The sequence below is a fragment of the Vidua chalybeata genome, chromosome Z (genome assembly GCF_026979565.1).
Source record: "Vidua chalybeata isolate OUT-0048 chromosome Z, bVidCha1 merged haplotype, whole genome shotgun sequence".
Lineage (NCBI taxonomy): Eukaryota > Metazoa > Chordata > Aves > Passeriformes > Viduidae > Vidua > Vidua chalybeata.
Genome location: NC_071570.1, coordinates 25,534,844 through 25,679,022, shown reverse-complemented (window position 1 = coordinate 25,679,022; position 144,179 = coordinate 25,534,844). Strand labels below are relative to the sequence as shown.

Here is a 144,179-nt window from a genome sequence, read left to right as displayed (position 1 = left end):
TATATGCATCCACACAAAGACATTTATATATTTCCTTGTATTGTACATCTAGCACAATCATAACATGCATCCTGCTAAGAAGATGGTAAAATGTACCCATAATCCCAAAACAGGCCAAGGGTATGCCTGGGTAGAGTAGGCAGGGTCCCTGCTTCCCAGTTCAGCCTTGACATCAGGATTACACTTTTAGTATCACGGGAAAGCAGCTTGTTAACAATAATGGCAACCTGTAACTCAAGCAGCGTGATGTAATTAAATTATGACTGTTTCCCCTGCTGCAAAGAAGGGCTGAGAACTTTTGGCAATGAACAAAGAGGACAGCCAGGACTTCAGGAGCAATGATGTGGACACAATTGCCAGAGTACACAATCCTAGCTCAGGTTTCTGAGGCAATATCCGGAGCTTAATGTACTGATGTCGAAAAATAAAGGTCCTGAGCAAACTAGTGTGGTGGTATAGATTCAATATTATGTTTAAGATAACTTGTAATATATCTCCTTTATTGTTGTTGTTCTTTCCTTTATTTTTTCTCCTTCTGTTCTGGAATAAATATTTCATGTTGTTTCTTTGCTGTCATTCTGAATTTTACAGTTCTGATTTTTTTTCTTTTTTTTTTTCCTCTTGTTGTTGATGTCACTGAACTTACTGCTCTGTTGCAACTTATTAAATTTTCTTTTGTTTTTCTCTCTTTTACAGGTCTGCTTTCATGGTTTCCTCTATCTATGGGGATTATGGTTTCAAGTAATACATTTCATGTGGTTCTCACATTGTTTCTCCTTTTTTATTTTATACCCAGGAGATAAAGAAAATTAGATCTGAAAAATAAAGAAAACAAAACAAAACAAAAACAAAAAAGAAAACAAAAAAGAAAACAAAGAAAACAAAAACAAAGAAAAGAAAAAATCCAAAGTAATAAATAAATGTGGGGAAGGGCCTCATTCCCTCTAGAGCAACAGCATCACTTCCTAGGAACTCCCAGGCAGGTCCTTCAGGACCAACACAGGAGATAAGGCATTTATAGCTAGCATCACTCTCCTTGTTTTATGAGTTAATGGTTGTGGGCTCTTAGTTTATTTCTGAACTAGTTCTTTCAGGCTTCTCAGTAATTTATGTTGCAACAACAAAAATTTTCTTCCACAGTACCCCATAAATTCACTAATGACACTTCAGCTTTTGAAAGCTGAGAGCACCAAAATCCTCCCAGCAATATAATTTAATGTCAAACTCCTAACTTCTTGACAGTTTTCTGAGACTTACATGGACAATTTTAATTGTTTAGCCTGGATGACCAAGTCCTGGATAAAGGAAGAAAACTCCCTTTTAGAGATGTTCAAAACTACAACTGCGGACTGCTGGTTCTACCAAGATACACAACAAAGCTCTGTGTTTTTGTGGGCCTCTACTCAGTCCTTTTTTATCTCTCCATCTTAAGAAGAACAGGCTGTTGTCTATACAACATGACTTCATGTTGTCTCCCTTTGCCTCATGTCCTGATGCAGGTGAGGCCATTCATGGCAGCTGCCAATTTCTATGACAAATCCTCCCTGACACAATAAAATACATCATCTCTGCAACACAAAAGATGTGAGGGAAATAAATCTTTGCAATTACTGATTCAATCAGGTGTGGAGAGATACATATATATGGCAGGCTTTGTATGAGATCTCCATGCAGCATATTGCATGCAGTGTTTAATAAAATATGAAACATTTAATTACAGTAAGTGATTATACTAATTTCTTCAGGACCCCTAAAGCTATGGTAATTTGATGAGGGAAGATTTGAAAAATGATGCATGAGAGCAGAAATGATGAAACACACTGCATGAAAAAAATCTCCTACTTAAACAAGGTCACTGCAGTACTTTTAAAAGAATCCTCAAAGTTTTCATCCAAAATTAGTCATTTTCTTAAGAAGAGTGACATGTCTTTGGACCAAGATACAACAAATGCCACTGGTTACACCAACAGGCTTCCTAATGAATCTATTATTTTTAAGTATTAAAACAGGGGTAGAACTGGTAGGATGTGAACTCTGTGTTTAATCAAAAGTATTATTCACTTCAAAGTCTTCTACAGACAGCCGCACTGCATTGTCTCTCCTAAGCCCTGCTCATGCCTTTAAACCATCAGGGTTACAACAAATGTGAGTTACTGTTCTATCATCCAACAGCATATTTTAAAAGGGGCTTAAAAGAATAGAAACTAGACTACCCAACATGTCTGACTATTTTGCAGAAGAGCTGTCTCCCTTGCCAGGGCTCTGAGAATGGTATAGAAAGCTACAAGCTGCTGACTCATATGCAAGACCAGCTTGCATTCCTTTGCAGAGGATCTGCACTGATGTGGCAGCTTTGAGGACATGGCACCAAGGGGAAGGCAGGGAAGGGAGTCACGGAGGATATTAGCACTGCATTTACTTTTCTCCTTTGATGAGCTTTGCTTTTTGGTCTCCTTCTTGCAAAAAAATTACTGAGGACAGCTGCTGCAGTTCCAGGAGCACTACAGTCTGTTTCTTGACAAGTGACTACTAGTACTCAGGCATATTAATCTAGCATCAGGCATTAGTGGTGTGGCAGGGCAAAAACATAAGCAGCTGCAATTTCTTTCAAGTGCCAATATGTTTATTAAAATGGGGAATTTTAAATGGGATGTTGTACATGCTTCTGAAGTAGCCACTTTTATTATAAATGAGACCAGAGATAACAGCTTTGCAAGTAATGATTCCCCTGTGATGGCATTTGTCAAAATGTCCTTACTGCTCATCACCTAGGTACTAGGAGATCTAATCCCTGTTTCCCAGGGTGTCTGATAGCTTCTGAGTCCAGTCATGTCTAGGTACCTTCCTTTTAACCCTGGGGCCTCTGGTATACAACCTCTGCCCAAAACTCTGATTCCTATTCTCTATTTCTCAGATGCAGTCCTGGCTCTTGAGCATAAGCTCATCTGAGCTTACAACAGGCTGAATGTTCTGTCCTAAAAAATACGTTTGTGAGGCCTTGGATCGGAAGAAGGAAGCAAACATGCAGATATAAATAGCCTTTCCAGAGACTGTGTAAATATACTGTTACATTTCCTTATGAAATAAAACACTTGAGGTCAGATACCATTACAAAAAACCCTTAGGTGAAAAATCTCCCAAACCAGCTACACTCTCCTCTGAGATCTCTGGGACTCCACAAGGGCCTGTCTTCTCCAGCTTAGGAGGATAGCCAAAGCTGTGTTTTATGGTCACCAAGCCCATACCTGCCTATGTCCCTAGATTCCCCTATGTCCTTAGCTTCCCCTGTGCTCCTCAGAGTGATACCTTTAGTTGTCTCTCTTTGTCCTCAGGTTGATAATTTTTTATTTTCTCCATTCCTTCAGACAACAAGAAGGCCACCTCACCCCAGTTTTGGTAAAATACCATCCCCAAGCTCTTCATTTCCTGTAGGTGACAATTCACACCACCACCTTTGTCCTGGTGAAGACCCAGTCCAGCTTGTGTGTCTATGCAGGTTGTTCAGGAAGTGCAAAATACAACAATTCTAGGTGTAAAATTCTCCTTGCACCTGTCAGTATCTACCAGCCTTACAAAGGGGGTCCCCCAAATGCCCACAGCAGTGTTGGCATATTAACTTCATATTTTCATAAAAGATCATAGACTCACTACATGGGTGGGATTCCTTGGCCTGTCTTTTTCATTTGCCTCCTGTGTGGGACTTACACAACCTATCTGATATAAATAAAAGGTAAATAAATAAAGAAAATTATACCAGGGTTCTACACCACAGGCAGTTCTACGGCTAGCTGACCAAAAGATGATATTACAGGGACTTGAATTTAATCTATTGAAAAATAATTGATGTCACTGCAATGTTTTTATCTGCTATTTTACTGGACTTTTTCATGAAACCAGGAACCTTTTAAAAGTGTGATTTGTCAGATCATATCAGGTGAATTTTAGATTTGTGAATATATATCTCATTTTTATTGAATAAGAATAAAAAAAAAGGAAAAGCAAGAATAAAAAATAAAAAGCAGAATAAAAAGAAGTAAAGGGAAAGCTTTTAACTTTTCCTTGCATTAAGGTGAGATGTTTTTAAACATATGCCTATGGGCATAATATAAGCCTCTCCACAGGCTAGGCTTTTTGGGAGTAAGTTTCAATAAAAAGTACCTTGCATTTTCCCTGAATGTAGATCAACAAACTTTCTCATGATGAGTTTGACTCACAGATTAGATATACACACTTAAACTACAAACTTAACATTACTCTATGGATATTTGTCATCTGTGAATATTGTAGCACTTGTAAGTTGCCATCCTCAAACAAGAACCATGTGGTGGACACAGCTAGCACACACAGCTCTATGACAAAAACCTGGCAATCCAAATATAAAAACAAGAGACAAAAGACATTGAAATAAGTGCTGTCTGCAGAGAGACAAGAGTACATTGTGGATTGCTGGTTCTGTAATGTACAGTTTTAAAGAGCTCTAGTCAAAATTTTAGCTTGGACTGAATGAGGTGATTCTGCAGCACAGACATAGCTCAGGAAACATTGCAGAGCTGACAGGGTTAAATTTTTGTTCCTGGCCAGGCATGCTCAGAGATAAGAGGTGCAGAGAAACAAGAAGGCAGCCAACAGCAGAGCTATATACAGTGCTGCAAAGAGTTGATGAAGCAGCAGGATGTACCTCACTGGGTAATTAGAGAATGACAAATTGCAAGGTAATCAGAGGAGGATGTTCTAGTTCAATCATTAATGTTGAGATATTTTCTTATATGAAAAATATTTAGTTTAATGGTCTATGAAGTAGTTTGTTCTGAGAGTGATCTACTCCCACAGCTCCATGCCAGAAGGTGGTACCACCAAATTCTTTCACGTGAATTTCATGGCAGTTACAAAACAAAGAATAACCTGCAGAGAGTGGCTGTTTCTTAACATTACTTCTTAAACCAGTTACAATAGCAGAACACATTCTCTCAAATGGATTTTGCTGTGGCTTAATTCCAAAATAGAATATCTAAGGCACACACCTATTTGCCACCACTCAATTATCTTTCTGAATCCTATAATGCTCTGCTTTCATCCAAAAATTCCAAGCTTTGTGAAAGCTTATCAACAGGTTTCAGGGTGTTGCAATTCTATAATTTGAAAAGTTGAATGCTTGGTATTTGTTAGTCATGGGCTTCACTGACTACATTTGCCTTACCACAAGGAATCCACATAGCCAGGCAATTTCCTCCCATCTTTCCATCACATGCCTAGGCAGGCACCCAGTCTTGGAATATGCTGAATTAGTCATGTGATAATGCCTTTGGCTATTAGGAAATAGCTCTCACATCTGTTTTCTTGGCATCAGACAAAAAATGCACTTACACATCAGAAACTTGGCTCTTAGGAACATTAAAGGTGTGCACAGTGTTTAAATCTAACCACTGCTGTTGTGGCAGTTTTTTAATGCTACTCTTCCTTCAACTTTGTGTTCCAGCTGTGTTTTTCTCTAGTGGAAGGAAGCCTCACTCCCAACACCAGTGCCTGCTCCTATTAAAGTCAGAAATGAAGTTGCCATTACCTTGGGCTAGAATCTCAAAGGGTATAAATCAGCATAACTTCTGTCTCCACTACATGGGAGATATGTGAATGCCCACTGGTTGTAGATCTGCCCTTGCAGGTTCATACACAATCTCCTCTGCAGGTTGTTGATATCCTGGATTCAGAATGGGAAGACATGAAAACACTCTCTGAGGTGATGAGCACTATGTGTCATGGCTAAATTTACATTGCAGTGCTAGACAAGCTGCAAGTTGCTGGAGAGTAAGTGATGTCATCTGGGAGTAAAAATCTGTAGGAACTTGCCAGCTCTTTACTATATCAGAAGTAAGGGTTTACATTTCTCTTTCAAGTTCATTCACTCCATGACAAGCCAATGTTGGAAGACTTCAAAGTCTTCCCTTTTTATTTTTGTGGGGATCAGCAGTTTCTCAGCTTGGGGTGGGATGAGTAATCAAAGCTTTGTAAGCATGCCATAGCATTTACAGGGGATATAATTAATACAGAAATAATACATATACATACATACATATATATATTTTTTTTTTTTTTCTGGATGTGATTTCTGAGCTTTCTGCAATCCATATGCAGTGAAAGAAAAGAATGAATGTAAAACCTCTCCATGTTTTACAGCCAGAGCTTACTCTTCCCAAAAGCATAAGTAACTGTGCATGATACAACCAGAAGAATGAATCACATATTAATAACTAAGAATTACTGCATGCCTAAGTCCTAATGAATGTCCCATGAATGAAGCAGACTCTACATTTGGCTCTGAAAATCTTCCTGCCTGCTCCAGTAGCATTTTTGCAGTATCATTTCTAATTTTAAAATACATGCAATAGACACTAGGGTGAGTTAATCCAGCACAACAGAGACAAATGGTATTAGACACACCTTTCCCTCACACCCTGTGTTTGGAGTTTTTTCACCCTGCTTTCTTCATGTCAGATGTCAGCCTTTGCATTTACCTCATAACAGTTCTTGCTTTCCATGTCAATAAGTGCCAGCAGTGGCGAGAGAGAAAATGTTAGCCTTTTTCCAACATATTTCCTCAATCCAGATTGGTCAATCACCATTTTAAGGACCATATTATGTTGGGCATCCAGTAATCAAATGTGAAAACCAGTGAATATTTGCAGACTTGTTTCTTGCTTTATTTTTTTTTTTTTTCCCCTCAAGCATAATACAGCGGTGGAAAGAAATAAATTACTTCAGACTGTCCCTTGGGTAAGAATTAAGGGGAAGGACAGCAAGGCTGATATCCTACTGGGAGTCTTTTATCATCCACCCAACCAGGAAGAAGAGGTGGACAACTTATTTTATAAGCAGCTGGAGAATGTTTCAGGATCACCAGCCCTTGCTCTTGTAGGTGACTTTAACCTACCAGACATCTGCTGGGAACTTAATACCACAGAAAAGAGGCAGTCCAGGAAGTTTTTAGAGTTAAGTGGAGGACACCTTTTTGTCACAGCTGGTGAGTAAGCCCACCAGGGGAGGAACTATGTTATACCGTTGTTCTCAAATAGAGATGGGCTGGTGGGAGATGTGGTGTTGGAGGCCACTTGGGTCATAGTGATCAAGTATCAATTACTGAGTTCTTTATACTTGGTGAAATCAGGAGGAACATCACTAAGACTTTTACAATGGACTTCTGGAGGGCAGACTTTGGCCTACTTAGGAAACGTATTCAGAGAGTTCCTTGGGAAGCAGCCCTTAAAAACAAAGGAGTCCAGGGAAGGTAGGCGTGCTTCAAAACAGCAATCTTGGGGGCACAGGAATAGGCTGTCCCTGCGTACCGAAAGACAAGTCGATGAGGCAAATGTCCAGCCTGGATGGGCAAGGAGATTTTTAAGGAACTTAGGAGGATGTATCACCTTTGGAAGGAGGGTCAGGCCTCACAGGAAGTATTTAAGGGGGCTGCTAGAGTATGCAGGAAAAAAATTAGGGAGGCTAAAGCTCAGTTTGAACTTAAAATGGTGACTTCTGTACAGGATAATAACAAATGGTTTTACAAATATATTAATGGTTAACTTTGTTCTTTACTGGATGAAGGAGGGAACTTAGTAACTACAGATGAGGAGAAGGCAAAAGTGCTTAAGGCCTTCTTTGCCTCAGTCTTTAGTGGGAAAGACAGCTTGTCCCCAGGGCAACTGTTCTCTTGGAGTCGTATGGTGCCAGGGAGCAGAATGGTCCCCCCATTACGCAAGAGGAGGCAGTCAGAGAACTGCTGAGCCGTTTGGATGTTCATAAATCCATGGGACCAGATGGGATCCATCCCAGGGTGATGAGGGACCTGGCAGATGAGCTTCTGAAGCCACTCTCCAGCATTTACCAACAGTCCCGGCTCACTGGTGAGGTTCCAGAGGACTGGAAACTGGCCAATGTGACACCCATTCACAAAAAGGGTGGGAAGGAGGATCTTGGTAGGTATAGGCCAGTTATCCTGACCTCAGTACCCGGTAAGGTTATGGAACAGCTTATACTGAGTCTCATCACACAGCACTTACAGGATGGCCAGGATATCAGACCCAGCCATGACCTTTTATGACCATGTGACTCCCCTGGTGGATGCAGGAAAGGCTGTGGACGTTGTGTACCTGGACTTCAGCAAGGCCTTTGACAGTGTCTCCCACAGCACACTCCCGGAAAAGCTGGCAGCCCACGGCCTGGACAGGAGCACTCTTTGCTGGGTTCAGAACTGGCTGGATGGCCGGGCCCAGAGGGTGGTGGTGAACGGTGCTGCATCCAGCTGGGGCCAGTCACCAGTGGTGCTCCTCAGGGCTCTGTGCTGGGACCAGTTCTGTTCAGCATTTTTATTGATGACATGGATTGAGTCTTTCATTAGTAAATTTGCAGATGACACTAAGCTGGGAACGTGTGTCGATCTGTTGGGAGGTAGGAGGGCTCTGCAGAGAAACCTGGAATGGTTGGATGGATGGGCAGAGTCCAATAAGGTGACATTTAATGAGTCCAAGTGCCAAGTCCTGCATTTTGGCCACAATAACCCCCTGCAATGTTATAGGCTGGGGATGGTGTGGCTGGAAAGGGACCTGGGGGTACTGGTGACAGCTGACTGGACATGAGCCAGCAGTGTGCCCTGGTGGCCAAGAAGGCCAAGGGCATCCTGGCCTGTGTCAGGAATAGTGTGACCAGCAGGAGCAGGGAGGTCATTCTTCTCCTGTACTTGGCACTGGTGAGGCCACACCTGGACTGCTGTGTCCAGTTCTGGTCCCTCAGTTTAGGAAGGACATTGAGACGCTTGAGTGAGTCCAGAGGAGGCAACGAGGCTGGTGAGGGGCTTGGAACACAAGCCCTGTGAGGAACGACTGAGGGATCTGGGGGTGTTTAGCCTGGAGAAAAGGAGACTCAGATGTGACCTTATCACTCTCTACAACTCCCTGAAAGGTGGTTGTAGTCAGATGGGGGTTGGTCTCTTTCTCCAGGCAGCAACTGACAGAACAAGAGGACACAGTCTCAAGTTGGATCAAGGGAAATATAGGTTAGAAATTAGGAAAAAGTTTTTCACTGAAAGAGTGATAAGTTACTGGAATGGTCTGCCTGGGGAGGTGGTGGAGTCATCATCCCTGGATGTGTTTAAAAAAAAACTGGATGTGGTGCTTGGTGTCATGGTTTAGTTGAGGTGCCAGGGCATGGGTTGGAGTCGATGATCTTGAAGGTCTCTTCCAACCTTGTGATTGTGTGGTTCTGTGATTCTGTGATTCTGTCCCTAAGAAAACCAAAAAAATAGTTATCTTAGAGGTAAGGACTCATGTCCTGGTCCCTTGTGATGGTTTAAAACTGTGCAGAAAACTAGAAGATACTTTTTCCCCTGTGTCTCTCTCAAATTTTTCAATAAGGAATTACCATTTACTCAATCTATACATGTTCTTTGGGAGTTCTTGTTTGGAAAGCAATGCTGTGATTCAGTTCCAGCTCCAAAGTAGCACAGAGAAGGACACTTCCTCAGGCAGAAACCAATCTGGCCTGGTTTGAGGGGCAAAACCAGGACCTCAGAGAACCAGCTCAAAGCTTGATCACTTCCTTTCAGGCAAAGGCAAAGACTTGGTCCCCATTGAAATGAGTGGCAACATTTCTGCTGACAGTCTGTTCTAGGCCAGAAGAATCATAACCGTCCCTTCATTTTCTAGGCCATCAATCAAATACAAACACGAAGCCTTTTTGCCATGCTGTTCACAAGAAACTGATAAATTAATTTTAAAAGTGCTCACATGTGTAGAAAGAAAATGCTGAGGTACAGGGCATGCATCCCTGCTCTAAGCAGACAGGTCAGAAGAAGTTCAAACTCTGCTGATAGATCCCAGAACTTTTGACACAGCTTCTGTGGTGGAAAATCTTTGTATGGACAGAGGGAAGATGACTCCTTGAGGAAACAGGCCTCTGAAATATCAATAACCCTTTCTAAGGGTCTCCTCTACCTCAGGACTACCAGTAATATCATGTATCAGGAAAGCAAGAGTACTAGAAGTGATGCCCTGAAGGTCCCAAGGTCATCAATTTACTGTTAGTATTTTCCAGGATTCTTTAATCTCTAAAGAGACCTGGTGATGGGGGCAAGCCGGTGCTAGCCTTCTTTCCTTCTATAGCACTTGTTTGTAGGAGTGTGCCAGGCTCTGCTTTAGGAAACTGGAATGATCCCACAGCCAGGTGGTCTCAGGCCCAAGCAGAACCAAGCTTCACATCCTGGTGATCCTGGACCATGAACTTACTTGGTTTATCCTTGAACCCATGCAAATTTACAGCCTGTGATCTGAGCCTGCCCTGCTGCTTTTCAGTAGAGCTGGGAGAACCAGAGAGCAGTCTATTCTCCATGAATACAGGATTTTTAAGCTGTTGTTCGCTTCACTGTAGCAAGGCTGCTGCAACACACCTGGCAGATCCTCCCTGGATATTCAGTATGCAGGCACAGCTCTGAGTCTTCAAGGCACAGAAATGTCCAAATGGCAAATCTGCAAGAGAAAGATGTAGGGGTGGGACCCAAACAGGGGTCCCATTGCCTGTTTGCAGCATCACATTTTAGAGCTTGAGGATGTGTAGGAGGGGATGCATGGGCTTATTTTGCACCAAGGAACAGATACACTGCTGAAAAGTCACACTCCTGCCCCTTACTCCTGCTCTTCTAGGTATTAGATGGAAGCATACTGCAACTCTCAAATCAAGCAATTAATCACATTCCTTAAACATTGTCAACAGGGGCTTGTTTCTCATTAAACTGCCTGAAAGCAGGTCGCCTGAAAGCCTCCAGAGGAAAATAAAGAAGAAAGGTATTTGTTCCCAGAGAGTGTTCAAAGGTAACAAAACCAAAAACTGCTAAAACAGAAACAATTATATTTTTCTTTTCTTTTTCTTTTCTGCAGCCTGAGATAAATTCACCAAGGAATACCCTATGGAGGGAAAGCATTTCAGCAGAGACACTAGTTTGTTATTTCATGTCTCCCACATGAGATGACAGGAGATAGCTTGAGAAGTGCCAAATTATTGGAACAAATGTGTCACTCTCTGGAGATGAACTCATAGAGGTCAAAGATAGAGTTACAGGTTTACAACAGCATCAATCAAGACTGGTCCCATATCTGCTCAGTGAAATATGGTCAGACAAGCAAATTCAGAGGTGGAGAGGAAAAGAGAGGGGAGCAGAAAGAGTCGAAAATAGAGTGAGAGAGAGAGAGAGAGAAAGCAATACACCTGAATTTTCATACCTCCTCTGTCAGCAGGTCCAGCTGACCAGTACAATGCTGATTTGAATCAGCAGAAGGGAGAATGCTTATAGGCAGAAGAATCAGCTTTCTTATGCAAATAGGGTTAAAACCCTTGCAGGTAGTGGAAGTACAGGAGGTTTACTGTTGGCTGTGTTTTTTTCATATTTTCTTTTGTCTGTTTGTTTATATGTATTCCCTCTCTATTAGTAAAATGTACCTGTTTGTGTGAAAAGACACACCTGCAGGACTTTGAATTAATTGTTTCCCTGAGTATACCTTATCTCTGTGCTTCCCAAAAAATTGCTCGTCTGGCATGCTAAAGAGCTAAGCTGTGATCAGGCAGATAGGAGAGTCTTGGGAAATCCATGTAGAAGATTTCCTGTCTGTTAGCCCTTCAATGGCCCCAAGAACTTCATTAAAGCTTCCACAGGTCCTTGCTTTTACAGCATTCATGGCCTCCCAATGGCTCTGTGCTAAGAAGTGTTGCTATTCATCACATTGCTCTGTGATGAATAGGACCAGACCTTTGAGATCAGTCACAGGTGCTGAAAACTTTGTCACTATTTGCTTTAGTAAATCAGTTCTTCTTCAACTCTCAAGCATAAAGGGAAAATAAGTTTCCCTTCCTCCTGCAGTTGCATAAAGTTTGTTTCTGCAGCAAGACACCCAGGCCTGCAACCTGCAACCCAAGGGAGGATTAATCATGCACCCTATTTTCCCACAGATAACTAGAACTGGTGAGAGAAGGGTCACATAAGGAATGGCCAGGATGAGTCAGGAATGAGGCAAACTGTACCCTTCCGGACCCTCTAGAAAGACAGGAAGCACAATGCCCCATATTTCCCTCTAGCCTAATGGATGGTTGAATGATATAACACTACTAAACAGTGCCTATTTTCTCTCTTTCTCACAACTTAGCCCACTTGGGTTTCAAGGGGAGAGGCAAGCAGCTATGTTGGCCAGACTCACAAGAATCTTCAGTGTTTGTAACTGCTTTTGTTTTCCAAATAATTTTTCTTGGCTGTCAAAAGAGAAAGTCACCCAGATACTGATAATAGAATATCAAAAGAAGTGCAAATATTTAAGAAACTGAACAAATGGGGTACCTCATCCTCAGATGTGGCAGATGCCAGACATACCCCCATTAGCCTTTGCTCTTTCCTTTAGCAAGGTGGAAAAACCCCAACTTTCACAATTAATGAGAAAAAAAACATATTGAAAATGCCAAATACTACATCATCTCAGGTCACTGCAGCCCTGACATCATAGTCTTCAACCAAAGAATAGCAGAGGTGATTTGATTTTCAAAAAACAGTTACTAATGTCTGTCAAACAGCTCATCATCTCCTCTTTGCTACGATTTGCTAATCTATTGCATCCATTCCTAAAGCCTATCCTTAAGCCATGAGCTAAGAACAGTGCAGTACCCAAATGCTGGAGTCTTTGCTCACATGCCCTGAGCCTCAGCAGCATCTACTAGTGCTACATGCTAAACCCTAGTGTAGAAAGTGCACACTGTGGCAAGAGGAGTGTGAAAATTTTCTCCCCATGCTCAGCATGTGGGATCAGACATTCCTTTTGCTGGTGCTAGGTCCAGCTGTCAAGATCTGTCTTTCTGAGCTGGCCCCAGCAGAAGTGGCCAAATTCTTTAACCTCCTTGAAAAACTAATTCCTCACACACTGGCCAGCTGGTAATTAAGTAACATCACTTCATCCCCTTCTGGCAGCTCCAAATGGGAGCTAGGGATCTCTATGCTGCTCCTGGGAGGCAGAAACTCACCCCTGAGCTGTGGCTGCAGCCAGCTGTCCCAGGCAGCCCCATCAAGGTCAATGGAAGAAGGTCCAAATTCCCCTACTGTCTTTGTCACCCCCATGGGTGACATGTGGATCTGGCAATAGCTTTTGCACTACTAGTGCTTCTGTCCCTGGTAAATAAGGGGACAACTGTCTATCTGGCTGACACTCTCCCAAAAGTTCACAAAGGTATTTGTGCTGGGCTCATTAAAGCCAGTGTGACTCTTCCCCTTTGTTTCATTAGATTTCTTTAAAAGCTTAAAGAAAACCCTACATAACCTCAAACTGCATGTTGGTGCAAGTGAAAGAACTTGAAATTCAACACTCTGTTTTGAAAATAATTAGTAGGATTTAAATTATAAAAAAAGAGGCACAAATTGCTTTCAGTATATACCATAGCTGGCATGCAAAAATACCTATTAAGATCACAGGTTTTCAGCAACAAAATCTATGTTAGTTAAGATTTTATTCTGTGAAACAATGTAGACTGATGTTTATCATGTTACAGATCCTTGGTTGCCTTAGGTATTATTTCTATATAGCCTGTGAAGCCAAGGCTTGTGTTCTTGAGTACAAGATATCTTAAGGATATCTTAAGACAAAATATTCCAGTCCACCTCCTGAAAATATTCCATGCCACCTCCTGAATCTACTGCCCTCAGAAGATTAGCAAAATTGAAAGTGAAACAAAACAAATCATCCAGAGAAACAAATCTCCATTTTGGCATTATATTTAAGGTAACACAGATACATATTGTTCTATTCAGAGACCAGTAAGTGCATAATAAAATCCAGGGTAAAGAATGGTGACCATTAGAATTGTATTGTCGCCGTTGAGCAGGACGGGAACGAAAGACTCCAAGTTAGAAGGCAAAGAGAATGAACTCCGATTTATTTCAAATGCACTGCTCTATATATAGAGAACATCATGCGGATTAATTTCATAGGTCTTAGAGTAAAAATATCTCACACCATTGGTGTGCAGTGAATGACACACAGTAGCAGAACATATCTATAAACCATGTGAATAGCAAGATAGATTAGAGAATTATTTACATTCTTTCCCAACTGCTTCCCAGGCTCTCGCCTGGTTAGAAAACCTTTCTCTTTCTCTCTGACTGAGCTGAGAATATCCACATTATATTGATTAAAAAAATAATTCTGTGTAATTGCAGAGGATGTAATTTGAAATGAGAGTAAAAACTTATCTGTTCACAGTATTAAATGTATGTTAAATGGCTTCTAAATCAGAATCGGAGGTAGGGAGGTGGTAAAAGCCCAAAATGGAACCTTAAGGCTGTAATGGAACAATACGGACAATAAAACTTTGATATGATCATACATGGGATGGGACAGATTAAATTTAATAGCAATTCCCACAGAATCAGAGAATAATCTTAGTGGAAGGAGTTCTCTAGAAGCAGTTGATCCAATCTCCTTCTCAAAGTATGGCTAACTTCAGGTTAAGTCCTGCTACCTAGGATCTTGGCTACAGACATTTTGAAAATGTCTGTCTAGGGGTAGAGACGGCACTGCCTCTCTGTACAAGCTGTTTCAGCATGTGTTCTACACCTTGGTAAAGTTTTTCTTCTAAATGCAGTAGGAATTGCCTTTGCTGCTGTTCCCATCTGTTGCCTCCTGTCCTTCCACTGGGCAACTCTAAGAGAAATATAGTTCCCCCTCCTCTCTATTACCCATTAGGCAGGTGAAGACAACAGTAAGATCCCAGCCCAGGTCTGTCATCCATGGACCAAGCCACTGGGGTTACCTTAAACTCTTCTTGTATGGCACCCATCACATCCTTCTCTGGACTCCTGAGCTCCAGTTTCCAGTAACTATCTTGTGCTGGGTCCCCTAGCTGGACATAGTATCTTAAAATAGCCTCACAAGTATCAAATGGAAAAAAATAATTGCTTTGTTCGACCTACTGGCTGCTCCACTGGGGCTCACCACTCCTTTTCTGGGTCTCCAGGTCCCTTGGGTCTGGATGTCTCAGATTTCTGCTGCTGTTCAGCATTATTTCAACAAAATGTAAGGCTTTGAATTTTTCTTTGTTGACAAATACCTCATCCATTTTGATTTTAGGAGTAACTTCAGAAGTCATGTCAAAAGTCTTGATAAACAAGTCCAGTCATAAATTTAGTAATACTTATTATGTATTTAAGACATAAATACAGAACATGAATGCCTGCCCTATGTAACGGTTTTAGCACTAAACAGTTCCTGAGACATCCCTGGGCATTTTTTACATGTAAGATGCAAAAAGCCTTGCCAATATTCAAGCTCTATTTCAGCCAGTTAGTTTGGAAACCACAAACACTGTAGACAGACCTGTATGGCACTCACTACAACTCATTCTCCCTGCCAAGGCACATAGGCTTCTTAAGGTTGTCACGGCTACAAATTTGTCTGGTTCCCCAGCTATCTGAGTTATACCTAGCTGAAGGCATCTAATCCTTTTAAAGGTGTTGGTTGTTGTAGGTATATTCCAAGGTCCTTCAGACACAGGTAATTTCAAGACTTATCTCAGTTACCTTTTCATTCAGGAAGACAGACAAATAAGGACCTCAGGGAAAATATGGACTAATCTGAAGGCCAGGAAGGAGGAATAGTATGTGAGGGTGATCTAATAATGAATTCTAGGGAGGCTTTCCAGAAAATATTATAAAAACATAACAGCATCCCACTGTGTATTACTAATGGAGGGGTAAAATAGTTCTTTATAGAAAAGATGGCAAGTATCTGTAACATCAGCCAACAACTTCCAAAACCCCAGAACAAAGGAGCAGGGACCAGGGCAAAATTTTATTTGGACATTTACCTAAAACAGACAAAACATCTAAATTGTCATTGAAATCAAGTAGGTGGTAACTAAATATATGTGTTCAGAAACTCTCCACATAAGGAAAGCCTGAAGTAAGAAAATACACTCTTGATGAAACTGTCCTATGTGTCTAAAGAGACAAGTCTACATGTACTTATAGAGAGGGTACAGATTTCATTTGCTTCAAGGGTCAGAGCTGGGGCAGAGACAAGTGTAAATTTTCTTGGATTTCATCACAAATCTGGGGATATTCTTCCTAGATTATTCATTTATCTTCTTACGTTCCTAGTGACACGGTAAGTGAATCAATACCTCCAGTCTTTTCCAGTCCTTTCTATTTAAAAGGGTGTCCATGTTTAATTTAAGCATGTTCACTTGGTCAAAAGCATCCAGCCATTTCTATGGATTTTTCACTTTCACTCAAACATTTATTTTTTCACATCGGGAATTAGACTATACTTTTCTTTCTGAAAAAAAAAAAAATTCTAAATCAAAGCAAGAACAAGCAAGCCTCTCATTAGCAAAAAGAAAAACAGAAATAAATCCAGACTCATTCAAAAAGCAGGCTGCAATCTTTTCTAATTACTTCCATAACCCTAAGCAAGCCACATTTCCCAAGAGAGCATATGAGATAATCCTTAAACATTAAGAAACAGGAGGAAAGTGCAGCAGATTTAGCAGGCAAATTAGAGAGAGAGAGAGGATTGAGCACCTGGGAAAGAAACATGCTTCAGCATTAATTAGCCTGACTATTCTTTCTCACAATCTGGAGGAAAACATCCATCACTTTTTATTCCACAGTCACACAGTCAATTCAGAGAGTTTTACACTAAAAATAATTTTATTTTTTGAAAAAAAAAAGGAATTTCAAGACTCTAATTGCTCTATAAGCAGCAGGCTCAGGTACAAAAGTTTGCCAGGAGTGCCTAAAAAATTATTTTTTAAAATAGGAGCCAGGATGATAACTGTCCTACAGAAATATTTCATTTAATAGCACTCAGCAAGTTAATATCCTTGCTTTTGCCCTCTACATATTTAGATTAAAATGACTAATTTTGTCTTACTACTAGGAATGGTAGGAACCCATCTTCTAATCATGAAAGGCGGGAAACTTGTCATCCTAAAACAGGGAGCTGTTTGGCTTCTGCAGAATTTCACTTGGAAGCACTGTGATGACTTTTCTTTCACTGTACAATATGTGTGCAATTTTGAGAGGTTGATTTATTTTCAATTGAGTACTCATAGGAAACACTGTGAGCATTCTTTGCATTTCTTTTTCTAGCAGCTGTGATTCCAATGCCACCAGGTAGTCACACAACAACTATGGCTCCTCTGAGGTAATGTATTCCCCTTCTAAAAGCTCAAAAGAAAAAGTTCATATACTATTTTTTCATGGGATAAGTTATGAATTTTTTCTTCTCTCTTGTTTTTGAATGAGCCTGTGAAAAATTGGGCATCTCCACGTCCCCGTGCAAAGGTAGAGAGAGAACAAGAGTGGCCATGGAAGAGTAGGTGACCACCACCATATTCACCACCCTCTTTGGAAGGTGTTGCTCCTGTGTGTGATCCCTTATACCCCAAAAACATTCCCTGTGAAGCTCAGGGCATTTGCTGAAGCACTCGTGAAAAACTGGGCATTACTCTCCCATCATCAGGCAAAGCAGAAAAGATTTAACATTCACTTAAAGGTTTCAAGCCCTGGTACAACAACAGCAAATGTTTATTGAGCATAGGAAAAGTGATCTGAAATTTTATTTCACTGCTTCCTTTGAGCTCAGCAGCTCAGACAGACTCTTGAAAACCAGAAAGGAGACCTAACTTTATATACACACTCTTAGAATAAACTAACCCTTTTCTCTTTGCATGCATAAAATTGTGTATGCATAAAAATACCCCTCAAGGCTATGATAAGTTTTAGCTTTATATGATAACATTAAAAGATACTTTTTAATCTTAATCTATTCCAGAGATGAAATGGCTCTTTTGAATTCCTAAATCTTGTAGTAATAAGGTGGGAAGTTTGTATCATTGATTCTGGTATACTACTACTAAACACAGTGACTCAGCTAGATGCTGATTTTGGTTATCCCTTTTTCCCTTTCTTTTTTAATCTGCATTTTTAGTATGTGTAGAGGAATCACTTTTCATATACCAATAATTCATACTACCTGAGAAGCTGTCACACAAAATTTAAGGTGGGTATCTCTCTCTTCCCCGGTTTCTCACCCTACACACATGCACTTTAATTACAAGCAGAAAGCATAAATGACACCACATACTCCAGAGCATCTGCTCAGGCCTTAATTAATCCAGCCTTCACGCAGTCCCCATGGCAACAATGCTCAACAGACTATCCTGATTTGGAATATTCAATACAGCACTTTACATTCCATATTTTATTCAAATTGTGGCTGCAGAACTACTCCTGTGCCAGCAAAGTAGTGTCAGTGCTGATGTGAACAGAATGAGTCCTTGCTCTACTTGACCCCTCCTCATACATTACCTCATTAAAATGTATAATAGCATTCGCGCTAAGTCACATTAAAGCAGACACACTCTTTTTCAAAGCCTAGAAAGAAGTCTGTTGCCACTTTTTTATGTTTAAAAAAATTTCAGGCTTCATAAAATGGATAGGAATGTTTTGCAGTGCAGCATCTGCAACTCATACCATAAAGGTGATTATGAAAATATTTATAGCAAATAAGAATTTCTGTGGTGTATTTCTTATCTCACTAGTCCTCTTATCTTGTCAGCTTAGGCTCCAAATAGATGTTTTGGCAAGGTGCGATCCCCATCATTTAGATGTTGATAGAGGGTGGAGTAAGAGAGGTTGTTTCAGCTAATAGAAAAGTTGCTTATTTCAGTTATTCTGTGGGCAATGAGCCCCCATTCTCAGTTTTCTTTTATACCCAGCTACATTAAAGGAGGCACTGGATTGGATTTCTCCACCATGACTGCAGCATGGCTTTGTTTCCCCCGGCTGCACGCGGCTCTTGGGAGCCCGGCTGTGGCGCAGCTTCCACGTGCTGCCGGGGTTTTCTGCCACGGGTTCCCGGACACGGCTCCGTGTCTCGGGCGCGTGGGCTGGCCAGCCGCTGTTACCGTGTGCCAGGGATCCGGTAAAGAGGTAAGGAATTTGTCCATTTACTCCGTGCTGGGCAGGAATGGTTTATTGGTCACGTGGCGCGGTTTGATGGAAAGACGCAACCGCTCCCGACACTCGCATGGGAGAAAATGGTGCCTGGGTGCCGGCGGGGTAGGGTTTTATGGGGGGGTGGGGTGAGAGGATCCACGGCCTCCTGTCCAATGGGGCGGCTGCCGTAGCAGTGACGTCAGCAACAGCGACCAACCGAGACGGGGCTGGAGCGGTTCCTGGGTCCCTGGGCTAATGGGGATGCGGGGTTGGGGTAACAGACACCGAACTTCCTGGGACTGGACGGGGGAGTGGTCACAGGAGTGGTGGGGCAGGCTTCCAATGGCAGGCAGCCGGGAGCCAGCCACTGAAGGGGGGGAAACACGAGGGGTGCACGGGGATACACAGGATTTGGCTAACTAACATAGATTAGAACCCCTAATATAAACCCAACCCCCAGGATGCAACACATGACAGTGCCAGGACTCCCTGCCAGGAATTAAAATCTTGTCTCAGCCCTGCCTAGGAAAGGTAGTCCTGATGGCCAAAAGTCAGTCGCAAACCATTGCTCACCAGCCATCTTTTCCCATAGCCAGCACAGCACTGGGAGGCTGTTTAGATAAATCCTTTTAGGCCAGCCTCAAAGCAGGAAGGAGTGCTATCTCAGCTGTTTTCCACTTTGCACATGCCCAGCTGGCCTATTCCTCAGGGACTGTAGGAAGGGGCCAGCATAGGACTCCTCTAGGTCAGGCTCCCTTGGTTGGGCTAGAGCAAGACATTAAAAAAAAGGCCCAAAAAACTCACTTTAAAAAGCCCAACCAAACCCAAAAACACCACCCAACCAATCAAAAAAACAAACAGCAAAAACCTCCAGAAAAAAAACCTGACAATTGACTTAAGTAGGGATTTTGATGAAACAGTGGATGGGAAGAAGGAAGGAGCAGGCAACTTTAGTCTGTGATGCTGCACAAGTGACAAGTGGAATGTTAGCTTGGAAAACCTCTGAGTGTTTGCATCTCTTACTCTGCCATATCTTTCCTCTGGGTATTAAATTAAAACTTTAAACAGTGGCAGCATACAGAGTTAAAAATAATTATTTTGCTATTGTATGCAAACAACTATGTTAGTCTGAAACTATGCACAAATTAAATGTTAATCTGAGTCCAGGTATAATCTAATTATTGCTTCCTTTTGAAGTAAGAGGAACAATATTTACTGAGTAAATTATGGACGTCTAAAGGTAAAGCTTGCTTTGAAGATTAAACAACACACATGTTGTTAATTATTATAACTATACTTGACCCTTGTTACTTCACAAAAATTTGAACACATTTTGAATTTTCACAGAGATGTTGTGTTTTAGAAGGCAGTACTTCATATCCTTGTCAATTGCCTTTTATTACATGGCAACATGAAAGAGAGCACCAAATACATGAGGCTGAGTGTGTGATATGTGTAGGGCATAGTTTCTCTACAATACAGAGTAAAATCCCTCTTTTAGCACAGAGGGGCTGCTGGTAGCATGGGGAAGCCATCCTCACCAGAATGGGGCCCATCTGTGGGATCCTCACACCCTAACATCTCTGCCCCTGGGGAGAGAAACCCAGGCCAGATGCTTGCTGCAAAGGGCCCAGAGAACCCTGATTTTGTGTTGGGGAGGCAGTCGTGATACAGCAGTAGACAGAAAAAGGCAAGACTATCTCCAGGAGATTAGACAATGTAATCTTATTCTCCTTCTCTGCCCACTATGGGTTCTCAATCCGTGAAAATACTTCCTGCTACCTGTCCATAAAATTTTATACCCCAGTCCATTTTATTCAGCTTTACTTTCATCACTAGAGCTACCCAGTAGTTTAATTATACACTTAATGCACATTAACAAAATCCTTATTAATCAAATAATAAGACATCATAGTTATAATAATGTAATTTCACAGAATACCTATACATGTGTTTTTGTCAGTGACTCCCTGAATGCAGTTCAAAAGAAGTAGTTTCCACTATTGCTTGTGCTGCTTATTTCTACAGTCACTTATTTTTGAGTCCCTATCACTTTGTCTGGCAGTTCATAATCTAACTTTATGTGGAAGTGAAGCATTTTGTCTGAGTCTGTCAAGCTTGGATCCAGGTTTGCATGTTCCAAATATCTGACATCTCTTTCAGGCCCATCTTTATAATTACTCCAGAACTGTTTATGGTAGTGGCAGAAATAATAGGTTGGAAGCATCTGACCAATGTTTAGGGAAATGTTTATGCTTATCAGAAGGCAATTGTGAAATTAAGTGGTGAGCATAGTTGACTTCCATTTAATTGAAATTATAGATGGAAGGACTGCTTTCTGGTGAATTTCCATACTCCAGGTGTTCTGAACTTCAAATTTCCCAGAAAGAAGAATATTTTGTGTTTGGTGTCTGCAAATCATGCTGTTACACATGATCAGTATCCTTGAGAAATACGTTGGAAGTATTTTAGTTCATGAGATTCCAACAGTACTGCTTGTAGGACAAGCAGAAGTAACCAACCATTTACCAATAAACTAAATTTCTTCGCTTTTTAGTGGGTCCATATCTTGTTCTTGAAAGTTGTTATCCTGATCCCTTTGAAGAATTATGCTGTAAATTAAATGAGAACAGCTGGAGTCAGGATTAGAAATTGAACTTCTGCTGTGCAAATGGTGACTTCCATTAAAACAGCAGATACATCCTACCTCCTGTCAATAATTACTTTGTATGAAATGTCTTTCAGTGCTCAGCATTTATTTTATATGCCAAGAGAGGTTTCCCAAGACTGCAAGCCATCTCTCACAGGCTGCACACAACCATCCAGCTTCAAGACAGGTACTGAAGGGATGGGAGCCAGGCAGGGGGGTGACCTGAGTGATGCACAGGTACCCCAGGGCCCCACTACTCTGCTGTGTGGCAAAGCAAGATTGAACATGCAGCCATGCTCCCAGGCATCAGTTTCAGTGACACCAAAGGGCTCGGTCCCACAGCCAGGTTTGGTTTTATGGATTACCAAACTCCCAGCACCATGGAACTGATGATATTTATGTACAAACCCCAGAGCTGGAGCCCTTCCCTCAGCATCCAGCATTTCCCTCAGTGGCCATCCAGAGGACTATCCTTGTAGCTTTCAATCTTAATGTTTTTCTTTTCACTGACAATTTGAGTAGGACACTGTGAAAACTTGCTCCTTAATTAAAAGTTGAAAAGAAACCCCAGAGGATAAGGATAGTTAGCCTCCACTGACTGAAAGCAGGAGATGCTCAGTCAGTGCTAATAAAGTTATTTTTGTCCACTTGTCTGCTTTGTATCTGGAATTGAGCTTTAATGGCTTGCTTTAGCATTCATTCAACAATGCTAGGACAGCTGCCCCATAGGAAATGGGGACAGTTTTCATTTCAAATGGGGCATTACTTACTTTAACTAGGAGCAACACCAATTTCTCATGTCTCTTGTACTACTCAAAAGGAGCACAAGTGGGTTCACAGCTTGGCCTGAGCATCTTCAATGAGCTAGACACAGGGAATGCAGGCATCCTGTTTGTTCACTTGCATGGGAAGGCCAGGACTCACACTGACCTTCACAAGCTGTCTTCAATTCATGCAGTTGTTTACCCATGTCTGTTATCAGCAGTGGTAACCTGGGTGAGCAGAAGGTTCATGCCTCTGCGTAGCTCTTGTAGTATGGCTTGGCAGTTTTACAGAAATCTTATAAGAAATTTCCCTTGGGTCTGTTAAGCCTCCACAGGAGAAATTCTTTTTTGAACTTAAGTGCCTCACTGTCCCTTTTGTATATGTAGGGTACTTGCTCTTTCTGGCACTGGAATCAATAGTAGTGTGATAAATAGAGGTTTGTTTTTTTTTTTTTTTTTTCCTCTGAATAAAAAAGCTTGTTCCATGAAGGAGCTTAGAAACATCTAATTAGAGTGGACACCCTTCCTGCTTTTCCTACACCCAGAACAGCTTTTTCATGTTTCTTTTCTCTTCTCCTGGTCTCCACCAGGATATTTCAAGACTCAAATTGAGAATTTGGTGGGTGCTGCAGACACCCCTCTGGCAGAACCTTTCCATGTAAGAGGTGGCAACTCCTGATCTGGGCCTGAGATGGAATGAGGAGAAGAGGAAGAAACTTCAGCAGAGATGATCCATGGAATAAGAAACATAGCTCTCTGGGAATTTGTGACCCAACTACCGACCTGCATAGAGCTGCTTCCAACACTGCTCTGCATGTCAGGGAAAAACATTGACATTTCCAGGTGAGATACATGGATCATTTCACACCCTTGCAAATTCTTCCACAACGTGGAAGCCTTTGATGAGCTTCTCATGTAGCCTTTGATGAGCTCCTTATAGAAATCTAGTAGATTATTGTCTGATGCACGTTTTCAGAGCAAAGGGCTGGATTGATGCCAATACTAGAATAATGCCAGCCTCACTTCAGAATAATGCCTCAAAGGTTATCTTTTGAGGGGTTTCCTTTATATTGAAGAAATGAAACACTCTTTGACGTCAGTCTGCCAAAGGGAGCCTTTATGCAAAATTCAAGCCATTAAATTCAGGCCATCCTCACAGACCTATCTCAGTATTTTGCAGCAATTCAGAAAAATCTTTTTGGAGGTTAACACGTAGGTGTCCTTATGACTAAGAGTATGATGAATATTCATAGTTATTTTTGCAGTGCTTCTACATACAAACCTTTACTAGGGATGAGAAAACAACAAATGTATCCATTTGCCTAGGAAAAATGGAAGAAATCAACTGCAGGTCCACAATTCTGTAAAAGCAGACATCCAGCCTGTTTCAGTATGCTAATGCTCTACAACCTGTGCTGTTTCTACTTCTGTAATATAAACTGGGCACAATGAAGGTTTTTGGATGGGAAGGATTTGGGGTTGGAATTCTTGTCTAACAGAATATTCATTAGAAGTTATCCAAACACTATTCCCCATTAGTCATCAATAATCATGCTATTTCCCCATTTTGTCATCAAATGCACAAGGAAAACTGCCTCATCTGCAACTCTTCATTGCTTTCAAAATTCAGCCTGAGCAAGTTGCACGTGTTATTTACCAAAGCATAGTGTCTTTTTCTTTCAATGAACTTCTTCACACTGCAAAAATGTTTTTAACAGCAATATGGCACATTACAAAACAGGCACCTACATGATTAAGATGCAGCAAAAAATCTTACTGACTTTTTTGAACTAAGTGGGTGGCATATAAATTAATGCAGCTAACAGCCCTCTCTAACTAAAATTATTTGTGTTCCTTACATGGAACATCAATATGGTTTTTTCAATCATTTCAGTAAACAAACTTTGGGGAGTTTTGCTGATAGCCTAATCTGTACTTAATTTAGTAATTTGAAAATAACATGTATGACCTTTGTGAAAAATCTTTTAGATAAATGTGTTGTTTACCTTAATACTTAAACAGCACCCAAGTGAAGAATTTGCTCCCTTTTGTCCTCATTCTACAAATGACTGAATGCACAAATCCGAAGTTCTGGATCCAGCACACTGTAAGCTCAAGCTCTTCATTAATTTCTTCTCTACCATTACTGTAGACTTGCTGAAGAAAAGATTTGTTGCAAGTTTCTCTTAAAAGTCTTTTGAAGTTGCTTGATATGACAACTTTACTAGCATACAACATTAAGGAGAGAATGCTGGAAAAGTCAAGGCATTACAGCAAAGAAATCCCTTCTTTGTTAGAAGATGGAGAAAAAAAATTAAAATAAGAAAAAAAACCAAACAAACCTCATCCTGGTGCCATGGATATTTGTAGTACAGCAACTGTTCCTTTAATTTAAGCACTGAAATTAATGACTAAATTAGATTCTGAGTTTTCAGAAGCAAGATGCTTTGAGAAGCGTAGCAAAAAGAAAACACAATATATGGGATGAGTGAAAAACAACAGGCTTTGCAAATAGGCCAGCTTCAAAATAATATAAAAAAGGTGAAGAGAATTTCTGAATATATTTTTCTAATTAAAAAAGACGACCCAGCATTAATATATGCCTGGCAGTAACTGAAAACACAGACTGCTAAAATAGTTGAGTCTCACTGGGGCTGTGTTTAAATTCTGCTAAGTATTAAGAAATGCCTAAATAATGGACAGAGTTCAGGGGTGCATAATACATCTTGTTATAAAGAGCACCTGCCAAGACCATACTGGCCTATACTTTAAACATTTTCTACAATTAAAATACCTAAATTTAGAGGCCACCTGTTTCCTGCCTTTGCCTTTCTGAAATGCCAGAAGTTTTACTGTAAACACAGGTGAGCAAAATAAGATGCTGCTGAATTTGCACTACAGCTGAAGTCTGGGCCAGCCACTTTTCAGCTCCCAGCCCCTCAATTAAAACTGATGACAGAAGCAGTATCATCTCTTCCTCTCTCAGTGGCAAGATACTTATGTGGGAATTCCCACACCAAACTGGGACAGCAGCAATCCATCCAGCAGCTTGGATTTGACAGTAATCAATGCCAGATGTTTCAGCCAAGGCATAATAAAATGCAGAGAGAGTAACTGTGGAGAAAACTGCTCATTTTTTCTCAATTTCCCATGGGTCTCCGGGCAAGGCACATATCCTGGAGTATATAGCATCCCAAGAAATTAGTCTGGCTACTCAGAAATTTGCCAAAAAGCTGTTCAGGTGGCAACCCTGAATTCATTGCTGACTCTTTGTTACCACTGCAGGGCCCTTAAGAGAAGCTGGATCCACATTTTAATTTTAATCTAATTGTGAAAAGGAAAGAAGATAAAACAATTCAAGAAATTCTAAAAGAGGGTTTTTTTTCTTTTATAAAGAGACATATTTTTAAAGTGCTGTCAGGTTAGCAGGAGTCTTGAAGGCTGAACACAGACACTGGAAACCACATCTGCAGGCCCAGTCTTTCTCTGATGGCATTTGCACATCAGTTAATACAGCTGAGAATCACGTCCTGCTCATCACACCAGGTGCTCGGTTGTTTGCCCAAGATACCAAGTGAACAACTACTCTGGAGTCCAATAAGATGCAGCTCAGAAAGTTCTGCTTTAAGATATCCCTGAAGCACCCAAGTCCCTGGAAGAGAAGCCTTCTCAGTCAGGAAGTCCTTGCTGATAAATGCACACATCTAAAACTCTGTGCCCTGCAAAAGATGTTGCACAACACAAGGCTTAGGGTAAAATGGAAACCACTGGCACCTGGGGCGGACCCAGTCAAATGGGTGGGAGCAATCCTGCACTCCTCTGCTCCTTGAGCTGGGCAGATGTGAGGCAGCTCTGCAGGAGCATTCAGGAGCTGTGCAGCTGCATTTCTGCTGCATCTCTGCCAATGCCATCAGCCTTGCTAAGCGATGATAGGCACATCCTTGGTTTTGCCAGCTGAAATACACAGCTTAGACTATCCTGGACGAGCAACACACATCTGCAAAAGAGCTCAGTGCAAACAAGACCTGGATGCTTTTTTTTTAATTTCTCTGGAGGATCTCACAATGAATCAAAATTACAGTTTTCTAGAAATGCACAGAACATTTATTTAGTTTGACAGAAGTGTACAAATTTTTCAGAAAGACAAAAAGGCACAAAACAAGTTTCTTACTGCCTAAGACAGAGAATCCCATGAATCTGAAAGCAGAAAGCTATCTGATTTCTACACAGGAAAGCAGTGGAGATTCAGAAGAGTTCAATTAACTGAAGCCTACTATTTATCCCCTTTCTTTTCTTTTGACCAGTGAGATGGTTTCATCTGGTAAATTTTAATGTGTAAGGACACTTACTAAAATGAGGAACAGTCATAATACAATCAATGATTTAGTGCATCTCTGCACAGAAATTGGCAGTAGTATCAAAATTATAATAAGCTTTGGGACATGAAAAAACATTTACAATTATGCAATTATGCTCAGACCATAAAATACATCCCCTTCTGAGCAGTTCCTGAGCTAGAAGATAAGGAAAATGACCCAACAGCTAAGGGTATATAGCACATTTCAGCAAAGACTCGAGCCATCATCGTTACATTGCTGTCTTCTCATGTTATATCACAACTGTTACTGATACACACTCTGAAATCTCACGTAGCAGATCCATCTCTCTTAGCTCATCCTTCTAAGAAGAAGACTCGCAAAAATCAACACTAGTTTTTACAGTCCTTGGTGGCACCTTTACAATTTCAGAATGTTATGTCTCCCCTGATACTCATTGCTTCTTGCAAAGCATTTGAAATCATGTCATACATTAAAGATTATACAACAAAGGCTTCAAAATAACTTACTTGCTATATTTATCACAGGGAAAATTTTGTATTTACTATTAAATACTACCCTTAAAGCCAGATGGTCATACAGAGAATGACTACAGAAATTTAGAAAAGCAAACACAGTTATCTTTCCTAAGTGCTACTGAGATTAGAAAACAAGTTATCAGAGGTAAACAATCTTTTCCTCTACTCTGGCTCCACTTTCTGCATCCTGCAGGCTCTCAGGCTGGTGGTTCAGCAGCAGTTCATCTACCTGTGGTGACTGGATGGATCCCTGGTTTGGAACACTTGTCTGGGAACTATGGGTCTGTGATGTGTTCAGATCTGTAACACACAAGAGAAGGACAATGCATTTTCTGCCATGCCTAAGCCATCAAAAAGGGCAAATTCTGATGTTTTCATTAACATCATTTTCTAGTTTGCTGCATCTGTCTGGAAAGGAAGACAGTACTCTAGAACAAATTATACTACAGGTGAGAGGTACCTCACACAAAGTTAAAGAAATCTATTCAAGTAATAAAAATAATTATAAATGCGTTGCCATACTTTACTAAACAGACACACAATAATGGAAATACATAAATGAGTTCAGAATTGAGCTGGAGGAAAATACACAGCATATAATCAGTACCTTTGTTAATAATAATACAGTTGTAACATTAACACAGTTTTCATCATTACACAGGATTTTATTTGCAAGCCTTCCATTAAATGGATGCAAAAGAATTAAGTGAGCAAAGTCTACATGGCTGGCACTTGCATTCAGCTTTTTCTACCAAGTTTACCTGTGTTTATTGACACAACCTATCTACTCTATTCTGTCTTGATCTTTTTGGTGTGACATGGAGAGAAACACTTGCATCCAAACACTAGAACATTATTTCACAAGGATCTTGTTATCTTTCCAATTTTCTCCCACAAATGTAGAGAATCAGGTACTTGTTTTCCAGCAGTCCACAATGAACACTTCTATGCTGATCCATATATAGCTTTATAAACCAAAACAACATGGCTACAGTTGGGTCTTATCCCTAGTCAGCATTTTGTAGCACTCTGGGCCCTCAGGACCTGCATCTCAGTAGTTGGCTTTTCTACATCTGTATTTCTTCAAAGCAACTTTGCCATAAAAACAAGCTGTGTAACAAAGAATGTGTATCCTCATGCATAGCAATGAAAAATATCTGTAATGGATATGCTGCAATACTTTTCACTGTAATCTTAGCCTGACCAAATCTTCTATTACAACAGGAGGGTTAAATTTTCATTCTTCCCTCTCAAAAAAAGGACTCTGTAGAAAGAAAGGGAGCTTTAAACTCCTTGTACAGCATGGTAATGCCAGAAGCACACAAACTAAGAACTGGGGTTCTTTGAGCCTTGATCACTCATGCAGAGCTGAAGAGACATTTCATGCTTGCTCTGGTCCCTATTTCTCACATGTATGTGCAATGGAAATCTACTATGAAATATCTATTTGCATTTTTACACATCATGTCACTTAACTGGTGGCAATTCATAATGACACATGCCCACATTTGGCATTCCCCAAATATATGTGACTTTCACCAGTCTTGTTCACTGAGGCAGGAGTTCAAGGCAAAACAAGCTTTCTGGCACCCTGAAAAGCCTAAGCTCTCTGGCTGCTTCCTGGCATGGGGTGTGTGGAGCAGTGTGGGATGATTATGCAATGGGCATGTGGGAACACATCATATTGCAGCCTCTGCCTTCAGCATCTTCTCCTCTTTGATATTTTCAAAGCTGGGGGGAGCAAAGAGGCTTTGGGGCTGCAGCTCCCAGCATAAACTACATGCATCTTAGTCTTGCTGCCAAGACTACAGAGTCAATGGCAGGAGCAAGGTATTTATAAATGAGCTTAGTCATAGTGGAATGACACAGAATGTTACAAAAATTAGTCTTCAGTTGTCTTTCTTCTACTGTTTTATACTGGATTAAGTTTCAGTCTTGATGAAAATCCAGACTAAGTCTTGATTGCAAGTGAATTATTTGCAATACATAATACAGAAAGTCTTGACTCCCTAACTTAGTCAAACAGGACTCATTTTTTGAAGATGATGCCTGCATTTATTTATTTTTGATGGTTATATTAGAAAAAGATTGCAACTTGGAGTCCACAGAAGAAAGCAAAAATTTATCTGCTTGTCTTTATGAAAAGTGGATGCATTTGGTTTGTTTATTTATTAAAAAGAGGCCTACTAGCAGAAGTTCCTCAACTTCTAAACACTTGCATTTGCAGGTAATTTTACCTACAATAATATTTCTTTTAAGTCCTCTGAGTCTATTCACATTACCCAAGTTATGTATATGAGAATACCAGGGAGTAAACACTTATTTGAAAGATCTGTTTCCAAAGTTTATGAAGTACATAATTTGAGAAGCCTAATTACAAATTTGAAAATACATAGAAAAGAAACACCTTACATGCAATTATTTTCCACCATCAAAACTAAACAGTAATTGCTTTACCAATTAAAACAGTAGCCATTTCCAAACAATTTCTCATTAACTGTTATAACTACAAGCATCAGAGCTAAGCAGTGGAAACTGTAAGCATTCTGGAAAAACAAATCAGATCCTGTCACTATCAAAATAAATTATTTATCACTAGTTCAGCTTCTTTTTTTTTTTTTTTTCCCTAAATACGTTGCATCTGGGAAACCTGAACAGCAGGAGAGCACCCAGGAGGTAACAGCACAGCTGCTGCTGGGGTGCCAAGTGGCTTCAGGCTGGAAAGGATTGTGCTTAATCTAACTGAGGAGAGAAGGGTCTGGTTTTGGATGCACTTCAGGTGGCACTCAACACAGACTGCCTAATAAAAGCACAATGTGTCCCCAGGGCCAACACACTCAGCCTGCCATTGGGGAGGGTGGCTGCTGTCTCTCTGCCCAGTGCCATGCTGGAAGCAGCTGAGCCAGCAGACCAGCTGGTATCACAGGCAGCAGTGTGATGTGCCCCAAGGGTAGATGCATGTGAAGTGTGGAAGAAGTGCTAGAAACGGTAACAACAGTTTCAGGTGGAGGGAGACTGGGAAAAGTGGACTGAACTGCCAGTCAGCCTTGGTTGTAATGCAGTACAGTACAGCACAGCAGACAAGAAGCCTTCCCTGAGCTCTTTGGTATAGCATGGGGAAACTCAGTTGTCCTTGTCACCAAGCAGGAAAAAGGTGGGAGAAATCTTCCTCTTGAAATGCTCTCCCAAAACAAAGAGGAAACTTCTGAAACCAGGCTTGAAAGCATCAACTGCTGTCTACTAACTCTGAGAGCTGAGGATGCTTAATGAAAATAAAAAAGGAAAACAAATTGATTATTTGTGCAGACAGCAAGGCAAAGGGGCTGCTATCAGAAAGCAACACCCAAGAAGCTCTCCCATGATCCCCTAGCAGTTGGGGCACCCATGGAAACTCCCCAGTCCCTCTCCAGGCCCATTCTCTGCTGCACTGAGGCAAACGTCAGAATTCACTATGGCTCAAGAGTCAGGCACATATAGACCACTGGCCTTTTATGAGCTTCCTTTAATGTGATTGTAATCACATAAAGCCATAAAATAAGTTCTGTGTTATCCCCTTGGTTTAAATTCAGCATTTATTTACCCTTTTTTCTGCTCTCCTCCAAGCTACAGACAGATGTTCTCTCTGGCAGGCTGTGTTTGGCTCAACAGCGCGCCCACCAGACCAGCACCCACCAGACCAGCACCCGACAAAAGCTGGGGTACAGCCCCTGCCCACACGCGTGCTGCCCGGGCTGGGCTCTGCCTGCTGCCGTGTTCCCACACCCTCGTGGAGAGGACTGTACCTGGCCATAGCCATCCACTTGCTCATTTACACTGTTTTTCTTTCATAGTTAGATAAATGCAGAAAATACTCCCTATTTCCAAAGCTTTAACAAAACTAAGCTGTAACTCACACCCTTCCTTGACACAGCTTTCTGCTCCCTCCCACTTTTGCACCATCCAAGAGATGTCAGCATCTCTCTGTACCCTGGACCCCAGAATTTATGGGCAAACTGAAAACCCCTTTACCTGTTTCTCACTTATATAAAATATGTTTTTCCTACAATATTACAGGTAAGTCCTTCCTTAAGAACAAGCCAGATCTGCAACTGCACCATGGATATCCTAGGTAAAAGTGAACAGCAGACCAGAGAAATCCACTCTTTCAAAGTTAGGCTGGTCAAACACCCTAGGCAAAAAAGGGCATGCTTGAGGCTGGTGACCAAATATTAGGTAATCTGTGACAGCATTTCAGCCTTTTTGGGACCTGTAGCCTGTGCCACACCTCAGTATTAAATACTCCTGAAGTACAGCTTTTACTCCTTTTAATCTCAGCTAAGACCATTTCTTTGAATAAAGAAACACCAGGCATTCCCAGCAGTCTTCCCCACCAATTTTTGCCAAAGTAGTTAGAGGCTGTTTCTAACAAATTCTGGATCCAATCACAAATTGTCTTGTTCAGACACTGTCAAATTCAACACTAAAAACAAATTCAATTTTCTCCCCATTTTCCTTGGGTTTAGGTCTGGTACCATGAGGACAAGCATCAGGAAACTGCAGAGAGGCACTCTACTCTTTCCATACTTTTTTAGACCAACTCAATATAAAAATAATGGCAGATGGCAGGCCTGTCATACATGGGATCAGTTCTCAAGAGAGTTTATAAGGGGACCTAGTTTTCCAAACAGGGTCTGGGTCCAATCTCTGAGAAAGGACAGCTCCTGGCTAAAAACATGGTACTGTTGTACAGGAATAGAAAGCAAAAACAAGTAGCATTCTGCATCCTAACTACCCTACCTTTTCCACAGCACTAAGAGACAGGATTACTAGTATCTCACAAACTGCTGACAAGATGAAGGACAAAGGAATGGTATTTGCAGGAATTTGTCATATATAAACGAACACATAAAAACAAACACAGCCCATCTACCTGGAGGGGCAGGGGATACAAAAGCCAAGTAAACAACTCATTAGTCACACTGATTCTCACCTCCTGTCTGTTGTCATAGGATGTAAGCACTTCCACATCAAATAAATGCCACGAATTTTCTCCTTCACCCCCTTCACTCCTCCTCTCTCTCCCCCAGGATCAGAGCTCTTGACGTTAAAGCTAGAGTGCACACAGTGAAGATTATGGGAAGGACAGGAGAATCAGGACACTAAAAAACACTCCAAGCAAAAAACCTCTCAAGTCTCTGTGTTTTGAACAGAAAGCCCTTAGTGTTCCTCCTTCAGCTCTGACCCTGGTTTCACAGAATCACAGGATAATTCAAGTTGGAAGGGATCTCAGAAAGCCTTGGATTCAAACTCCTCCTCAAAGTTGGGTTACCTCTCAGGTCAGGCCAGGCTGCTTACTTTTTTACTTCTTAGTCATTTCTAAAATGGAAGGGGGGAAAAAAGGGGGAAGAAAAAAGTGGAAAAAAAAGGGGGGGGGGGAGTAGAAGGAACACACCACATGGATTTTGCAGACAATTACCTTGCTGTGACTCTCCGAGATCTGTCACAGTGGCCCTCTTCGCAAAATAAAACTGCATTAAATGAAGAGTGATTTATGCCACTTTTAGCAACAAATACATTGAAGAGTCACAAAACCACTAACCTTCTGAAATAATAGAGTTAGGTTTCGGTTTTACACATACTTAAAACAACTGGTACCTAGTTCATTTGGACTGACAGCTGACACATCAGCTTCAGGTCACAGCTATTTGAAATGGCAGAGCTGCTCTATTTAATCCCCACACTGGCACTCATGCATAATGCAAAGCACAAGCAGACACCTAACAACCAGTGCTAAGTCTATCGGGTCTGGGATATTCAAAGGAATTCAAGGGTAACAGGCTCTTATTTGCCACCACAGTTCAACAGCAAATGGCAGCCTAACTCCCATGGGATCCACTGAAAAACCCACTGGCAAATCCCACGGCAGCTCTTTGTCTCTAATGATGCTCCCAGCGGTTTCCATGCAGATTCATTAGCAACAGACAGCAGATTCCCCCGGGAGCTCCAAACACCTCAGCCTCTCTCCTCACCATGAAAGGCACCATGACCAGTTTTGATTGCTTTTTTTAATGCCTACTAAGACTTTCCCAAATTGCAATGGATTTTCCATACTGCAGTTTGTTTAAAGCTAGTAGAAGAAAAGGCATACCATGCAGTGGTACTGGCCACCAGGAATGCCAGGGCATCACCCTGTAACAACTAAGATACTGCTGCTACTCATTCAGAACAGAACACTTGCTATAGAAAAGTTATGTGTGAGCCTTGATGAATTGAGGACAATTCCCAGCAGATTCACTGGTAGTTGAGATCTCACATACCATCAACAAACCAGGCCCTTCATAAAGCTGATTTCACAGCAGGAACTGAATTTGGTAGTGGGTCTCAAAAAAAACACTGGGAAAAAATATTTTGACCCTAAAGCTACCAAGGAAAGAGGAGCCTAATCTGATTCCCAGCTGACTGAATAAGGCAAGAAAATTGGTCTGGGAATTGTAATGCTGTTATTTACTTTTGACCAGCCCAAGCCTCTAAAAAAGCAGCCGCTGTATTTCTTAAGCAAAGAAGCACCTTCATAAGTAAGAGATTTTTCCACAAAAAGCAGATGAGGAATTATTTCAGAAGAGATCCTACATTGATTTGTCTTAGCAGCTTTTGGTGCATTTTCTGTTACAAGACAGAGAACAGAAAGAATTCAAAGTCTATGATGAATAAGGTCTGCAACATACCTCTTCTCTACATCTGTATGCTGCATTTTTGATCATAGTAAAATTACTGGGATTACCATTATTCTGCATGTTTCTACTCTGTGTAGTCGCTGGCTTAGGTAAAACAATGCAGTTCCGTTTTCAGGTTTTGACTCATAAGTCTTTGGAGAAGTTCATCTAGACAATTTGGAACGAATTCTTGGCACAAGAAACACAAAATAAATACTTATTCCACCAAAATGGCATTTATCATAAAGTTCCAACTCACACTCCAGATTTTGGAGTAATATGATGATGCAGTCATTTTTCTTTTATTAAGGCCCAGTAAACATACTATTTCTAACACTGGTGTTTACCAAAGAAAATATTTTAAAACTAACTGAAGCTCAAATACTGATAGTGTCACTTTGACATCAAATTCATGGCATGCTGATTAAAATTTATTAGATTGCTTAACATTTTAACATAGTTACATGGCTATGTTTTGAGTTGTATTGGTTTTTAAAGCACACGGGTTCTAAACTATCTTTGGCATGCTGTTTTTCTACTGCATATCAATAACAGAGACTTAAAAATAGGTCTGACTAGAAATAATAATTTGTCAGTGCATTAAATACCCACAATCTCACCTTGGGATGGCAGACTGCCTTGACAGCTGTCTGCCTCTGCTTATTATTAATTTATTTAAGTATGAATTCCCTATTAAATTGTCTTTGTGCTAAGCTTTGAAGATTTAGATGGTCAATTACAGACAAACACGTGATCCAACAGGTATTCTGCTAACAACAAACACATGTTTTATTGACCTACTTCTTTTCTAGCTCATTAAACACAGCTGCACTCTAATGATCAAGAGGAAAGAACCATAAAACCCCAAGAACTCTCTTCCTGCACAGGATCATAAGGAACGTGACCAGCTGCCACCCCAGGGCCACTGTCCCACCCAGGGCAGCAGCACACCCACACAGCACCTCTCCAGGGGCAGAGCAACTCTCCTGCCCACTGACAACAGTAGTAGGGAAGCACTGAAAACCCCCACAGCCTCCTCTTTCAGGTGTCTAATGCGGGTGTAAATGAAGTGGGCTGCAACCATTTCCTCCTAGCCCATCATCTGCTGAAGTCATTTGGCCAGTAGGCTGAAGTCAAAACAAACTGCCATCAGTAGGGAATGCTCCTTCTTGAATGTTTAATAGAGAAACAGAAACCCCATAAAGTTACAGACGCAAACAGCACTACCAAGGACTCAAGGGACAATGAACCAGCTCCCCTTTCTGCTGCCTGCCAGCACATCCCCACACTTCCCTCACCCACTGTCCCAGTCTGCACCCTGAAGATAAAACACTGCAGTGAGGTTTTATCTCCTTCCCTCCCGAAAAAAGAGAAACAGCTAGCATTAACCCTGAAAAAACATTCTCTGGAACATGAGGTCATTCCCTTTGAAACACAAGGGGACATTTACACATCAAAACTTCTCCTTTGAGCTGCTACCACAGACAGATGTTAGTGTGTTGATTAACTCTGCCTCATTTTATGGACACTCTTTGGTTGCAGGTTGCTTTGTTGGGTTTTTTTCACTTTGAAATAAACATGAAATCAAAGACCTTGGCAAAAAAATCAATTTAGTCCCCAGCATTTGGCCAGTCTTTCAGGTGCAACATAAAGAAGTGTGCTCTGGACTTTGGCAAACATTTTCTTGAGTAGCAAGAAGGGCACAGCTCTGTTACAAAAGCCAAAAGGGTGAGGTAATTTATAAAACACTCAAATCTCCTCCTAAACATTTTGGTTTTATAGGGTAATTTCCCAACAACAGACCAGATCCACCACTTCTTACTCATAAAAGCTGACGAGATCAAAACTCAGAGAGCAGCAGAAGAGCACTAAGTCAATATACAGAATTGCTGCAGAAGAAAAAATCAGGCAAAGCACCTGTTTCAAATCAATTACATACTAATCTTACCCTCTAATAAAAGCTGCTGTTGTTGATTAATACAGGGAAAAAGTCAAGCATGACTACATGAGTGAGCATCTGAGAGAAGCCTCTTATCTATAGTCACAGAGATACTTGTTCTCTCCCAAGGTCAAAACTGAGGGAAATATTCACGAATTTTTGATTGCATATTGAGTATTAGCACAGCCATTTTTATTCATTTTTGGCAGGAAGTATATGTGCTCATGTTTTCTTCTTGGAATCCTTGAAAAAATCAAGAAAAAACTGGAAAAGTTGCACATTACCCATATGTTGCATTTTAAGCATAGGAATTTTCAGTGTGATTGAGTATTTTGAAATTAATGCCCTTTTTAACTGTTTGCTAAAAGCTCTGTGAACATGTAACTGCTGTGAAAACAGTTTGCATAAGAAGGAAAAATTGTACATCAAAACCATAAAACCCCACAATTATCAAATAAGTATGTGTGTCCATCCCACGAGTGCATAGAGAGCACTTGGATCCGCTTTCCTCACTTCTGCTCCCACTTCTCCCTTGTATGAGCAACACTGGTCTTACCCTTAAGCTCGAATTCATCTCCTCCTCCTTCTACCTCACCTTTACTACAAGTTTTAACACACCTGCCTGTATTCCTTTTCACTTCAGCTCTAAACTGCCTGTGTTTAATGCAGGAGCCTTCCTCAGACCTTCATCCCCTCCCCAGTGACACTGTGCTTCAATGGCAAGTTGTTCTGCATAGAAGACAGCTTCCCTGCAGTTTTTCAGTCAGCAACAATTACCCTTATATTTTCAAGTTCAATTAATAAAGAGAAAAAAAAAACCATCCTTGCCAAATACCCTGTTTTCCCTGTCTCTCATTTATTCTTTATCATGGAATATATTCAATGACTTTTAAATTACATGGGTTTGATTTTTCTACAACAGATCCTAAGCAAATACAGAAATACTATATCTATTTTTTTTATAATTTATGTCCCAGTTCTAGATCAGACTTCTGAGGATCACTCACCTCAGCAGATGATTGTTGGAAGTCATCCTATTTGATTAAACTATAAACAACTTCCATAGCAGCACCAAGGCTCCTCCTCTCTACTGCCCCACTAAAAAGAAATTTTCTACAGCATCTGGCAAGGGGTAAGATACTCCATGAAATCTCTTCTACCAGTTTGGTGACAGTCAATGAAATTTACTGGAAGGCAGTTTGGTGCTGCTGTGATGAATACCAGCAGAAGAATCTTCCCAGTGTCTTAATAAATATTTAACAGCAGGTGATGCTGAGGAGGTTTCATATTACTAACACTTCATTATTTTTGTACAACATGCTACAGGCCATTTCTTGGAATATGTAAAGTATTATACTAAATAATTAAAATGGGATTGTACTTTTCAAAATAAGCCAGACAGATACACTTGGTAATTCAGCTACATGGTTTTACAAGGTGTATTTCCATACTCAGTATCTTGCAAAATTTGATCCCATAAACAGCTTCTCTCAGCTATTAGAATGAATTATTTATTTACACTAGTGCATCTATTTCAGGCTGTAACTTCATTACAAAATACATACAAAATATTTGAATGTACTAAAGCAGGGCACTGCAGCCAGGTCTCCACCCACAGAGAGCATTTCACAAGAAAAACAAAGACCTCCCTAGGAATCTTCTTGACATCAAACAGCCAGCAAGACTGTTGTTTTGTGGCCCTTTTCCTGAGAGATCACCTCTTTCCCTGCAGACTTGCTATCCAAATCACATCTCTGTACATCACTGAGCTGGAGCACAGGATCCAGCTCTCTATAAACCAGTTGTCTGGCTAAAAACCCTCTGCACATGGTTTTCTGCTTTGAAATGTTCTCCCTTCATTCTTCTATTTTCCTGAAACCTCTACCTACTGGAAAAACAAAATCTAAGTAAAGAATAAATCTGCAGATAAGGGGGATCATCCAATTTCATTGATGCCACTAATTCCACTGACTCCACAAACACTACACTGAAGTTGGTGGAACCATAAGTGTGAAAAAAATTGGAAAGATTCAGCCATCATCCTGTTGTTGTTTAATAAGTCTGCAGTCAATGAAAGCCTGAATGTGCTGTGCAGATTTACACCAACACCAGTAGTACCTCAAAAGACAAACAGGCAATCTTTTTTACTCTGTTCAAAACCTTAAAGATGTACACTATTATAAACTTCCATCCACAAATGAACGAATTCTAAAGGAGAAGAGAATAGAAAGAATAAAATCAGACAGGCATTACACAGGATAGGCATTACTTACATTAATGTACAAAATAAAACCAGAATATCATTAGCTGTCTTAATTAAAGGGTTATATTATAGTACTGCATCTACTGTGGTTATTTTAAGAAATGAGAAAAGTGTTTTGCCATGAGAAAATCATGAACAACAGAACAACAAAATCTGACTGCTACAGAGGTGAAAAGCAAGTGTTACTTGAAATATAGTAATTGCAGGTGACATATGACATATTTTTCACTTTGGTATCACACTGCTATGTGATTTAATCCCTTTTGCCATTTGCTTTAAACAAACAGCAGTGTTATTCCCTAGAGAAAAAAAATACTTCCTCTCTGATTAATTTCCTCCAAGTATCTCAGAGACACGGAAATCTTCCAGCAGAGCATGAAAATCAGTGTTTTGTGGTATGGAGGAGAGGAAAATTTGCTGATGTCTGTTGCAGAGTCAAAATTAACAGCTTAATTGTCCTAATACATCAATGAGATTTTGAACTTGGAAGATGCTAGTGCTGATGTTGCTCGACTTCATATTCTTATATATTTCCATTTAATTTTATTCTCAGTATAACTTACACTGAGCATTGAATGGGCTCTGCGCTTACCTGTGTAGCCATCCACACTTACAGTAGTAGGGATAGGTTGAGCACAAAAAAACCAATTTAGAATTGTTCTCAATTTGGCATCTTACTCTTTACTCAATTAAAAAAGACAAAAAAATTTAAGCAGCTCAAAATATCACACCTGCTCAGGAGGTTCACTGACAAACTGGGAGCTCCATGGGTCATATCATCCTGGCCTTTTAAAAAATTTCTCTCTTTCCAAGTGAAAGGAAGTCAGAAAGAATTTGGTCACTATGGGACAGTGAAAAAAAAACGGCACTATTAAAAATATTATTGGCCATACCAGAAAAAAAGAAAAAGGTTGAAACATATCTTCACATGCAATTCTGCAGGTGGTATGGGGCTGGTCTGTCACTGATTCTGAATGATGCTGTTTTGAAGTGTGTGCTGTATGGGATACAGTTACATTCTAGGTCAGAAAAATCAGATGTACTTAGGAGTTCTTTCAGCAACAACAATATAAAAATTAACTTAACAATGATTACATATGCAGAACTGTGGTGACTTCTTGGGGGGTTTTGCTAATCATTATTTACCAGGTTCCAAGTGATGAAAGCAATCTTACTCAACTAAGTCCTCATCATTGGATCCCATCAGCCACCTCCAGCACTGGCAGCAGTAGCTATGCTATCTGAATAACGCCCTGAGTTACTGAAATTTGCTCCTTGCCAAAACCCTGTGTTGAGTCGGAAGCATAGACAAAGAGCCTGAACCACTTCAGATGGCTTTTTAACACTGTAGTGTAAAGCATATTTCACCTATTTTTTATCACACTTAGATCAGTTTTACATTGTATATCTCCCCTGACTGCAACAAATTCGCCTTAACATAAATATGAGAAAAGAGACAGGTCTATTGTTTTCAACTTCCCTGATGCAAACATAGAGCAGATAGTTTTATGCAACGTCATTAGGCCACACCTTATATTACCTAAGGTAGCCTTAGTGGTGGTTTCACCCCAGCCAGAAAGCAAGCCCCACACAGCCCTCTCCTACCAAAAGGACTGGGGAGAAAATCAGAAGGGTAAAAGCTGGAGAGCTCATGGGCTGAGAAAGACAGTTTAATAGGGAAAGCAAAGGCTGTGCACACAAGCAAAACAAACCAAGGAATTAATTCAGTGCTTCCCATGAGCAGGCAGGTGTTCAGCCATCTCCAGGAGAGCCAAGCCCCATCATGCCTGGCTTACGTGGTTACTTGGGAAGACAAATGACATCACCATAAATGTCCCCTCCTTTCCTGCTTCTTTCCCTCGTTTTATACACTGAGCTTGGTGCCACATGGTCTGGAGTATCCCTTTGGTCAGTTGGGGTCACCTGTCCTGGCTCTGGCTCCTCCCAACCTGCCAAGCACCTCCAATCCCCTCCCCAGTGTGGCAGTACCAAAAGCAGAAAAGGCCTTGGCTCTGCGCAAGCTCTGCTCAGCAATAACAAAAACATTTCTGTATTATCAACCCTGAGTTCATAACAAATCCAAAACACAGCCCCATAGTAGCCACTGTGAGGAAAATTAACTCTATTTCAGCCCAAACCAGCACAGACAAAAATGCATTGTTCTAAACACCATCTAAATTAACAATGGGAAACCAAAGTAAATGAATCTGATATACAGTTTTAAGAACAGGTTCAACAGAGTAATCATTATTATCATAATCTGCCTTAGGGAACATGAAGGAAATTTCATATAAACTATACAGAATCATAGGATATGACACATTGTTTCTGGAATCTTTGCTTTTTCTGTTGCAAATTAAATATTCTACATCTCTAGAAACCACTTACTTTGATGAAAGCCACTATAAATAAATTATTTTTCCAAAATCAAACTGTCTCATTTGCTTATACTCATATATGTACAAATTTCTGTCCTTTAAAAAACATGTAAATTACATTAGTCAAATAGAGTCCTTTTATGGTCCTTGGGTGTGCATTTGGCTGTTTATGAAAATCACAGGTTTTTCTATGTTCCCCATAAAGATTTAAACTATGTTTTTCACTTAGTCACATATATAGGTCCTTCATACTAAATGTCTGAGTTAAAACGGTCCCACATTCAAGTTTCAGCAGCTTTCCAGACCTATCACTTTTAATTCTACTTCTGTAGTACAATGTCTGAATGAATGAAGTTAAGGTAGCAGCAGCAAACAATGCAGTTCACTTCAAAGCTTCAAAGAATTAAAATTGCCCTGATTCCTGAAATCAAAGAGGTGAATCCATAGGTAAATCCTCAGGCATCACTTTGGCTAGTTAACCTGATATGTCAATTAAATGCAAGACTAATTACTCAATTCTCAGTCTAGTCTGACACAAAACTTATACTTCCCCTCCTTCCTAATTAGCCAAAGTACTTGCTTCTTTCATGCAGATAATTTCATAACCATTATTGTAAAGCATTAACACATTTTTCTTTCAATCATATTTTCCTCCTGTTGACTGACACACCTTTTCTAGTGAGGTGACTTATGCCAGTTTCAGTTCAGTGGGAACTTGCCTGAAGGTCTTTACTGAAGTTCCCTCCCATACACATAGAACAATGATATATAATCATGATGTTAGCTATGTGAAGAGACCTATGTCTTACCTTAGGAAATATGAATGTAAAATTATGCACTACAGTAATATAGCCATTTCCATTTCTGTATATTTATGAAGCTTAATTGAATAGTACTTAACATATGGTAGAATGCAGTGTGATTAACGCCTTGGAAATGAGTTTAGATGGTGCTTCTCTTTAAATAATTTAAGTGGGTTTTTTTGACAGAGCAGACCTCTTACAAAATGCCTAATATTTCTGTGAAAGTTAATCAAACCCAAGAAATTTCTTTTGTGTAAACACAAAATTTTAATCATATATTAGGTTCTGGGCATGTATGTATGCGGTGCATGGCTATAAGCAGTAAACCATGCAGTAAACCAAGTATTTGTTTCTTAGTTCTATGTTGACAAAATAATTAAGAATGTTTTTTTAAAGATGATTATGAGACTTTAGACACAAAGCTAGCTGTAAAATACATGGAAATGCAAGAAAATGCCATGAAACAGTCATCCACATGAAAATACTGAAGATTTCAGCTAACTTTTAAGTTCTTTCCCTCATTGCACTTAAGTTGATTTTCCTTCAAAGTGATTGGAACTGACTATATCCTGCAGAGGTGTCAGAAAGCAGAGGCACAAGGTTGGAAATATTCTGAAACTCTGCTAAACTCTCTGGGGAAGAAAACATGACCAAAAATACTCAAGAACAGGAAAATCAGTTTCTTAGTATGAAATGTTTGCATTGTTCAATTTGATTGACATTGCTTAGGAACAAGTGATTCATATCATTACCATATGCATAGTACCTTGTGGAAATTCAGCACTCTTCTCATTCCCCAGACCTTCCCTGTACAGTGGTCCTGATGCAAGACAGAAGCAAGTCTGAATCATGTAGACTCATGCACTGCATGATCAGAGCATAAAATTCTTGTCAACTTCTCAATTACAAATGCAGCTATGGAATGTGATGTCACATCTCTCTGGGGGGAGGCTTCCAGCCCTGCCTGCTCCAGCAATGCAGTGGTAGGCTTCACAGCATCATCTGAACCATAAGAATACTGCAAGGATTTGCTTCACTCCTTTGCATAAGGTGCCTCGTAGCATCACCCAGGCATTGCACATTTTGCCAACACAGCTTGGTCAGAGAGACTTACACTGGCCTCTTGGGCGGGCTCTGTAGCCAGAGCTTGTCCCCAGGAGTGCTAGAACTGCCTTGGCACCCTGTTACCAGGGCAAGAATAGGATGTCTACACAGTATTCATTGACAACAGCTGAACACAAAGCTGGTCCATTGTGTCTTGAGACACAGACGCTCCACCAGCTTATCTTAGAATCAGTGCAATTTAACTGGTACAAGCCAGTTTAATTAAAAAAGATGTTCTTATGTGGGCTCAACAGAAAGTATCCTGGTTAGTTTTTATCTGTATGTTTGCCATGCAGGCTAAGCCACTTTTGAGAGGTTTAAACCCACATATGTGTTCCTTTTCAAATTTGCACTAACTAAAGTGACAACTGCAGCCAAACCAGAACAAGTTTCACAGGCTACTTATTTAGGCATTTTTAGAAATATTAATCTCTTTTACTAATCAGCTTGGTTTGCTGATTGTGGTGATGTGACTAGCCTGCCCTGCCTTTGATTATAACATGCTGTTTTGGCAGTCCACATACCAAAGACTAGTAAGGCTGTACTAGATGTCTGTTTAATACATTACAAAGGAGTACTAAGGAGCAAGTTCCTTAATCACGAATGTAAGACAATTAACCATTGTACCTGTGTATGTTTTCAATTCCTAATTCTGCTGCCCACTGTCTTTGCTGTGACCTGACCTGCATGAAGCTGGTGTGAGAACAGATGCTATTCTGCACTGTCAACTGCAGAAAAATGGGAGCTCAGGCACTGCTGAAGCATTGACATTCCACTTCTCCTGAATTTCACAACTGTGGAGAAAACCCCACCAAATAATTTAATCTATTACACCAAAAGTGCACCTTGGCCCCCAAGAATTTTAGCTGTTGTGTTTTTACATCCTGGTCTACTCACACTAATGAAATAAGTTAGATCAAAACTAATATTGTGCAAAATGAGAAATAAACCCCAGATAGTTCAGAGTTTCTCATAAGTTTTTAAGACCTTCAAGGAACTTTCAGTGCATGCAGTGCTCAGATAAGCAGCCTCTTCTACTCATTTTGGTAGCCACCATAAGTAACTGCCATGCAGCCTACATATCTTTGGGAGTACTGGTAAAACGAAAGAATCAAGAAAGGTAATGCAGTAAGAGTTACTGAAGCAACTTACTATATTATTAGATTATATTGTTCCTTAGAAGTGATACAATTGTCTGTCCACAGACTTTTCAAGATATTTTCATTCCTCAGTGAAGCAAGAAAAGGGCGTTTGAACACGGATTATCATTCTAAGACAGGAAATCAAAAGTTATTCTAACCAGAAATCCTCAAGTCATGCACATATGTTCTCAAACAATCAAAAAAATGCACTCGAAGAAGAGTGATTTCTGCTCACAAAAAATAGGTCAAAAAGCTTTGGGAAAAGACTGAGAGAAAAACACATTCTGAATATTATTATGCAGACACAAAACGGAGTTTTGTGGGTGTTTTCAGTAATTTTCTGTATTTCTGTTCGGCTGATTTCCTCACGTATCAACAAAAATCTTGCAAAGAAACATCAAAATCTCTTGTTTCCACTACTATCAAGTTGTCTTTGTTCCCAGGACTATTCAGCCAGAGAGAGGGCAAACTGCCTGTACTACTTCTTAATTAAATAAACTATTAATTACCATTATTAAATGAATCCTTGTTGCTTTTGCAGGAATAAGACATCTGCTGGTAAGGACTAGTGGATTTCCACAGTGCACTCGTTAGTGCTGGCTGACAAGAAGTGTCCATTTTGAGGTCCACCTGATTTTCATTAGTCCCTGCTACATCAGAATTTGAGATGTTCACCCGATACACACAATCCTCATAAACAAGAGAAGAATTTGATCTGTTGATTCTTCTTAGAGACACACACACTACAGCTTCATTGAAGTAGAATGCATTTTCACCATGTAAGCTGTCCAATTGATTATGTCCCATTATCTGCAGAACGGGAAAAAAAAAAACAGCAAAAAACAAAACAGAGAATTTTATTTTCACCTTTGTTAAGTAACAGAACCAGAGAATCATAGAGTATGTCACGTTGGAAAGGACTCAAAAGAATAATGGAGTCCAACTCCCCGCTTCTCACTATGTAAAATTGAAGTGTATGACTGTAAGCATCATTCTGAAGAATCCTTATACCAGGATGCAGAAAATTAACTGCCAGACAGAATGGGGATTTATAGCAAATAGTCATCTAATCTGCCAGAGGTTAACCTCAAAACACTTTAAATTTGATGTGCATTCAGGAATAAACAGCAATATCTTAGCAGATCTGGTCTTAGCTCACCTTGAAAGATCTAATAACTGCAAAGTAACAGATAAAAAAGGACCACTATCCGGGATGCATAGAGCTCTGCTGACTTCTTCTAGAGGGTTAATATTTTGCCTCATGGCTCAACAAAATACCACTTCCCATATGTAAATCTGTATACTCTGCAATCCAAAAATAACACTGTACCTCACACAGACAGGCAATCACAGAGAACAGGGCTGCAACAGCAAAACTGGGGATGGCAAACAGCTTTAGCAAGCAAGCTGTGGCTCCCAAGGGCGGAAAATGCAACTCCTGCAGACTCTTTGTCTGCAGGCGTTTATTAAGGTAAATCTCTCAAAAAAAAAAAAAAAAAAAAAAAGTGGGAGTATTAGAATGAGTTTTTGCATTGTTTGGTCACACAGAACTATCTAGGCTGCATGTAGTACAAAAAATATTGGGAGGGTAATACCAGCTGATTGACAATCACTCAACCGGTTCCACTGCTGCACAGAGTATGGTAGTGGAAACACAGAAGAAAAACAATCTTAAGGTCTGGATGGATTCAAAGCCATGTAGTCTACTTGAAAAAAAAAAAAATACAAGTAGACTTACAAATGAAATATTCGATTACAAAAACTATTACTCTCTGACACTCAGCATTGAATTATTTTGCCTCTCTGTGCAATCCAGATATCCCTGTATCAGACTATTATCCTTCAACTTCCCCTTCTCAAAAGATTTCAGAATTCGCATCCCTTAAAGCTGATGGGAAACTTCAGTTCTGGTTTTATCATCCACTTCTTAAGCACTGCCAAACAAGTCAAAACTGCAGCACATGCTATGCTAGTAGAAAGTGTCTTCGTTGTTTGGGCTAGCAAGTATATATGGGTAAGTCATGTTGACACTGTGATCACAAAAGCCAGATGAAAAGGGGGAGGTCAGAGGCCAATCCTTTAACCCCTCAGGCAGACACAATCTTAGATGCCAAATGGTTATGGGTGAGTTGCCAGCTGAAAAACTATGGAGGTGATGGCTTGAAGAAAGGCCCTACAGATTTTCTTGTGAACATGAGAACCTGAGGGGAAAAAGAAGCTGTTTGGGTCAGTGAGCTTTCCATATGTGGAAAAGCCAGACAAAATGTTTTGATTTTCAGGTGCTTTAGAGAACAGTTATGGAAATCAACCACAAAGCACATATTAGAGATGAGAACCCACCTGGCAGGTGAGCACCCAGACAGCTGAGTCCAGAGGCAGACTGCATCCTTCACTCTCAACAAAAACTTAATCATTTTTATTATTAAACACTTAAGCAGCTTCAGGGCTACTTTAAACTGCACCCCCAAATAATAAACATCTCCAAGGATTTATTCTGTCAGGGATGGAGCCACACACCAACCTCTTCGCCTAGGGGGCTGCTTATTTCAGGGAACAGGAGACCAGGGCCTGATATGTGGAGTTCACAAGAGCCTGATGTTTGTCTGGAGGTGCACCTTTTCCTCCCTGGAGCTAGTGGTCCAGGAAGAAGAATAGCTACCAAAAACTTCATTAAGTAATTTATATTATATATTATTTATATTATATAAGCTTTAAAATAATTAAATTTTTTCAAGATGCAGTGACACAATGTATCTTACAAACACAGTAGCAAAGCAGAATAAAACACAGATTCTCATAATTTCTGTCTTCTCAATTTAATAAACATCTGCCTAAGTTTGGGTTTTGTAGGCTATCTAGCTTAAAATGGTTGAGGTTGGAAAGGACCTTAGAATGGCTGAGGTTGGAAAGGACCTCTAGAAGACATCTGGTCTAACCCCCCTGCTGAAGCAGGGCCACATAGAGACAGTTGCCAAGGACTATGTCCAGGTGGCTTTTGAGTATCTCCAATGATAGAGACACCACAACTTCCCTGGGCAACCTATGCCAAGGCTCCATCACCCTCACAAGAAAAAATAGTTTTCTAATGTTCAAAACATATCTTTGGTGTTTTTGTTTGTACCCATTATCTCCGGTTCTGTCACTGGGTGCCACTGAAAAGAACCTGGCTCCATCTCCTTTAGAGATGGAGCCAGGAATATCTAAATACCATTTAGGTATTTTTATACATTAAAAGGAACCCCCGTTAATAAGAACCATTTCTTCTCCAGGTTGAACAGTCTCAGCCTTCCTTACTGGAGAGATGTCCCTGCCTCTCAAACAGGCACTTCACCAGACATCCATCTTCCTGTCTCTACCTCCTCTCCACCCCACAGCTCTATGCCTTTTTTGTACTGGGGGAGCCAGACTCCATGTGTGTCCAGAGCAGAGAGGAAGGATCCCCTCATTTGACCTACCAGCAATACTTTACCCAGTGCAGCCCTGGAGACTGTGTGCCATCTCTGCAGAAGGGCACGTTGTTTGCTCTTGTTCTACATCAGGACTCCCAGGTCCTTTTCACAGAATCATAGAATCATAAAGGCTGGAAAAAATCTCCAAGATCATTAAGTCCAACATTTGACCCAACACACCACCATCACATCAACTAAATCATACACTAACTACCATGTCCAGTCACTTTTTGAACACTTCCAGGGACGGTGATTCCACCACCTCCGTAGGCAGCCTTGTTTCAATGCCTGACCACCCGTCAGCAAAGAAATTCTTCCCTATGTCCAAACCAAACCTTCATGTCACAGCTCAAGGCCATTTCCTCTTGTCCTTTTACTAGTTGCCTGGTAAAAGAGGCTGACTCCCATCTTGCCACAACCTCCTTTCAGGCAGCTTTAGAGAGTCAAGCTGATTTCCAGTAGGTGATCCCCAGCATCTACCCCATGCATGGGGTTGCTCCTTCCCAGGGGCAGGACTTTGCACCTTCCCTACTTAAACTTCATGACATTCAAAGAAAATGCTTAGATATGCCTGAATCTCAGCTTCCCACATGCTCACTCATTACTTTATGAACAAGCAAAACTCAGACATCCTGGGCTATTCGTCAAAGCAGGTCTCTAGGAATCCAATCAGAGGTATAATTACAATGGGTTGTAACAAACCTCATAGTCCCCTGTGTGTGAAAACAGGCTGTTTTGCTGACCATGCTTCCTGCGCCACATGAGTTTCTTCTGCATTTTCACACTGTCTCTTTCTCTCTCCACCATTTTCTGGCCTTCCTGGAGCCTCTCCAGACTCTGCTGGTACTCCTGCAGCTGCAGCGCCAGTCTCAGTCGGCTCTGCTCCAGCAGCGCTTCCTTGGCCTTGCACTCCCGTTCCCTCTGCTCTAGCCGGCTCGCCCTTGCCTCCTGCTCCCGCTGCTGCTGGTCACATTCATGCAGCCACCGCTGCTGCTCTTGCTGAAACTGCTGCTTCATTCTGTGTACGTTGGCCAGTTCCACCCTTTGTTTTTCCAGATTCTGATATTTCTCTTGTTCCAAAACGAGGTTCAGCTGAGAACCATGGCTCCGATTGGTCTTTTCAATCTCTTGCAGTAGTAACCTATAGAGTTCTTTGTGGCTGTCCTGGATAGCCAGTGCTGCCTAGAAACCACAACAAAATCAGTCACAAATGTTTAAATAGCAGCATTCATCCATTTCTGTATTTTTACATAGAATCATTATATAAAAATGCTTGAACTTTTTTGGGAGGTTATTCCTCAAACAAATAGATAAAATTCTGTGATAATACCTTTACATAGAGGTATTTCTAAAATAAAACTCAACTCTTTTGAGCACTTTACAAAGCTTCTGGTTTACACTTAGTATTATTATACATGTTTATGTTACAACTGTGCATTTGCACTTCAATTACAGCTGGAGTCCTGTTCTGTCAGAGGATGTAAAGACACACAGGAAAAACGATATTTCATGGTTGAAATGGTCCCATAAGGCATTGGGAATGTTATACTCACCCAAGTATTCCTAACACAGCTGTGACTTCTACACATAAAACTGTATTGTTTCTAAGAGAGTTCACTCTGTCTTTAAGGCTCTCCTTGCTAACCTGCAACACTGCAGTCCAACTAACACCAGTCCTACAGGCACCTGCCAACACAGCCTTGTCACCAGGACCGTACTACACACACATGACCGAGGTCTCAGTGCAAGCATAAACCTGCAGTATAGGAATGGTTTCACATTTGATGTTCCTATTTTACAGCCCAGAGTTCTATATTCCATCCTTCACAAGGATGTTGTGACATTGTTTGCATTAAAGGTTGTGACAACCTCCAATAATGCAAAAACAAATGGTTGGGATTAAGAAGAAAGAAAAGCAAGAAAACCCCAGATCTGCTGAAGCACTTATTGCACTATGTTCAAGAGCTGACATGGGAATCTATTTCAGCAGACATTCCCAAAGAACTCACATAGCCCCACGTGGCAGTGGGTGTGCTGTCCACCCCAGAAAGTTTTTAATGCAATGTGCCTCCTGCACTTTCTTTGCCTCTTCCTCCAGTACTGGGTCAGTTCCAGCGACTTGTAAACAGGACAAGATCCTCTGCTTGTTTCTCAGCACCTGAGTGCCCATTCATGCTCTGAGTAATTGAGACGTGATCCTAAACCTTACTTTACTGTCCCTATTTGTTTTTCAATTACTCAAAAATGTTTGCCTGAGTTACAGGATTTTTTATTTTGCTTTTGTATTGTTTCAATACACTTAACTTCTAAGCCCAAGGTATCCAGGATTATTATGAAATATGCTAAGGTCAAGAGAGTCTAAAAATTATGTATGCTCAAATGAAACTTTTAAAAATAGAATTATAAAAGTGCAGCTAAATAAGAAGAAATAAGTCAAGACATTCAAGCTTAGCATAAAAGAAGCAAATACTTTATACTAAGTCCCTACAGTAAGTGTAGTAAGTAAGTAAAGTAAGTAAGGCCCAAAGTAAGTAAGATTTAAGCATCTAAAATGGGTTGAATTTGCTACCTGAGCTACCTGGCAAAGTTACTGCTTACTACTAGCCAGGAGAGCAATCTAATCAAAATACGAATTTTTTTCAATTTTTTGAACTATCATTTCAGAAATCTGTATGCGGAATGACATCAGTTCAAGTGGAGCCATCATTTTACTTTCGTGTTAGGTTTTTGGACTGTACAGACATCCTCTTTGGGAGGAGGGACTGATCTCCATGCAGGTTAATATTATTCAGTTCTTAAAAGAAACCTACCACCAATGTAGAATCAAACTATATTCTGTGACAACTTACGCAACAGTCAGAAGAGATCAGGACCAATTAACATAATGTCAAAAAGTAGGACAACATGAAAACAACTCTTTAAAAGTAAATTATTAGGACAAATTAATTACTCTCTGAAGTTAATAGTGGAGTAGTCACCTGCATGCTGTATAAGAGACGGGTTAAGTTCTGGATTGCTTGTACAATCTAGAAAATAAAAGAGAAGGATTTTCAAAGGTTTGACCACTGCTAACTAAATAGCTACTAGATTCTGTCTGAAGTTTAAATTAACTCACCTCTGTCCCCGTAGATCCTGAAAAATTCATACTTCCTCCCTAAAATAAACACATGTAGCTTTAAAAAGTTGTTTTAAATTTTAAAGTTGAATCATCAATGTAATTTTTTTTAAAACTAGTGTGGACATGTGGCTAAGAAATGTGTACTGAGTCAACCCTTTATGTGGTATATTAAGACAGAAGCAACAATCTGTAAAGACTAAGAGTAAATGAATATTGGAGTTTCCATGGAAATTACTAGAGATTCTGAACACAACTATACAAATAAAACTATTTCATCTACAATTTTAATCTCTTGTGAGTAATGCTACACAGAAAAGACATTTCAATTCATTATTTGTTTACTTGACAGTTTTGAAATACAGTAACCAGACTTCTGTATATACAGCACAGTGGGTTTAGATTACTTACAGTAGGACAAAACAGCATAAGACTCTTCAAAAACAGAGATAATAATGAACTACGAAACTAGCAAGAAGTCATGTTATTGGATCCCAAAAATGCCTTAGGTGCCCTGTGAGATACTGTGCCCAGTACACTCTACAAAAGGCACCAGCATGGTCACTACTTTCCTCTGCAGCAAGGCACAGCCACTTCACACTTTCCATCCTGCTCCTTTTTCCTAAGTAGCTCTCTAAATTTATGGGGTGAAGCTACCCACAATCCCTTCAGCATGAAGAAAGTTCCTCTGAAAAAGATAAGATGAAATGGTGGGGACTGTTTCAAATACAATCCCTTCTAAGACTGTGCTGAAAAGACTTCCTGTATGTCTGTATGTTGTTTCTTTTTTTTTTTTTTTTTTTTTTTTTTTTTTTTTTTTTTCAAATAAGCTGAGGAGAGTTTGGGAATATTTGTTTTCTCTCTGATTCTCTTAAGTTCTCTACTGAGTCTCATTTTCCACCACAGGGAGCAAAGCATCTGCTACATTTAGATGCAATAACTGAAAATGAAAATGAGAAAGACCAGCCCCCTGAACACAACCCAACACAGACACCTATGGGGCAAAGGGAGTACCAGCTGCATCATTTCCTCCACTGCTCTTTCTCTCAATATATCTCGTCAGTATTTCCTTCCACTCCCCCTCCACATCTTCACCTCCTCCTCCTCACTGTATCCACAAGCCATAGAAAAATTCAGCTCTGCTGTGAAAGCAGAGGATTTTGTACAGATGTCTTTGTGCAGCACAAGAATGGACTCAAGATAGCTCTGCTTTTCCATAGCTGGATGGTGAGCAGTGGGTAAGGAGGCAGTACAGGGCCAAGAGGGAGAGAAAGAAGGTAATGCTGGAAGGGTGAAAAAGAGTGTACAAAGGAGAGCCAGCACACTGAACAAGAGCATCATTTCTTTAAGGTTTTTAAGCCCTTTTTAATTTGAAAACAGGTGTGCACAGGGGAAAGGTTTATCTGGCATTGGCTTGACCAAGGAGCTTGACCAAGTGGCCAGTCCCAGTGCCCATGGTCCCCTCACTGCAGCACCACTTGAGCACTAGGACATAAGGCTGAGGCAGGTTTAGCTGAGCTGGCACATGCTCTGCAAGTCCAGCTAGGAGTGAAGCAGTAATTTCAGGCGTTTAACTGTGCTGAAGGCCACCATCACCTCTCTGCCACTGTTCTTGATCACCTTGGTTCAGAGAGATGAGGATGGTCAGATTCCAGGGCAGGCTGCACTGTGCTTTGAACAATGCCTGTGGAGATACACTTAAAAGGCAGGAGCAGGGATGACAAGATGGGGATCACTTTTCACAGCTGCCCACTGGGGACCCCTCATGTTGCAGGGACAATGTTCTTCCTTCCAAAGCTCCAGCTCCTGTTTTCCCAAGCTAGTTGGGCTGAGTCCAGAGCTGTCACTCCACAACCATGGGACTGCACACCCACCTCCCTGGAAAGCCCTTGCCTTGCCTGTTTTCTTTGCTCATTCTGCCACCTCCTGGTAAGTCTGTTTCTGACATGGTATCCAAAGACATGACATATACCTTGCCCATACAATAGGACATAAATAACAGGATAATGACATAGGGTGGAAGAGTTGGGTGCAGGTCCCTCCAGCTTTATGAATAGGTATAGCTTCAGAGTTAGAGGAGGTTGCTGAAGGCCTTCTCCTGTCAAATCCAGTAAACCTCCAATAGTAGAGACCCCCACAACCTCTTTGGACAAACATTGCTCCTTGATCATCCTTGCACTGATTTTTTTTTTCCTTATATACACTCAGAATTTCCCTTGCTGCAACTTGTAACCTTGGACACTCATCCTTTTGCTGTGCACCTCTGAAAAAAGCCCAGCTCCACCTTCTCTATAACCTCAATGGCAAAGTTTTCATGTAGAGCTACTGCAATTTTTAGTGGCTTATATCAGAGCCCCTCTACCTTCTCTAAGTTCTATTCCTCTTCACCTGCTCCCTCACTGGGACTTCGGTTTTCAAACTATTTTTTCCACTACATTCTTCCTCCTCCTCCCTTCTATCAGTAGTCTGATAAGATGATCTAGTGCTAAGCATAAGGTGAGGTTATAAAGAGATTAGTGTATTAGCAAGAGCATTCTCAATATAGAAAACAAACAAACACAAGGTTTCAGGCTCACAAGGCCTCTTTCAGACCTGATTCAGACAGTATGTTAATGCTAAACTTTCAAGCAAAGTTTTCTTTCCATTTCAAAGTCTGTATCTTACATTCTTGTCTCTCCCCTTTATTCCTTTTGTGATTCTTATTCTCCACCTAAGAACTACACTGTAACAGTTCACTTTATTTTCACACAGTAATTCATGTTGCTTACTCCAACACTCTGCTGCTACATAAAATTTGTCATTCCTAGTCTTGTCCAGAACTGATTTTTGATTCTGCTTTTCTCCCCAGATTTGCTTATCAGCTATAGGACTTTGCAAAATGGGCACTTTCTCTTCTATTCTCTAATTGCCCCATTTTGTTTTGATTCAAATGCTGAAGCAAGCTGGTGTAAAAACATCCATCCTATCTTATGTGCTTGTTCTCAGGATGAAGTTCTTCCAATGCACAAATGTTCCTTGCATTAGCTGCAGGAGACCTTCATCATCCTGTGAACAGGAACAGCCCATACAAGTGGTTTGAAAACACTGCCTGTTATTACAATTCACTGATCTTAAGCCTTGCAGAAAAATCATTCTGTGCTTGGATTGTTCATGATTGCTTTTAAGAATTTTATTATTAATTGCTGTGACCACTATTAGACTGAATTACCTTGATCTGATTGAAAATCCCCATAAAAATTTGAATAGCATGTACATGCAGAGGGCCCAAACTGCTGTGTGCAATGCAGGAAGAAAAACTGGTTACAATACCTTATCCTCAAGATCGGCACCTGCCATTTCCTTTTCAACACTGAGATCAATTTCTGGTGATTCTTCAATTTCTTTTCTTTCTGCATCTGACAAATAAAGCCCCAAGAAAATGAATAAGAAAGGTATCAAAGCATATATTAGCTAGAAAAACAAAGAGCATGCTTTTTTACAGCTACTCCAGGCGGTAATAAAGTGATTTTTATAGTTTGTAGCCACATAGTGGATCCTAGGCTGGGGAAAAACAAATTTGCAAGCCATGATAGCACATATGGCTCAACGCAGTTTTTCTACCTTACAAATTAGCACTATTTCATTTATAAAAGATTGGAGTTACATTTTTAGTGTAACCATAACACTAAAAATGCTCTGTAGGAATGTTTTTTATACACCTTTATTCACAATTTTGAAGATGTTTGTGAGAAATTAATGCTACCCTTTGCAGCTGAAATTATTGGAATATCAATCCCAGTTTTCAAGCCTCCTGACAAAAAGACAAATGGCCTATATTGCAATATAGACTTTGTGCAGAGTCGAACAACAATGACAAGAAAGTGTACTTTCAACAAAGTTATGTAACAATTTACACTACCTGAGCATTTGCCCAAAGACAACTTCTATTACATTATTTTCTATTGATTCTGTCCTAGACCATGGAGGCTTTCCAAAAAACCAATCTGGCATCAATTGTTTTAGCACTCTAAAGATGTAAAAGCATCAAATTTTACTCACCACCCAGAACAGATTCCAGTATTTCATTGGTAGTGAATCTATGTTTCACACTTATTTCCTCAGTACTTTCCTCTGGTAATCTGTATGTTTCACTCACTTGTGATGCTGTTACAGCGTTGTGGAGACTTTCAACTAAAGAGGAAAACATGCAGAATTACAGACACCCCTTAAATAGCTCCTTCGCACATGAATGCACTAAGTTCCTCAATAACATAGAATTGATTGACCATGGAATAATTTCGCTTCTGACTTTCAGAGGTCACCTAGTCCTGCACTTCACTAAAACCTGGTCAGTCAAAATTGTGTTGCTCAAAGCTTTGCACAACAAGCCTTTAATGCCTCCAAAGATGGAAACTTCAAAGTCTCCCTGAGAAACCTGTTCCAGTTATTTAACACTGTCATGGCATTTAATTTTTCATTTTAGTTAATTGGAATTGCCTGTGTTTCACCACAGGACTATTGTCTCTTGTCCATGTGTTCTTTTATTGTCATGTGCCTCTGCAAACATACGGCTTCTCTATATCCTCCCATTAAGCTGCTGTGGACAGCTGTGTCCCACCAAGACAGCTACCTCAGCTTCTCCTCAGACATCATGTCCCCCAGCCCTCTAGTCATTCTGGTGCCTTCCACTGGATTTGTTCTACTTTGTCAATGTCACTCTTGACCAGGAAAAGTGCAGCATTCATCATGGCAGCCCAGATAGGACTCACCAGTGTTAAGAAGAGGAAGAATCACCTCCCTCAACTTGCTGGCAACTCTCCTCCTACTGCAGCAGCCCAGGAAGCAGTTGGCCATCTTTGCCACAAGGGCAACTGCTGCCTCATGGTCAACCTGCTGTCGAGTAGGACTCCCAGGTCCACCTCCACAAAGGTATTTTCTACCTCATCAGTGTCATCTGTACCAACACATCACGAGACACAGGACTCTGCATTTGTCTTTGTCAAATGTCTAGGTGTTCCTCTTCCTGTTTTCCCAATCTGTAGAGGTCTCTCCAGCTCACTGAATGCTCCACCTCTCTTCATGACAGTCATGGGCTTGCTAAGAGTGTACTCAATCCCAAGGTTAACTGCATTAATAAATATGTTGAACACTACCAGTCTCAGGATACACCCCCTAAGAGAATCCCCTAATAACATGATACCAACTGGATGTCATATGACTGGCCCCTTAAGCCCAGCAGTCCAGCCTGTCTTCCACCCAGTTAAGCAGTTTACATCAATTCAGAACTAAGGACACTACAGCCAGTGCAAACAGTGTTGGAGGTCTGAGAGATGTCAAGGTAACTAACATGCACCCTTCTCTCACCATAAAACCTGTCAGGTTAGTCAGACATAACTTGCAATAGTTAATCTGTGACAGCTGTTCTAAATCATCTTCCTGTCTTTCAGGTTCTTGGAAATACCTTCCAGGAGAATTATCTCAGAGATGCTGGTAAGACTGACTGGTTTTTGGTCTCTATATATTACTTCCTGGAGTGTGAGGCTTGCTTTCTTCAAGTCAGCAGGAACCTCTCCTGATCACTGTAACTTTCAAAGTTGACAGAAAACACCAGTGACATTGGCCAGCTTGCTGAGCAGCCTTGGATTTATCCCATCTCATCACATGGATTCGTGTATCTCTAACTTGCTTAAGCACTACGTAATTCTGTCCTCTACAGTGAGCAATGCTCTATTCATATAGAGTCTGCTATTAGCTCAGGGACTCAGTATTTCCATCCTGGAAAATAATCCTCACAAATTGTCTACAATGTAAACAATTGTAAGTTCCCACAGAGTGTTGTAGAGTCCCAAAATCTAAGACAACATCAACATCAACAACAGCATAAGAGAAAGTGAAAAATAAAGAAGTGGGCAGAATAAGGTGTGTAATAAGTATAGGCTACCATTTTAAGTATTTTCTCTTTCATCACTGACTTACAGTACCCTACACAAGTTTAATCAATTTTATCAATAAAATGCTCTTTGACTTTATAATGATTATGAAGACCAAGCTCTACTGCTTTATAGGTTGAAATGTTGTTAGTAGCACACAGTTCTCAGTTTAGGTGATGCTAAAATCAGGTCTCAGTTTACCAGGGCTCTTTTCCACTGAGTTGAAGAAGTTTAGTTCCAACCAGGCAATCTAAAATATCTAAAATACCATTCCCTTTCTTCCTTTGTACAACAGCACTGTAGATGGTGCAGCCATCTACCAACACCCTGTTGGATAGCAGGCAGAAAAAAACAGGGCTCCTACAGCAATTCTGGTAGGTGTTTCTTGGTAGAAATTTGATTTGCTCTGTATGTCATCATACAGGATTCTGAAGTGACATCAAAATCAGCCAAGGTAGGTGAAGGTTGGGGACCAGTTGCAATATCATACTGCAACCCCTGCTGTGCTTCATGGAGCCGTACTGTAAGGACAGCTAACAACCTATCACCATGCCTCTGCCTGCTTATATTTGATGCTATGCCCTAAACATATCCATTATTTTACAATCTGGCAGGTACCATCTCCTGTATCTGACAAAAATAAACGTGACAGATTTTTCTTCTATGCCCTTTGGCAATTTTTGACACTGCCACTTCTTGAGACTTGACAGAATTCCAACACAAGGCAGCATGTCTACACTTGGTTACCATAAAATATCTGCCCACATGAAGAGCCACCAATCCACTCTTCCCATGCAAACTCACCTTCTCTGAGTGCTGCTGCCAGCAGTGAAGCAGCCTGTGGAGTTTCTCCAGAATCAGGTTTGATAAGTAGGTGAGGTTCTACATGGACATCGTCAAACCCACACATATATCCCAGTTCTGCATAGATACGCAACTTCTCTTCTAAATTACAGCAAATTTGCTGGTCCTGGTTACTCAGTGATTCTGTCAACCAAAATTGAACAGTGTAAAATTGAAAACTGTATTATCATTTTTTATCCTTCAGGGAAAGCATGCTCCCCTTTCTAATCTTTATGCCATGTAGAAAGTGCTAATTCAAGTTAAGCTTCTTTTAAGTGGCCAGGACCCAAAATTATCCAAGTTCATCCCATAGTCTGTCCAAATGAAAGCTAACACACACCCTGGCAGAGTCTAGGCCAAAGCCCTACTACATCAGGGTAGGGCTTTGGCTGCCCTCTCTGGCCCTCATTACTTCAATTTTCTCATAACAACATATTAGTTCTACCTCCTGGAAAACCTGTTGGCTTGTGTGTGCTAATAACTCAAGAGTCTCAACCTCAGAGAACACCTACTTTCAGCAGAAGATGTCCTTCCCTGTGGCTCTCAATAGGACAGACATTGCTGCAATTTCTCTCCTCACAGCAGTATAAAGATGTGGGAGTTAGATGCAGGGGCACCAAGGAAGAAGAATTTATCCTTATTAGCTATATTTGCAGATAAAAATAATAGTAGCAAAGGGCAAAGTGCCGTAAAAAAGCACAAAGCCACACAACTTTGAAGATTCAAGGTATTTCACAAATTCAGAACTACCAGGTCCTGATGCTAATCTGTGTAATTCAGTGTTCATTTTGAAAACATTGATTTTTATTTTTATTTTTAAGTTATAGTAATGTAGCAAAAACATTAAAATGTTTGGTAAAAAACATGCTTCTCTTTCACTACACCCACATTATACTATCAGACCACCTCATTTGTCTCTGCTCTGACTCTGCCTGTTGAGCCATTTTGAACACACCAGCCAGTATGGGCGTGTGAATAATTCATCCTGAATTCTGAGGATGCCAGAGCTCTCAGGGTGATAGGAAAGGTACCACACCTTGATATTTCTGAATTCTGTATGCCTTGGCCTCGGCAATACGTCTGTCCTCATCAGATTCACTCATTTTCATTTCTTCTTCTTCCTCTGGACAACTTCCAAGATAAAAGACAAAGGTGGATAAAGCAAAATCTGCACATCACATATTCATCTTCAATACAATGTTATGTTCACAATAAACAGAACACAACACCAGCACCCTTTGCAACCATCCAGAAGCATGCCATTTGTCTGTCTCTTTAAGGAGTGGTAAGTGGACATCAAGCATACTGAAGGACTTCTATTACTCCGGTAAGGCTGCACTGTGCAGTGTGAGTGGCTGGCATACACCCACAGGTCTGCTGCCCCAGGCGTAAGCTTGGGACCATCAGAAGCAATGTTTTCCCTACCATTCTTAATGAGCTGATGCCAAGATAACAGACATGATTTGTTATTTCCTCAAAATGGTTGTATGGACACCTGCAGGACTCTGGAAGGCAGCCAGTGCCAAAGGCAAAGGTGAGGGAAGGCTGGTACAATGGCTGGTAAGGATGTCTAATGAGGAACAGGAAGGGTCTGCTGATTCATTGGGAAACCAGGAGGAATACGGGAAGTGTGGCAGAAGTGATGAAGAGGTTTTAGCACCTGGAGCTCAGAGGAAAACACAAACTCACAGATGGACCCCGTACAATGCAGAGCAAAGAATATGCTGCCATGAATATCCAACCAACCTCCCATCTGCTTTGGACTACCAGCATGAAAACCAAACCCCTTTTCCCCCACCTTTCCACTGCCTCTTGAATATGCCTCATCCAGTTGTTACGTTCTTCTTTAGAGCTTGTGTGAACCTCATACATCTCAGGCCCTGCAGATGAAGCACTGATCAGAAACATCCCCCTTTCTTCATTGGCTACTTCTCTTACGATGAGCTTCTGAAGAGAGATAACTGAAGGCTTCTGGTCCTGGAGGAAAGTCAAAGCACACACATAATAGATTACTTTCTTATAAAACACCACACTCTAGGAATAACATGATTTTTCAATTCATTGGACTACACTAGTCCTGATATAGTCAGACTACTGAAAGTTTTGAGTAATCAGACATTCTTTTAAAATGTTACACTTTTAATAAACAAATTAAGCACTAGATATGTGCTAAAGAGAAATTCTCAGAGGCTCACTGATACTGAGACACAATATTAATATAATGTTTATATTTATATAGTTTGGGAACTTCTTTTCATGACCTTTCATATCTTTTATGTGTGTTTACTACTATATTTGCAGTAATAATTGTTCTTCTGTTTGTTTTATGGAACAAAAAATTAAAATTTATATTAGACAACTGAAAGAGTTTGCATTACTTCCCGCCTTCACAGTCATGTAAGGCACAACATTAAAGATATAATTCTGTTATTTTTATCCTTCTCCACAAAAAATATTTACTTTTGAAAACAAATTTAATTTTCTATATACTGACATAAAATACCAAGATTTTAGAAAAAAATAAGTTACGTGGGAATGAGCTGGATAAGGACCAAATTTTTGAGAAATGTGCAATGTATGTGTTAAAATATCTGATCGTGTACTCACAACAGCTGCAAAGATGTATTTTTGATCCTTTTCTTGTAAGAACAGTAGTACATCAGTTAGAAGCAGAGCTAAGGTGTCTTAAAATGAGAAAAGGAAAATAATGGCTTTTAATTAAAATTAGTGCAATCAGTATTAAATTCTTACTTTATAAAGGGAGAAGCCCCAATGAAGAAATATCTTGTAGAATCCTACAGTAAACTAGACAGGAAATATCTGAATTAACCCATGGCCTGCATGAAGCACTTGCACATCCCTGCTTGTTATCTCCCAGGAAAGTGCACCATGCTGGAACACAGACCCAGGGAAAGAAGAAATCCTTGCACCAATGACAGTACAGCTTCCCTAAGCCTGGCAAAAACTATCTCACATAATCTTGCTTCTGCTTACTACACTTGCTTTGTCTGTGCTGTAACATACACTCACAGCATTACACTTGTAAAAGCATTTCTAGAATAATGATCAACAGAAAGCTTTATAAAGTCATACAGCAGAAACTAGTAGGCTATGATAAAACCCAACCCCTAATACATGATTAACACCAAAAATCAAAATCTGAGCTTGCATGTAAAAATTGTGCTCCAGCCAAATGTGGTTTCAGAATTTCTTTTCTACTATGGATGTCTCATTACCACTGAATTGTTAATAAGCTATTTTCAATGGCAAATACTGTGAACAACAAAAATGTACAAGTCAAAACATTATATTATTAAATGAAATTGAAAAACAAAAAACTAGAAGGAGGGGATTGGAAGGAGAAATGCAGATGGTATTGTATGTGAACTTGTGTTCTTATGCAGATTACTCACAAATCATGGCAGCTTCTGGAACTGACCATCCAGAAATTAGTGGGACATTGGCAGTACCATTACCTCAGATATTCTTATTTGCAATATAGTACAAGAAAGTATTTTCATTCTTTAACTAGTCTTCAAATGTTATTTGGAAATAAAGAGTTAAAGGACTTTACTGCTCAGATGAAATACCTTTGAACCGACCAGTCGCTGTCTTCCAATACACTAAACCTTCATGAAGAAGTATCCTCTCTTTCCTCATCAAGTCTTGCTTCCTAAAGACATGGCCATTTTTCAGCTTTGTATATGTTTTGTTTTCAGTTCTACAGAGAATTTCCAACAGCTTTTGCTTTTTCTCATACTCATTCACTTTCAAATCTACTGCTGCTATTATATCCTTAATTAGACAAAGGGCTTTGCACAAGTCTTTATGTTCTTCTGTTCCTTCTGTATGAAACAAAAAATAAACAACATTATACTAGTCAGCCATGTTCAAGAGAAGAAATAATTCCTTGCTTTCTGGAAACAATCAGCATGATGCAAACCTTAAATTGATAACTTTGTTAATTTAAGTTTAACCTTGCAAACCACCTTACTAGAATTCTTAGAGGTATATATCTTTGACTCGCGTATTAAAAGATTACCTGTACCTCAGATTTATTCATTAACCAAAACAACATGTTGAATATTTATGAGGTGCAAGAATTTAAAAAAGTTAGCAGCTAAGTAAATCATAGAGTATATTATTTTTCTGGCTAAGTAAAAGAACCCTTGAAACAGGATAGCAAGTACAAAGGATTTGTATTGTATATGCAACTTTCTACAATGCTCATTTACTGCCCATTTGGGGGGTAATATCTGTAAGTTAATAGTAACTGTAAAATGTTCTACTAAGTTCCAGAGGACATTCAAGCTTTGCCTGAAAAAACAGAGAGTAATTTACAAAACTTTTGTTTAGCCCTACTTAGAAAAGACTCCTCCAGAATTAATTCCAAAGGTACATGTGCATCTGAGCTAGTTCACATACTTTAGTCAAGGTCTATTGCTAAAACAAGTTATGCACTTCTGGACTTCTATGGCCTACCTGGCTGGAATATCAGAAATCTTCACAACTCACCCTTGACAAGACCTATATAGACCAGACAGCCCTGTTAAGGTGACATTTGGCTGAACAGTAGGTATTTATGTTGCTCTGGTTGTATCTCAACAGAGTGGTGAATTTAATCTTTTGTGATACTGTAGTTGTGCAAATTCCTTATGTTAGAAGTGTGCTAGGATTTCAGACATGAAGCAAGCCTTTAGCTTTTATTTACCTTTTGAGTATTGCATTATCCTTTCAACCAGAACAGGGTATTTGGTGATTCGCTGGGTGACAAGCAAAATGCATTCAGGGATTCCTCGGCGTCGTGCCAACAGGTTACTATTTCTCAGCTGCACAGATACAAATATATACCTTAGGTAGTAAAAGCATATCAAACCACCAATTGACTAATAAGAAATGTGATCTAAAAGCATTAGAATAAGTTAAAACAAATGCCGCGTAATCAGAACCATCCCTAAGGAACAGTTACTGTGCTGAGGGATGAGGCGTACTGTAACAGGAACATGTGTGTAATACACACTGGATGCCAAAGCATTCTAAAATTTGAAAGAAAACTGTGATTTATCAGCTGACTAGTTAAGGAGAAAAAACTTCTGCCATTTTTATTAGCCATTTAAAATGAGTTACTGAATATAATTCCAACCCTAAATCTAACTAATAGCTATGCACCTTTTTCCTGAGCATTTTGTCAATATTGCTCATGATTCCACATTAACTTACTTTAATAAAATTCTGGAACTTCTTGTTTTGTTGCAGCTCTTTGAAGAGATTAACAGCTTCTTTCTGATGGCTACAAAACTCTCCATATATTTTCTCCATTTTAGTTGCATTTTCCTCTGAAAACTGAAGAAATTAATAAGTGAATTGTGCTCAATATTCTATCTGACAGGAAAGTGTATACCTTTAACTAGTGAATTTTGTACAAATAGGGAACTTTTACATTACTGGTTTATCAAGTTCTCTGAATTTCACTAACAAGACCTGTCACTAGAGAATGAAAATAGGCTAGCTGTTTATAGGAGCAAGAAGAGGAACACAGGCTGGAGGGAGCACAAGCAACCTTCACTGTACTCTTGCCAGTAACAGCTAGAACATTATAACAGCATTTCCTTCACCTCTTTTCAAACACAACCCTCTGAAGTTCATTTACTTTTGTCTGATCTCCACCTTGCTTCTGGACAAGGTAAAAGCTCAACTCTTGATTTCAGTGGCGTGAAAAAAGACTGACAAAAGGTGAAAAGCTGCAACTCCCTTTCACAAGGAACTGAGGTATGAATGCCAAGCCATCAGTTAGCTATTCTTCAGCCACAGGAAACGCCTTGCAACCACACCTTCCCTACTGAGCAGTAACCTGGAATGTAACTGATCTGGGATGCCAAATTACTACAAGAAATTAATGGGTAGTTTCCTTTCCATCATCAGTTCTTCACATCTCTCCTCAGCTGACAAAGTGAATCCATTACTTCTTTTTTTTGCGGTTCATAGTATGACAGCAGCTTTCTACTGCAAACATGACCAAGTTCATCACTTTCCTTGTCACTCATACCACATAGGGAGAAGTCCACCCCAAGTTCACCACAGTTACTTGACAATAATGATATCTTTTCGCATTGCTATTTCATCCTGAAATAATCAGGGGAGGACAGGTTTTGAATCTTTTTGAGGCAACCAAAATTGTCTTCTTGCCCTAGAACTTTTGGAGTAAAAAAATTGTTTAAATTTGGAACCCTGAGCACTTAAAGGATTAACAGAACTGATGCTTCTACCTGCTGTACAAGGATGTCTCCAATTCTACTGATGACAAAATTACGCTCGCTCCCTGCCGTACATGATTCCTGCCGCCTGTCCTTCATTCTGCAGAAGAATCGCCTGTGCACCTCCAGTAGCTCATCTAAGCAGGGAAATATTCTGTCCACCATGCTGTGGTCAAGCTGCAGTTCTTCCTTCATCCCTTTCCTGAATATTTCAGACATAATGAACAGGGTATGGATGTGATGTACTTCTGTTTGCATCAGCTCTGCGGTATAAAAGAAAAAAGTATAGTGTAGTAATTACCTGAATATTTTGCACACCTTATAAGACAGACTTTAGTCTATCAAATACACAGTCATAATTCCTTTTTCTGTGTGAGCCTCAAACCTAGTCAATTATGTCAGTAGGAAGACTTCATTTATCTGACTCTGACACAATTCTCTCCATATCCCACTGAACAAGTTGTGGCCATAATAGCTTGAGCTGAGGATTGGATGAGGCCCCTTCCAATTTCAACCATTCTGTGAACAGACTAGGTATGTTTCTAGTAGCCACTATTATCAATTTCCTTAGTTTAGGAGATAGTATACTTTATGATAAAAATGTTCTTTGAACCTTCTTGTTGTTTTCAGTTGAAGCATTCATTCTTCTGGCCATAAACCATGCAGGTTCCCTCTCTATCTGATACACCAAATTGCATTTAAACCTACACACAGCTTTGAAATACTGACCAAATATGACATCCTGCCGCTTGACGACATCCTTTTCTTGCTTGCTGCAGAACATCGGATCCACAACAACACTCCAGGATTCTGCCTCAAACTCTTCTGCATCTGTGCAGAGATCAGTCCACTGAGACAAATCCACATCATCTATGACAAAATTTATATTTCTTTAATACCATATATATAAAGAGTAAGGGAAGTCCCTTGGCACATGCAGAACTATTCATATAGTAAGGGGAACACATCACAGAGATGAACTATAGGTAAGACTTCTGCAAACACTGGCACTGTCTTTACTACAGCAAAGTTTGCTAGACGTCAATATTATTACCAAAGTGTTGAATTGCTTTTGTGACAGAAGGGGAGAAGAATAGGTCAAAAACACTCTTCTTTCCTCAAATTGAATCCTTTTTATAACTCTTTGCTTGAACAAACCTTTTAAAGTTTAAAAATAAAATTCAACATTTCCAATAGCAGCTGTCCAGTGAGTGGTATGTGCACCATCCTATGTGAATGAAAGCCCTTCAGCTTTCAAATTCAATCTCACACCTAGCTACAGAAAAAATCTATTTCTATTTGCTCCATAAGGCTATGCATCTATTGTAAGAGCACAGTTCATCAGTAGGAGTTAAGAATTTGAGCTACTGAGGAAATACAAGTGTTGCAGGTTTACAGTTTGCAATGGACACTGTCAACAGAGTCAACTGGATGAGTGCAAAGGATGCCAGTACATTTATCCCTGTTACTTTAAAATGGTAATAACATACTAAACATACTAAAATACTAAAATATTCCAAAAGTTATGAAATAGTTAGTTACAAGGAAGAAAGGAAAAGTTCTCTTTTAAGACTAACGTATTTGATTTCATCATTTTAAAGAGGTATGCAACTGTAATTATCAAAAACAAGTGCTCTTCTTTGAGAAGATGAAGTGTCTTCCTAAATCAGCTAAAGACTTTTTCTGGTTTTCACTTTCCAATACTAGCTATAAGATGCAATATCTGTGCAATATTCTCACCTTCCATCATAAAAGCATCCATTGAAGAAAAGGTCCCTAAAGCTTGTAACATCTCTTCTGACTGTGACTTGGACTTCCAGGTGCTAGTCTCAGAGTCTTGTCTAGAAAATTGTGTAGCTTTTCTAGAGCAGAAATAAAAAAAAGAAAAACCACATTTATTTCACGGCTTTAATCTTCCTAGAAATCCTGAAGGCTGTATTTAGCATAGTCCATTGGCACCTGCCCCTCTACCTTTCCAAACTGGCACTGGGGACACTTTTGGACAAGAGGTAGGGCTGTTGTGAGGCTTCCCTCTTTCCAAGAGACAGTCCGATTGGCACCATCTGCAAAATGTCTCCAGGTAGAGAATCTGTGAGGCAAAGCACAACACAATATTTTGACAAACAATGAGTTTGTCATTGTTTGACAGAGTATGTCATCAATAGCACACTTATACTGAGAAATGCTCTCTGGTGTTCATATTGACCTACATTAGGCATCAAGAATGCCCACTTGCCAAGGTACATGACCACAATGCTCTCTCACAGAATATAAAAATAAGCCTGTAGGCAATGCAGAATAGCCCCAGAGTGGCTATCATTTGATAAGGACATAATTTCAAATCATACATGCTCTATAGGTGTGCAAAACTTCTGCACAAGATAAATGACATAGACAGAACTGACTACTGTTTTTTTGTTTGTTTGTTTTCACTGAAAATATAGTAAATTCACACTCATTTTAGCAGAGGATGAGTTAATTCAACAGTGATTTCTCAAAGAAATCCATTCATATTAGAAACACACACCTTTTCTTACAGATACTGAAATAAAAATTAAAAACAGAGAAATTACATGGAAAAGTTCATGCTGTCAGTCCCATGATTTTTAATCAAGGCCTACCTTAGAAATGCTAGGTTTATACCTAACTTACTTGTTACACCAACTTGGAGCTTGTTTTCATTATAGTATTTCTCCTGCAATTTCTGAAAAAAAAGATTTTTTCAAAATCACATAGCTGATAATACACTTAACAGTCAAGTCAGTAACTCATTCACATATACCATCACACAATGGGCTACAAGAAAGTGGTCCTAAATTATGGTACTAATTCCTTCCTAAAATTCAAAGTAGAATACTATTTCTACTACAATATAAAACTATTTTTTCTAAGCAGACTGAGTTACAACATTCTACTTTCTCTATGTGAGTATTGCCTGCAAAGGCTGCAAGGAAAGTGCACATTCAGGGCTTAATACTTAAATAAGATCAAAGCATTTGTGGTAGTACACTGTCTGAAGCATGGGTACCAAAGGCAGAATTACTCCCCCATTCTGAAGTGGACTTCTGCAAAATCTGTACCAAAAACCTGCTGTGCTTCGGCATATACTTCACTTCAGGTGGGTCAGTGAACATTTCCTGCACTGAATTCTTGCTGAGATGAGTTGAGGGCTCTTGTGTCCTCTTGCAAGTAACCCACCGTCCCCAGGAACCAAAGCTGTCAGTTCAGCCTAAAGCTTCCCAGAAATTAGTGCAAGACCATGACATGAAAATTATAAATAAAATTAAACCCACTTGATTTATGTACAGTATAAGGCTTATTTATGCTAAATAATCAGCATGGAATCATGCTCTCCTTGAAAGCCACCATGATGCAAAACCCAGCTACACTACAAAGACACACTCCACAAATGTGAAAAATTACCTGCATCATTGTGGCACATTTCTCTTTGAGTCTTATTTTATTTCTTGAGGGCAGTAGCCTTACACATCTGGTTTTCAAGATTATGTCTTTGTTATGATAACCTCACCATGCACGCATTCCTTCTTAACTGTTAAGATAGTATCCATCAGCTCTAGTGCTGGTTTTGCCCTGCTCAGAAGCAGCGGAACACTGGGAGCAACTGCCTAGGCAGGCAGCTGTGGAGTCTCCTCCTGCAGAGATTTCCCAGAATGGGTGAAACAAAGATCTGCTCAAATTGTTACCTAGAACAAATATCTGCCCAAATTGTTACCTAGCCAGCCCAAGGGTGGGTGGCTAGGTAGAGGCCAGAGCCTCTTCCATCTCTGCTTTCCATTATTCCAAACTTATGGAATCCCCCCGCCGGTACACAAGGGTCCTTTCTCTCTGGGGTTTTGAGAAGCCTTTCTTTTCAATCTGTTCTGTAACCCTCCAGGCACACCTTTTCACAGTCTGAGCTCGCAAACCTTCAAAAATATAAATACTTCTTGAAACTCATTTTCAACCCCAACTAAAAATTGTTATTGAAGCACACAGAGCAAAGTGTTTGCTCTGTTGCTCACATTAGCCATTTTGACACCCTTGCAGCCCTTCACACATAGACACTGGGTCTGGGCAGACTGTATGTATTTTCTTTTTTCCTTGATCACATTTCCAGCCCCTTGGAAAGCAAGTACCCTCTAGTAAGATCAGCGTAGGAGGTTACCTTGGTGCACACAGGAGCACACTCCTTGCAGCTTTTATGCACAATCATACTGCAATCTGAAAGAGAAAGTATGTTTCAAATCCTGGTACCAAACAGGGTCACCAGTCTGCAAAAAATGTACTCTGAGGGTTCAGTTTTTCCTTTTTCAGGTTCACTTACTAAAGTGATCCCCAGGATTCTTTGATGTACAGATACAGGCTAGAAGGGAGTTTCTGCCTAATCTGCTAGGGCTAGGGGATCGACAAGGTTCTTTCTGAATCTGTTCCCTGCTGTCCTTCCTCCCTCTCCCTTGTCAATCTCAGCTCATTACATAAATGGAAGGTTTGAAACCTTGTCATCACCAAATGATGACAAGGTTTCAACAACACACTGAACCAGGATGTCAGAACAGCATTCAGAGCACTGTAAATGCACAAGTAAAACCCAACAGCTACTTACAAGAACACTGCAGTGACTCCTTTCCTAGGAGGCCCTTTTCACAGACCATACATGGGATAATTCCTAGGAAAGTCCCATTTGTAAAATTGTGCCTGGTTGGTTTCTCCTTATCTTTGGTATCTTTATTTTTTGTCTTCATCCCCAAAAATAGAGGCAGGAAAGTAAATAAACAAATAAACAAATTTATTAATTAATAAAGTTATTCAATCTTAAAGAGAATAAAATATTCTCTTATAAAACCAAGTGATTCTAGAATATTTAATCCCTGTCCTGGAAGACTTGCAACAGCATACTGTACTCTTATACCCAATGTTGCTGAAGCCCTAAAATCATATAAGCATTGTTTTTACTGACAGCTAGACCTGGAAGCATTATCAAGGAAGACTGGCAGAAATACATTTTAAAAATCTAAAAAAAGGGGAAGGACAGTAAACAAGTTGTTGATTCACTGTACACTCTGCATATATTCTCTATACGTTCTTTGCAGATAGAGGTGCAGTTATGCAAATTTAGACAAGCTGCCTTTAGGTCTTAGAAGACATTAGAAACAACCTGTTTTAAATGAGTGGAAAAAAATTTAATAAATTCTGCCTATTTTTCCAGTACCCTTTGTTGGCATAACTATACGTATAGCTTACAGTTACTGACTGTTATACTTTAGGAGAACACAGAGGCACAAGATGCACGATCAGACATGGTCAGTTCTGACACTCTTGAAGGTACTGCCTCAGATAAACACCTTCAAATCCGTGTATGTTAGGATGTCCTGGAGCACAGGAGGGCATATTAGGGAGCCTGCAAAACCATCAAAAGGCCACCCAGAAAGAGCCTGTAGGCCAAGCCTGCCTTTCAAGCTGCTAACTGATGCCATTAATCTAAAATTAGGATATCTTAGAATTAAACTACTGTGTTGGATTCTACCTTTCATAGCAGGCCTGTTTGGCTGTGCAGACTAAATTTTCACACTCTTTAACACTACACCATGTTTACTTATGCAAGAAGTCCCATTAACTTCAAAAAAGGCAAATTCAGCTAATTACAACCTAATGTAGAAGTTTACATACTCAATTACTTTTTGAGAGCAATTCTAAGAACAGGCCCATATATCTTAATTTTATTTAACAAATAAAATGTTTCTCAAATGTAATTCATATATTTAAATATTGGCTAAATCACCAAACAGAATTACTAATGACATCAAAGGAAAGCTGGTTTTTCATACAAAGGCCATTTCAGCGTAACCTGCATATGTTTTAAATTTTAAAAAAAGTGAAAGTAGTCTTCCTGTGACTTTTGTGGTTTTGTAACAAACAATTTATCTTTAAATTATCATAAAAAATTAGCTTCCATCTATAATTCGTTTACTTACAGTGGCATAATCATACATAATAAAATGGACATAAATCCCAAATTACCTTGTATTTATTCCGTGTGTTGGTCATCCTGTTCATCAGAAAGCTGAAAGTCCGACTCACTTTATATTTTTCAGACTCGTTTTTTAAGGGTACAACATATTTATTCCATTCCTCTTCCTGAATTCTAAAACATAGACCAGTGAAAAAATGTTCCTCATTCCAGTGGTAACACTCCTTTAATTAACATTTAGTAGAATCTGGACAGTGCTTGTTTCACCTAACATTTACAATTACATGCTTTGTTGTGGGTTTAACCCATTACGAAAGGTTCCTATCCCTATACAAAAAGAAGCAACACTTTCCAAAAAGCACCCTGCACATGCAATGTGTAACAAGCTTGCCTAGATTACACTTGGTATCAAAAACTCCCCTTCTTTTACTGCAGTGGTTTGGACATTGCTACAGGGGACAGGAGCTCCAGCAGCAGGCAGGAGCCCATCCCTACTTTGCACATCCTACAGTAAATCCCTGCTGCAGGATGTGTGTGGTGAGAGATGGGTTAAGCCTGGCATACAGTTTAGGCATGAGTTCACAGAAGCCATGGTCAAACTAGTCACAACTGGTCAAAACCCACATGGAAGGTCTCTTCCCCACACAGCTCCCTAGATGGCATTCTTGCACAGACCTGCTCCCAGCTCTCCGTGACACATGCGTGCGTACCTTTGCTGCTGGGACTGCTCAGGCAGGCTGTACACTCGCTCTGCAAGACACAAACAGCCACAGGGCATTCAGACTGCAAAGTCATCAGGTTTATTTGAAACGCTTGACCTCCACCAAGCCATAAGCCTACCATTAAGGGGTTGCAAAATCATTTGAAAATTAGGAAGGCAAAAACAAACATACATTAGAAACATTTTTTTCTAGGTTAAGACCGCTTCCTACTAAGCTTTTAGTTGACAGGTTCTGCCAGAACTGAGAAGGGTATCAATGAATGCCAGTCTCTGCAAACAGTCTGTTTTTAAGAATACCAAAAATTATTTATTTTGTTTTTCTTAACAACACAGATTTCAATGACTCTCCCTTAATTTTGCTTTTCATATAATTTGCTATAAAATGTCTTAATGACATTCTTCTAACATTTGCAGTTACACATCTTATGCAGCTTTATCCAAAAAAAAAAACAATCCTTGTACTGCCTAGGATGTTTAATGTGCAACAAATTTGTATCTTCTACAATTCTATGATCCTATAAACAGATGACCCAAAGAGATACTTTTCACAGGCTCTCTAAAAAGCAAAATAAAAGATAAACAACTCAGTTGGGTAGTTTTGGAAGAAAATAAGCCCAAAACTATAGAGAATACTACCATTTTCAAATAAAAAGCCACTCCCTTTTACAGATGTTTTTAGCAAAGCTACCACAGGTAGCTTTGCTTTACCTTCAGAAAGGTAAGTGCTTGCCTAAGTCAAAGTACCAGACTATGCTTTCTTTGATGTTAGATACAGGCTTAAACACCCTTTGCTGAATCCACATCTCTTCAGACAAATATAGACATCAGAGACAAGAGCTAGAATATTTACCAAAGAGGCATCAAAACAAAAAGGGCATTTCAGTTAGTTGTCAGGCACAACCTGTGCCACAGGATGCTTCTGTAAGAAACCAACACCATGTGTCCATGGGAGATGAAGACGACCTCATGCGAAACAGCATTGTGGAACTGAGACACAGACTTAGAGAGTGTAAGGGCTGGGGGAGGAATGAACCACTGTTCACAAGCCACCATCTACAGAGCAGGCACAAATCTTTCACTGTTACAGCCTGGTAATACCTCTCAAATAAAGACAGATAGTATGTTTTAAATCTGAGCATATTTTAAAGTTTCCACAAGAAAAGGATGGTGTTTTGCCTCTTTTTTTCTCATATTTTGTGGGGGAAAAAACATCCTGTTGTCATTCTGAATTCATCTTTGGCTTAGATTTTTTTACAATGTGCAAAGGCAGCTGCACTCCTTCTTGCATAGATAAACCCTAAGCAAGATGTCCAAAGTGTTGGCAGTTAGGCAGAGGTGAAGCAGCAGGTCTTCCATGTGCAGACTCCTGCACAGGCCCAGACATAATCCCACTACAGTCCACAGAGATCAGGATGAACTATCTGAGCCAGCTTCTTGGACCAAGCTCCTGGGCTAGTTCCATACCCAGACAAAACTGCTCAAAGCGAGCACAGGTGCGCCTTACACAAATAATAATCACCACTGCCAGCTGCCAATGTGTTCAATGCTCCCATCTTTGCAAAATGCTGGCAAAAAGAAGCACAATGCAGGAGGTGCTGGTGGAAGGAAGTGCCAGCAGGAAGCTCAGCAGACCACCATGCTCCCTCCCAGCGTTACACCGCATCTGTGGTGCAAGCGTAGAACACCCTGCTTTTAAAGTCTGGACAAGAATGGGTTTCCACCTTCTCCACAACACATGTAAAGGTCCAACACTGACTGTCCCAGAAGGAAGGGGATAAAGAATGAAAAGGAAATGGACCCAAGCCCATACCAAGTCAGGGCAAGTAATGGTGTCTGGGTGAAACTTAAGGGGCTGTGACACCAACAAAGTCCCTTGGCTGTGGTGTCAAAGGAATTGTTTTAACTTTAAGCATGATACAGGGCTTTACTATTCTGCTAGCTTTTAATTCTGTGACATACTTCTAGCTTTTTCTTCTGCCTTGTTTTTTTCAAAGACTTCTCACCTAAAGTGTTGAATATAAATGTTTACAAACACTTCAGGAGATGGAGGAAAATACAACACAGCTGCATGCTGCAGGCTGCAATACTTACTCCTCTTTACAAGGTGACACGAAATCATACAGTGAGTTTGAGTAACATCAAAGAAGTTATTTGCTGCATTGCTTAATTCAGTTTCTTAGGGAAAAGGAAGCCTGCAGACGTTGTATCTCTCACCCCTACAACAGTTTTTGAAGTTGTTAAATGCTTTCAAAGTTAATGACAACATTTTTGTACTTTTTGTATGTTTTCACATTGAATGTCAAAGAATCAGAGTGGTTAGGGTTGGAAAGGATCTCAAAGATCATTGGAGTACTGAGGGAGCTGGCAGAAGAGCTTGCCAAGCTACTCTGCATCATTTATTATCAGTTCTAGTTAACCAGGGACACCCCAGATAACTGGAGATTTGCAAGTGTGGTGCCCACCTACAAGAAGGGTCAGAAGCAGGATCTGGGGAACTACGGCCTGTCAGCCTGACCTTGGTGACCTCAGTGCTGGGGGAGGTTATGGAACAGAGTATCTTGAGTGTGATGACTGGCACATACAGGACAACCAGGGCATCAGGCCCAGCCAGCATCTCCTGAAGAAGCTGGCAATTCATGGCTTGGACAGGTGCACTCTGCTGGATAAAAAACTGTCTGAATAGCTGGGCCCAGAGAGTGGTGGTGAATGGAGTTATATCCACTTTTGAGTCTGTCCACAACGCTGTTCCTTAGGGGGCAGCATTGAGGCCAGTCGTGTTTAGTATCTTTAATGCTGATCTGGGTGAGGACCCTGAGTGCACGCTCAGTCAGTTCATAGACATCACAAAGCTGGGTGGGAGTGCCAGTCTGCTGGAGGGCAGGAATGCTCTGCAGAGGGATCTGGACAGGCTGGATCATGGGCCAAGGCCAGTGGTCTGAGGTTCAACAAGGCCCAGTGCTGGGTCCTGCCCTGGGGTCACAACAACCCCAGGCAGTGCCACAGGCTGGGGCAGAGTGGCTGCAGAGCTGCCCACAGGAAAAGGCCCTGGGGGTGCTGGTGACAGCAGCTGAACATGAGCCAGCAGTGCCCAGGTGGCCAAGAAGGCCAATGGCATCCTGGCCTGTACCAGCAATAGTGTGGCCAGCAGGAGCAGGGCAGGGATTGTTCCTCTGTACTCAGCATAGGTGAGGCCACACCTCAAACCCTGTATTGAGTTTTAGGCCCCTCACTCCAAGGACACTGAAGTGCCAGAGCATTCCAGAGAAGGGCAACAGAGCTGGTGAAGGGTCTAGAAAGTAAGTCCTATGAGGAGCAGCTGACGGAGCTGGGGTTGTTTAGCCTGGAGAAAAGGAAGCTCAGGAGAGACCTTCTCACTCTCTACAACTGCCTAAAATGAGTGTGTAGCCAGGTGAGGGTCAGCCTGTTCTCCAAGTCAACAAGTGACAGCACGAAAGAAAACAGCCTCAAGCTGCTCCAAGGGAGGTTCAGGCTGGATATCAAGAAAAATTTCCTCATTGAATGGGTAGACCATGGAGTCATGTCCAACCTTAATTACATTATTCTATCTACTTCCAACCCCTCTGCCACAGGCAGAGATGTCACCACTAGACAAGGTTGCTCAAAGCCCCATTCAACCTGGCCTTGAACACTTGAACACTTCCAATGATATAGCATCCAAGACTTCTCCAGGTGTCCAATCCATTTTGTTCATGTCCTGTCTCTTGCCCTGGACAGGCAATGGACAGGCTTACTGAGACAGAGGTCAAATGAAATGCAAGTGTTTTTTGAGTGTCGTGAGCTGTATGAAAAGCACGGTGTATTTATTTCACACTTTGCATGGTTTTTAAATACAACCCATACCCTCACTGAGAAAAGTGTGTGTTGTCTTCTAAATTTGAAACGACACGTCTGGAAATAAAGCATGTCAGAAACAAGTCATAAAAAATTACAAGCTTCTTGCAGAGACATCTCTGACTCTACTTGATGAAGTGGATGGGTTTTGCTTTCCAGCCTGGAGAGATACCACAGCCCACCTATGTTTCAGAGATTGCTTAGGATCTGTGGGAAGCTGGAACCTTTTGTCCTCTTTGGTGCCTCTTCTGTGTCATTCTGAGCTTCCTCCTGGTCTCTGTCAGACATTTAGCAGGAGGCTAGGGTAAGGATCCTCCGATAAGAGGATTACTGCCCTTGTCTGCATTAGTTTTTGTGGCTATTGCTCTCTCCGTTTGTATGCCCTGTCAAGGACAGTCGCTGTATCATGGGCATGATGGGTGCATGACAGGGCTGTAGATGGGAGAAAATTGAGGGATGATGGTAGGGCTACCATCTAGTAGTTACTACTAGCCCAGAAGGCTACCAAACATACACACTGGTGAGCTCTGTAAAGGAACATCATCAGCATTGGACCTAAAGCAGGCAGGTATTGAATAATGTAAAGCCAAAGAACTGACCTTCATTTGAATCCCCAACTGCAAAGTCACAAGGAATGTGAGGTCTTCCTACCAAACCTTTGGATGAGGAGTAGGAATAGGACCGTGACCGAATCCCAAACGCTGTGCATTCCTATGAGAAATTCCAGCAAATGAAATCTTGTGTAATTTTGAAATTCATCAGCAACAGAAACAAAATAAATTAGGAACAGCTAACCATTCGCATAAATTTTCTTGGCTTCAAGTTGAATTTTTGACAACTTCATGTGAATTCTTAGGAAGTCTGTCCTACTTCCACCATGATAAAATTTTGTACACTATGGGAAATAAGTTGTGGGTGCAAGTTAGACTAAGAGATTAAAAGAAAGTTTACATTCTTCTCCAATTTGGTAACAGGCGACATCCACACAGTATTGTTGGCCATTATTTCTGATGACCAAGCTATCTTCTTTTACCAAGGAAGGCATTAATCTTATATAATACTTGAAGAACATTTCATGGAGACTTTGGCCATGCCTTAGTAATTGCTGATGTCAGAGTTTCCAAAGAAAGGAGTTGACCTCTCTTCTTTTCTCTATGTTGTTTTTTGCTTTTTTTATCATTATTATATTTGAAAACATTTTCCAGTTACCAAATATCTCAACAATAAGACCTGAAAGGAGCCCCCTGATTTTTGATACATCATTTACACTTTATAAATAGAGACTATTCCTGTAAAGTGCTTACCTTATTGTTTTTTAAAGTAGCCCTATCATAATTTTTGCTGAACTCTTTTTTTCCCCTCATGAAATCATTTGCTGAAGGTCAGATAAAATTCTACAGTGGCAACAAGTGCATCTCAAAAATCATAAAGAATCTCTGCAGACATGAAATAACTCTTGTTATTGTATGTGTCTGAAGATCTCAGAAATGGCACCATGGTCTAATGAAAATTAACGTAGACAGAAAACCATAACAAAGATCATCGATCAATGGACATCCCAACTGAATTTCCCTGAGTGTAGAAATTGTTTTAAAACAGGCAGCAGGCCAGTTTTACACTTTACAAAGCATTACCCTTTCACATAACTAAAGCTGGTTAAACATTTTCTCACTAAGTATATTTTGGTTAAAAAATGCTGATTCACTGAACCTGAAATACTTCCTTTGAAACACTTCTAATAGATGGTGTGTTTTTTAAAGCTGAGGCAAATCGCCGATGGACATTTTTCATGACAGCTGCCCAGCCTAGCCACACCCAGGGAGTTTCAGCTTCACAACTCAATGCTAGTGGACCCTGGAGATACTAGCACTGCCAACTGGGAACTCATCTTTGTCCTTCAGATTCAGATAGTTTCTGGCATAGTTTCAGCGATTTACTTAAAAGGAAGTTCAAACCAAGACAGGGTCAAATACCTTGGGCTGCAGACTGGTAGGTGAGTCCAGTCCATCTCTGCTAGAAGCCATGGCCTGTGAAGGGCTGAGGGGACGGTAGTGAACATGGGATCTGTCCGACACACCTCCACTTCCGTTGTCTACTTCAAGGTCATCGAGACTTGAACTGAAGAAGACAACAAAGTCTTCAACTTTCCTGAATTCCTTATAGCAATTTACTTCAACCTTAATGCAATAAGCAAAGATACAGCTGAATCCTCTGACCAATGACAGCCCATGATCATGTCAGGTAAACCATGCCCTGAGGTGTCTCTCAGGTCTGCAGCCACCTGGTCAAAGGTAGTCAGTTTCCCTGTCCAGGATCCCTCTGACGCATTCTTGCAGATCTGCAGTGGAGATATCTGCATCACCCATGATCACACACTTCCACCACAGCCAGCCACTTCTGGAACATGAGTTTTAGACACATGTTCAGCATCTCTCAAAAAATGAGATGTTTTGTTCCACGAATAAACCTGTCTCTCTTCAAAGAAGATAAGGAGAACTGAGACAATAAGGGGAATTAAGAAAACTCCCTCAGATCTCAGTATACATGAGTATAGATGGATATTTTGCGCGTGCGTGTATTTGGAAGATACGACATGGCTGTTAACAGACATATTTTTATCTATATCTGTGACTTCATGACAGAAGACAGAAGAGAAAAACACCAAAAAGAGATTAAGGAGGGTCTTGGGATAGTTTATGAGGTTCAGTTCAAAAGAAAGACATCTAAAAGCATAGAGAGGAACAGACTGAAAAATCTCTGGTTAAATCAGTATGTCAAACACATAGAGACTATTTTGTTAGAAAGGGTTCCTGAGGAGGAGAGAGCACCAAGGTTGCTCAGCAGTATCAGAGTTTCCCAGGATGAGGCCTGTTACCTGCAAAAGCAAGTTCATGGTCTCTTCATCAGAGTGTCTGAAAGGAATGGTTGACTGCTTGCAATAACATTCCAGCCTTACAACATAAAACTTTAAATTATGTGTGGTATGTCTAAATAGCCAGAGTTCCTACCAGGAATAAGAGTACCAAAATTCCTTCACACATCACTACTTTTTTGAAGCACAAATCTATCACTACTGTCTGAAACTACTTCCATATTACAATTCTGGGGACAATATTTTGCAATGTTTCCAAATAATAGCCCACATGACATCTCAAAAACAACTTATATAAATGCATTATCAGTTACTGTCACACATTAAAATTGAAAAGCAATACATGTCTATGTCAACAGCTAAGTATCCATGACTTACTGTGGTAACTTCTCTAGGGAACTTCTCTGACATAAAAAGCTGTTTTAAAAATAGAATTACATACTACTAGTCTTGTTTTATGCATAATATTTGGATCAATTACATATGTCATATGACATACTAAGGTAAATCACATGTCTCTGAAAATTTATATATACTCTTAGAAGTTCTCATACAAGTACCTCACCAAGGTCTTTAAAAGGGTGCACTATCTAAAAATACATAGGATAAAAATGTTTCTGACTAGAGGCACAGTAAGATTATAGTATTCTAAATGACATCCCTATAGCTAGCAAGAAAAAAGCAAACCAAAACAACCTCAAACAACAACAACAACACCAAAAAAAAGAGTGTGACAGAAAAACTCTGTCTGATATTTATTATATTTCTGTTAAATATTCCTGCTAGTGGGACTTCATAGTTGCATAAGAAACTCAAAATTAAGATAGAGAAAACCTTATTGCCCACTTTAAATAATAATTGACTGACCCTTCTCTTCCTTACTGTTTTTACATAGATCTGATGCTCTACCTCCAACTAGTTCTAATACTCTCCAAAATGTGGGAGAAAAATTAAGATTTCCTCCTGCGTAAGAAGGATTCTTATCTATTCAGAGAAGCAATAAAGCTTTTTCATCAAGAAAATGTATTGTTATATCGTTTAATTTTTAAATTAATTGTTAAAAACCTAAGTTTAATGACCAAAATTATAGTTCCATCTCCAAAGCTCTTTGCATTTCTGAAGCCATTTGGAGGAGGGTCTTCAGATAAATGGCAGCAAACCTTGTGTAACAGCAATAGAGAAGAAAACAGTCTGAACCTGTCATAAGCAGCAGCTACACTCTGCATTGTGTAAATACCTATGCAATCAGGAGTAACACAGTCCTTCTAAAGGCCTATTTAAGACTTGAAAGGTTCCCAGAAACTTCAACAGATTTTGGACAATTTTCTTAATGGAAAATATAACTGAGGAGAACCACAGTGGAATTCTGTCATCTGTCAAAAATGCCACAATGTCAGTGACAGTGAAGAGCTGATTTTTTTTTAAATTTTGTTAAGAGTATTTGCATACAAGAAATAAAGGTATAAAAGTATCCATTTGCATTCAAGATACATTTACTAAGAATACACTTTTATGGGTTAAAAATGTCTTCACAGCTATTTTATGAAAATAGATTATTAGGACAATAAATATTAGTGATGAAAAACAAGAGATTTCACCCCAATAATACTAGTTATTACTTCACATTCTGCTTCACCTTTTTAAAGAAAAGGTGGTTATAAATAATCCTTATTCTGGCCATACCATCAAGTCAATACCTCCATACCTTCTTCTTTTCAGGTCAGCATAAAGTTGGCCCCAATCCTTAGCAAATCCATGGGTCTTGAATGGAAGATATGAATCTGCTACATACAGATGAGAAGGTGAAATGGCATGTCTTAATCCTGCCTTTTCTTCTTTTTTTACTGGCCTTTGACTTTCTTCATTTGGAAGATACATAAATCGGTCATTCTCCTCAAGGGAGGGAGATGAAGAGCTCTTACCCACCGGGATTGAGTTGGCAGGGTTCAGACACATTTCACTGCTGACACCATCTCCATGAATGTAGTTAGTCTTTAAGTGTCCAGCCTGCAGGTAACAAATGAGTGCTGGTAAGAGGCAACAACAAGATATATTATCAGGAAACAAGGACCTGAGAAGTTTGCCATTTTATTTATGGCTATATGTTTTGTGGAATTTTTCCCTATTACTTTCTACATCACATGAATTTAAGGCAATTTATATAACTAAGGGATTCTAGACTTTGCATTGATTTTTTCCCTAATTAGAGCAGTAATGAATTGGGATTTCCAAGTCTGCTGAATTTCTCACTCATATTTATACTTTTTATTAAATGTATTGATACAAATATTTATAGATTTCATTAAATACTACCCTTAAGCTGAGCAAAAATATGTATAATACATTAGTGTGGGAGACATATGGAAGAGAATTCAAACGTTGTGCAATTTAATTTGGAAAAATCAGCCTACATACCATGCACTTTTAGTTTTTCAGCACCAGTTTCCTAAGCTTTGAGATAAATATACATGACCTGGAACAGAGTTTCTCGAGGGGAGGAAGGGAAATTACTCTTATTTTTTGCCATTAAGCAATTCAGGGCCTGAAGCACCTCTCCTTTTGCACAAAGACAGGAATGGATTTGGAAATTCTATTTTCTCAGGTACAGGGATCAGAATTTAGACTCTAGTCACAAATAATTTCCAGTTGACTCTGCAGAAGATACTAAAATACAGTTCACCATTAGTCTTTTAGCTAGAGGCAACTAGATACTGAATAATATTGAAAAGTCACATTGCTAGTTAAAACACTCAATCTCCAAGAAGCACCTGTATAAAAGCAAGAATAAAGGAAAGATTGCAAGCATCTCCAAAGCTCTGGTGTTTCTGATTGCTGACTTCCTCTTTTCCAGTTCCTCTTGAGATGTGCTTTCATCCCCATCTTAATTATGCTTCTCTTAGTAAAAGACAGGAAGAACTGCTGGCATTTTTACAGCAGCCCAAATTTGCATTCAAAGATATAGTGCATGCAAGTCTGGAAATACTTCTGTTGTGGTGTGCACATGACATGCATGAAGGTAAAATGCTTTTCCCAGGTCTTATGCAGCTGTTCCTCCCTGAAAAGTTATTCCTGTCTGGGCAGTGTTCCTCCTCAGCACCAGAGAGACCTTCTCCAGCAGCCACTCTGGCTCCTGCTGAGTGGTGCTTAAGGGAGAATTTGGCCCCAGTCAGCAATTTTAAAAAGTAGAATGTGGCCACATAGTGAGCAAAGGTTAGGCACCCAAGCTGGAGGCCCCCTGAGCAATACACTTGGGTAACATCTCCATCTGTGATGGAGAAACAGTTCTGCATGTGTGTCCTTCCAACCTCAATATTGTTCAAATACTACATTTTTTAGTCCCCCGACAGCTGCTCATGCATGCGTCATTATTACATACATTTATCTGTAATATATATTACATCTCTTCAGTGCATTTTGAACACACATGAACTGGATCTGCAGTGAATGTAGTGGGTGAAACGTTTCAGGGAATGGAGTAGGGATGGGCAGGAGGCAAAGAAAGGGGGAAAGAAACCACACTTGCAAAATATCAGACTTCTAACATCATCTGATAATTTCTTACTCCTATATTCCAACTTTCAGGCAAGGGAGAGCTCAAAGCAGGTTACAAATAAATAAATATCTTAAAGCATCACTGAAAAATAGGTACACACCACCAGAATCTGGCATCTCTTTAGCTAGACCTAGACACTACACACAAGTTGTGACTAGTCAGATTCATGCTCATGGCCTAAATCATGGTATCTGAGTGTGACCAAGGAGGGAAGATTCCAGGTACAACCCAGTGATGTAAAATGACACTTTAGGTCATCTCCAGTGTTGGTGACAAATCAGAGACAGGAATACAAGTGAGGATCTCCAATATCAGAAGGTTCCATGACAGTTGTAGGACATCACCTTTTCACCAATATCTTGTTTTTGTTGATCCTGTAAGCCTCACTGTTAGCTTATAATTAGCTTCTGAAATTATCCAGCAAATTCGTCTAAACTGTGAATGTACATAAAATTCAGAAATCTGAAATGCACATGAACAAGCAATACTGTAAGGAAGCACATGCTGTTTAGCTCATCAAAACACAGAACAGACAGCCTGCCTTAGAGGTCTTCCTGCAGGCTAAGGAGAGTAATTCCTATAATTGACTGAATCTGTTAAAAGAGACCTCATAAAAAGGTTACAAAATACAGCTGAGTAGAGTAAGAGATTAGTGGTTTTAGTTTAGAATTTTATTAATTGACAGCACTGCTGACAGATCCAGAAGATCCTACTATCATGCAACTAAATTAACAGAAGATGAAGAAAAAATAGCCAGAAGTTCAAATATAAGCTTACTTGGTCTACTACCATGCAATTTGCATATACTTCATCACTTCCACTCAGCATGGGAGAAAGTCTGGATGCAGCAAAGAAAGTAGGGGTAGACTTCAATTTCCTAAGAACATCAAGGGTAGAGGGTCTGTGCTCTGAAAAATAAAAAGTATGGGAATTTTTCTATTAAATCTCAAACCATTTCCTTCTCATGTATATACACTACCATAAAATAACAATGTTAAGCATTAAGATCCAAATCTTAGCATTACAATTTGAGTAATATTTGTGTGACTGTACCAAAATGTGCTCATTTCATAACTGCCCAACATTGTTCCAGGAAGCCTGTAGCTGACAAGACTCTCAAGGGCACCACAGAATCATTCATATAAATAAAAAAATAAATTATCCTCTGTTTGGTTAGCAAAAGCTTCTATTTTCCACCTAAACAGAACTTTGCAGAGATTTGCGGTTGCAGAAGAACACAGGACAAGATTTATGGACTGGGAAGAACTATGCATGATTCTGCCTATACATTAATACCTGACATCTGATACATGAAATAAATGAAATATTGTTTAATTGCCGTCAAATAATGACTCTCCTAAAGCATTCTACTTACTGGCAGCCACATAAATACTAATCTTAAACCAAGAAATCAGATTACAGTTCTTAAAACAAAACCAAACAAACAAACAAAACCACAAACCAAAACAAAAAACCCAGCAATAAAATTGCAAAAGATATATAAATAAAGTACCACTAATACTGCCTTTACAGAGTGACAGCAATCAAGCAAGACTTGATCCATGAAGAGGATGTTTAGGATGAATACTGCATCTGATCTGCTTTTGACCAGTTTCACCAGAGATCATTAACAGAAATCCAGAGTTTAGTTTTCAAAAGTGTGCTCATGACTACAAATAATAAAAAAGCTGGATGAGCTGTGCATTTTATGCAGCAGAAATCCTGTCCTACAGGCCCACTTCTCTTAAAACTGGCTACAAGAATAAAGAGCATGTACCAGTCCAGCATTTGAACTGGGTTATCTTCTGAATATAAAACAAGAAAAATTTAACAAAGCACAAAACCAGGCTTGTTGTAGACTGTGTGAAAATAGGTTAAGAAAAAAATCACAGTCATAATGCAGTTTTCCTTAAAATGCTGTAAGTCAAGCATTGCCATTGGAAGTGAATGGAGACACACTAGCATAAGAATGATGTGATAGAGGAAACTACTGCACCCAGCAAAATATCCAAAATCAAACAACTCGATAAATTTAATTTGAGTTTGTCTGCTATTGAATATTATTTTTTAAATAGTTTTTATGCTGCATCAGAAATTTATTTTCTACAGAGGTGTAAAGGAAAAGATATCACTAACAACTTTTCTCACATTATATAAATATAGCAACACAACTGCTTTTGGAAGGTCACAGAACCATATAGCATGGTTTGGGTTGAAAGAAAAGTTTAAAGGCTATCTAGTCCAACCCCCCCCAGCCATGCCCAGGGACATCTTTCATTAGATCAAGTTGCTCAAGCCCATCCAAGATGCTTATAGGAATTAGAATCCAAGAAAATCCATAATGAAATAATACAACTGGATTAGAAACACTTGTTAAGGTCTGGTGCATTTGTTGCTTTGAAAAAAAAGTTCCAGACCACTGCCAAATCTGCAATTATACACCACAGCTTTTATTTAGTTTTAAGATTCTATCTCATAAAGCCGAAGAACAGTAACTGTGGGGTTATATTTTAGTCAAATGGTGTGCTTTGTCTCACCCCTCGAAAATGTATGGTTTATTCCAAGCCTGTGATCCTCCCCTGAAGTATCACGTGTCTGTAATCCCATTGGCCCAATCTTACTCCGTGCCCACTTTGAATCTCCCTGTTAAGTGTGCTGGGGGGACGGCGCTGGCTCTCTCTTAGCCGGCTCTCGTGGCTGGTGCTCTCTTGGCCCCTCTTTCTCCCTCCCCTTTCCCCCCTCACTCCCGCTTCCCCGCTTCTCCCTCAGAAACCACACTGCCTCCTGGGGGTGGGTAGGACCCCAAATAAACCCTCATCTAATTGGCACCCTCAGAAGCCGTGTGGAGTCTCCTTGCCTGCCTGCTGCTGCCAGCGAACTCACAGCCTAGGGGGTCCCCCCAAATGAGCCGCAACAAGTAACCTCTATACTTAGAGAAAGATAGAAATTCCTATTTAGAAATGGCACACTATGAATATCTGGTTTCAAGTCCTGGCAAGCCTTGTGGGATCTCATACCACTAAAACATCCTTACGTATCTCATTTTGTTTCTCCATCAATGCAAGAATTTTAACATGATTTTAGTGACTCTCATATTGAGAACTGCTAAAGCGGCAAACCATTTCCTTATGTCCGACAAGATCCCAAAGCCTTTGTTTATAAATAATATAAAAGCATTGTTTTCTACAGCAGCTCATCAAACTCTGGCAGCTCACATCATATGGAAATGTGATTTGGCAAAAATGACAGTACTTTCTTGTGGCAAATAAAGCTTTCCAAGGGTTGGTCTTAAACCAACAACCAGGCAAAAATGTGTCAGTGTCTCCATCTCTTCTTGTATGCTTAATGCCTTCCCCAGCCTGCACTCCCTCTCATATATAAACCCACTGGGTACAACAGGCAAGGGTGGTGTACATCTCCAGTGCTAGGCTGGCACATACCCATGAAAAACAGCCCAGGCATTAGGGATTCCCACATTACAGTGTAAACCTGAGTATAAAAGTCAGTTTCTTGACTTCAGCAATAGTGCCCACTGATGGGATGCAGAAACCTCAAAGATAAGGGGGCTGATGTGTATTTCTCAAACACCAATAGACAGACAGCTGTGGAGCCAGCCAAGGATTGTCCGTAATGACATGCTGTGAGAAGGAACAGGATGTGGCTCAAAGAGGTAGGGCAGCGCTTTTCTGAGACAATTATCCTTCTTCTGGATCCTGGAGATAAGCACAACACAATACAGCTCAAGTGCAGGAATGAAGTAAAGAAGTAGGCATGGACTGTAGAGGAGGGGTCAAAACAACATAAGGCCCCCAAAGCCCTCTTAACCAGTTCCAGGAAGGTCTAGAAAAATGGATTATGCATGATAACTCATTTGTATAGAAAGCAAGAAACTTAGCTCCTGGGTGTGAAAAAAATATCTAAATAAACATACTCTTCCAAAGCTGGGCTGTACAAGAGCCCCAGGATTCTGGACACCCCACTAGCTGGATTGACACTGAAGCTGGAACTGGTGATCGCCCTTTCATTCTCTCTCCTCCTCTTTAATACATCTCACTCTCTCTTGCTTCCCTTTCAACCACCTCTTTACGCAAAACCCATCAGGAAGGACATCAGGAGGACATCAGGAACTGCCTTATAAAAATTTCTATACCATGTTGTAATTTACTACTAAAATTGTGTAAGCTTTGTGGGCTCTCTGATTTTTGCCATTCATTTTGACCATGAGCATCTATGAGCATCTTGGGTCATCTCTTCCCCTCCAGGGTGGGATGTCACATGGGGTCTTCACAATCACTTAGTGGACTGCAACATCCCAAGCCAGAAAGAACCCAAATCCTCCTTCTAATAGCATGTTACATTATTTTAAAATTCTGTACAAGAGTAAAAACCTAAGTAACAAATTCTGGAGAAAGATGCTGCAAGTACAAGCTATAGCACAAAATGCTACCTGCAGTATCTTCAGTCTGTAAACCCTTATTAATTTTCTGCATTAAATGTCACATGTTTTCCTGGAGATGTTCCAGTTAGCCTGTGGTTAAATGTGAGATGACTAAATAAATATTTGTTGGCATTTTAAATGGTAACAAATTATTTTGGGCTTCACAGAATTATAGAATTATGTATATTGAAAAGACCTTCAAGATCATTGAGTGCAATGGCGCTATGACCCCACTGTTCCTCTTTAGTCTCACTCTACCCCTTGGCCCCTCAATTTCAAACATGTGAAGGAATGACATCAAACTAACTTTGTACAATGAGAAGTTTAAAGCCTTGCTGAATGTGGGGGAGAGCAATATTAATTACACATTGACTGTGCTAGTAACTTATTTCCACCGGAAAGGCCCACATAGCTTAAAAAGTGACAAATGTCCAGATCACACACTGCACTCCTACAACACGTGCTCTTGATCTTGGACCATCAGCAGACCTTTCCCTCCAGGTTAACATGGCAGCAGGTAACAGCTCAGCATAATAGGCACCAGCAGTAATATGCAGCAATGCTGCACTTGCCTAAAAGATGAAGAATATTAACAAAATTCATTTTCAAATAAATTGTCTCAAAAATCTCCCTTGGGCAGTCAAAATTGCAAAATTTTGCAAAAGATGCAAAAATTCAGCATAGTTTGAAAAAGACAGGACTGCCAGAGCAAACTGGCAGAGGTGTCCCTAGAAGAGTTTAGGTTCTGTAAGGTATTGGAAATGGATTTCAAGATGCTTACTAAAGTAAGAATGACCTGAATAGAACAGAGGAGAATTAGCTTTGCTACTGAAACAACCTAGCAAGCACAGCTCAACAAGCTAATCCTTCTGCCAGAACTAAACACCCACTGGCTCTATACTGTGATCACAGAAAAAGAATAGACATGCCTTCTTTAGAAGACATTGTGGCTCTCTGCCATCTGCCTGATAAACAGTCAAGACAGATGTATGTGTTATTTCATGTCATGCTGGGAAGAATAATCTCCAAACGTGTAAAATGAAAGACCTTGATCAAAGACTAACTAGGCACAAGTTCTATACACCTTCTCTAATATTGTAGAGTTATACCGCCAGATCTGTGTATTTTGCCATCCACAAAGCTTATACAAATACTATAACTTTAAAAAGACACATTATCATCATAGCAGTAATTAAAAACATGTCTTATGTTTGTGAAAGAAAATGTATAGTCTTGAATGGCCTTGTCAGAAAATGGCAAGAACATAAACAATGATATTTTTTTTTCAAAACTTAACTTGTTTCATGGGAGAACACACAGCAAAAAAGCAGTTAAATTCATCAACATGACCAAGCCAAGAGCCAGGAAAGAAATTACAAATTCCCTTCTCTAGATACAATGAATAGTTTTCAGTTAGCTCATCACATTTACCCCCAGCAATCTGAGCAGGGGTTAATGTATAATTGGAAGTCAGTGAAAAATACAGACAGCTAAGTGCATGGGTCATGTAGGACTGCAGATATACTGCCCTAAAAACAAGTCATGTGAATTTTAAGAAAGAAGTTCCTAGCATGGGTCCAACTGTAATGACATGCACATGTATAGACATGAACCATACTATCAGTTTCAGGGGGAGAACTGCACCCTTAACTGAGGTTTCTTAGGCCTTCATTCAGATAGCACAACTTCTCCTGACAGCAAAATTAAGCAAGTACTTGGAAATAACGCTACATGGAGGGTAAATTAGGTAGGCTTTGAAGTGCGATTGTCATATATAAACATTTAACTATCTTTATCAACAAAGTTGAAACTAAAGCATTTGTTACCTATACACTAAACAAGGGGGATCAGGCATATAGATGCTGTAAAATAATGCCAACATGTTCAAGATGCAGTCCTAAAGTAGCCACTAAGAATAAAATCATTTGTCAATCTGACTTTGGTCTTGGCCACCTAAATGTGGGAGGTAAGAAAGCATCCGTTTTCAATGCAGAATTCACAGTCCTGACTCCCTCCCCGAAGAAGGCACCTTACCTACTACACAAACAAATATGCCAACAGAAATAAGTTGGTGTCTCATTTTATAGAACAGTATACAAAAAAAAAAAAAAAAAAAAAAAAAAAAAAAAAAAAAAAAAAAAAAAAAAACCAAAACAAAACAAAAAAAACCCCAAAAAAAAACTTTCCCATGATATGGCATGTTTGGTTTCACTTCACACCTCTGCGTGAGTGGACTCAGTGTGTAACTCCCACCTCCCAGTGCAGTAGGACAAACTAATCAGAGACAGATATTCTCAGCATCCCTGAAAGTTTTTAAAGCTCACAAAATGGCTGAGACGGTCACTGTCTCTGAGCAGGCAGGACTGTGCAGAGTAAGGATTATGCCTGGTGACAATTTCACATAAAAAAACAAAATAAATATATTTGGTGTCTTGCAACAAGGAGAAAATCCTAGATCCTCTCCCCAGTCCAATCCCTAAGACAGAGTCATGTTCACATTTTCTGTGTAGCCTAATTACCCTTTAAATATTCCATGCCCAGCAGCTTCAGCAGGAGGGGGCAATCCGCAATGCATGTCCCAAATGAGAGAAGGCTGCACTTGGGCTCCTGACAGACTCCAGGAGTTCAGGGGAAGGGCAGGGGCTGCTCACAGAGCCTGAAAGGTTCCTGAGCAGCGATGAAACTTTGGGCCTTAAAATGTGACAACACTGGGGTACATGGTGGGAAGTGGTGTGTGATAACTTTGACTCTCCATTCCAAAGAGTGAGACAGTCTGCACAGGTCCCCAGCCTCCCAAGAGAAGCAACCCTAGGTCAGGATACCAACAGCCTGATGTTTCAGAAGGGAAAGGTGGCAGTTGAAATTTCATGGTCCAGAACAGCTGGAGCACCCAGCACAAATTCATGGTTTATGGAGTGTCTGGAAGAACCCTGCACTGTTTCCTGCCAGGCACTGCAAGTCTCTTGTTCACTGAGACCTGAACCTCTGTAGAAATGAAATGCAGCCATGAGCTAGGTGCCCCACACCTGCATGCCAAGATCAACTGGTCATGTTCAAACACTTGCAGAAAAAAAAACAGAGATCACGGGCTTAGGTCATGAGCTTGCTCTCCCCTTGCAAAGGCACTTATCCCACCACATCAACACACAGAATTTCAATCCACCAAGCACAAATGAACCCTTGAACTTTACCACTGAAATATGCATAGGTACCCGAAAGCACTTTCTTGCTCCAACAACTCCACATATAAGTTCAGCTGAGTGTACAAGCCATATGTTTTGTTATACTATTAACAGGGATGGAAAATAAGGTGCAATACTGTAATATACAAACATCACATCTGTATCAAGTGCTTTACAATGGGTGGAGTATTTAAAAAAGATCTGTCTAAACAAAAGTGAATGAAGGATAAGCACACAGCTACAGCATTTACAGAAAAAATGAGTTCTCCTTTGAGATGGAGTAAACACATACTGCACAACTTGCAACTCATTTCATCTCTGCAAATTGCATGTGCATTCATACACACTGCAGAAACTCCTGTGCAGATGGGAAATACTGGATTTCCCCAAGAAAAGAAAGAAAAAGTTGAGGAAGTGCCTTGCACATTAAAACATGCATTCTGTACACATTTTCCACTCTAAACTAGGTCTCAGTCTGTGTGAAAATTATTTTCTTAGCTTACTGTATTTAATGACACTGATGCATCTCTGATTTGGTTTTTTTTTCCCTTTCTGAAACACAAAAAAAGATCCCAATTCTATGAAAGGAAGCAGAAATCATACTTTTTTTTTGCCATTCTTTGTCTTCATTCTTTGCCTTTTATATGTAGTAAAATTTTTTCTTTCCTCATTAAAATTTCCAATCATAGTTCTTCCTTACATAAACTTACCAATCACTGTCGCTCCTTAAAACCCCCCTTTCCCATACTGACAGCATTTATAATCCCTACCTCCCAAAGATTTCTCCACAAAGAAAGATAATGTCTAACTGCGCAAAGACAGCAACTGACCCATTTCATTTTTCACTGCATTCTGGTATGATTTTTCTCATAATTAAAAAAAAATCCAGAAACCTGTTAGCTGTTGAGGCATAACTGAATTACCAAATTCTTCCTAAATGAAAATAATTGCAATCAGCAGAACTTTTTCAGCTGCTGCCATCCCATGCAGCTCCAGGGTGCCAGAGTTGTTCAGTGAGAGCTACACATACATCAAGAAGGAAAAAAAAAAGCCTTGAAAGAGTAAAGAAATAAAAAAAATTGTAAAGAACAGTACATAATCTGGAGAAAAAATACTTTCTTTTTACTTAAAGAATTCCAACTCCATTATCTAAAAAGGCATAAAAAACAGTGAGGTGGACTTTTGATAGAAAGAAAATCCAGCTCACACAAGCTGTTTATAGAGCGACCTTCACAGAAGCAGAAAATGAAAAGGAGGCAGAGCTGTAAAGTAAGAGTCATTTAAAAGAAGATAGCTTTTTCTACCTGGTTTGGATGCCCTCCTTCGAATCCTCATTTTAGGTAAGGAAGGCCAAGAGTAATTAAAAGGTGAATCAGAGTCTGAGTCCATTCTTCTGCTAAATCAACAGAGAGCAAATTCCCAAAGTTGCGCTTTGTTGTTCTCAATAGCAAATCAAGGCTAAGAGTAATGTGGAATAAACGAATGGACGAAGAAGGATCAAATTGCCCACTAAACACAGGGGAGGGAGAAGCTGTAAATGTTTGCCCTCTTCAGGCGTCTAGGCATGTAGACAGATCAGGCTGCAAATATTAAAGCAGAAGTGTAGAGGAATTTCTCATGGAATAAGGGCACGATATCCTTGATGGTATTTCTTTGCAGGAACTGGACAACCCTGGCCTGCAGATTACAGAGATACTTTAGTTACTTTAGAAGTATTTAGGACGTCCTTGAGAAGACAATAATCTTTGTACAAATACAATAGTCAATGCTGGATGCTGAAAACTGTCATATATACTGTATCTATATATATACAATAACCTGATCAGATGCTTGTAGTATAACAGCCAATCAATAAGTGACTTGTATATGTAATTATATTATATTAGCCAATGAATGTTAATTAGCTATTGTATTATGTAAGGCAATAAGGTATAAAATATGAAAAAATTAGACAATAAAGGAGGATGACATCTAGCCATATTGGTTTGAGTGTCATTACTCTGGCTGGTTCTCTGTGGGACCCTCTTCATACAAGCAAGAAGGCTGAAGTATGAGAGCTTCGAGCTGAGCTGCTGCATAGTGGTCCAGAGCTATTTGAAAGGTCATTGTGTGCCAATGAATCATTAACTCACCTTTCCATTTTGATGCAAATGAAAACAATAGGAGCCGGGTAAGGAAAGAGAAAATAGTTCACAAAAGTAAATAAACTATTGCAAAGCTTTGTTTCCATGTTAAAACAAAGGGGGTTAGAAGATCTCAAATTAAGGTCAGGTAAAATGCTGGAACTAAGGAAGCCAAAGATGAACACCAAGCTATGAGGACTAATCAATCTGCTGGGTCTATATCACTCCAGAGCAATACGCCTTCTCTCAGTGTTTATAATTTTGGCAGACCTTGGGATGTTGCAGCTGGAAAAGCAGTGATAACTCACTCAGAATCTGTCACTTCCATCTTTATAGCCCAAATGAGCTTAAAGCTTAAGTGTCATGAAGAAAGATTACACTGTCATTAGATGAGTATTTTTTTCCAATAATATTTAGTCTGCACAGTAATTTCTCCTTCACACAGTCACCAAGTTAGACAGTGAATCATCAGGATTTTGTAGAGCTGGCACCTTTACAGCCCTGTCTAACCTCACTGCAATGCACAATACAGCTAGTGACTAATTTACAACAAATCTTCCATTCTTATACAGTCTCCCTGAACAACTCATAGGCAATTAGTATTCAGTAGGAGCTCATTATCCCTTCCCCCAACATCTTTACACTACAAAAACTTCATTTGTTTTCAAGCAGGCTTATATGTGGCTATACAAGAGCTAATACAAAATAACATGTCCACTGTTTCTTAACCAACTCCAGCAAACATTTCTTTTAGTTACCCCACAATGTATGTGGTTTTGTATTCCACATAAAGGAGGAGAGGGAATGTGGATCAGCTTAAATGTCAGGTTTTGGAAGATGATGACATTTGAGCTTGTTAACATTCCTTACTTCACTTCAATTATTTTTCAGGCTGCTAGGGTCCACAGTGCTACTTCCGTATTATGTTTCAAGTGATTCTTTGATCCACATTTCAGTCAGTGATAACAATGTATTTGTTGAAGGAAGTAATGCAATTCAAATGCAAATTTAATTCAAAACCCATTAGAAAAATATTCATCATATTTTCAGGGATAAAATAATTATACAAGCCCTTCATAAAGTGCACAAATTACATAAAACACTGTTGAAATACATCATCGCTCTGCCCTTCCCTTAACTGAAGTTCTGCCAGCTTTGTTAGGCCTGAAAAGAATAATTCATCCCAGACACTGGAAGCCTTAGACTTTCACTTTAAGTATTAGGCACTCACAGAGATTTTGTTTGATTTATATGTATAATTAACAGCCCCGGGAATAACAACAGACAATGGAAAATACAGGGAGGATATAAATACATACTTTAAGCATCCACTTCAAAATATCTCCACTTCCTGGAATGTCAGGATCAAATTGCACATATAAATCCCCTAGGCATACAGAAATGCAGACACTGATGTACTCCTTCCCACCTGCACACCACCCAGGGCACTCGCCTGCCTCCCACCATGGCCACAGTTTGAGAAATGGATAGGACAGAGCATATCAACGAAAGCCTTCCCAACTACTCCAACAGAGATTTCCTACACAGTAATTTTCCCTACACAAGTGTGCTATCTGGCTCACTGGCTATTTAATGCCAGCCAGAATAAAAGTTTTCATTTCAGACATGCACAAATGGCAGTGTTCCATGGACAAATGGCAGTTAAAATGTAGAGAGCTGTTGTAAAATTTCTCATCTTTCAATTTCATCAATTATTCCTTTGTTCTGTTTTATGAGAAATGGTAACATTTGCTTAATTCTATGATACCTCAATTTGTGAATCTTTTCTGCAAATCTGGCTTTTTTTTCACTTACAGATTCAGCTAAAAGAACTCATTCTCATTGGTCTTTCTGGACTTCTGTTTAGTTCGGGGGGGGTAACTAGAGCTGAACAAAACACTCAACATGATGAAATGAAGCCAATGTATTTAATGGAACTAAAATATTTTACATGCTGAGACATTTACTTTCCTGAATGACCTCTGTACACTGCATAAATGTTTGCACTGACTGCTCAGTTATTGCCTGTCCTCCCTTCCTTAAACAAGCCACATTCATTTAACATTCTAACGCAAATGAGTAATTAAGATTGTTAAATAATTTTTCAACAGCAGCCCTATTACATAATTCTCAGAGAATCCAACAACTAAATTTCTGCAGTGATAAACCCTGATCATGCACTCCTGCTGTTTATAATCTCTTTTTTGTCCAAGTTCTTAGGCTTTTCACCTGCACACTGCAACCTCTCCTGAACAGGATCTTGACAGGAATTTGTCAATCCCAGTTTGAAAGTGCAGATAAATTATCAACCTTAACCCCTACTTTTGAAGGGTTAATTGAATATCACTCACATTACTTGCTCTGTTTGGGTCTTGTGAAAGACTTCTTTTTTCTTATTTGTAAAACTCCTTTATGCAGCCATGAAAGATGTCATGCTGTTCTTTGCCACAAAGAAGGGCTTTGCCCTACAGTCTTTGACTAAAAATATTTTGTTTCTTGCACTTTTTAGGGTGATCCAACCCACTTTTCACCTGCCACTCCTTCCTTCCAAAGTAGTGGCATTTGCAGGCAGCTGCTGCAGAGATCTGGCTGCTTATGAGATAAAAGGTGCTTTTAGCTGGAAAATATTAACCTCTCTTTCCACTGACAAAATATTTTTCATTATCTGTACCTTCACCAAGGTACAGGTGGGAAGATAAAGAACAACTGTGGGGGTTTATGTGTATTATCTAGGGCTAACACTTTTGATAAATAATGTAATGCTTTAAATTTTTTCAACCAATGTTTACCAAAATATGTTCAAAAAATCTAAATGTTTTTCAGAGATAGTACAGTGTATTGTCTATTGTCAGACCATTCCTGTGGTTCATGGCAAGACAGAAGGAAGCAAAGGAATGTCACCACATCCACAGACTCCATGCAAGAGCACTGCTGCCTCCCTGCATGTGCAGTGAACAGCACTATGGTTCCAAGTGGGTGGGCTGCCTCTCCCAAACACTGCTAAACCACAGCTGGCAGTTCTCTCTCTCAGGCAGAGCAGAAGGGGACAACCCTGAGCCACCACCCCCTCCCCAGGTGGAGAAGGGACATATACAGGATGGAAAATGCAGTTAACAACCACAAACAGAGCTGAAGAGGGTCACTTTCAGATGCAGGTAGAACGAGAGCTACCTGAACAAAAGCTCTGCCTGTTCACTTTGCTCTGGGAAGAGTCTCCCTTGGTATCAGCAATTAAATTGATTTCCCCAGCTTGATTGTGTCCCAGGCCCAGCAGAGCCTGCAATCCTTTCCCAAAGTACATCAAAGCATCTGACAAGATAAAATGGTGTAGAAAGGGTTAGGTGATCTTCACCACTGGTCTCTGTGATCCACAGGCACATGACGCTTCCCTAGCTTCTTCACTCCATTGTTCTTATTCATTAGAGCATATCTTCCCACAGAGAGGATCAGACAATGTACCTACACAAACTATCTGCTTTACCCAACATTAGACTTAAAAAGACTCAGCAAATATGAATTAAAGGCAACTAAAAGGAAAACATTACCAACTAGATGCCAGGCACCAAGCACCCTCCAACTGTAACACTTTATTTGCCCACAACAATGATGCAATGGCTATGCAGACTGTGGCTGTCAACGTCCTCATAGGTCTTGAAAGATGGCTTGTCTGTGACAAGCCATTTTACCATTTCTCTTCTCTAGTAAAGACCAGGGTCTTTCTTATGGAAGTCTATACAGGAATAGTTAGAAAAGCTTTGCCACATCACTATTCTCTCCCTCTCCCTTTCCCAAATCATTGATGAACCAATCACTAAAGAACATAGGACCAAGCCCAGATTCTTGAGACCTTAGTTGATAACCTCCTTTACCTGTTCTTATGATCCTCCTTATTGCTAAGTTTCTGATGGGAGATTCAGGCATTTTGTTTAAGGAACTGGCCAATTATTTTCTTATTTTGCAAGCAGAAGTCTCCCACAAGTAACACAGCAGTTTGGGATTTAAATTGTTCAGCAGTGGATTTCAAATGGTCCAGGCAGGCAGCCTCTGTCCATCATCACTACCCAATGTTATGGCAGTATTTGATGGATTCCATCTCCCTCTCCAGCACCCTGTGGCAACCCACCCACACTGCATCATCACTCAGAGGGGATCAGAGCTGGGAAGGGCAGGGGAAGGAAGAACGCAGAGTTTCTTGCACTGCATGCTTTCCTTGCAAACACAACCACAGAACCCCAGGATGGGTCAGGTTGGGAGGGACCACAGTGGTCACCTGGTCCAATCCCACTGCTCAGGCAGAATCATTCCAGAGCACATGGCACAGGATTGAGCACATATGGTGCAGCGAGGGAGACTCCACACCCTCTGGGCAATCTGTTACATTGTACAGTCACCCATACAGTGAAGTCCTTCCTCAAATTCAGGTAGAACTTCCTGTGCATCCGTTTCTGCCCACAGCCTCTTGTCCTATTGCCTGTCACCATTAAGAAGAGCCTGGTCCATCCTCTTGACACCTACCCTTTCATAATTTATACACATTAATGAGGAATATGCCTGCTTTCCATGCTTTCAACCCTGATGAAGCCACAGGTTTCAAGAGGGTGGAGGATCATAACCATTCAGCATCACAGAGCCTCTTCCTCCCACTACAAGTTTAAAGCAGCAGAATTTGCACTCCCAGAAAAGCACAGGCCTGGGTAACTTAGGTATCAAAGCATTCTGACATGAGATTAAATGGCCCTGACCACCAGCCCACAAACCTCCTGCTCTCATGTCCCCCTCATGCTCTGTTCTTCACTCTTCTATTCAAACAGCTGAACTCACCCACATTTGGGACCTCTCTCACTGTACCAAATAGATCTTCTGTAGATCTTTGTAGACAGATAACAGAAATAATAATGAAAAATAGAAGATAACCATACAGTACTAGAAATTTGGGTCAGTTTTTCATTTACCTATTTGTGCAATTTTTGGACACTAGCCTGGAAAGGACCACAGAACAGCTGCTGTCTTCACAGACACTCTATTGAGAGCAGCAGAGCACCCTATCCATCTCCAAAAGCACTCTTTTAAGACATACAGCAAGTCTATTAAACATTCAGCAATCATGGCAGGCTGCAGGAAAAACAGAGGCAATTTGTGTGCACTGCTTTCTGGATTGCTTTAAGCTCGACTGCCAGTCCAAGAGTTTTCATGCTTAATTGCATTTACTTCCAAATGGTTCTTCTTTATCATTCCCAGACAAGGCATATGGAATCACTGTGTTGCAGCAAATCATCCAGACTGAGGGAAGACCATGCTATCTAAATTTCTATTGACTTTCTTACTATTCCCCAGCAGATACATTTCTAATTGTAATGTGAATTACTAAATTAATTGTTACGGGTGCTTTTCTAATGCTTTCTTTGAAAGCAGGGTGACACCTACACTTAGAACAAGAATAACCTATAACAAGAATAACACTGTTACAAATTATAAAAATATGATGTTTGTGATAGTCAATGAATGATGCATTCGCCTACAGAGAGGTCTTAGCCATAGGTACCTCTTTTGAAAAGCAGCTGTTTGTAAGCAGTGGTACTTCAGGCTTGTTTCGCTGATAAACTAAAAATCAGTGTACCTTCACAATTTTAAAAGAAACAGCTTTGCACAAACTGTACTAGGACTCCAAGATCCTTGGAAAACACTGACCAGACTGGGATAGAGAAGGGCTCAATATTTTTACAAAACTTAGGCAAGAACAGGACCTGTGCCTAATACTGACTCAATGTAGCCCCAAAGAGCCCATGGACACACACACTGCCTCACCTTGGGTTTTGTGTCAAACTCACCATGTTGCCCACTTCACTCATGCGCTGTTAGGATTTCACAGCATTCCTCCAACCAGACTTTTCTGATGTCTGCTTCATGACTGATGGCAGGTATTTACTTTTTTTTTCCTTTTTATAAAACACCAAGATCAGTCTAGGGTAGCAAGCAAGATCAGTTTAGGATAAGAAGCTCATTAATATTACTTTCACATGGCCACGGTCAGTATGCCCTGACTCTTGAAACAACCAGTAAGCAAAACACATATAGAGATAATTTGTCTAAATTATCTCCTTGTCCAGTATCTATTCAGATCAAAAGACTAGCTGGGAAACACAGAACAAATGTGGGTGGAAAGCCCATCACTTTTTTATTCAGTATCCTGATGAAAAGCTCCCCGATGAAAATAAGATATTATTTGCAAAAGCACAAGGACTAAGGGATTAGCCTTCCTTGTTTCAGCTCTGTGGAGGCCTGTGAGAGCAGGAACAGGGAGCATGCGTATTGCCTCATGTGAAAGCAAACCGAAGTTTGACTTGGACCTCGCTTCTACTGAAGTTGTGCCAATGACTTGGTTACTGAGTCTACACTCACACTGGCAGACTGTGATGCCAAAAAGTTCACCAAAGACCCACCTCACTAAAAATCCAATTTTCTATGTTTCAGGGAAGACTTCAAAGGAAGGCTGTCTCTTGAGGAGGAAGAGAGCTGAGAAATGTTTTCTTGTGTGCACTCTCAAGACTACAACTGTTTAATTCACAATATATTTTTGGGTTATATTTCACATTCACAGAGTAACTTGACATTAGATACATCCCAGATTGCTCATTTATGTTAGCATGAAAAGTAACTGGGCAGAAGACTGACCAAAAAAAAAGGTAATTTAAACATCAATTTTTAAACAGCGCCTTTATGGAGGGTTATTTTGTCAAGCAAATTTGTTTGGGATTTTAGGCAGAGGAATAAAACAAGTTCTGGGAAGCCAGAAACCATATGTTTGCAGCTTGTTGATTTTTCTTTCTTCTTTCTTCTTTTTGAGGTTAACTTGAATTATAATGCCTTAGAAGATCAAGAGGGGAGGAAACTCCAAGCAACAAGAACAAGCTTCTTTCAATGCCTAATGCTGCTTCTTCCAGATTTCTCCCTAGCTTTTTAATTAAACATTTTATTATTTATCATTTATTAAGCATAAATGGAACATTTTCCCAGGAAAATGTGACTTCCTGCATCTTCTGCAGCTCTTAACTATTCTGCAGTTTTCAATACTGCATTTTTATAGACACTCCAAACAAATGTGAATATTTTTGTCTACTGAAATAAGTTATTGTCATGTTTAAATGTTGTTTAAAGGTTGTTGCTGGCAGTATTGTGACAGACCAACCCCAAGGTACGTCTCTAGTGCAAGGAGCTATGCAAAGATTCTGCGAAGTGGAAGAAGCAGCACAAAGATGTCCAAGCTTCAGCCCAAAATCCCAGACTGCAGTTGTCACCATCATTAGCTGCAGTGGTAACTGTGCAATTTTCTCCAGTTGTTGTTTCTCACTGCAACTTTCAAATGATTTACCTTTAGACTAAAATCTAGGGGTTTAAATCTTCCTTTACCACAAACTGAACTTCTTTGGCACAACCAGTCTGAGTATTTGCGTATCTCAAATCATCCAAGTACTGTAGTGCCTCTTTATCACCATGCTCTCTACAGTTCTTTCTTTCAGGAAAAAAATGAGTTGCAGAGAAAAGATAAGTGATATGCCCAAAGTCTTGTTAGATATCTGTTAAGGAGAGAAACTGAAGCAGGTCCTGGACTAGAAATGCTATTCTGGATCACTCCACCCCTCTCAAAGCAAAGATAAAGCAAAGATAGGATGGAAAGCTGCCAAAAGAATATAAAAATTACCACAAACAGAAAAGATCTGCACAGCCTGAATCAGAGGATTCCTGTAACTGTCTCAAATAGGCAACACTTAACACACTAACTTTCACTCTTACTTATCAGTAGCCATAAAATTATTTCCTATAGTTCCAATGTCAAAACAGGCACATTTGACTTCAAACAGTTCCAAATGCAAACATTCTGCCCCAAAAATCCCAGAAGGGAAAAAAAAAAAAAAAAAAAAAAACCAAATATATGAGCACAGTAAGTACAAAAAATAATAATTTTACAGACATAACAAAAACTGCACAAAGGTAGAATTCCAGACAGCAGGAGTTTTTCTATCTGCTTTTTTCTATCTTGAAAGAAAAAAAATTACCACTTTTAAGTCTTACCCAGCACGGTGAGGAAATCTAATCAAAGAAAAGAACAAAACAGCAACACTGAAAGCAGATTTTTCTGCATATTTCAGTATAGGTCTACTGGTATATTGAAAAGATCATTATGGCAATTATGTTCTGTTCCTTAAACTGATCTGTAGTTAAATGGGGATTTCTGTGGAATCATGAAAATCAAAGGGCAGACTCTACTAAAAATATTTTGTAGATACCTAGTCACACAGTGAACTGCCAAAAAATTTGGCATCAGTAATTTTATCTCTGGCAAAACTTGGCTTCCAGGAGTTTTTCATCACTGACAGAGCAAACAGAATAAAAGAGACAGACACCACTAGGTTGCTGGTAATATAAGGAGGAGATCATGGAAATTATTTTAAAAAATTATCATCATCATCCCTTCCTGAAGTCTGGGGGGGGGAGGAAAGCTGCAGTTCCTTGCAAGAAAAACTGGGCATTTGGTTCTCTTTTCTTAATGGAAAATAGAAAATTTTGCAGCTTTATAAATGGCCCTGTGAACATTATCTTTCCCACCAGCTATGAAGAACAAAAAGGAACTATAAATATGCAAAAACCCATGCCCTGCTCACACTGTTACATGCCCAGCAGTAACAGCATACAGCTGTCACCTCCTAGACTTTTCCCAAAATGTACAGGGCTGCGGATTCTGAGGATGACAATAAAACACGTGCATAATATTGAAAGGGAGAAAATCTTTTTTTTTTTTTCTTTTTTTTTTGTTGCTTTCCATTTATTTCTTTTATTCATTCTTCCCAAGAGATACTGATTTTCTCTCAATATTTCCAGCACATTTACCTTAAATAAAAAAAAAAAGAATGCATGGGTGGGGGAGGTTTAGGGTTTTATTTAGCAGTTTTTTCTTTTGTAAACATAAACCAGATCTCTAACAATTTCCAAAGGAGACAGAAAGAGGGGAAAGAACACCAGCAGGTATGACTAGCACTGGAGTGTCTCCCTACAGCCTCCTGTTAAGCATGGTCTAGCATCCTGTTGTGCCCTTCTCCTACTTCTCCATTCTTAAATAGTGCAAATCCAAAACTCATCATCTTCTTGGCTTCTTATTGGCCCATCACACTCCCTGGATTGATATCCCTGAGGCTTTTCAGAGATCCTGAAGGATGAGAAACATTTAACACAAAAAATCTGAACTACAATTCTCAAAACCAAACTACAAGACTCAATACTAGACCTGGTACCTAAGGTAGCCAGGTCCCAATCCAAAGATGAAGAAAACAGGGAGCAAGGAGAGTGGTGCCCTTTTAGCATCCTATCAAATGTTGAAAGCACTTCTGCAAAGGCACTTCCCAAACTTTGTAAGGACTGGGGCATGGACTCACTGCTGGCCACACTGTGGGCTGTCCTTGCCCATCTCTGGGTTGTGCACTCAAGTTGGCCGAAGCACTCATCCCATAGACATCACTGGGATTTTGGCATTGACCTCAGCAGTGCCTGAAAGGCTTCCTGTGAGCTCTCTGTATGAGATCTGATGGGGCTGAATTGCAGGCTAGGGAATGAGTGGGCTGTTGGGTGTGCAATAAAAAGTGGAAGTGGGGAAGGATGAAGAAGGATGGAAATAGACTTTGGTGAGAAAGAGCCATAATGATCAACATGCCTGAAAGGGATGTCTGAGGAAGAACAAAAACAGCAGGAACAGGAGAGATGTAGGAATGTGCCCCCTGTTGACGGAGTGAACAATTACCTTTTGTCTCCTTAAAAAGGAAAAAAGCCCAGAAGCTTTTCTCCTCAATTTGGTTAAAAGACACCTCATAGGACCTTGGGGACTTCACCTCAAACTTAAGGATAGACAATTGGACAGAAGCCAAAAAGTCCCGCCTAAGCAATTCACTAGAAAAAGAAGTGAACAAAAGAAGTAATCGCTTCTGTGAAGTGTTTTAGCAGGAGCAAGAACCTCTTGCCCTTTCTCAGTTTTTCTCTGTAAAGAGCTTTGTTATTTTGCCTTTTATTAAAACTTTTCTGTTTCCAACACTGTCACAGAAGCCATCCTGCTACTTTTATGCCATCTGAGGTAGCTGAGCTATCTTGGGTGTGGTACTTAATCCCTGAGAGCTTATGAGACCTGGCTCAATAAGTATCAGAGAGCCCTTCCAGTAGCCACTGCTACTTCAAAGGTTCCTTCCAATGAAAACCATTCCATGACAACATTGATTTTTTTGTGGAGATTTCTAAAGCAAGAATCACATAGGAAAAGAAGTGAGAAACAGACGTGGGGGACTTTGTACCCCCATTCAAAGAGCACTCGCATTCTCACTCTCACAAGTACTCTTTGATTTGTACATCCAGCTACTAGTGAGATTCCAGAGTTTGCTTGTTTCTATTTATTCTTTTTCATTCAATCCCCTTTAGCTGTTTCCCTCTCCTCCACTGACAACTGTTTGAATTTTTCTTCTTATCCTCCACTGTGTGCTTTTTCTGCCAAAACCACTGTAATTTAACAGCACTGCCAAGCAAACTTTTTTCTTTTTTAGAATATTTTAAAACAATTCACGGTAAGAAAACCATGATATTTAGCAATACGGTTAAATGAGTCAGGTTAGAACATATGCTGATTTTTACATTGAAATAAACCAGTAAATACAGCTTCGGTAAACTTAAAAATTTCTGGCTGTCACCAAAGTCTATTTCCATCCTTCTTCATCCTTCCCCACTTCCACTTTTTATTGCACACCAAACAGCCCACTCATTCCCTAGCCTGCAATTCAGCCCCATCAGATCTCATACAGAGAGCTCACAGGAAGCCTTTCAGGCACTGCTGAGGTCAATGCCAAAATCCCAGTGATGTCTATGGGATGAGTGCTTCGGCCAACTTGAGTGCACAACCCAGAGATGGGCAAGGACAGCCCACAGTGTGGCCAGCAGTGAGTCCATGCCCCAGTCCTTACATAGGGCAGTCAAACTCTCAGTTAAAGAAACTTCTGAAATGAGTAGAAATTATTTCATTGCAGTTTTTCCAGAAACAAGTCTAAAGTAATTAAGATATAGGGGGGCAACAGAGGGTTGGTTCTTTCTCATATAGGTGTTACAAGAAGGAAGTTTTTTTTTGGTTTTTTGGTTTTTTGGAGTTTTTTTGGGTTTTTTAGTTTAATACAAGATGATCCTGTGCTCAGGACACACTTCACATACATACATGTATGAACACATATATGTATATCTACACATAATAATTTTACTTTATATGCAAAGAATATGCCTAAGAAAATTTATTTAAATCAAATTTTAAGCACCTAAAACTTGTCCAAATCATATGCAAATTCACCACTCTTCTTACATTCTTAGCTCCTCTACAAATCTGCACTACCACTCCTAATAGTATGAACCATGGCCAAAGTCACTTGCTTGTTCCTCCAAGAGGACTCAGGATCTAATGCATCTGCCTAACCAAGAATCAGAGAATGAGCACGTCTGAAGCCAGAGGGCCTGGCTTCTGTTTCAGCTGTCACAAGCAATTCTGTGCAAATGATGCCTTAGAAGGAAAAAGCATTTCAGGAGTAAGAAAAAGAAATATCAGCTATCATTTTAGGGTAGAGAACTTCTACTTTGTCAGCTTCTAAATTATTTTATGTTCTGTCCAAATGGTATAACTGGGACAAAGACCAGAGCAAATGTGGCTTTCATATTAACAAACCATAATCACTCTCCAGTGGCTCCACACACTCCTACACTGAGATACAGTCCAATACTTTTGTCTTGCTTGACAAAACAGATTTGAACACATGGGCACTAACATCCCACATACCTTGCATTTCTGAGCAAGGCAAAGAGTGGTACGGTGTCCTACTACAGTACCACTACAGTTAGAATGACTGTGATTATTAGGGGGTTTGCTACTAGTCCCAATTCCCTTATGGTGCTCTCGTATTCCCTCTATGGGACAGTGAGAAAATCATCATCATCAAATAGTTGAAGTACAGGTATTTGGCATAACAGTAACTAAAACAATAGAGGACTAGATGTGATTTACTGAGAGGCAATAAAAAAATCTGCCAGCTTCTTATCTTAGGACTGTCTCTGAGTTTATGTCAGCTCATTTCCCTCTAACATATATCCCCTCTATGCATGCACATCTGTCCCCTTCCTTTCTGCACACACAAAGTGAATCTTCACTTTGCAGCACCAAAATCTGCACACAGAATGCCTCCATTTGGGCTGCTCTTTCTGAGCTCAGCACTGGACCACAGGCCAGTGATGTCAGATTGGCAGTCTCTGCCCAGCACAGCAGCTCCCACTTGCACAGTTTAGTTACACATTATATTTTCCAACTTGCTGTGCTTTTCACAAGCCCATGTTTGCATATTGCTCTTGTAGCTTTCCACAGTGCTTGAAAACACCTTTCCAGTGGAGTTTCAGTCTCTAAATGTGCTGTCTAGCATAGTTGGCTATATTATCCTACCAGGCCCACAACTCACTGTGTCATTTAAACATTTCTATAGACTTCATTTCACCTTCAGTCACATATATGGCTTCAGTTACATATGTTTGCTCTATCAGATATTATTTTCAGGGTGGTTGTTCCTACAACACCTAACACATTACTGAAAAGTCCTGATATCACTGGATACTATTGGATACACCATCTATGTATGCTAGAGACAAAAGAGGTTCCCTCTTCGACATAGATACACAACTGGCTGATCTTTCAGCAGGTTAACTCTGCAATGTCAATTACCTTCACCTCTTTTAAAGAAACTCTCTTGTGTGTAACTGACATGACATTACCTATCAGCAGCTTTCGGGAAGTAAAAATTTTTAATTCTTTCTTACCTATGGCCTACAAGACACAATCTTCATTTTCTTTAGAAGGAACGCCAGAGTTTCCCAAAAGCTAGAAACAAAAAAAAATGAGCTGTATTTCTGAAGATAAACACTGGACTGTATTTATGCTTAGTTGCAAACTATGCTATAGGCTTTCAGAATTCAGTTCAAACATTATCAAGCAGCAGCCACTTCATTTTAGCCATTCTCATAAATGCAATTGAGATGGCATGCTACTTCCATATGCAAATGAACCCTAAGGACTCAAATCCTAACCATAATCAAAGAAGAGACCAAATCATATCTTACTTCCCATACATATTTCAATTTTCAGCCTCTTACAAAGTTTAATTGTGCTCTGACAAGCCAATATACAGTGCTATGGAGAAAACAGCAATATTTTCTAAGATTAGAAATATTTCTAATGCTTGAGCTGTTCACACCTGTAGAAATGTCACAGTTCAGTTAATTCATTAAAGATTCATTATAGCCTTTCTGCTAGATCAAAACAAGAGCCAATCGGTATGGGACCAGAATCTTTTCCCCCCAGCAAGAATCATGAGCTGCAACACTCTGCTCCAACACGCACTTTCAGTATAGACTCCAAAATGTGTGCATACTGCAGATTTAATTCTGAGATGTCACAGATTACACCACCAACATGTGAATTCCAAACAAATCTTCCTCAATCTTCCTCACAGCTGGCAATAAAAATTTAAAAAACCCAAGCAACCAAATAAAAAAAGCCTAAATAGTCACCACATTTATAAAAATTACCTAACATGTCAGCTCAGCAATATTCCACTACATTCAAATGTTATTAAAAGAACCCAAAACAAACAGTAGTCATTTGGTATTGATATCACTTTTACCAGATTGACCTGGTTTGATCAGATTTTGTTTCTCTCAACCTAAATTACTATTTTAGCTCCATACCCACTGAGGTACTAATCATGCTCCTGTTTTAAAGGCGTTTAAGAAATACCAAGACAAAGATTTTGCAGTTTTGTAAACAAATACATACAAATAAAAAGCAGAATATAAGACTAGAGATCAAATACAACTGACAGAAATACAGTTGTAATGGCACTTCTCACATATTTTGGTCTCTCCCAAAAGCTGTTTAGATACCTCCAAGTAGATGACAATGGGAACATGCAGTATTTTTTTTCATCAAGCATTATTCCCATTTACATCCTGTTGAAGACTCAGTTACCAACAAGGTCTCCCTCAGAGACTAACTCCTCAGATGTAATGAACCATGCTGTCTCAAGGATGAAACTTATGTTAGATGTAAGTCTGGTACTGACCCCAAACTGGCAGCTTCAAGCTCCCAAAAGGCACTAAGCTTCATCATAAATACAAGAGCTTTCTGGTCCAAAAGCAGAGCTTGCTTCTGCAACCCAGCATTCCAACCCACAACTACATAACAGGTTCTTTCAAATAATTATCATCTACACACATAACTACTCCTGCAGCATAGAAATAGCAGGAAGTGTTGCCTGACAGGCTAGAATTTATTTCTTAGCTCAGATAGGCACGCAGAGGTTTCTGCTTCTCAGCCGAAATAAAGCTTAGCTATTGGTAAAAGGCGAAATCTGTACCTTCATATCATCCTGGGACAACTCATCAGAAGCCAAGCTCACAGGACCTGCAAGAGCAAAGACTGCTGTCTTTAATAACAAGGAAATTCAGCCTGGGTCTGCTTTGGTTTCTGCTGCTGGTTTCTCTCCTTTTTCAGATAGGAAAGAGACACAAGATGCAGGCAGGCAAGCAGAACAATGGACATGGGCAGCCCATGAATCTCCCCGCAGCAGTGATCCTGTGGGCAGCATGCAAGCTGGATGCACAAGTGCTGTGTTGTTGTCACAGTTATGTTTGGGCTGATTAACGCCCACACACTCAGAAAATCAACAGCTCAAGGACTGTGCCTCACACCAATGCCACAGAGCAGCTGAACTCCGCTTTTCTTCTGCAAGGATGTCATGCATTTTCTAAAATTAGACTTTGCATTTTTAACCCAAGAAGTAAAAAAAATCTTCACTTCACTGTTGCTCTTTTTTTTGTTTGTTTGGGTTTTGGTTTATATTTTCTTCCAAGAGATGTGGAGAAGGACACAGCAATACCAAAAAAAACCACCAAAAAAACTACCTCCCACACTATTCAAGTTCTGCCCAAATGCAGCCTGAAGGATTACTGTGAAACAGCAAAGAAGAGTAACTTGGATGCAGGTATGTAAATAAACACAAGCATCATTCATGCTTCCAGGAACATTATTGTTTAGTAAACATATTTTAAAATAAAATTAAACTGAAATTATATAGACAGAGTCATCATGGTAAATATGCTTCATTTTATACTGAATCTTTCAATTCTAGGTTCATATGTGTTCTCAGATACCCTCTTCATTTCTCCAGCTCCAGGAAACAGTTAAACTAAGTATGCTTCAGCAGGCAGTATAGGGTGCCTTCAGGTATGTGGAGTTTGGGAACTTTTACTGGCTTTGAACAAAGTATACACTCAAGGTCTAAAAAAAAAGTTTTATCAATGCATCTTGGGGACAAAACAATTTAAAGACAGCTGCCTGTTACCTAAATCACATAATCTGACAGGCAGGTCTCTTGGACATGAAATTCTGGCATACAGTTATGTGCCCATTGCAACATCTTGTCCCTGACTTCAGCAGGGCCCCTGGACATTGGCAGGAGTTAGGACTGACTGCTGATCAGTACCACAGTCATTCATTTTAAATTAATCCACCCTCCTTAATTAAATCCTGCAGCACTCATGTATATATCTCCCCTTGCATTCTAATACAGCACAACCACAGAGCACAAAAACCCTGGTGCTGTCAAACTAAAGATTCCAGACACCACCATTCAGCTAGTAGGAACATACTATTTCTTCTGTAACTGTACGTGCACAATCTTCTCTTCCATGAGAAGATTTTTTTTCAGTATTGACATGCACTTGGCATTATTATTATTCAGTTCCACAATTATCAGAAATAAAAAAGCCATTTTCTCTAGACAGTATATATACTCTAGACAGTATATATACTGTAGCAGCAATTGGCTTATGTTCTAGGACCCACCGCATGACTCAGAATGACATCAGCCCATTGTGAGATGCTCTGCCCAGGGAGGAGGAGCTAAGCATCCCCACCTAGATATATTCTGGGGTTTTGGACAGAGCAGGTAGCCTTTCCACAGGTTCCCAAGAAGACACAGTTGGGGTTTCCCACTGGACCAACTACACGTTTCTACAGGACCACTGCTCCAACAGAACCACATCTGCCAGTCCAGGAGGACTGCAGCCACTCCAATTTGGACTACTACCAACACACTGGCCAAAGGGGTGTCAAGGTGTATTCTGACTTTGTCAGTGGGTTTCCTTTTGTATCATTGCATGTATTTTGCTTCTTTTCCCTTTTCCCAATAAATTGTATTTCTGACTTGGAGTCTCTCACTGGTTTTACTTTCAAACCAGAACACATGCTTTTCCAGGTGTTGAAATGTTTTGTTTTTTTAAATATGCAAAGTAACTCTGATGCATGAAGGCACAAAAGTATACAGCTTCCATTGAAAACACATATAGCGAGATCTGCCTATGCCAAATAACTCTGCTGCTTATCAGAGTCCAAAATGAGAGCAGATGTTCTGAACCAGAGATTCTCATGCTCTCTCTCTGGGCTGTGAATACCCATTGATGTTTGCATTCTGCTTGTGCAAGTCAGATGAAGTTAAGCTGCTTTTTTGTGAAAAATATGAAAGTAATCATCACCTACAAGTCACACTGGTCAAGTGACTGCCACATATCATGCTGCCAGTGAAAGCCATTCACTTTGTATCCCCAAGGAGCAGCATAAAGGCCACCCTGATCAGAGTACAGTACTCTGGTGAACCCCCAGAGTAAATGCATTTTCACACTTTATCACCAAGGTCATTCACAAAACCCATATAATAAATTCTCACTTGTACTTACAATTACAGATATGTAGCTTGAAACTGCTAAGAACTACTTATTTCTCTGCAAATTTAACTCCTAATGGCAGAATACTTGTTGCCTGAAGATGGACAGAAAAGCTGGGTATAAACCTATTTTTTCAGCACTAGTAATGGCAGCATACACATTTAAATTCATGACTGTGTCCCTGTTTCACCCATTCACTTGAAGTTACTAGCTGATGTCCCTCAAACTAGTCCACATCCTTTCTCTGCACCAGGTCCTGGTCTGATCCTGTCACCAGTTCATGCAGGTGCTCAGATTTCTGCTGCCCTCAAGTAAGGTTGTCTCTAGCAGATACTGAAGAGCAAGACCGAGCCTCTCACAGAGCTCTAAATTTTCAGCTTGTTGCTTTATCCAAACATACAATGCCAGCCACATAAACAAATGAACAACCAATAAAAACTTCTAATTCATTCCTAAGAATCAGATAAAAAAAGTCCCCAAGTCTCATACTTCTGATGCTGAAGAATGATACTTTTTTGTGATTTTCTCTCCAGCTCTAAGACATGCTCAGTCTGAGGTACACAGGGAGGTATTTTGGTAATGAAAGAGCATTCTCATCTGCAAGCCCAGTCTCACAATCCTTGCAGAGGTAAACTGCTCACCAAAATAGTGAACAGCTAATGGAATCAAATGAGGATTTTGCCACATTAAGAAGTTTAGGCTGGATCCCAGAACTATCCATACAAATCATTTCTCTGCTCCTACCTTTATTAACATTAGGCTTCACTGGAATTTGCAGGAGAGTTCATTCAGTTAAACACTGCCCTCTCCTGGAACCACCTGACATCTTTCTAGCCCTTAAGGCTTTTCCAGTCACTATAAACGTAATAATATTTTGTGAACAGTTTCAGTCTAACATTGGAAAACCGATGCTCTGTAGGGACTATAATGATTTACAAAACTCATTTAATGTATGATTTACCTATACCACTGTTCTCTACTAACAGGTCTCTAAAACCATACGAAACATGATCTTTCTGAATAAATAATCTGTGCCAACTTTCTAGAGCTTTGAAAGATTGCCACATTATGGAATAAAAACATTGTAACTTCTACAGAGCGTGCTGTACTGCAGGGTATTTTTGGACCTTCCACTGTCTCAGCTTCATTTGAATTAATACTCTATTAAAAAAATCAAAATTACAGTAACTGTATTTGATGCCCCTGACATTTATCTGAAAACTCAAGAACAATATAGAAGATTGATGAACACTTATGTTATGAGCAATACTAAATGACTGAGAGAAATTCCACAAGGAATATTTTATTGGCTACCTTCCAGAGGAAACTGACAGCAATCCCTCAAGAGGAAAACCAATAAAATATTTTTAACTACAGAGAGAAATCACCTCTTGCTTACAATACATGAAAGTTCTAAAGGAACAGATCTACAATTTGCACTTCACTGCTTACAAGCTTCTTCTCTATGAGAAAAGCAGCACAACAGCTTTGCGCAACAGCTCTATTCAGAATTCTAGTTTACATTAAAAGCATCCCTGTAAAGCAAGCAATTTTGAAGGATAAGTAATACAAAGAGAATAAACTAGGACTAAACGCTAACTACATGATAGACGCAGTCTGGAAGCCGGGCGACACTCCCCTCCCCATGTCTGTAGCCCCTGGCCAGGCTGCTCCCTCACTCAGATACACACCAGCTACATCACTCCTGCTCAAAAGGAAGAGGGGGCTGGGATTAGAAATTACTCTCAGAAATTAAAAACAAAGTGAGAGGAAGAAAGAATGGATTCTTTTTTGTCCTTTCATCTACTACTCTGCTTGCTTCTAGTCTTTCCCTCTAGTAGACTGCCTGCGTATTTGCCAACTACCAAGAGCTGCAAACAGAGAAAAGACATGGTAACCTGAACACAAAAGAAAAAGCCAGGGATGACCATGGGCTGAATATTCCAGCCAGACTCATTCAAAAGCCATGAAGCCCCACCTCAGTGGGGCAAGCTGCATTTTTCTCTGCTCATCTCTTGCTGTGCTAGGCAGTTTCCCACTTGAATACCTGTCAGGCAGAAAAAGTCAAAAGAAAGTTGGGGAACTATCAAATCTGTACATCACCAGGCAAAAAAAATTACTTAGATGATCATAAACTATCTTAGTCATTTTGGATTATTATCCTGGCTTGCCCTTTCTGGTTTCTTTCATTACCCTACACATTTCAACTGTGCCCATCAGTCCCCAGATCTCCCTTCCTCTCACAGAGGACCTCTGCCCTGCACTGGCTGTGCTGCCTGCAGCAGCTCAGACAGACTCATGGATCACCCTCTCCTGCTGTCTAGGTCTCCACTGGAGGTGCACAATGAACCAACCACATCATCCCACTGGCAGGCACCCCTACCACACAGCAATCTCTGCCCCAAGAAGGTCACACAGAATTTAAGCAATTCCACATTCTTTTTCAGCAATTTCAACTATCTCTCCCATCTCTGTTGCCTAGAGTGGCCACAGGGTTTCCACTTTCTAAACTGCTGAATGAAGGCATGGCTCCCATACAAGTGACTTTAGCTTACTGACATCTTGTTTTAACTTTTCCATTACTTCCTTAGTTTTTAAGGAATTGAACAGGAATTGAAAGAACCGACACAGCAGAGAGCGAAAAATATACTTTAGAAAGATTAATGCTTTTCTTGCATGAATAGATGTGCTGCTGTCTGAGGCAATCATCTCACACAAATCCAACACTACATGCCACCATAACTGAGACAAAGCTCCCTTTCTTCAGTTCATGGCTTTCTGACTCAAGCATAAAGTAGCGATGTGGTCATTTATACAGTCTCAAGACACACAGCCTTAGTCTACTGTAGAGTAAATTAATATCCCAGGACAGCAGTAAACTCGACCTCTATTTTAAAAAAACCATGTACTGTGAAATCTCTAATACCTACCAAAAATCTATAATTGCCTCTCAATGCTTTGAATACAACTGAAGAGCTCAAAATTCTTGTTTGCAACAGAAGTAAAATTGATTTTACCTTTCCTTTTGGACATAATACATATTCTCAACACAATAACTTGCGTATAAGAAATTAACTTAACCATGTGATCTTCCCAATTATTCTGATCTATTCCTGTTTGATTGAAAGTGCTGCAGCACTGATGCTAAGCAGGAGGGGAGTAAGGTCCCCACAACAGAACCTAGACTGCTGCAACTAGAAGAATGGCAAAAGGGCAGGGCAATCCAGGGCAGTAGGCTTTTTCCTGAAAATACCAAATGCAGAATTTTCTAGCTTTTCAGGGTCTTTGTCTTTCAGAATACCTAACATGCCACACTTTCTTTTTCCATTTCAAAACCCAAATGAAAAACAATGACTTTGTGAGTGCAAGAAAAAGGCAATCATATAAATAACAATGCATTCTTGATTGTAGTTTTGGTTTTCCTTTTGAGTTCATTATTGTTAATGGAAAAGCCACACACAAATTGCAGGGATTCTGCAGGCTACAGAGAGTAACTTTTTTGTATTGAAACAAATCAAAATCTCAAGAATGTAGTTACATAAGATTATACATAAAGACTATACACTATGCTGCACCTTAAGTTTCTACATTAAACATAACATATAAATAATTTTCTAAGTTTAAAAAAATGCAGTATGAAATAAAGGTAATAAAAGGAAAATCAGTGTACAAATGAGGAAACCCAAAGCTAAGAATGGAAAAGAAAAGCTGAATTTCAACACCAGAAAAAAAGCCAACTTTTAGTGTATTTTTAGCTCACTAGTTTTATGTATGTTGTATAGTCTTAATCTAAAAATACAGGTAAGCATCTGCATTGCTATTAAAGAATTCATACGTTCAAGCATTCTCTTATTTTCTTGAATCAAGAGATGTCCTGAAGGATATGACAACGGTGCTTCAGACATTTTACATTAAAATAAGAAAAACTAAACACTGTAGGAAAAGTCTGTACTCTGTATTTCTGTTGTAAATAATAGACCAGGGTTGGCTCTTGATAAAGGCTCCCAGGCATTACACTACCGGAAGAATGGAACTAAATTAAATATTTCAAAATACAAACATGAATACAATGGAAATGCAATTGAAGACACAGAGATTTTAGGGAAAGATACTCCCTTTAGAGTCCAATATGATTAAAAAACAACTTGGGAGGCAAAAGAGGCTTTTACAAAGTTCTCAACACCTCTTATGCTCCAGCTTCAGACATAACAATGTACCACACCTACACAAAGTAGAAACCCACAACAGTGATCACAAAATTATACTGGTGATCAGTGACACAGCAGCTTAAATTAAAAGGCTATTCAATGAAAACAAATCCAGCCTGAAAAGTCTACAGCTGGAAATCACGAAAAAAAATCTGTGGTACTTGGTAAAGAAGAGGTCTGTCCCAGAAATATTTTCTGAAGAGCTTAATGTCTGACTCCAGCAAGTGCTGCGCAGTGTGACTGAATGTCAGCGCCAGAGTTCCAGATGAATGAACAAACTGCATGCAGGAACCCTTGCTGATCTCTGCTCCTGAAATGTCAAGCGACCGACTGCCCTGGAAGCTGAAATTACACACTCTTTTAGCCAGAGAAGATGCTCTCTGCACAGGAAGAATGAAAGCACTGCCACAGTGAGCTTCTAGCTTGCCTTCAGCACAACCTGTCAGGACCCCAACACACCCACTGCAAAAAACAGAGTCAGAAAATCTGAAACATCCACTGAAAACACAGCTGGGCAAACAAAAACATACCAATTACTTTTTTCAGCCTTAAGAACACAGAGCTACTTCTAGCTATCAACTGGAAAAAAACAATTTTAGCTCTAGACAGTTACTACTTAAAGAAGCCAGAACGAACAAGCTGTGACAATACGTATTTCTCCTTATTGCTGTAAATGAGCAATAGTACCTTTTCCTGTCAATGTTGCTATATATAGCAATAGGACACAACAGGCAGCTAGCAGATTTGTTATCCCACAAGAGTGAAAAACAGAAAGTATCTCAAGGGAATACAGTATTGTTTGGACATAACAAACAAATGAGACAGTCATAACATAATGTACTGTACCCATGCTGTATTTTTTTTTAAGCTGAAGTACAGATAAGTCTCACATAAACTACAGGCTCCATGGAGCCAGAACTGAAAGAACCACATACCAAAATAAAAATATATCCTGAATCTTGCGTATTTCTATTTGCAAAGAAAAGCCAAGAGTAAGAAGAGGTGTCTGATGCTTACCATTTGGTATCCCTAGACACCCCATGCAGCTCCTCAGGACTGGACAGACAGAGCTCCAGACAGCTGAAAGGTGCCAGAAAGCACTTGTCCTTTAAGTCATTTATCAGTGTGGCAGCTCTCCGGCAAAACAGAGTCATAACTGCATCACTATCTTTGTGGCTGAATCTCCCTTATTTTTTTGTTCAAACTTGAGCTTTAGAGGGGTCACAAAGTCTGCTGAGGTGTTGCAGAAGTCAGGTGCTATGGTTCTGTTCATATATAAATATTTCTTTATATATATTTTTAAGAAATGTTTTTACTTGTTTTTAGTGTGTCAGGATTCAGCTGATACAGTGCTGAGAAAGGTACCTGATGGTGCAGCTGATCCTCTATCATTTAATTGACTATTAATTAACTTCAAATGCAATGAAGGACACAAGTAATAAACTTCCTTCAATTGTAAATGCAAATTTACCATTTGAAATTATAATACTGGCAAAAAGCAGCAGAAACCAGCACAAAATAGGCAACTCTCTCCAGATAAACAACAGTACTCCCCACACCCCTTATATGACAAGACATTTTCATAGGAAAGGGCACACCATTATACACACTTTATAAAGATCTCAACAAGTTTGGAGTGTCCATTCTGTAAAGCCAAATCTAACGGTGTTGCTACATCCTCATTAGGTAATGCTAATGCTGATGACCCTCCAGGCTGGGCTGCCAAGAACAGGGAAAACTTAACCAAGCCCAACTTCATCACAAGGTGGAGAAGAGTTTCTCTTCGTTCAGGCTCTTAAAAAAATACAGCAAGCAGATCAAAATCATCAGTAACAAACCCAAGCATTTCACTTGCTGGCAAGCATCCAAAGACACTTATTATCATCTGCAGAAATAACACAGCTCAGGTTCAGACTTACAAAACTCTTTTGGCAGAAGACTTCAGGTCTTTCACTGAAAACAGCAGTTACATACTTAATTGCATATACAGAGCTAAAGAATATCTAAATGCTATATAATTTCTTTTGTCAAAGAAAATTATCTAATTCCAGCTGTTAATTATTATTTCTCTCATTCTCTGTATGTAATATAAGCTATAAAATAACATACACATATGTAGAATATGCCAGATAATTCCTGCTTCTCTCTTCTCAAAAGGTGACTTCATGTGCCAATCCTTCCTCTCCTCTCCACTTTTTAGCACATAATCATCAAGTTCAATGGGGTGAAGTTTAAAATAACAGAGTACACAACCATGACTTAGTCACTAGGTGCTGAATAATCATTCACACCATTCCCTGGCCTGTCTTCAAGGAAGGATTTATCTGCCTTAATACATACATTCTCAAAATGTCTCTACAATTTAAAGGCAATAAATAAAATATTCTCAAGTGCCACTCAACCAGTTTCTTACACTGATATTATGGTATGAAGTTAAACATAAGGGTTCCTTCACGAGGGTCAAGTATTTAGGGACCATTGCTCTACAGATTTCAGAACAATCAGCTAAAATATGTTAGGTTTCCAGTGATTTAAGAAATGTCACTGAAATTTCCATTTCTTTCCCTTCACAGCTTCCTTTTACAAAAGGAAAGGCTGATGAAGGTTGCTGTCATGTCTCAGCCAAATACATCCTCTCTGGACATTCTAAGAGAAGAGCTGCCTTCCACGAAGCTGAATGTCTTCTCTGGAGGCAATGGAGGAAAAGTCATTAGCCTCTTTCAAAAATGTTGGACTTAAGAGTGGTATTATATTCCAAAAAATTATTTATCTCCACATCTCATAGAACCAGCATTGCAAGGAACTTAAGGAACTTTCCCTACCACTACAGAGGGAAAATCACTGTAGGATCTCTGCTGGTGATAACAGTTTTTTATCTGAGTATTTGGTATTGAGTATTTAGTGGCAACCATCCAGACTTTTTACCTTTCCATTTCAAGTGGAATCAAAACTTCTAGACAGTCAAATCCCAGAAAAACATGCCATGCTTCCTTCAATAAATGAAAGAAATTCCAGGCATCAGAGTAAAAGGGAGCTTCAGGGCACAGACTCTAGCACTTTAACAGCCAGCACACCTGAATGTAGTGTCTGAAAACTATTTTTATTGCAGTTCTAACAGAAGTAGACACATTAACAAGACACAGGGAGAATTCTTTATACCAGAATATCACTAAACATTTACATAATATGTACCTAAGTATTTGTGGAACACACATATAAAATGTCACACCAGTATTTTTTTAAACTTCATGTTACTGTGGCTAGCCAATATGTGACCTGCTAGCCTGCCTATGCAACAATTTTCTCCGCAGGTTTCAGTCTTTTTAAATTTTTTCTTGGTCTTCCCATTTCAGATTATAGGAAAATATATGTCCATCTGGGCACAGGAACTGCTGTAGGATCCAAGGCCACAGAGGAAAGTAATGAATCAGGGGGTGTTTTTTTCCTCCAAGGTCTCTACAAAATGTTTCTAATTTCAGTCTTTGGAAAGGATGATCATTGCTACATTTTAGTTACCGACACTAATGTGATCTATAGCATTTACACATCCATGAAATGAGATAGCACAGATGTTTCAAAGTTTTCAAGCACGTTCAACCTTTATGCCACTGAATCCAACTCAAGCATTTGTAGACTACTTTGTTAAATGGAACCATAAGCAACATGGAACCACAGAAAGGCCTGGATCAAAATTAAAGTTCAAAGTTTAATTCCAAAGACCCTGCCTCAGAAAGGAAGTTTCTCAAAGCACCATCTAACCTGCTCTTAACCAACACAGATGATCTGACTTAAACTCACTGTTTCAAAGCCCAGTCAATCACTACTCATCAAACACCTTGGTCTGCCTGGATCTGAGACCTTCTTCTATGGAGGAACATTTAAATAAGCACAGTTAAGGCTTCCCAAAACCTGTGGATGATGTGCTGCTTCAAAAATGAGAGACCACAGTACAATTTCCCCCCTCCGCCAGATGTGATTTGAACACATACAGCTTCAAATTTCCTCCGATCGCTTATCTGATGGAAGCATACCCTGTTCCCTCCATTGCAGAGTAATTGAAAATAGGGCATGGTGCAGAGGGAAATCCAGGGGATGCAGGGCAGAATACCAAGAAAACAGCAGACTGACTACAATGCAACAATAAGCTAGGAAAAGTCTCTGCTGTTTAGATATGGATGCCTTTCTCATTATACTGTCGTCAGAAGTGAAAAACAATGCTCAAAGCCCGGATCTCTCACTTGCTCGAAGAATGACCTAACAATTCAGACACAGTATGAAAATGTGTGCCAGTATCTTCCCTTTCCCTAGCTGTATATCTGAATAGAGATTGATAACATCATCTGTGCTTTGCATAGACAGCACTGGCCCATTGCTATTTCTGTACTTCAGAGTCTCCTCTGAAAGGACTTCAGCAGACTCAATCAAGGCTGTGCCACCCATCTGGACCCCAGCAGAAAACCTTGTCTGAAGTGTTTATATGTACACCAGGGAGTTCAAGTTTAAATACCCAGGAAATTATGTGGTCCAAAATGTACACCCTGAACAAATATTATGCATTCACAGAAAAAAAAAAAAAAAAGTTTTCAGAATTGTTCTTTGATCTGGAATACTGAAACTCTGCTAAAGTCACACTTTAGACATCAAGCTATGTTCTTCAGTGTGGCAGCAGTTCTCTGGCTACAGAGAGCAGGCACAGACTTTCCCAGGCATTTTCCTGGGGAAGGCTGTGAGAGGATCAGAGAAAGGAATGAGAAACAATTCTTATCTCCACTTGTTGCACCTCCTGTTGTGTACATGTGGAATGTGTCATGGAGATTTGTTTATCAAAGGGTGATTTCTTAACTGGACACTGGATGGTGTTTGGATTGATTGACCAATTAGGTCAAAGCTGTATTAGACTGGCTGGAAGGGTTACTGAGTTTCTTAATAAGTATAGTATAATATAGTATAGGATGATATAATAAAGCAATTGATCAGCCTTCTGTAATCATGGAGTCAATGCTGATTATTACCTGGCTGGGGGCCTGCAGAGACACTTCAGATGCTTCCAACTAGACCACACTACACTACACTACATTGTTAGTAACAAGACAGCAGACAAATTAATGTAATTAAAGCACATGCAAATACATCATTCAGTATTAAGCATGCCAAATATCTGAAGATGCAACCTCAATCCTCAGACTAAATGCATTGAAACAAAAAGGCAAACTTTACTCTGAATGTTGGCCTGTGGCCACTGGGTTTCAAAGTATACTGTAACAGTGAAAAAAAAAAAAAAAAAGATGATAAACTTGCTCTGAGGATGATAAGATTAGCACTTTCCCACTCAGCAAAAAAATGGGGCCCTTAGAAAGCCCTCTCACTGATGAGGAATAGCCTTCTCTCTGCTCCAATGCTGCAGCAAATAAAGTTACTCTTCTGGCAGCCAAATCTTACAAACAATGCAGTATTAATAAGACTGCTGCAAAAGAACAAGTTTTAAAAATAACAGTAATTAATCTTAGTCTTCTGAAACTGCCATCTAAAACAATAACTTCTATCTCACCACAAATAGTCTAGTAACTGATCTTTATCTGCCTAACCTAACAACCTCCATCTAACCTTATGCTAAATTTGTTCATGGCCAGCTTGAATGCACGTGGTAGCTGAACCACCCAGCAGGTTCACTGTCTCTTTTCAGCCCTGATAGACTTAGTCAGAAACAGCACTCACATTCCTCCCCGTCCTTTACCTGTCTACATGATGTGTTTGCTGGGCTACTCTCTTCTTACTAGTCCTACATGGCTTGCCCAGGAGTGAACAGAAACTGACAGCATAAAGCAATTACTAATACTTTCACTACAGTAAAATCTGAAATTCGAACTGTCTACTCAGAAGGATGAATGGAAAGGTAAGTATGCTCTTCAGTACAAGGATTTTTTGCCACAAGGACGGTGAAGCACTGGGACAGGTGTCCCAGAGAGGTTACAAACTATCTGTCCTTGGAGGTGTTCAAAACCTGATCCTTAGCAACCTGAGACAACTCTAAAGCTAGCTGGGCTCCAGGTGGAGGGTAGGACCAGATCACCTCCAGGAACACTAGACCTGGTCACCTCCAGGGATACTTACATCCAAAATCTGCTGTTGTCCTATTCCAGAATCAACAATACCGGGAAAAAAAAAATCAAAAAGACGCGATGTCTGATAATAAGCTTTTTAAACAGACCTGCCTATAAAGAAAAGATTTTCATTAAAAGATGGTAAAGTTCTGAAACAACAGGAAGTTAGCAATTCTTTCCCTTAAGAACAATTTCTAGTTTCAGTTCTCTTCTTTTACCACCTTCTCTTATACTTCCTCTCTGTGGCAAAACAAATGGCATTTTCCTACATTTTTCACTTTATTTTCCCATTCCCTTGGGGAAGAATTCAAGTGTGGCATAAAGGCAGGGAGGGGGGAACCACAAAGAAAACACAACAGAAATAAAACTATCCAGAAATAAACATACACACAGACCCATATTGTGGGAAAAAACCCAACATGATTCAACTGCATTCTGTGGTAAGCTGGAACAAAATAAGGAAAAAAAGGAAAACATAAGACTTCTTCAACGTATTCATATTTAAATTGTATAAAATACTATTTTGCATCAATGCACAAACGAAACCACTCCTGTGATTTGAAGGACACATTGCTGGCTGATTCAGACAGGGTCAGCTACTGCAAGGTAGGTGGAGCTGTAAATAACAGGCACTATCAAGACTATTTTGCATTGCATCCCTGTTTTCCAGCCAAAACATTATGTTTGGGTTACACAGAGCTGAGCCAAACAGTCTGTTTTAAACATTAAAAAAAATCCTTTTGTTCTTCCTTGCACCTGAATCCCTTCCTATGTCCAAAAAACCAAGTTAAACGAAATATTTCTCTCGGACAGAAATGACTAAGCCCCTTCTGGGCTCTGAATCTCATTCATTTCCTGGAAAGAGACTAAAAACTCCAAGAATGAAAAGCAGGGAGACATCAAAACTGGCTGACAAATCAATTTTTTTTCCTGGCTTCATACTTTTATACATTATTGCTAATTTTTTCGTTTCTCCATTAGGAATGAGATTATTTATAAAGCTGTCTCCAGTGCACCCCACTGGTGCAAAAACCCACACATTTGGTTTTGTTAAGGGACATCAGGCTGCAATGCTTGAAGTCAGGTATGTGACAGACCATCTGAGAGCACACCCACATGAACCAACTCCCAGAGACTGGCATCAGAAGGAGAGGAGAGAAGGTAAAGGTCCATTGCAAAGAGAGTCTGCCCCAGCAGTTTTAGCAGCAGGAGGGCTAGAAAAGGCTCCCATCCACCAGCCCCATGCATCATGGTGCCACACCTACACCTCAGATGAAGTTCCAGCTGACTCTACTGATTGGGTGACCCCAGCTATGATGCAAAACATTACAGGAGATGGTGTCTGTTGCTGGGAGGGATATTCCTCATCCTTTAATAATACAGCCAAACACTCCCTCAAGGTGTCTGGTGTAAGACACTTGTTTGTTGAGCACCACCAAGCTGGGACACCCTTTCAGCCAGGAGGAGAGCAGGGCTCTCCAGCCCAGTGCCGATTGAAGGCTGAGGTCTGGGCCAGGACACAGCTTTGTATCTGGTCTCTTCAGCAGTAGAGCAGCTCCAGAGCCCCACTTCTTTATACTGCCTTCAATAGGAAACCTCATCTCCTGTATCATCTCTTAGAGTAGTCACTCCTATCACTCTGCGTATCTCCAAGTGCTCAGTGCTTTACCCAAAAAGTGTCTTCATGGTCAAAGGGATCTCAAATGCCTCCTCTCTGCCGTTATTTCCACTGACAAGGAGGTGAGAATCATACACTTGCTGGAAATCCATCGCTTGAAGATGGATATCTTGCCCCATGCAGGTTTCTGGGTCTTCAGCAGGCTCTAGAAGACACTCATCTGCTTTACAACACACAGGCTAGCATCCTCCTCCCTCTGCCATGCACAGTTTCCAAAAGGACAAACTCCTACTGAGCCAAAGATTTATCTGTTTCTCTAACTCCCTGAATTCTCTGACCTAAATATAATTACCTCTCCTCACAAATCTCACCAGACCTAGACACACTTATCCACTGTGTGGATAATAGTGTTTTTATAATTCTGTGAAGGAGAACAGGCACTTTGCACTCCTCTCCATTTCCTTCCATGGAAAAAAAAAGTAATCTAAAATTCCAGATGAAGAGAAGACACAGACAGAATTTTCTTTAACTTACATCAAAACCCTGACAGGCATCAATCACATTTGAGCTTGTGCACTTTAGAAGAAATATATGCAATACCAAGTGAAAGGAGTAACATTAATTACAAAGAAAAGGGGAGGGCAAGGGCCATAAAGGAAAAAGTGCCACAGAAAATGGGAAAGTGTCCCCCAAAGGCAGACTCTAAAGCAACAGGTAAAGCAACATGGTAGCTCAGTTCATTCAACAAGACCTATCCCTAGAAAACAATTACAATGCATTTATGATCTCCTTGTTCACAAAAGGGAACTAAACACTGTTTCCTTCTCTACGATCCACAATTAGTTTTCTTAATTCAGGCTGTAACACTATTGCTTCTATTAATAGACAAAAACCTAAAAGAGCAGTCTTCCTCTTGAAAATAACTGTAAATGGTGGCAAAGCTGGAAGCAAGTGTTCTTCTTTGTTTACCAGCACAGTTAAGTAACCCAGACAACATGAACTCACTCTCTTGACAGTGCCCCTAAAACAACCAGAAACTGAGATGCCCTCAGCTTCTTGTCCATAAAGTGCACTGCTTGCAAAGAGCCCTCCTATGCTCCCACTCGCCCTCTGACAGATGAGAAATGTAAACTTGTGTTTGTCAAGGATAAAAAACTGCAGGGAAGATGCTTTTTAGTCTTTCTTTTTTCTTTCCTCTCTTCCTTCTTTGCATCTTGCCTTTTTTTTTTTTTAAACAAAAAAGTACTTATCCTTTTTTTTTCTAGCAGCACTAAAATTTTCTTTAGCTTATTATTTAATACTGATTCTCTCCAAAAATTGAATAATCCAGTTCAGAAGGAAAATATCCTTTATCAAGGTGCAATAAACAAAATCAGCTTCTCCCTCTCCCTCCTCCCTACCCTTCCTTCCTGAAACCCACCAACAAATAAATGTGTAAGTATAGCACCTTTGCTGAGTCCCCAGTTTTCTCTAGCACCAAGATGCTGATCTCAACATCAGACCACTTTGGGAGTGAGCAGCTCTTGTCACAGCTGTCACACAGACATCTATTACAAGTGAGGATTACAAAAAGGGTCATGCTTTCTTGTTTCTTTTGTTCAGCTTCCTCTAATGTGACCAATAACTCCTGACCTGTGCAACTACACTAAATTCCTGAATTATTTGCAATGCTCTCTAGACAATCTCTTGGCTCTCTTTATCCAATCCTTCTTACACCTTATAAAAGGAATACAAACACTTTTCCCAAATACCAAAACTCCTCTGACTAGAGTTCCTGTCTTTCCATCAACCCTTACGTTTCTAAATCTTCATAAAAATGAATAAAGTCAAAAAACAGCAGATGATGCAATAGTTTTCTCAACTCAAAAGTATTTTTCCCAACAAAAATAGCCCTGCAGCTGTGAAAATTGACTGAATCACTTCTGTTAAGCAGTGATGGATGATAGCACCCACACCTTTCATAACATCCGTATTAAAAAGAGCATCCTGACAATGTCAAGTGTCAAGACACCTCCAGTCTTTGGTACAAGGAGTTGTAGGGACAGCAGGTAGGGAAAGTTCTCGTTCTACTTCTAAATACACATAAATTTCTAGATCCTGTTTCTCACCCATTTTGAACTTTCAGAGCATGTAGAAGAGTACAGGGATAACCCTTGATCACCTCACTGTTGAAGATGAAGGACTTCTCATGTGCTGAGACATCTGAAGCTCTACAGTCTCAGTCCATCCCCTTCTCCCTCCCTGTCCTCCCCCTCAATGCACAGGTCTCCCTCAGCCACAGGCAACCCTCAGCTTTGCTTGGCTTTCTTGGCTCTGGGGACAAAAACACAGTGATGGGGACAGCAGAAGGAAGCAACTCCAGTCAGTGCTTCTCAGAGTCAGGAGAGAGGATCAAAACTACACTTTCAGAAAGGAGAGAGAAAGGATACAGAAGTTAAAGAAAAATTATACAAACCGTCTAGAGAGCAAAATAGATATGAGGCCCAGCCCAAGCCTGGACCTCAGAGACAGACACAGGGAAGGAGGAGCCTCCCTTGTGCTGAAGGAAAAGCTGTCCAGAAAGCATTCAGGAGCCCTCTATCGAGAGTGGGCCCAAGCACTGCCCAGGCAGGAGTGCACTGACAGATCCCACTGTAAATGAGCACTGCTACCAGGTCCCAGAAATTTGTTTTGTTTATTCAGAAACCAGGCAAAAGACCCTGGCTTCATTTGAGAGCAGCATCTGTTGTACAAAAAGAGATGACACTTCTTTAAGTGTAACTGTGCCCACAAAGCAATCCCACCGCAGAATGCTGATGACATGCTTGTCTAACACTTCAAATGTTCAAAAAGACTCTGTATGGCAATAGGGGCACATATCCCAACATTTTTGACTGCAATGAAATTTCACTTATGTATAGTATTTTAATTTGAAAAGTGAACAAATTATGAAAAATACAAAGAAACAAAAAATACAAGATCTACAAAAGTCTTGCAAGAGCAACATATTCTTTTTCCATATCAACATTGCAGTACACCTGAAAATTAACAATTAGCACAACTGAAAATTAAGAAATTTTGCAATGTGGATAGCAGTTGCCCTGGCAGAGCTTACTCTGATACCGGTTGAGATGATCTCTGACTCCCTGGGCCTACAACACAACCAGGATAACCCTTCCCCTGTTTCAAGCAAGCAGGTACCCAGCCGGCTATGCCCAAGCATCTGTCAGTACCCCTGGCATCCTGCTCATGCTTCTGGGTTGCGTTTCAGCTGGTGAAAATCTTAGATAAGCCTGTGAACAAAACTACAGCCTTCAGGCTTTCATACAAAGTCTTCATTGCTGAAACACAACAGTTTTTCCAGAAGTTGAGCAAATATTTACTCCACATCAAAATGAAACAACAAATGGCTTTTTTTTCCTCTCCTGTCTAGCCAATATTTCAATGAGACTTGGTATTTGGTTCTACATCTGTTAAAGGGGTTGTTTGCAACAGACAGATAAAAACCATTCTTCAGATTTCAAGTTATCTGTCATTAAGAATTAGAAAGATTTAAGATGTGAAAAAAGCCCTTACCCAAAGAAATGAGCTTAACTGATGTGTTTTTATTTCCCAAAAGCTTGCATGCATCTCTTTCAGTTTGGCTGACATGGAAACTGCCTGTCTTCTAATTTTCAGCAATTTAAAGTACTAAAAGGAAAAAAGCCAAAACTACCAAATTTTCAATTAAAAACATGTGAAGCTATCAAGTATAACACAGTTTCCACCCTCAGCTATAAATCAGCTCACTCTGCAAAAGAAAAATATACTCTTCAGCAAACCCTAACTACAGTTTTTTGTTTGCAATGAAACCTGAAACTAGGAAAATCCCACCTGATTTTGTTATGAAGTTTTTCAGTAGCATACCTCAACATAAAGTTTCACAGGTATTTTCATTCCACTTCCTCTACAATTAAAAAAAAAACACTTATAAATTTGTTTAATGATATTTTTCCCAAAGAATGACCATAGTCATAAATGAAGGATATTTTATCTTTTCTCCAAAGAAATAATATCTCACTTGGTTAGAATTATGGCTGCAAAGCTTTATGGTACAGTCCTTGCTTCTTTTAAACAGCTTTAATTATAAATAAAGAACTGCGTTCACAGTGAGTCAAGGCAGAAAAACCTTCTAGGGAGACAGAGGTACAGTAACCATCATTATCCTTTTTAACTCTCTGAGCACAAACCAAATCTCTGATTATCCCTCTCGCACTTGAACAATTTTTCATATTAACCACAAAATTAGGCATAAGAGTAAAGAAACTGGACCAAACAGTGAGATATTCTGCTCTGAACTGTGCACCAAACCACTGTTAAAAGCTTTCTAACTTCAAACAAAACTCTACCACCTTCTGGGCAGCTTCCAAGGATGTTCCAGGTTGAAGGCAACTTTTCGTAAGCAACGGCCATCATCAAGTCATTATCCAGTAATTGCAGATCTCTCATCTTTAGCCCAAACTTATTCAACAACACCTTGTGACTAGTAGTGGTGACACATTCTACGTGATCAACCAGAAAGAGAGACAACTTGCATGACAGATTCTCTCCGTAAGTGATAGGACAGCTGCCAAGGACCACAGGTGAGAAACTCACCATGTAAAATAACACAGACACAGAAACTGCTTCTTGGTATCCATGGCCTGTAATTATAATGTAAATTAATCACTTCTATGTTCAGAAAATACATTAGTTATTTTTCATTTTCATCCACCTCTAAGAGCTGTGGCTGCTCATTCAGAACTATTTTATTCTTCCCTTTCATTATATTGATTTGTCTTAGGATATCCACCAAGTATTTTACACTGATGAACTTGGATTCAACTAGACTTGAACTGACAGTCTTCCCAATTATACCAACTCAATTAATTCTAGAAGCAGTCTTTTTAAGTTAGAGTTCTTTAACCACAGTGGAAAGAATTGAAGATTCTTGGATAAGCATTAAGAAAAATTAGATGCTCTTGAAAAGAGTGTGGTTGTGGCCTGCAAAATTAATTCCGAGTAATACATCTATTTACTAAAACTGATTTTGTATTTACCCAGGCAAAACCCAGAAAATTTTAACTAATAAACTTCAGAGTCTTGGCAAACTTGACTAAATGCTGTATCAATTCTGTTACTTACAACTGGGACCCTCAAAGTCCAAGGGAGTTCGTCCCTTTAAGCTCTTCAGCATTTTGCCTTTCCCTCCTACTCCTTTGACATCTAAGGCGGGGTGGACGCCTAAAATAGGATATCTAAAAGAGGTCAAGCTGTACCTCTTACTGGAGAGTTAACCATGATGTACTAAGGGCACAAGTTTAAATTTTCCAAGGTACTCTGAAAAGCTACGAGTACATGTGCAATCAAATAACTGCAGAAGGAAGCATGTACTTACCACAACTGTAGTTGTTTTTAAAGCACTCTGTGTTCCCTTATGTGCAATTTTGCTACCATAAAATAACACTAATATCAGCAGGGATATAGTTTAACGTCACATTTTATTTTAATCTGTTCGTGCCTTTTGTCATGAATAAGTGTTGCCTGTAGCCATCTGCTTTTGTTCCTACCCTAGAAGCAACCATTTAACAGTGTCACAGAATATGCTGAGATCTTGAAAACAAAATTAAAACCCACTTGGAACAAGCCCCAGCATTGCATTTTCCCCAGTTGTAATCCATGACAATTATTTAGCATTTACAGGTTCAGAGGAGCCACTATGTAACAGCAATGAACTTTCCTTTTTTACACTCTAGACTCACTTTCAGACTCTAAATCCCCTTTAGAACACAAGAGAAAACAAAGAGATCCTATTGCACAGGTACACCACATCTTATAGCCTCCTATTCACACAAATGAAAAGGTCACAAAGCACACAATAAAGGTGACAAGCAGGGTGTATGTTACATCCACCAGGGAGACAAGCCCAAGGCAGAAAGCCAGATGGGAGGCAACACAAGTGTCCCTTGTTTGCAGCAAGGCACCCTGGAACAGTTTCCCAGACACTTCTGTACCATGTGCAGCTCCAGTAGAGCTCCGAGCATCACAAGCAGGAGGGTCTTGCAAGCCAGGCTGACAGCTGCACCAACAGAAGGCTCAGAAATAACAGGACTTTTGCAGGTGTTAGGATTACCAGAGGCAAACAGTTGTGGCACAGAATCAAGTCACATTAAAAATTATGCCATCCCTGAAGACTGCACTTTAATGCACGACCCATAGTGCAAGTCCAGTAAAGATTAATCCAATATTGTGTTGGCATGGATTGCTACAAAAGGCAGGATCATCTATGGAGACTCAAACTTAGCCTGGATCCTAAAGGCCATCATTCAAATCCCTGCATTTTCTCCATTACAGAGACATAAAACAATTCTATTAAACTGTCCAGTCATGCCCAGCTTTGAAATGGGGTTGGGGTAGAGCAAAGAGTGGAAAAATATAAACATGAACTAAGGCTCACCTGGAACTATGGACTGACGAGTGTTGTCACTAACTTGCTCAGCAAACATTATGTGTGTCTTCAGGGATCCATCATAAACAAAGTAAAACTCAGCATCCACTGGGAGGTAAATGTCTTTGTCAAATTTTGCATTTATAGTCACTTGTCCCTGAAACTGAAAGTGCATTCTGAAACATCCAGTAAATTTCTTATCTTCAACACACCACTGATGTATAATTCAGGTCTAAGTTTATTGTAATCTCTATAACTCTACTATACAGAGGCTCTGATATAGTGACAAATCTTCAGTTTCCTACTTCCACTTAGAAAACAATACTGGTTTTATGCCTGCAATAGCAAAGCTGATTTTAAAATAATGTCTTTAAATAATGTCTTAAAATAATGCCTTTAAATAACGTCTTTCAAGCAATTTCTTTCATCTTATCTCACACAAATATAATTGGCTTTTTTATTTAAAATATATATATCAGAATAACATGAATCTAAATATTTTGTTGTTTACAAAAGCAAGTTTTGTTTTAAAAAATAAAAAAATCAGAAGTGATTTAAATTATCTTAGACTTATTCTCTTAGTTTTCAAAAAGAACCACCAATGCAATTCTACAAATGGTTTCAAAGAACACTAGTTCCCAGATATCTGTCTGTGGGTTTCTTTATAGTAAGTAGAAAGCAACCAGCCAAGAAAAACCTGTCATACAATAGCTTTAAAAAAGAACAGGAAAAGGATCTAAGAAGCTGCAAACAATAACAAATGTCTGACAAGTCTGAGGGAGGAAATTTAGATCAAGCTGCATTTCCTTGAGGAGGAGGACAGTGTGCTACAGCACAGTTCCTGACTGCCACAGTTGTTCTAAATAAGGCAGAATTGCCCCAAAATCTGGCAGAAAATATGCTACAGAAGAATAGCTGAGCCATATTTCCAAAGATGCCTGCCCTGCTCTATTCAAAACAGCTACCACAGCACTGACTCCACTGGCTCCAGAAACAAGTCTTGTAAAAAAACAAAGCACAGAACAGTAGCACAGAAAATTCTGTGGCTGAAAACCACATTTATGCCTCTGACTGTCCTTACCCTGTTCATTATAAGCCAAACACTTTACTGCTGACTCTTGCCACACTCAACAATTTCATATCTTGCCCTGCCTTCCCCAAGGACATCTTTCTCATCACTTATAACAATGTAAATTCTGCATGTGTTTTCCTCTTCAATGCAGATGAATCTAATGAACTGGGGTGAAGAGGCAAAGGCTGGTTTCAAGCACAAATCTTCCTCAGATAGGACTTTTCCCATAAGGACAAATATAAACAACATTATGAGTTCAGTATCAAGAGCAAACATTCCTGTCATCCCCAAACACTGAAAACACCCCTCTTTTTAGTGGCCTGAAGTGTTATTATAGCTTCAGAGTGTTTTCTCCTATTTCTTTTTGGGTTTTGCACTATTATAACCAGAATGTGTTGTTATTATTGCAGTTCCTGCTTTTACTGTTGTTATTAAAACAGTCTTTAAAAAAATACTGTAGTTATGAATAACCATTTTGGTCTGTTGAGTAATAATGTGGATGGCTATTCTGGGAGATAGGAATAGGATAAGTCTCTGAAGGTCCTCCACAGTCTGCTCCAGTGGGTTCAGCTGACAGCTGCCTCATAAACAGGAGCACAGCAGAATTTCTTCCACATGGGCACTTGAGGCCACAACTCCCAAATCATCTCTTTGCCCTCTGGACCCCTGAGTCACAGCAGAGAACTTCAGGCAGCTGCATCAATACCTTTGACTGCAAAAAGATACCACAAAACAGAAGAAAAAGAACATGGGAGAAGCTCTCAAGAAGCAGCCAAGAGGAGTTTTGACACTGATTTAATGAAAGCCAAGATTGTCATTGTAATCCTTCAAATAAAAACCAGAAAAGCATACACAGGAATTGGGGAGAAGACACTGCAGTTAAAAGGGACCTTAAGCGAGACACAGACTCAACTCTGAACACATTAAACCTGTGGCAGAGGAAGTGTTAGTTTTTACCTCTCTGGGATCCATAAAGTAAAGCCTACCTTTTTTTACCAGAGAAGACAGTGTCCTAGCAATGGCAGGGAGGAGATTAGCAAGGTTTGTGTTTTTAATAAGATTTACAGATCTTTGCACTCTTTCAGTGTCACCAATCAGGTTTTTCAAACATACATTTTCCCTTGGTTTGTCTAGGGCACTTGAGAACTGACTATGTGCAGCAGCAGAGTCCACTGAACCCCATGTCCTGGGTAGGAAGCAGCAAAGGCCAGACTTGGGAGAGCTTCCACCTCCAGACACTCATCTGACCCTGTTCTGCCTCCTAGCAAGGGACTGAGGCAGGCTTTGTGAGGAGAAGGAGGACATGTGGGTAGCAATCTCTCACAGCTGAAACATGGCAGCAGGAGGGGCTGAAGGTTTGACCATGGCACTTCTACTGTGCCTCATCCCTAGTCTGCTGCAAGACACTTCATGCCTCAATAAATAACTGACAATTAATGTGAACTGAGCTTCTTCCACTGTGAAAACCACCATCTTCCTCACCAGGAACCTGCCCCAGCAAAACAGGTGCAACACAAAAAGATCTTTAGAGGACTTTCAGATCTAGGCCACCATGCTTAATTTCAGCAAATGCTCTCTATCCTTGTATACATAGCCTGGATAAATCTACTTTCCCAGCAGCTTTTTACCATAAAAATAACACATTCTAAAGTACGCTAAAAATTTCCTTACCAAACTAAGCATGTAGCATAATAGTTTGAGAAGTAATGTTTTATCCAGGGTTTTCAAGGATATCATCTTTAAATGTAACAGGGCAAACAAATACCAGTAATTACCAATAATTTGTAATTACATGCTGTAAGAAAAATATTTATGTGCTGGGGTAAAACAATGGCTTAATTATTCCCAAAAGACAAGTCCCAACACATTGAAGTAAATGCAAATCTCCAAGTATTGCCAGCAATAATAGGAATATTTTCCTCTATGTCAGCTGCTACTGGCCACTGCAATTTCACATAAATATTTTTTCACTGTTGACAAGACTCACTGCAGAAAATGTTTACATTTTACTTGTGCCTGGACAAGAACAGTAGCAGCCATACAGTTTTAACAGTCCTTCTGCAACTCACCTGCAACTGTGAACACTTTTACCTAAAGATGCTAAAATAGGGAAATTTTAGCAGTAAGGAAATTCTAAATCAATAGAAATCAATCAAATCCAAACATTAATAGCAAGAAAAAAGTTATAAATATGCCTTTCCAATGTTCTGTGATGTTTTTATAGTGTCCACCAGACAGATCTTGCCTACAGATTGCAGTAAGTGCAGTTATGGATTTGCTTAAGAAAGCCTGCACTCCAACTGAATTGAATGCAATGGGATTCAGCACATATTGAAACTGCATGCAGGAAAGGAAAGAAGTTACAAACTGAAAAAAAAAAAAAAAAAGAGATAAAAGCTGAACATTTCTCTAGAAGCATTAACTTTCTAACTGTATAGCTAAAAATATCCAAAACAAAAGCAGGGTGGATCTTCCCCCCATTTAATAACTTAGGGGAAGAATCAACTGAGTATTATTTTTTTTTCTATCCAGAGTAATGCAATAAGCATAATTCTACATACATACTTGGAGATAAGTATGTGTTGATAAGAGTTGTATTTAATATTACATATTGTCCAAAAGCCCACACATACACTTTTATAAAAATTAAGTATGCATGCAGAGTTGCTTCTAGAAGAGCCAGTCCTCTGTTGATTCATATGCACAACTCCACCAGCACCCAGAGAACCTCACTCATTTGCGCAAGGCCGGTCTTCAGCCCCTGAACCTGTGGAAAGGACACAGCCAACATGTGGGAAATGCACCACAGCAGGTTCTCCAAACCACATCAGCTTTATGCATCAACTACCTGTAGGTATTTCTTCAGTATGTGGTAGGTTTCTGAGAAATGCAGAGGATGCATTTGCACAGATACCTCCAGGCACAAGTAAGAAGCGTCACCCTCACAGGTGCTTAAGGCAAAAGAGCACACAGGAAGTCCACTGACTTGCAGCTGAGGCAGCTCTCTGTTCTTATCAAAAAAGTGAGAAAAGGAAGTGTTCAGTGACCACCAAAACAAAATCTGAAGGATTCCTCTAGCAAGGTCCCAGCACAGTCCTGAATAGAAAAGCACCAAAAGAGATATTTCCTAATGAAGACAGATAAGCTTCCCTCTTTTGATATGAAAAAGCAGGAAGCTCCTCATTTTGGTTCAGATGCAGTGCCTTTTTAAAAGAAAAAGTAAGTACTGGTAGAACTTAGAGCCACCTTTTTGACTAAGTAGCCCACATAAACTGGAAAAAAATTAAGCACTCTGTTACATCCAAACTGACTACAGAAGTACACTCCAAGTAAAGAAGGATGGAGGAGATACTGACAAATTAACTAGCTGACTCCCCTGCATCAAAGCAGGATAAAAGCCGCCCAAGTTTACTCCTCAGAGATGAATTTTCCCCACCCTGCTTGAAAACACCACTCACACAGTCCCCTAACACACAGCACTGTGAACTACCTCCCACCCAAAAAATCCCTGTCTAGCCTTTCCCACCTTCTGCACCTGGTACATACTTTGTGCTTCTTTAACGGCTTAACAAGTCTTTGGTCTTGATTCGGGGAAGAGAGATAAAGGATTGTTTTATGTTGTCGGGGTTTAATAGGAGACCATCCTTAAACCTTGTGGTTTTCAATCAAGCTTATTGCAATACTCCCCTTTCAGTGACAGACTGAAATGCATCTGCTGTATTGGAAGTTTCTGAAATTGCATACACTGGCTTTTACCCAAAGCTGATGTCTCAAAATGAGTTACACCTTCTACCTCCTCACTAGCCTCAACAAAGGTTCACTCTTTTCAGAGACACAGACAGAAAAACAAAGGGTTTTGTTGAGAACTGTAAGATTTGCCTCCAGCAAAAGGAATTAGAATCCAACTGAATTTAAAAAAATAATAAAAAAAAGAAAAAAATTCCTCTAAAAAGAAGAAACAAAGTAACAGGTCATGATATACATATGTCTGCAAGTCTCTACACTACTGCTTTTCATTCAGTGCACATGCAGTATGTCCAGATGCTTTCCAGGTCTTTATTTTCTATGGCATTATGATATCACAAAAAAATTGTCCTCCTCACTCCTGAGGAGTTTATTCTCTTTAGCCCCTGTTTCTTCTGTTTAACCCTCTCAACCAGTCTTTTACTCAATTTAAGATACAGCTGGCAGCAATACCACTTCCATGTCACCATAAGCAACATCCAGCCACACTAACCTGACCCATGTCAGACCTGGGAACATAATCTCATTTTTGCTGAATTAGTGATGATGCCTTGTGGGGCTACCTAAAAACAGAGGCTAGACAAAATTAAGGCAACAAAAAGCAGTCATATTTATTGAAGGGCCTTCAGGTACATTTAGGGCAGACAAAGCCTCTCCAGGGGTTACACCCAAAAAATGGACGACAGGTCACAGGTTTTCACACTTGTATAAGTTCGGTTCACTTGCATTTTGGGGGTTAATCTTCCAATTACTGTTTCAGGTAATGAAGTAATTTACCCCAAATTCGCTCCCCACAACTCACTTTTGTTTACATTTCTCAGGGCCTGAGACAGTGAGGTGTCCTTGATTCCTTGGCCTGGAGAGGAGTTCTTTTGTCTGATCAAAATGGGAAATCAGTAGCTAACACTTTATATGGAGTTTAGAGTTATACGCTAAAGAACTGCAGGATTACAAATACATGAAAAATGTAAAAGCTAAAATCCTAAGGCATCAGTGAGAGCATATGATACAGAGCTTATGCTGGCTTTGTGGTTTTTCTGCCTGCTCTATGTCAGCAGCAGTATGACAGACAGTCATCGAACTGACCACTTGTGCAGAATTAATCTACCAGTGGTTTTAAAACAATCTGAACCACTGAGCAAGTCTATAGGAAATCATCACTTTACATCAAACTGACTTTATTTTCCTTACCTTGCCACACTGGCCTTAAAGCTGTGTTTAGCTTATTATCAAACTGTGACAACAGCTAAGTTGGAGAAAAATTTTCAGAGTCCCATATGGTAACAACATAACATAAACAAGTAATAAATAAAGAAATAAATGGGACATCTTTTAATTCCAGAAGCAGTGGATAAAAATAAAAATATCTGGAATGCTTTTATCAGAAAGGAGAGGGGAGAAAGCAGAAGAAATAGAAAAAGTTTTAAACCCATTGCCAAAACATACATTAATGTTCTTACTTGTCTATCACTGAAAATATCATTCAGTGTTTTGCTGCCAGGGACACAACAACTTATGTTCATGCATAAAGTAATACAGTGGAATTAGGAAGCTTAAGAAAGAGCTGTTAACATAGGTCAGAAAATTTCTGCAATAAGAACATTAATTTCCCTTCTGACATGCAACTGCTAACTAAAAGAAAAGGAGTAATCTCTTTCAGTTGATTTGATTTAAATTATACAAATCAGACTAGTTATTATTTTCATGTCCTATGTAATATCAGGGCTCTGCTGTTGCAGACACTACACAAAAACATGTAAGCACAAAGTCCCTGCCCAGAAAAATCTCAATTTAAGGACTGAGGGGAAAAAAATTAATATACCAGTGGAACAAAAATTATCTGCCTGCTGATGGACACCCTTTGAAGCACCCATTCTTTTCTTTCATATCTTTTAAAACAGGTCCCATTCTTTCAGATACATTTTCTTAGTCTGATTCTGGCAGCAAGCCTGCATCCAGAGGCCAGCCTGTGCATACTCTTTTGTGCATTCCCATGCAGGCTTCCCATGATGGACCTGACCAAGCTCCCAGAGCAGATAACAACAAATTACTCCTGACTCCCAGAGCTGGATCAGGCCAACACAGCCCTGTGCATTAGCAAAGGCATGCTGAAAGGCCAATACACGTTTACATTTTAAACCACGCTTACTTTTTGTGTTTTGAAGTCTATGTAAGACAGTCATTTCAGCCTCATGGAATACACAGATAGGCCCAGAATTATGGCCAGACCCACTGCAAGAGCAAAGAACGTGAAAGCACAGAATGGACAAGACAGGCTAGAAATCATCTTCTTTCCACAAGGAGCTGGCTAGAATACACTGAATACCTGGCAAGAGCAACAAATACAAAAGCTGTATCCAACCGTGGAAAATTATCTCTTTCCACTCCTCTCCAAACATCAACTGCAGCATGAAGGAACAGGAATGAAGACAGCTTGGCAAGGGAGACAATCAGCTACTTACAATCAATACCTACATCCTACTGCCACTTCCCACTCAAATCATGCAAAAGCATGCTGGAATAGTGTTTGGCACCTTGCAGACCCAGCCCAGGCAAAGACCATCACTGAGCTTATCCAAGTCTGAGAGTCTCCAGGCCCTCAGACACCATGGCTGTGAGCAGCCTGGTGCCACAGCCTACTGTCTGCCTTTCCCAATCCAGCCAGAGAAACCCTCCAGAACTTCCTTATAGGAATACTTCTGTACATCAGCATTAAGCACCTCTCTCTTTCCTTGGCACCTACGCTTCACCCAGGAAGCTGTAATAGCATCAGATACAAAACTATCCCCAGGTAAAAATACCGGAGCAGGGACACCTTAAGAGGGAAACTTTGTATAACAGAACACAAGAGAAGTTAATTAAGCTCAGACCTTGAAGACTTTAAGCCAGCTCCAGAGCATGCAATACCTTAGGAATATATATTTTGAGAATAGTAAGCACCTTGCAGCATAAGAGCAAGTGGAAGTTTTAATTTCCAGGAGATCTTGAGCCTCAAAGGCAGGAGCCTGTGTTTCTGCCTCTTCCCAAAGGATTAACATCCAAAAGTTCCTTTGGAAAGACAGATACACAACCTTCAGCACCATCTCCTGGGGAGATGAGATCCCTTTGGTGTCTTCACAAAACCGCTGGGAACATACCCTGTGGCTCAGCATTTATTTATTTATCTCTCCTGCTTCCATGGAAACCATTTATAAGGCTCCCAGCAGGGAATAATTTACAAACTTCTGAGAACACTTATTTATTGCTCTTGGGAGCTCACTACTTCCACAGTATGTTTGCCCCATGGCAGTAATGTATTTCTTTGCCAATGTCAAAGATCAAAGTTGGTAATCAGTAACATTTCTTTAAAACTAATAAAATCCAGTTACCTACCATTAAATAAGAAGGAATGATTTTCCATGATTTTCCAGATTTGTTTCTCCACATTAAAAACTGCTTACAATAGGAGGAACAACTGACATACATAAATTCTTTAACATCTGAAGAGTGTTTCATCAAATATTTTGCTTTTATCTTCATTTTTCATGAATAGCCTTTTTTCCATCTACAATGAGACCAGTGTCTGCCTGAAGATAGTGAGGTCTTATTCCACATACTGTCTTTAGCACACAATTAAATTAAAAACTGAGCTTGCCGCTCTTCTTATAGATAGAATTGGCTAAATATAATTTTATTTGTATCAGTTAAAAAAAAAGTATAACTTAGGATAGCAAAAGCTACTTACATTAAAGTTCTATATACTCAAATGATGTATTATTAGTATTGAAAAAAGAGATGTCTATGAACTGACAGTGTATTCTTGGCTACTTAATTCTGAAAATTAAATTGGTTTATAAAGAGTAATTCTATAGAATGGTTAACAGTAATTTGCTGTCTACAAGCCAGAAACAGGCTCCTAAAATTAACTGAGGAAATGTGCTTCAAATATTTTTTTAAATCATGGCATAGATGTGTGTTGTAATTAGATTTTAATGTACTGCTGCCACCAAAATTCAATACAGAAGAAGTGTATTAAATAGTGCATTTTCAAAATGGAGTAATTGGATAGAGTATTTTTAAATTATATTTCACAAAAATTATATGAAATCAGCAAGGTCCTTGAGCTTTCAGAAAGCATTCCCTCTCATGTGACAAAACAGAGCAGCAATCACTAGGCCAAGAAGATTACACATACTATTTTAGATTTGCCAAGAAATTCAGTAATTCAGTGTCACACTTCATGCTCAAGTGTTTCAGTTTGAAGTAGCCACACTGTATGGACACATGCTCCAGCTGTGTTAACAGCTGCCCACATACAGTGAGGCAACAAAGTACCCTGCATATAATCTTTAAAAATGTGTATTATAAACACAAAACTGCAGTTATTCTCAGATAATCTGACATGATTAATCTGACATAATCTGAAATTAATTAATTCATCATGATTAATCTGACATAATCTGAAAGCCTCTCAAAACAGGCATTCTTACCACAAAGAAGAGGGTAAAATCCAGTGGATATAGATGCTAAGAATGTCTACATACAGTGTGAAAAGCATCCTAATTTTGGACCCAGCATACAGCAGATTTCTCCCTCTCTCAATGAACAAAACCTATGTTTTCACAAAAGCTGGAAAGAAGAGATTACTTCCTAATCTTTTGATCTCTTCCACTTTTCTTGTGGAAAACAATGTGTTAGAACCACGTGCTGACATCTTTGAAGTTGCATGTGAACAGTGTGCAATTACCATGACATGGTATCCTGGAGTTCCACTGTGGCCTTCTAGAAGGGACTAGAATACATTAAAGAAATACCTAAATTCACAACAGTGCAAGTATTTGTCATGTTCCCTCATTTTTCCAGAGAGGTTTCTCTATCCCGGCTTATGGGACATGAAAGCAGCATTCAGGCAATGGAGATGGAACAGCATTTAGACAAGCTTGTCAGAGAACTGCTTAATGAAAACTGACAAAGGAACTGAATAGTCAGAAAGGGCTTTCATGTTTAATTTAAATGCTGATTTGATTGTTTTCCAACAAAGTCACACAAACAAAGCAGAAGCTGTTGAAAGGAGTTTCCAGAACTTATGAAACAATTGGATCTAACTAAAGAAGACAACTGCCCTCACTCAAGGACTTTTTCAGGACAGTCAGAAATCTTTGATCTTCCCAAACACACTGCAAAGGCACTTTGCTTATGAACAGTACTGTGATGGGCAAGATTGTGAAGCTGGAACACTTCCAGGCACCAACTCATTAGATAAAGTACATCAACATTAAATGATCAGTATAAGGTCTGCTAAGATTTCTCCAAGTTTCAAATGCGGGTTGAAAGAAAACTTTTCATCTTTCCCATGCATACACACAGAAATAAATATGGGAGACTGTTAAAAAATTACTACAATCACAGGTTCTGGGAGACTCATCCCAGGTGCTCCCACTGCAAGTCCCTGGTAGTCCATTTTTCTCCACTAACCTCAGGCATGTTAGTACACTGGGGATCCAGAAGAAAGACACCATCTCCATCTGCTGCCCCCACAAGAAAATGAGTTGGTGACAATTCAAACTGCTCTCACTGGGTTTCTAGCAAGTTATGAGTCCCCTCTGGGATTTACCCACCTGGGTTGGTGAGAGGCTGAAGACCACAACTGGAAAATTATCAAAGCACAGGATGACAACCAGCAAAGCTTAGATCTGATACAGACTCTCACTTGTGCAAAGCTTGGAGTGAATGTTCTCAACTAAAATCACATTTTCCCATCCACCACACAACAAGTGACTAATACACTCCAAGCCTTCCCCAGTCAGTCCCTTGTTCATAAGAGATGTACCACTATTAGTCTTCAAATGCACAGTTTTACCATTCTTTCCACCCTTTTACTGGTATAAATAACAGGTGGGAAAATTCAATCTTTCCATACAATTACTGAATTCTTCTCGGTACTAAGCAGCATCTCCCAAAATTACGATGTCAATAAATTTACATATATTTTGCAAGCCTACATCTGACTCATAGGGTTATAATCAAAGTACTAAAGTAGCCTTAAGTATGACACCTAAGGACTATCACTTGTAATATTGTTCTCTCTAGCCTAAGATAAATATCTTTATCTCTTTATATTAATCTTCTCCTCCTTTATCATCCATAAGAATTTCCTGCAAGATGCAGTATCAAATGTTTCATTTTCAGCAACCTGGATTAAAACCACTGCACTGCCCTTTGCAAAGTGGTCAGTTACCTTATTATGGGAAGATACCAGATCAGTCAGATCAGATATCACTATGTCCCTTATAACTTTTCCTATAAAAATTTGTTTTTAAAATCTTGCACCACACAATAAATATCACATGAGCAGGCCTCAAAAATACTTTTCTCCCAATGCCTTTGAAGATACTGCATCTAATTTTTGCAAGCCTGAGGTTCCAAGTCTGAAGCTGACAAATACAATGAAAAATCATGCTGGTGCATTACCAATCATATGTTCCTTCAATACACCAGGGTAGAGATTATTTGTATTCCTCCTTTTCCATCCCCATCTCACAACAATGAGCAGATAATTGTTTTGTTTCTGTCTTTGTTTCATCTTCTACCCCCCTTTTGAAAACCATTCAGTGTTCTCTCATCTTCCCACTAGGCATCATCCATGTACTCCTGCTACTCTCATTGCAAAGCAGAACAGGTAGAAAAAACACAATTGCTTTTTTCAATAATAACTGTTAGAGTTCCCAAGTTTTAATACTCACAATCACATCCCCTTGAAGGCCTGAAATAAATTTAAGTTATCTAACATATGTCTTCACTCATGTTACTACTTGTTTTTTAACTTGGAGTTCATCTATTTTAAGCAAGTATTTCAGGTTTTGCAGAAAAAATATCCATTTGGTTATACATTTCAACTTATTTTTTTACAAAACACAAAATTTCCTTATTTGTGGAAACTGAAAGAATCGTAGATTGGAATTTTGTAAGGAAAAAAACAACTAAAAATTGTGGGAGAGAATGAGAGATGTCTCTTCACACCTTCACAGGCAGTAAAATTGCAGTTGAAAACTGCAATTGAGAATACTAAAGGAGAACAAAATAATTATCACAAAGGGGAAATAATTTAAAACTTCCTTCAGACAGCTGAGCTGCACTACTGGAAATTATTCCTTTCACACATGCCTCATCAGACAGCAACGTTCAACAGCCTGCAGTCTCAGAAAACCAGAGAATGGATTTAGTTTCATTCATCCTGATTTTGAATGAGCTATTACCCAAAAAAAAAAATAACTCTCCAGGCAGAAGCCTAGTGTTGTTGGACTTACATAAAGAGGTACTTCAAAGCAGCTTAACTCCATTGTCACAGCATCTACAAACAGAATAAATCAGTGGAATTACTACACACCCATGATGAGGCCTTGATATAATGTACAATTTATGTCTGCAAACTAGGTCAACATCTTCCAGAATTGCGGGGGGGAAGGGGGAAAGGATATTAAGCTTATCAAATGCCCAAATCACCCCAGAATGAGAAAACACTGGTGAAATAATGCCTATGTAAGGCTGGAGGAGGGGCGGCTGGGATTAGCTAACATGTTGCATGCATTTCAGATAATAGAAACAGTGAACAAACCAGGTCAAGCTGAGCCCAGCTGCTGAGACACTCCTAGCTGCAGCCAATTAAGTAGTGGGAATTTCAGCATTTATCTCTAGAAGTAAAAAACCGAACTTGAACTGCATTATAGCAACTTTTACTCCCCACCAATATGCCAAGTGTCTAATGTTGATTTTTCTAAGCAACTTCATAGAAGTCATCCCCAAGGCAGGTTGCCTTAACTACCATAAATAATAAACTACTGAAGCAAGTCATCACCAGATCTAATACAACAACAGTCATCACAGCAACTCTGATTTCCATAATTCTATTTGAGACTCGCTACACCCTCAAAATTCACAGTCTAAAAGTAGTATTCCTTTCAAATGAGAAAAGTATACCAGAAGCAACACCTTTACAAGCAGCAATAGTTGTTGAGCCCACTATGCACAAGTCTTCTTCAACTCGCTGAAACAGGCTACAAAAAAGAAGCCTGTCTTAAGAGAGGGCTATCTCAGCTCAGATGTGGCCTTGTTTTTACAGGTGAACAGTTTCCAAAAACAACACATTTGTGCAGCTCATTGCATGTTAATGTATATATGCAGTATTGTATGAGTCAGATAGGATTTGAGAAGTTCCCTGCCTACAAATGCAGAAATTAAATGCATGGCTTAAATTGAAGCCAAAGATTACCCACCCACCATCCATGCATATAGTCCTTTTAAACCTCAAATTTGTTAATCCTCATCTTCTGGTGCCCCTCAATTCAAGTACATTCACAAATCCACACATCCCTGCATTCTAAAACAAGGCAAAATCCTTTACAAAATCACTGGTCACAAAGATTCAGCCAAAAACATCCAAACCTTTCATACTCTAAGAAAAAGATATCAAGGTGAACACTAATCCGGCCAGTCTATTCAGCAGTGAGATTCAGACAGAGGGGTTTCTTATTTTCTGTGCAGAAAGGAAGTATCCTCCAGCTGACTCCAAGGCACCTCACTTCAACGAACAAAGCTCTGCAGTTTCCAGCAACAGCATCCTGAGCCCAACCTTAAGAGCAGCAGCACGGGAAGCACAGCCCTGTTGGTATAGAAGAAAACAGGGTAACAAAAGAAGTTAAGAAACAGTAACATCAGCTCCACAAGGAGTAATTTAAGGTAGAACCTTTCACAAGTGTTAATTGACAGAATAGATGACACATATTAATATCTATCCCAGACCTCACAATTACTGCTGCTCTTCTGAAGTGGGCATCACTTCATGGCTGTCTGAAACAAGAGGCACATCAGTCAGCCATCTGACACCATTGCTCTATTCCAGTGTATAAAACTCCTCCACCTACAATGGTTCTCAATCTTTAAAGGAACACATCCAAACTAAAATCCACCATCTCCACTGCAAGAAAACATGATTATATTCCAATCATTATACCATGCCAAGCGAGTAAGAACTACTCTTGGATGCTTTTGTCAAATGATTATTCTGACCTCCAAAGCCTTAAGAGATGTATCTCAACATCTACCTCCTCTGCAAGGATGAGATAGGCAGGTATCCAGTCTAGTCTACCTATTCTAAGAAAGTGTGAGCAAGAAAACATAACTTAGCTCTTCCTCTGGAGGATAAAAATTGCATCATCAGCACAACAAACTTGTTTTGTATTGACAAATACAAACACAACTCACTGGAGAGATGACGCCATCCTTGCTTCCCTTCACCCTTTGCTCGCATAACACTGTGGATCCCCTGGGAGCCTGAGCAAGCGGAAATACTAGATACCTAGCTCAACATGAATCCTGAGTGGATGAATAAGCTCATCAGAATGAACCAAGGTTTTTCATACAGCACTGACTTGAACCATGCTGAAAGAGTATCAGTACTTTCCCTGTGTACTTGCCTGACAAACCAGCTTACAATGGATTCCTGCAAAGGAGTACCTAATGGTACTCATTGATTTCTGCAGAAGAATCAATAAATATCAATACACAGCACTAACTGGCTTCCTTTGCTTTTCTCACACTCTGAAGAACGCTGGTTATTTAGAAAAAAAATCACATGAATGGCTCACATCTTTTCTCTGTCTGGGGCTTACAGTAACTCAGCCTGGCTTCTGGAAGTGGCTGGGAGAGGCAGGAAGAAGAGGATGCACACAGGGAGGAAATACTCAGCTCTGGCTATGGCACAGTGCTTGTGCAACCTCCATTTCAGATCGAGGGACTGAAAGAGACACCATCACATGCATCACATTACTACTCACCATACACCTCCTCTGTACAGCAAAGAACTGCCCATGTCACAAAAGGCTGGGCCCCCAATGCACACCAGGTGCCACGCAGACAAATCCTCTCCAGTGCTAAGGCAGTGTCCTACCCCATACTTGAGCAAGGGCAGGGTCAAGCTCCCAACATCATGAATGCACATCATTTCACAGAGCAACACCTGATCCCTTCCTCTGACATCTGTGCCTCTGACAAAGAAACCAGCACAACAGGCATCTAACAAACAGGTCTGGTTTCAGACATTGCCCACGCTGCCAATGCCAGCAGTAGCAGAATTCATCTATACACACAAAAAAAAAACCCTTCTCGGCATCCAGTTTAGCAGTTAATTTAATAGAATCATATATTGTAATGTGATGCAAACTGGTAAGACTTGCAGCAGAGGTTTCAGCCATAGTTGAAATACATAATTCCGATATTCTTCACCCAATATTTTATTTACTGGTTGTCAATTATGGGACCGTCATATATTCAAATTTTTTCAACATTATAAATTTAAGCATCTTACAGCATGGGTTCCCCAATTATTATGATGTGTTAGAAGGACCACAATAAGAAAATAAACCAATGGAATATAAAAACATTATATATGTTTTTATATTAATACTTAACTGCACTTTAAGATGTCAGTTATCAAACATTTTTACTCTCTGTACACACCAAGAAATTAGATAAGGGGAAGCATTATTCAAGTATCAGCAGAAAGGCATTTCTACTAGATGACAAGGTGACCCTCCAGCCAACGCTATGACGACTATTGGCTATCCTGGCACTCACTGTCTATAATCAGCATTTTCCTAAACACAGAAGGGCACTTCCTGATCCTACAGCAAGCCAGCTCACAACCAGCAACTCGACTCTCTCCTCTTCCCTGTAAATAAAGCATATCACTATGGAAGAAAGAGACAGAGAAGGTGAAGACAGGACTCTGGCTTTGATGACACTCTGCAATCCAGCAGTCACTTGTACAAACTTCACTGAACTTCATGCTCTGTGGCTGCTCCAGCAAGCCTCCACAGCTCATTAAGCTGCACCAGATCACAGTTCGTGCAAAAAAACTGTGCCTTACAGACAGATGCAAAGTGTGAGCAGTGGTATAAAACATGAATTTCATACTCCCATATATCAATTCAAAGCTAACAAAACATAAGGTCTTTGCTTGTACTCTATTTGCTATATTCTCCTTTCAGATAACAATCCCCCACCTCTGTGCCACAGACCTGCTGCTTCATAACAGCAAAGCAACTGACTGAATGTCAAAAATATCATACTATGTAAATAAACCCTAAATGATGCTGCAGAGGTGCCCTGGAATTAAATTCTTCCTTTTTAATTACGCTTCTTTTTGGTGATGTCACACTGAAACTCTTGGCTATAAAACGCTGAGAATTAGTCTTATTACCACTATATCAAGACAGGCACATTAAATCGCTATTTGTGGTCAACCAAAACAACAAGAAAGCAAGGACGCATCCTACCCAGAGGCCACTGGAAGGCAGGCAGGAATCCCCAGAGCATCATTTGTAATGCTTTAAAATCCAACACATTTGTCTTCACAAAATGTCTTGTAGAAGTCTAGCAGCACATGCAGATCAAGAGGTTTTCTACTGAGCTCTCTTCTGCTTGTTGACTGTGTAACTAACCATTACCACCACTGTATTATTTTTGACCATGCAAATAGTCTGTTTATATTTCTCAGATCTTAATACTCTTCAAAACCTGTGAGATTTCAGTATGGTGTTCACAGACAAACCATTAATAACACTCATCCTGCAGCTCCCACAATAAAAGCATTGCAACAGAACTAAACTGTGGTCCTGTATTTATTGATTCCATCTGAGTTACATTATGTTAGAGCACCAAGGTTTGTTCACACCTATCCCAGCACCAGGAACTACACTGCAGAGCCATCAGGTCAAATGTGGTACAGAACATTCTTTTAAGTACAGATCTTTTTTCTGGATCTGACTAAACGATCTCAGACAAAATAAATGAAAGGGAAAAAACGAGCAAGCTGAAAATACATGCAAAATAAATACTACATTCCCAAAATCAGAGATTTAATTTTATAGCCAAGGTTTTTGACATGATCTTTCATTTTTCCACTAGGGTCTCCTGAACATCTAGAGCACTGGGGGATAGGGAGGGGACAAAGCAGAACCCTCAGCTCATAGTTTCACAAGCACATTCATTTACTGCCTTCTAACACTATTCAGACTGAGAGATTAAATAAACCTTTCCCTATCACATTTATCATTAAGCAGTTTGATTACTAGTGCTGATTACTTCACCAGACATTAGCTGCCCTTGAAGGCAACTGAACAGAAGAAATGCAGCTAACCACCTTTTAAAATGCAAAAATCTGAGACAAACAGAAGCTTAAATCTTATTTCAAAAAACCCACCCATTCAGGGCTATTGAAATACCAAAATATATACAAATTAATTTGTTAAAAGTGCAGCAATTTTGTGATCCTTAGAAGGGAACTTAAGTGTCTCCAAAAATGATCACACTTCTTCACCTTTCAAGAACAGTCTTGGGTTTTAAAACACAGAAAAAAATTTCTCTTCTGACAAAAGCCTGCTGTTGAGGTTGGCAAAATACATTCTTTATGTATTCCTGTATTGACTTTCTTAATGTAGCATTTTCATTTCAACTAAAAATAAAATGGGGCCCTAGAGTTTAGAAACCTTAAAACTGTGAAATGTGGGTTATACATTACTGAAAGACAAAAATAAAATCAAATTTATTACTAAGGTTACTCAAACAAATGAAATATGTTTGTTAACATTGTGGGACACGTCTCTTTACCTCACTCCTTTTAACATCCATTTTGACAGAGGCAGTAGCTTTCTAATTCTGAAATTTTTAATGGCTTTACCATCTACTACTCCCTAGTTTGGGCACTGTGAACCCATGGAATCAGAGCAACAGCAAACCCTTTAAAGAGTTCATGCTGCACAGTTATACAGCCGAATGACAAGGTAGCAAAGATATGGACCAGAAAATTTTGGTTCTACAAATGCATTCAAATGAGGGCTCCAGTGCTGTCAGTGCTATCCAGTGCTTCATCATGCCTCAGGCTTTGCCATCCACCAAACCACTATAATTAACAAAGCAAGAGGATATTCTCTGTATTTAAATATACTTTTATAACTGGTATTCCACCTTCATGGACAGCTAGAACTGTGCAACAAGCTCTACACTACGAACTAGAAAATCTAGAACTAGAAAAAAAATTTTATACCAAAATTCATCAAACGTAATTCTAATAATCAAAGCAGCAGCTTCCACTGAGAAGGGCAACTATTCCACCTTATAGCCCTATTTTAACTATTAATGTGTCTTGGTGGTATCTGCTTGTCTTAATGATGCCTGAAAGATACAACTCAACTAGTTGGTAGGAAAATCTGTAAGTTTTTGAAAATTCCGTAAATCATTGGCGTAAATGTCTAATTCACAAGTTAACTGAGAAGGCCAGATGAGTTGCCTATAATCAAGATACACCTACAAAATTACTTTCTTTGTTTCCATTAATATTCAAACCCATTGTGGAAAAACAAAAGCATTTAAGTAGTCTAATATTTCCATAAGATATTGTCCTGTCAAGTTTTCATACCAAGTTCACAGAACACAGTTCCATCTTTACTTATGTGGGAAAATCCCTCTCAGGAAAATGCCCCCTGATATCCTATTTCCATAATGTGCAGAAAAGAGTAAATTACTTCTATAAAATAAAACATCTGGTAGGTTTTCAGTCACATCTGTGTGCCTTAAAAGATTTATGAGAAGAACTTCATCCATTTTTGTATCAGATCAGATACAGAGGCAGGAGTTAAGTCCATAAAAATGAAGGCTTTTTAGAGCCTGGCATATCTCTAAGCTGCACACAGCAGTGCCCCAACAAAAAACTACCAAGAACTGCTTTGAAACGTGTTTTTCATAAATTTACCATTAGAAAAGCTCTCATTTCCTTTACATTTTTGTCTATTAAAAAGGTTAAAGAGTAACGTAGTTAAAAACCTCTTTTGCTCTGTAAGAGAAAGGCAAGCACTTTTATGATCAAGACCAAATATCTTGTCCCCACTGGGGCAAAAACTAGGGGGGAAAAAGGAGTAGCTTTTATGGCAAAGTAGTGAACTTAAAACAGGAAAAAAACAACAACATATATTTACAAACAACAACAACAAATCTACAACAAAACCCTAGTCAAAAACCCCTCCACCTTTTGGGGCTCTGAAGGCGAATGACAGCGCACGCAAAGGCTTTGCGCGGACAGCAGCGGAGCCTGTCCGGGCGCACGGCGCACGGCGGCGCCAGGACGCGGTCCCAGCCGGCGGAAGATCGCCGCAACTCCTCGGAGCTCGATGCTGCGCGCCGGCGAAGGCTCGGGACCATCCACCGCTCCCCGCCCGGCGCAGCGGCCCCGAGGCTGCAGGGCAGCAG

At 39.9% G+C, this 144,179-nt stretch overlaps 1 protein-coding gene across 1 annotated transcript; it reads right to left on the bottom strand.

Annotated features, from left to right (window-relative positions):
* Positions 1-26,449: 26,449 nt before the first annotated feature.
* ARHGEF28 (Rho guanine nucleotide exchange factor 28) lies at positions 26,450-137,233 on the bottom strand. Its single transcript, XM_053932468.1, has 29 exons — positions 137,186-137,233; positions 102,749-102,809; positions 80,913-81,043; positions 78,288-78,589; positions 75,684-75,828; positions 74,310-74,421; positions 69,848-69,887; positions 69,188-69,311; positions 67,773-67,905; positions 67,335-67,390; positions 65,822-65,873; positions 65,141-65,258; positions 64,910-65,031; positions 63,899-64,039; positions 63,182-63,432; positions 62,136-62,258; positions 61,627-61,744; positions 60,506-60,760; positions 59,523-59,599; positions 58,714-58,892; positions 57,952-58,046; positions 56,877-57,059; positions 54,202-54,333; positions 53,473-53,558; positions 50,164-50,202; positions 50,027-50,074; positions 47,751-48,230; positions 44,109-44,409; positions 26,450-27,578 (listed from the first exon to the last, which is right to left on the bottom strand). Exons 3-29 carry the CDS (start codon positions 80,961-80,963, stop codon positions 27,418-27,420), a joined length of 3,924 nt encoding a protein of 1,307 aa, XP_053788443.1. The 5' UTR covers positions 80,964-81,043; positions 102,749-102,809; positions 137,186-137,233; the 3' UTR covers positions 26,450-27,417.
* Between the last annotated feature and the right edge of the window lie 6,946 nt (positions 137,234-144,179).

Excerpts from the sequence above, each read along its gene's own strand:
- ARHGEF28 (XM_053932468.1), bottom strand. The coding sequence starts at position 80,963 with ATGCTGAGTGGAAGTGATGAAGTATATGCAAATTGCATGGTAGTAGAC. Across the intron at positions 65,032-65,140 it reads CCCAGTGCCAGTTTGGAAAG|AAAAGCTACACAATTTTCTA; the intron begins GTAGAGGGGCAG and ends TTTCTGCTCTAG. Across the intron at positions 60,761-61,626 it reads GATAATGCAATACTCAAAAG|AAGGAACAGAAGAACATAAA; the intron begins GTAAATAAAAGC and ends TGTTTCATACAG.